The 144179-nt window shown below is 38.2% G+C and overlaps 1 long non-coding RNA gene across 2 annotated transcripts; it reads right to left on the bottom strand.

Annotated features, from left to right (window-relative positions):
• Nucleotides 1-64027: 64027 nt before the first annotated feature.
• LOC117676868 (uncharacterized) lies at nucleotides 64028-143156 on the bottom strand. 2 transcript variants are annotated; one of them, XR_004594536.3, is made up of 6 exons: nucleotides 142965-143096; nucleotides 139476-139662; nucleotides 133133-133190; nucleotides 130602-130693; nucleotides 104008-104140; nucleotides 64028-65092 (listed from the first exon to the last, which is right to left on the bottom strand). It is a non-coding gene; the product is annotated as an uncharacterized LOC117676868 (long non-coding RNA). The 2 variants fall into 2 exon arrangements; XR_015731361.1 differs by lacking the exon at nucleotides 64028-65092 and adding an exon at nucleotides 137492-137588 and having other exon boundaries at nucleotides 100911-104140; nucleotides 142965-143156.
• Between the last annotated feature and the right edge of the window lie 1023 nt (nucleotides 143157-144179).

The following is a 144179-nucleotide window of genomic DNA, read 5'->3' as shown; positions in this document are numbered from 1 at the left end:
GAGGCTGGGTGCATGCATGTGCAAGCAAAGCGCATGTGCAGAAGGCTGGTTTCATGTGTGGAAGGTGCACGCCAGTGGTGGGTTGCCCCCGGTTCGTACCGGTTCTATAGAACTGGTAGTAAAACCGGTGGAAGGCTCTGCCCATTGACCCTGACATCATCAAAATGCTTCTGCGCATGTGCGGAAGGCTGGGTTCATACGTGGAAGACGCATGCCAGTGGTGGGTTGCCCCCAGTTCGTACCGGTTCTATAGAACCGGTAGTAAAACCGGCGGGAGGCTCCGCCCATTGACCCTGATGTCATCAAAACACTTCTGCGCATGCGCAGAAGAGCGTGCGTGCGCATGGCCCCATTGCGAACTGGTAGTAAAGGTAAGTAGAACCCATCCCTGGCTCATGCGCAGTGAACCGGTGGTAAAAATATGTGAAACCCACTTCTGATTGACAGGAGCGCGTCCTACTTAGAAGGCTATCCAGTTTTCACTGCTTCTCAAGTTTATCATGACTGGAACAGTTTGGGGACCTCAACAATGCACAATTGTTTTTCACAGAAGCAAATCAATAATATTTACTATGTGCCTGACTGTTCTGAATTCAGAGCACAATATTGACAATGATCAAACAACTCTCTTAGAACTTTCTAGCGAATTATTCTTCTCTTTGAAGCCTACAGACAATCGTTTCCTATTGATTAACTTAATGACAAACTCCACAGATGAGTCAACTTGTTAATTTTAATAGTTAGTGCTTTTTTTGGAGAATATTTTCCCAACTTGAAATAAAATAATGGTCTAAATAGAATTGCTGCTAGACAAAACAAGCAAACTTGCAAACAAATGCCATTTTATAATTGTATATTATATTAGGGGAAAAGTGCTAATTGAGAAATATAAGTAACTGTATGTGAGACTATTTTCTTGAACTCTAAATCTTCAATTTCCAAAAATGTCTAAAACTCCCAAAGACTCAATTCCCATCTTTAAAAACAACTTACACACAATATGAGTCTGAGATTCTTTTAAAAAGAACCACTTAAATCTTATATTGAAAATATTGATCAGCCAAATTCTATATAATCTCCTTTGTGCTCCACAGAGCTTGATTTTCAGGCTTCATAGTGGGGTAGGGAAGGTCAATGTATGGCTATTAGCTGATTGTGTCAATACACTAGGTGGTAAAAGGAAAAAGGGTTACAGAGATGAATTATGGGTTTATTATTATAGTAGAAGAAATTACTAGTGTCTTGTAGCTTGCCAAAAGTATATCATTAGTGCTGGAAATGACTTTCAGAAGTATCCAGAGCCAATGCATTATAGATTAATGTCTTAAATAATTCCAGACGGCTAGCCTTGGAAAGCTGTAGTTGTAGCAAAAACAACCAAGTCTTCAAGCATTTTCAGGACTTTACAGTTTATGCAAGCAAATGCCTCCTTAGACCACGAATCAACCTGACACAGATAAAGCGAAGGAGAAAAGAGAAGCCATCATCTGATACAGAATGGAAAAGTCTGAATTAATCTTGGGTTCATGAGATTGAAAAATAGATATTTTGAAGGGTGGGAACTCTGTGATTTAAATTCAACCCCCCCCAGGGGTGGGTTCTACTTACCTTTACTACTGGTTCGCAATGGGAGCGCGCACGCTTGCTCACTTTGCTTGTGCATGCATGTTTCTGCGCATGTGCAGATCGTACCTTATGATGTCTGGGCAGGTAGGCAGAGCCTCTCACCGCTTTTACTACCGATTCTCAAGAACTGGACAGAACCGGGAGCAACCCACCACTGAAACACCCCCCCTCCCATGATGTAAGATGGAACCCTCTATGTTAGTGGCTAGCACTTTTTCTACAAAGGGTCAGATCCAATCTTTAATCTGCCACCAGATCTGCAGATCACGGAGTGTGGCAGCCATTGGATAGCACTAGCCCACCAGCATGGGGACCTATGATATGACATCCTATCCCTATCCCTATTTAAGCTTGGCAATCTGTTATCCTCCCAGTCATCCATTCTCAACTTGCAGGCTGTACAAAAACAAGTAGTGGGATAGATTTGGCCCATAGATTTGTCAACCTTATCAGATAAATCAACCTGATAAGCTAATTCTACTTTATTGTAAGATACATTAAAGGAAGCTTGCAAGTCTGAAAGTAAAAATCTCCTGAGATACTAGGGAGGGTCCTTTCTGAGCTTCTTGCTCCTCCCATTATCCCACTGCATGCTATGTCTTCTCTTATCTAACTGTTCCCTAGGGGGACATCTGTTTGCCCCATCTCCCAAGGTCTTTCCACATACCATTATACCTGCTCTATTATATAAGATAGTTATATGTTCACTATTGCAATAAATATCTTAAATAGTTCCTTATAATTATCTAAGCAGTGTTTTTCATGCTAAGAAACTCAATATCTGAATGTATACTGGTATCCAGACATTTACTTAATGTAAGATCCACAATGAAAATGTGTGTCACTCATTTAAAAAAAAAGATATGTTCTTAACTTAGTAGAGGAGCTGTTTTGTTTCCTTACTATTACTTTGGTTTCTCTTATCATATTTGTACACTCTGTTTTTGAATAATATATAAAAACCTATAGTAAAGTATTTTATAGCGGTTACTCTATAAATTCAAATAACTTTTGCAGCAACCTGTTCCCATAATTAAAGTTTTAAACAGCTTGTTCATACCCACCCAGCCACTCTGTCTCAAACGAACATCCCTGGAATATATATGAATATATTTTGTCTATGGACATATTACACTACAAAGGTGGCTTGTTTGAATTGTTGTTTATTACTTACGTTTTCATGAGTTGAGAAAGAATAAGTTGTTTCTGGATTTTTATAATTTCTATTCAATTGAATATTTGAAACCTATTTTGGCAGCATATGGATATATTACAGTTATGGATTTGGTATCCATGTGTGTCTGTGTTTAATCAGAATAAAAAATTATGTTGTTTCACACTTCATTTCTAAAGACTTTGTAATAGTAACCTTATCATAGAATTTAACATGTCTTCCAGATCCACAGCATCAAAGGAGCAAACATTCTTAGCTTGGAAATAGTATGCTTCCTGTTAACACAAAGTGTTAGTCCCCTGCTCCAAGACCTAGGAATGTAATGTAAAGTAGGGAATGTAATTTCCTACTTTCCTTAATTATTTCTAGTTTGTAATCTGAATTCATAACAATTTCCTGTTCCAACTTCTTTATTGTGCTCTCCACCATCACTCTAAGAGCTGTTTCCCAGTTATTCTCTGTTAGTTCAAACCTTTGAAAACTTAAAATAGAATAGAATGAATGAGCTGGAAAGGATCTTGGAGGTCTTCTAGTCCAGCCCCTTGCTCAAGCAGGACAGTAATGGCGCACCTATGAAACGCATCCTGGAAGAGGCACACAGAGCCATCTCTCTGGGCATGTGAGCTGTCGCCCATTGCTCTTCTGAGTTCTGGCGCACTGGCCAGCTGGTCTTCACGCTTACGGGAGCACCGAAACCGGAAGAGCAGCCACCCAGTGTGCATGTGTGCGCCAGGAAGACGATCTTCTGGCTTCCAGCATGCACATGCATGCCGGCCACCTGGTCTTCTGGTTTCTGGCGCACATGAGTGCGCAAAGATCAGCTGGCCGGTGCATATGCACATGCCGGAAACCAGAAGATCATCTTCCCGAGGGCTGCTCTTCTGATGGCTGGCACTCCGGAACTCAAAAGAGCAACGGGCGATGGCTCGTGTGCCCAAAGACATGGAGAGATGTTTTTAAGAAGAGTCTAGACAGTCACTTATCTGAAATAGTATAGGTCAGTGTTAGTGAACCTTTTCAGCACCACATGCATCTTCTAAGATCTACATAGTCAAGAGGGAGCAGGTAGTGTTCTGACCTAGGCTTCCTGAGACATTAAAAAGCATACAATTAGTCCCCAAAACCCTTTTTATATTTCAACGCCTGTGAATTCTGTTCATTCACAGTCCGTGATGCGTCACAAATAGTTCGTAAAGAGTCTGTCAGAAATCTGCCACAGTCCTTCGGGATAAGGCTGATAAGAACCCACCTTTATCTCCCTTGACACGCTGCCAAAGACCTAATTGGCAATTAGCTATGCAAGGCCACACAGAGCACAGAGTCAAAACAGAGCTTCAGAATTTAAACTGACCAACATGAACAAAGTTGCTTCCTGCAAAGGCTCATGTGCCTTTGCTCCTCCTTTATGTCTTATGGGAGGGGCCAATCATCTCCAGGCCTTACTCCAGAGTTGCCCCTTTTGTCTTAACTGTCCTTGTCTTCTGTGCATGCATGCACTGGGAACAGTCTCCCCCTGTTCCTCTGCCTCACTGACGTCAGACTCTGGAGGCTCCAGAGTCAGCACATAACTCCCAGATGGCCCTGGCCCCATCTCTGCCTCTGACGCAGAGCCCTCGTCCGAGCCTTCCCCAGACTCCAGGACTTGCCCATGTTCCTCCCCAGCCTCCTCACTGTCTGACTCTGCTGCCAGCTCCGCAGGCTGCCAGTGGGCCACAACAGGTAGAAGAATCCTAACTTGTAAAGACATCAACAGGATTAAACCATTGAAAGAATTAAAGACTGCTTAACACATTGTAAGCCGCCCTGAGTTTCCAGAGAAGGGCGCATATAAATCAAATTAAAAAAAAAAAACCTGTAGAGATGACTGAGTGACTTCATAAGAATCAGCCTTGAAACACTCTTAAGATACTGTAGACAGAAAATGTCAGTGTCTGTTTTACATAGTTAAGATTGCAGAAAAAATAATTGCAACTAGCCTGTCTTCCATAAAAGATCTGTATACTGCAGGGGTCAGCAGGAGGGCTGAGAAAATATCTACAACACTTCACACCCTGGATATAAACTGTTTTATCTCCTTCCCTTGGGATGCCACTATAGGGCATTGCATACCAAAACAACTAGACATAGGAATAGTTTTTTTCCCCTCTCATGTCATCACTTTGCTCTTTAATTGTCAACAAATTCTCAAGTTGACAAAATGCAGTGACTTCTAAGTTTTTTGTCTAATGTGTATGTATATTAAGCTATAGGGTGCGGTTGCAGTATTATTATTTATCCCTTTCATTATTTTTTTTACTTCCTCTTTTTATTGGCTGTACACTTTGGTATTATTATTATATTCTGTTGTTTTGCATGCACGCTGAGTGCTTTTGTACTAGAGACCAATTCCTTGTGGGTGTAACCACACTTGGCCAAGTAAATAAAGGTAGTAAGTTGTAAATACATTGAATAAATGCATTAATTGGTCAGATACTCATTCAGTTTGTACAAATGTGGAATCTCTCCACCAACAATACTGCATATGCATGGGATATTTGCTATTATGCATTTGCTATAGATGCCATGCTTCACGAACAGAAATAGTTCAAGTTGATGGCCTGAAGCCTGTCCTTCTGGAAAAGCTGTACTGCATTATTCTTCCTTAGCGGCAATATTTTATAGCACCACTAATGCTTTCAGAATTCATATTATGTAGAGTGCATTGCAATAACCTGTAATTATATTATAACACTCTTAATTTGAGGTGTCAAAAGAAAAAACAGATCCAACCTGATATCTGGAAAGATTTTATTGGGTATAAGAGATTCAATATGCATGCTAATCAGAAACCTTGGCCATGAACAAGGGCTATGTCTTTTGATATTGTTCCAACCCTACGTGCTATAAAGTTTTTGTTTTCCTTCAGCTTTTAATACTTTAATAGATCATGATTATTTTAAAGCACTTTACTTTTAGTCCAGCACCTCTTCACATACCTCAGATCCCACATCCTCATGGAATTGGCAAGCCTCACTCTTACCACTGGAGTTGAATGCCATCCTGTTTTCCTACAAAGGTAAAATCCATTTTCCTTGCTCCAGTGAGTCTGGAAGGTTAGAGGAAGATCTCCTTAGGGGGATTGTGACAGTAATGGATAATCCTTGACTCATTAATACTCAGCGGTGACTATAAATAATTGAACATATGTATTCCTTGACTTCACCATTACCAACACACACAAAACAAGGAATCTTGCCAGAGAGGAAACACTTCAATTCTCTTTTTGTTGGAATGTAATTCTTTCCCAATTTCCTATTCTAGAGAACTGATTTTCTACCCACAGTAATTCCCTTTTGCTCAGGTTGGATTTCATCTTGTTCACCTTCATCCAACCTGTTAGCAAATTGGTCCTTATTATTAGCATTTCCGAACTGTGTAAGGGTTGAGGTGTCATCCCTGTGCAGTAGTTGAAACAGTTTTATCCGAGGGCTTTTACAGAGCAATGCGAAAGAAGACACACAGATGACTTGTTTTTCGTAATACCGCAATTCTGCTGAAAGATGTGACTCATCCGCTTTAAGGTTTAACAGACTGTATAATCAAGAAAGAGAGATCCAGTTACAACAGGAAGTGAGGGTTAATTCCATTTATGAAGCAGTAAGTAACCTGCACATTCCAACCACAATTGGGATAATGATCAAAGAGCAGAGGCTTTCTCTTGTGTCTATATAATGAGGACAGTCAACCTTATGCTTCTTTAATGTATCAGACTAAAATCCTTCAATCCTTTGTTCTCTGCTATGCCAGATGCAAAATCCAGAAATAGGAAGGATGCCCTTTTTAAAAGCATCACTCTGAATGATAGTTGATCTTCACGTAGACCATTGATATTTTCCAAACAGAGCTTCCTTGATAGATGGAACAAACTATTCCTGATCAAGGATTTTTTTTTTTTTATTAAATAACTTACACAACAGGGCTTATTTTCCTCAGACAATTAGGACTGTTGGTGGTAAACAGTTAACATTTGGTGACAGGGTTGTTCCTATTACACTATTTTCAGCAAAGCTGCCATACAGAGAATTAAGTCCTTCCTATGCTATCTTGCAATATCAAGGAAATTCATACTACACAATTAGTGTCAGCAGCTGATCCAACAGAATTAGAAAATAGAATTTAGATAATACATCATCCTAATAAATTTGCATCCCCAGGATGCGTTTTACATATCACTAAACTTTCAAGAATGTATTAATTACTGAGTAAAATCTTAGTTAGACCTTTTGCTATACCTTAAATAAATTCTAATTTCCTAGTAATTCCATTTCTCTTGACATTCTATATTCCTTAGTTTCTTCAATTCCATAAAGGTCCATTGCTGCCTATCAATGACAATAGTGGTAATCTCTCTTTATACAATATGTCTATGAAGTGGATACCGATATTGTCAAAGTTTTGGGCATTCAGCATTTTAATTCCATTACTATTTGTGATTTTATACCAATTTTCTGCTTCTGTGGTACATTTCTCTAAGTCTAAGTCCATTGCTATATCTGTATTAAGAATTGTTACAGTTTTTTTTTAATGAGTGGAATTCAATTTCTGATTTTCCATAAAGCTTCAGATTATCCAATTAAAACAAATGTGAGATTTTATTAACATTTTTTTTGCTGTTCTGCTTTCCAAAACTGGATTGTTTCCTTTTTGTTTTGTTTTCCATTTTCAGAATATCTATTGCAAATTATACTTCGATAGAATTGCCTATTATTACAATTACTACTACTACTACTACTACTACTACTACTACTACTACTACTATTATTATTATTATTATTATTATTATTATTATTATTATTATTATTTAATCTTTAGTGAGATTCACAGCCTTTGAGGCTGGTTAATAGCTTAGCAGCTCGAGTCCTAACCAAGGACCTAGGAACTGTTAAGGTATCATCGGAGGATGTAAGCTGTTCCGAGTAAGGTGGTTTTTTGTAGAGTCAAAATGTTCAAGTCCGGCAATTTTAGAATTTCTAAATAGCGGGGTAGCCCTTTGGATATTGCTCCAAGGGCTCCAATTACAATCGGGACAACACACGATTTCTTTTTCCACAGTCGCTCAACTTCAATTTGTAAGTCCCGGTACTTTGTGATTTTTTCTTGCTGCTTATCTTCAATTCGTGCATCACCAGGTATTGCAATGTCAATGAACCATACTTTTTTCTTTTCAACTATTGTTATGTCAGGTGTGTTGTGGACCAAGTGCCTGTCAGTCTGAATCCTAAAGTCCCACAAGATCTTGAGTTTCTCATTCTCTAAAACTTTCTCAATCTGATGTTCCCAGTGGTTTTTGCTGTACTCAAATCCAAACTTCTGGCACAATTTCCAGTGAATGATCTTAGCAACACGGTCATGGCATTGTAGGTAGTCAGTTTGTGAAATTTTGCTGCACCCACTGATCAGGTGGTCGACTGTCTCATCTTTCTCAATGCATAGGCGGCATTTGCTGTTGGTGGTAACATGTTGAATTTTTGCCTTCATGTAGTTTGTGGCTAGGGCTTGTTCTTGAGCTGCCAAAATAAAGCTTTCTGTTTCTTTTTTCAGTACTCCTGATCTTAACCAGTTCCAGGTTAGTTTCTGGTCAGCTTTGCCTTCAATATTTTTCAAGTATTGGCCATGCAGAGCTTTGTGTTTCCAATTTTCAGCTCGCTGCTCAATTACTTCTTTCTTATATTCTGCTTTTGTTTTAGTTGTCTTTAAAAGGCCTCCTTTATTTACTTCCTTAATCATTGGTTCTTCACTTTTCTGGATGTAATCATTCAAGCTGCATTTTTCTTCTTCCACAGTCTGCTTTACTTGTAGGAGTCCTCAACCACCCTCTGCTCTTGGTAAATATAATCGGTCAACATCACTTTTAGGGTGCAAGGCATGATTCTTTTTTTTTTTGCCTATTATTACAACTACTACTACTACTACTACTACTACTACTACTATTATTATTATTATTATTATTATTATTATTATTATTATTATTATTATTATTATTATTTGCAAAGGTTAGAAGAACTTTCTGTTTTGTGGAAAATGTGGCCTCCAAATATGCAATTTTTTTTCCTTGGAAGAATAAATATTCTCCCAGTCTGCTACTTATACTTTTCTTCATGTCTAGAGATGAACATATATTCATCTTTTTCTTACTTAAATGTATTTTATCTCATTTACATGTTTGAGGTATTTCAAAGATGGCATACAAAAAAAATCATATTAATTTTAGTGCATATTTTTCCTCATATACACATTTCATTTGTTCTTTTTCTAATATAGCAGTTTTCCATAATGCAAGGCATCTGAGTACATTATTTTCCCTAATATATTCATTTTTAATATAGTGTTTCAGTTGCACAGAGCATTGAAAATGCAGAGATAGCTGCCAGTTGGATAAATTTTCATCTGGTGGTGGCATGCAAGGTCTCCTTCTATCATTACATACCATAATGAAAACACACGAATGGAAGCATGATTAATTACTGGGCAAAAAGTAGTAAATTAATCATCCAAAAGTGTATATTTAAAGACAATTTCCCCTAAACGATTATTCATGCTTTCTAGAGTTATTGTTGTTTGGTTTTGCCGTTTAAAAAAACAGTTCTGAGCTCATCCTAAATTAAATCTCTTGTGAGTAGCAAAGGCTTAATTGCTCAATAAATGCCAGAGAAAAAACGAACAAAAGAGACCTTTGGTGATGTTTCATGACTCCATTTTCTCCATTACTGCACTGCTATGCAATATTATTTTATACATACCATTATATTAGAGAAAGTATGTTCTGTACGTATATGTGTGTAGTCACAGACACATATACAGAGCTTTCAGCTGACTTCATTGTAGTCTTCCAGTCCCCCTGAGTTCTTGAATTCTTAGTGGCCTATTGACTTCGTATATGGCCAGGCATTTACAGTTCCATGAGTATGACCTTGAATTGTTGGCTTTCCTGTAGTATGTGTCTGGCACACACACTACAGGAAAGCCTACAATTCAAGGTCACACCTATGTATCTGTAAACACCTGACACTATATAATATTGCCATTAAGAACTCAAGAACTCAGGGGGACTGGAAGACTACAATAGAAGTCAACTCAAGGCAGCTTACACAACTGGCCATCAAGTGCAGCATAATGTGGACTGTCGCCAATGCTGTTCTACAAAGACTTGAACCCTGAACCCTGCCAGATAATCACAAAGACTGGTTATGGATATAGGTTCAAGACTTCAGCTACCTTCATCCATCTTCTCTACATGGATGACATCAAGCTGTATGCTGAGAGTGGATCCATTGACTAGCTGATCCATAATGAGGACATTGGGACATTTTTTAAAAAAATGCATTGTAAGCCGCCCTGAGTCTCCGGAGAAAGGCGGCATATAAATTGAACAAATAATACAAATAATAAATAAATAAATAAATAAATAAATAAATAAATAAATAAATAAATAATAAATAAATAAATAAATAAATAAATAAATAAATAAATGTCATTCAAACTAGAGAAGGATGGCTACATGGTAGCGAATAGAGGAAATATACATATATATACAATATATAGTTAAGACTGATGAACTACCAGCAGGCCACATGGAAGAGATACAGACCACCTACAAGGACCTTGGTATCTCATAGACCCACGAGAACCACGTTGATGAGGCAGGGAAAGCAACAACATCTAAGTACCATCAAAGGATAAGGAATTATTTTTAGGTTTGTAACCTTTGCAAATCAAGAAATATTCTGTGGGATGGTAAAAGACAAGCTAAAAGATGTCCAATGTACTGGCAAAATTGATAAAAGTAAATCTAAATCAAGAAAGTTTGATAAAAGTTATATATGATTTGGTTTCACAAGTATTTTTGTTACTGAAACAGAACATCCTTAGTCTGTTATTCTTTTGGGGGTGGGGGGCAAAAACCCTATCTCCTGAGGGCATGAAGTCAACCCAACTTAAAAAGGCATTTGCAAACAAATCATGCACATTTTGTTAACAAACTGCAAGATTTTATCATCTAAAGAATAAATGACGATTAAAGAAAGAGAAGATTCAGAATATTTTAAGATATGGAATCAATTTTACTATTGGTTAGAAAAGAGCTACAAATAAGTAAATTAATAGTTATATATAAAAATGCCACAATCAGAATATTTTGTTAGTGATGAATTGTTGTAATTGATTCGATGAGAACGAAGACAGAAGAAATAACAAAAAGAAGAATGATTGGAGACAACACCGAGATGTCACACGGAAGAAATGACTGATGTATTAAATGTTTGTTTGTTTTAAAAAATAAAAAAACTTTTTTTAAAAAAAGAATGAAGTTAAGCAACAAAACATGAAGCTATTTAAATATGACTATTCTTCAAAATAATCTTATCTGTTTGCCCTGCCCGCCCTGTCCTGCCCTGCCCTGCACAAACAAACAAATAAGCAAAGCAATTTGAGAAAAAAATATTTTTTCTGGCAGTTACTGATATGACTACAATATGTTGGAGGTATCTCATGCCAAACAGCTTTTATACACTGATTTTGCTTTCTGTACAATCAAATACATATTTGAAGAATTAAAAGATCAACTAACTGAAATGCTAAGGAACAAACTATGTGCCATTTGAAAAGATGAAGCAACAGATCATGTTAAAGAATTCATTTAAAAACAACCTGCTAAATCTGCTGATGAGGGTAGAATAAATGAGGGTTTATTCTACAAAAAATAAAATGTCTATTTTTATAGAAAATAAAAATAAACATTTTATTTTTTGTAGAATAAACCCTCATTTATTCTACCCTCATCAGCAGATTTAGCAGGTTGTTTATAGAAAATAAAAATAAACATTACATGAATAATGATCAATAATAAGAATATTCTTTTCTGTTTCAAGTTTTCTGGAGAACCGGTAGTAAGAAATGCTTTTAAAAAATTAAAAAAAACTTTCGAAGATCAGCTGAGTGACACGCAATCGTCAGAACATTTTTTTTTTACTTTTTAAGCATTTTTTTACTACCAGTTCTCCAGAACCGGTAGTTAAAAATGCTTTAAAAAGTTTTTAAGAAGTTCCAATGATCATGCGTCGCTCAGCTGATCTTCGGAACTTTTTTTTTTTAAAAAAATTTACTACCGGTTCAGTGAACCAATAGCATTTTTTACTACCAGTTCAGGCGAACCGGCCCAAACTGGTAGCGTTTCACTCCTGGCCCAAAACCCTATCTCCTTTTCATTATTCTTGATAGATACAATGGTCCCTATCCAACAACATTTAATTTAGAGAAAAGCAAGGTTTTACACTTAGGCAGGAGAAACCAAAGTACAGATTATGCACTTGGCTCAAAAACAGTAACTGTGAGATAGTGGATGATCACTTAAACATGAGCCAGCAATGTGCGGCAGCAGCGTTTTTTGGCAGCAGCAAAAAAACTCTCATGTGTGAATCTCAATTATAATGTCACCTACATGCCCCTTCCCGTCCCCCCACTGGGCGGGGCTACCAAGGTGGAAAGTTTGAGGAACATTTCTCTATAATGCAGCTAAGCTCTTCCTCTGAAAAAGTTGAACCCAATGATAAATATTTAGAACTATGCAAAAATCAGATCCAGAACAAAAAGATATTTGCAAGGTTTTGTGAAAAGATGAACAACTTCCTTTATTATTAAATTAGGAGTGAAGATTGCTGTCTGAGAGCAACATTTTGACTAGCGTTTTAAAACTGAGAAATGAACTTTCTCACCATTTAAAGATAGGTGAAGTTTTACACATCAAGTGTAATTTCAATATGCAGTTAGAATATTTAGGTGATGGTTTTGATAAGCTGAACATTCACAATACCTCACTACAAGGAGGTGAAAATAATATTTTAATTCAGTGATAAATTAAAATATTTTTTAATTTTTTTAGAAAAATGGAACTGTGGAAAATGGAAATGGAAATGTAAAACATATAAACAACAACCTGAGACAACAGCAAACCAATTACTGAAGACATGAAGATCTATATTTTAAGTCACTTTCTGTGAAATATACTTTCACAAAACCATTTAATGCTGATTCGATAACTGATACACAGATCCCTACCAATAAGGTGCAGTTCACTGAAACATCTTCCGATTTTTTAAAAATTAAAATTCCCAATGAAATATTTCCTTGAATTTTGGATCAGTGGGAAGAGCAGGTAGAAATAATTAAGAGACATTGCTTCCACTTGCAGGGGTGAAATGCTCTCGGTTCAGACCAGATCGCCATCCAGTAGCGATGGCGGTGAGTGGTTTGGAGAACCGGTAGCAGAAATCCTTCCTCTCCCCCCGCCCCCCCAATGCCCAGCTGAGCCACACAATCATCAGAGGCTTTTTTTTTCTTTACTTTTAAAAGCATTTTTTCTATAAATGCTTTTAAAAGAAAAAAAAAGTCTCTGATGATCATGCGGCTCAGCTGGGATCATCAGAGCCTTTTAAAAGCATTTTTTCTACAACCTCTTCGGCCGAAGAGGTTGTAGAAAAAATGCTTTTAAAAGTAAAAAAAAAAAAAAGTTGGCTACACCCAACCAGTCACATTACCCCACCCCCCAACCAAGCCAGGCCTACAGAATCGGTAGTAACAAATTTTACATTTCACCACTGATTTGCAGCATTCTATTTCCGTACCTCAAAATGTTTTTTACAGTTGCTGCTCTAAGCAGCAAATATTTCCCCAAAGTAAATGTGGAATGAGAAATGGAAGTGGCTGTAAAGAATTTTTGGTATATAGATTGGGATTTAATTATTAAAGGAAAATGGTGTGTTTATCTTTTCCCAACCCTAACTTCAACCTCAACTTGGATTCACCTATAAGTGTAAGTTGTGCAGCCATATAAATTTGTTTAATAAATAGTAAATAAATAAACTCTGATGAGGGTGGGAGGTTGGTGTCATACTGTTTGTATGTTTGTTTGTTTATTTTGCTGCCTATTTTGCCACAAGGCAACTTTTGATTTCAAATAGTTGCTGTGCGCAAACTTTGAGAACCTATAATTTCAGGCATCGCTTGTTATTACCAATACTTGTGATGCTGCTTTTAGTGATATTTAATTATTAGTAGATTTCTCTCATATTAATGTTTGATGATTCAGAGCATGAAAATCAACAGGGATGGGGATTTTAAGAAATGTCAGTTGAATATAAGAGAATTTTAAAATTGCTTTTCAATTATATTAGTGATATATTAGAGATATAATGCAAAGTCCTTTGAATCCAGAAATATATAAATAGTTTGGAGCATTTTATGTGTGCATGCAAGCAGTTCTAAGAGCATGAATCTGAGCCAAACAAGGATTAGTGAAGCGGGTTTAACAGCTACAGTGTACCTATATAGCAGGATATTTATTTACACGGATGCATTATATGTATGGACAAATCCTAGCAGATAGCTAATTGAATTCTACCTTCATGTTTTCCTTTTATGTATACCTGGCCTGAGAAGAAAGTAGCAATCTATTAAATGAAGAACTGATAGATTGACAAAGAGGAGACATACATTCTGCTACTGTCTTGTGGTCAGTAGGTCATAAGGTGCTGAAGAACAGACACCTAATCAGTGTTATATTTTTAAATAAAACCATGGTTGCATATTTCCAGTTGAATTTGAGTCAGCCCCCAAAAGTATACTCTTTAGTGCAGGCATCCTCAGAGGGTGGTTCCTGTGTCCAAGCTATCATACTAGGTTAGAATTGGTAAAGAGTTGGTCATGATCAGTGGTGGGATTCAGCCAGTTCGCACCACTTCAGGAGAACTTTCTGAGCAGTTTAGCAAACTGGTTGTTGGAAGAAATCATTTGGGCAGAGAACCGATTGTTAAATTACTTGAATCCCACCACTGGTCATGATCCATTTCTTTTGACAGTCTGGACCACTTCTGAGCCACAGGATTCATTCTGCATCATGAGTAATCCACTTCTGCATACCACCACCCACATAATAGGGAACATGTATTTTACAATTGGTGGATACACAGTTAGAAAAGAATCATTCGAAGATTATTTCAGTATATGATTACTGTAGCAAGCTTATTACATGCTCAAAGATAGAAATATTCAACACTACCCATCATGGTTAGTGAAACTGACTGAACTTGCAGAGATGGTCGAATTAACTTCTTTGATTAGAGAAACATCATTATTGATGTTTCATCAATGGATGGAAATTCCTTATGGACTTTATTCTGCATAAAAAAGAAAATGATTTCGTGACTTATGGGTTCGATGATGAGAAAAAATATATTATGGAAAGAAGTGAATTAAGGAAATTAATCTTAAAGAGAAAGGGTTGGTTAGAATTGTATGTATAATTGTCAAAAAAAAAGATTGGAAGACATTTCTTATTTTTTAATGTTTTTTTCTATCTCCTTTTTTGTCTCTTCCTTTCTTTTTTCTTTTCCACATTCATTTGTCTCTTCCTTTTCTTTCTTTCTTTTTTCTTTCACATTGATTATCCTTTTTTCAAATGTATGTTATTATATATGAAGATTAGAAGACCTCTAAGGTCCATTCCAATTTTGTTATTCTGTTTTAATAATAAAGCATTTTTTTTTAATAAAAAGAAAGGGATTTCTTCAAATGGTTTCAAACTCAGCCAATTTATGTATGAGAGATCAGCATCTTAAGACTACAGTGCAGGAAAAAACCTTAGTCTGGCAGAAGACACGTTTTTATCGCTTCAGTACAAATTAGCGAAGTCCAAATATGCAAGAGACAAGTTTCATGTATGTAGAAAACGCATCTGTAAGGTGAATAAGAAATTGGATTGGAGCTTTCACAGAGGAGAGCATTATATTTTTTTTCCACATTGTTAAACCCATAGAAAGTGAAATACAATTATCCTGCAAATGCACACTTTCCTCAGTTTTGCACTATGCTCTTGCTAATAATAGAAACTTTATCAAAATGCTAATACCGGTGAAAATTGTGTACAAATGCAGTATATGCAATATATTGTAGAATCCAGACTTTTCAAAATGTTCACGTATGAGTGGCCCTTATTATCCAGGAAGCTTCTGCCAGTGTTCAGCTGAACATTTTCAGAAATCTCAGCTCTTCATACTCATCAAAAGGAAATCTGCCTGGCCCTCCCTCATAGAAGCTCCACTGTCATCATCGTATATATCTTAATGTGGAATACCCAAAACGGTTTTATTTACTGAAAGAAAGAAAAAAAGCACCTCCAATTTGTACTGCTGCAAATGGAGGTCCGCAGGAGTGCCTGAATTAAAAACAAGCAAACAATGTATATATAAATTAATAAATGAACGTAGCTCAACAGAGATAATTAGATGTCAGGGGATGGATTCTGCCACAGCCTTTGCGTTTTCTATGGAGAAGCTCTGTTTATTCTGTGCAACGAGCATTTCCTGTGATTCTTCCATGCACATTCTCAAGTGATAGAGTCCATGTAGCTTTATTGCCTCAGTGGAATAGTTTGCTCTTCATATCATCTTTAAATGGCCTTCTGTTCCTAACCCTGCTGTCTCCTGCTGCTAGCAAAAGCATGAAGCCAATGAAAGAAAAGTCTCCCTCCTGGCAGGCAGGCCTTGTTTGAAAAACTGCAGAAGCATTAGGACAAGCAGGCCTTCTGAGAAGCAAGAAAAAGAGCTTAGTTTACCAATAGGCAGAGCAGTTTGTGACAGATTTGTCATACTTGTAAGAAACAAAAAAACCTTATTGATTTTGACTTGGCTAGATGCTAGGAGATTCCGCCCCCCCTTCACATTTAAGCCACCAATCTATTTTCTCCACCTCTTCCTTTTGAGGTGGGGATGGAGAAACTGCAACTTCATAGTTATGTTTGTTTCCCAGTTTTATGACTAGCACAGGGCCAGAATAATTTAGGAACCTAGGCATGGATATATATTATGGAAAGAGGTGAAAAAGAGAAAGAGAAAAACAAATTTAAAAGAAATAATTTTATTTTGCACACGTGGCGGTGATGCCTGTTGTCCACAAAATTGAAATTTACTATCAGGAAAAATCAATGAAAAGTAAACCATGATTTTCCTGCTAAATGCAACAGAAGCCAAATCTAGGGCTCATTCTCAAGTCTCCCTAGACATGGCATGTACATTTTATTTTTATTTATTTTATTTAGTTTGTCAAACATGTACGTGATAACATGTATAAGTATAAACATTGACATGAACACAGGAAATGAGTACAAATAAGTGGAGACAGTAGGACAGGGATGGTAGGCACGCTGGTGCGCTTATGCATGCCCCCTTATAGGCCTCTTAGGAATGGGGTGAAGTCCACGGTAGACAGTTTAAGGTTGAAGCTGTGAGGGTTTGAGGAAGTAACAACAGAGTCAGGTAGAACATTCCAGGCATTGACCACTCTATTGCTGAAGTTGTATTTTCTGCAATCGAGTTTGGAGCGGTTTACCTTGAGTTTTTATCTATTGTTTGCCCATGTATTATTGCGGTTGAAGCTGAAGTAGTCGTTGACAGGTAGGACATTGTAGCAGACAATTTTGTGTTCTATGCTTAGGTCAGACCGAAGGTGGCGTAGTTCAAGATTGTCCAAGCCCAAACTTTCAAGACTGGTGGCATAAGGTATTCTATTGTGAGCAGAGGAGTGGAGAACTCTTCTCGTGAAATACCTCTGGCCCTGCTCAATTGTATTAATGTCCAATATACAGTGTGGATTCCAGGCAGACGAGCTGTATTCAAGGATTGGTCTGGCAAAGGTTTTGTATGCCCTAGTTAGCAGTACAGTGTTACCAGAGAAGAAGCTTCGCAAAATTAGGTTAACAACTCTTAATGCCTTTTTGGCAATGTCGTTACAGTGAGCTCTGCGGCTTAGATCGTTTGAGATGAGTACTCCTAGGTGTTTACATTCTTGTGTTGTTACCCTTACATTGATGGGTGAGCCATCTTTGTCCCTCAGGTGGGGAGCTTAGAGGAGATGCTAGGATGGGAAGCAGGGGTGCAGTTCTTCTTGCGGTCTGCAATTTCCTTTGTTCCCCCTCCCTCCAGCAATGTAGCAAGCATTCCATTGGGGAGGAGGAGGTGGTCATCCAGCAGGATTATGTTGAAGGTTGTGAGGGGAGGGAAAATGATGTCAGCCTACATTATATAATTGTATGGAAACAAGAATGACCCAATGGGTCATGGGCTGTCTAGTATTATTTAAAGTCATTTTTGGAATGATGGAATCTCCCTCTCAGGAAAGAAGAATGCATGGCTTTTAGATAATTGGCCCTTTTACATTAAGTGAGGTTAAAAACAGATCTCGCAGCAATCTGAACCAATCCTTGACTATCCACTGGGACTTTTTCAGCATTAGTGGTGGAAGCAACAGTGAGGACCTGTAGGAACAGGGACCTCAGACCTCATTACCCAACCCATCTTGGATGCATGAGGGTTCATCTAGCCAACGTAACATAATGAATTTGGATGTAGAAAAATCATACAGCTAGGGAATATGACCATCTACACTATTCAGATTTAAGCTCAATGCTGCATCAAAACCCTTAAGTTAGCTGTAACCAATAATTTGTAGGCAATGTTTTCCCACTTTCTGAAATCAGCTGCCAATTGTCATATTTGTAACTTCTTAACTCCTCTCATGTTTATTACATTGGCCATTGCCAAGAAAAAAAAAATAGTAGAAGCATCAGGATGAGGAAGTTTGCCGAAAATAAAGATTTGTTCTGAAGCTTAATTAAAAAATAATAAAAACGGACAAATGGAGACGAGGATTAATCACTATAGATACGAGCTGGATTCCTTAAACTCTCAATTAAAAAAATATAAACAAATGCATTCTTCAAGAAAAGTAGTTTTAAAGAATATGCATCAGGATTTATAAGCATTAAAACTCTAATGGAGAGCATGCAGGAAATCAATGGAATTGATGGGTGAGAGGTACACAGCAAAATAGCTGAGTTAAAGAATCAATAGAGGCAATAAAAATGCAAGGTCTCTAAAAAAGAGAGATATTTACTGATGTAATAGTAATACACTGGCAAAAAACAAAGGAAAAAAAAGGACTTTGATGAAGTGTGTTAGCAGGAGAAGAAAAGAATATTTGCAGTTGCACAGCACTGTTTAGCACAAAGTGTTGCAAGCTAAATGAGATAGAAACCCCACTTCATTTTAAATTTGCAACCAAATTGCTGATTTTTAACCCCCAGATTAGAGTTTGGTCTGCTCTATCACCTAAGCTTCCATAACTGACAATCTAGCCCCTGCCCTTTATTTACCTTTTGGAGGTGGTTCTTTGTATTGGTGTTTCAAAACAGCTAGGCAATTGGGGTGATTAACTCATTTTTTTTATTTCCGACTAAATTAAACATTGTGATTGTTATGATCAACAGTCTAAACCGACAGTATCCTATGACCTCTCTGATTTTCCAAATACTTGTGACTATGAAAAAGTCCTTAGAATTCCCTTACTCTGAAAGTATCTGTCTGTCTGTCTACCTACCTACCTACCTACCTTCCTACGTATTGTCTGTCTTTCTGTCTGTCTGTCCATGTATCTTCATCTTCACCTTATCCACTCATGCCTACTTTTATGTATGATGCACTCACTCATTTCTTACAGCCGCAATTCCAATTCCTGTACTGCAATTCCTGCAGTGATCAGGCCATAAATTCAAGCAGTTACTCAATGATTTCATGTCTTCGAAGTGCAGATATAGGAAATAGAAGAGCCCTATACATTGATATGTATATGCCAGAACCTTTGCACTAAAAGGGGAGTAAATAAATAATAGAGACCACCCCTTGGCCACCTTCTGCATATAAGAAGGCCAACCCTTCTGCCTCCCTCCCAGTAATTTTCTATAAAAAGTATTTCCTATGAAACAGGCAAAACAAAGAATTTTGCATGGATTGGAGCATTTCCCAGATTCAAGGAACGTGTTTTTGCATGTGAGTATGAAGTAAAAGCTTCTTTGTTAGACTGCTGATAACTAGAGAGATATATGTATGTATGTTTGTTGGTGATAACACAAGGGTATTCTTTGTGGATTGCCCCTGCCTTTCCTTGGGAGATTTTTCCAACTTCCCAGTCTGGCCTACCACCCTAGGACCCCTTCCCCATTCAATAGTTAAACAATTCTGACTTTGTATAGCCTTTTTCAACATCGGGTTTTTGCTTTCTGCTTAAGCACAGCATTAAGCATCAAATTAAACATCTTTTAGCTTTTTCTCTTGGATAATAAATTAATTTTGCAATGTCAATATCCCTCTATTTAGTAAGGTAGTTTTAGTTATAGGTCATCAATAATTTCCTGGTTTTAGCTTAGCATTATGTGATTACCTAGCATTATGCTCTATAAACCGTCACTTATGGTTTTGCATTATGTAAGAGTCCCGGCAGTGTTGTGTGGTTAGAAGAAATTATACCCTAGGGTGAGCTCAGACAATAAGTCTTTTGATTCAGATCTCATTTCAGCCAGAAATGTGGACTAATTTTGCATAAAAGGAAAATGGGATTGGTATTTCAGGAACTGTAAAGTTGAGAATTGGTCCATGTCACATAGCAAACTGCAAAGCAGGCGAATCAATATTACCCTGACAAGCATAAGCCATTACAGTTTCATTAATATTTGCAAAAATTTCCACATACGTCTTTGTCTTTGGGCAGAACAGAATATGAGAAGACAAAAGTGGACTCGGAAGGGTTGAGCAGGAAAGCCAGCCTAAAACATTCAGGATCAGAAAAAACAGCAACCACAGGAGCTGTCTGCCAGGAAAAAGTATTCCATGTGTGTTCTTAGAGAAGGAAACTCTAACCTGAACAATTATTTGTGAGGCAGATCTTTGGAGCTTAAACAGAAATAGGTCTTACAAGGATCATGTAGTGGTTGGGATAAGAATGAGAGAAATCTAAACCCTAGCTGATAGAATCATAGAATTAAAGAATCATAGAACCATAGAAATGGAAGGGACCTTGAAGGTCTTCTAACATAACCCCCTGCCCAAATCAGGAGTCCATCCCAGACATACTTAACTACATTCTATTATGTAGAGTCAGAGAACAAGTGCCCAGGAAAGGAAAAGGTAGGAGAAAGACTCTCGGATTAGTAAATCTCAGGAAAATAGGCAGAAAGACAAATAAAGCAGAATCACAGAATAAATTCCTAATCATCTCTTCAAAACTGTCCCTTGTAATCACTAGATGGTAAAATGCTTAAGCAACAGATAAACTAAAGTTGTATACTCATAAGAATTGGTTGGTGAGTGAATAAAGTACTTGCAGCAAGGTCTTAAAATGGGATTGAAACAAGTATGTGATGCAGGGATGGGTTCTACTTACCTTTACTACAGGTTTGCAGCGTGGCTGCGCGCATACTCTCGCTTCGCTCTCGCGCACTCTTCTGTGTAAGTGCAGAAGCTTCTGCATATGCGCAGAAGTGTTTTGATGACATCCGGGTCAGTGGGTGGAGCCTCCCGCTGGTTTTACTACCGGGGGCAACCCACCACTGATGTGGTGAAAGATTTAAGATTGGATTTTGGAAGAGAGGTTAAATCTCTTTCTTGAATATTTCTGAAGGCTCCTGTGTCCAGCAAACAATGTGATATCTTGAACTTAACAGGAAGGCTCTACAGGCAATAGCATTGTATAAGGAGTGAAAATCAGATTTTATTATGATAAGACATTCTGAAATAAACAAATTATCTCTGCTTCAAAGTCACCACCCAGTTGTAGCCTCAAGAAACAGTCTCCAATCTAGCACCAATTTTTCATACATGTTCCAGAGATGGTCCAGGATCACATTTATTGTTTTTATGTAGAAAGAAACTGACCAGATGTTTTTTTCCTCTCTCTCATTGCTATTTGGAAATAACAGTTTAGGAGGGGTTGAACAACTGCTGTAGCTTGCTCTTAATTCTGGAGCATGAAATTATAATAAACTATAATAAGGATCTATTAGAAGAGATCTATGTTACTTATTTTGTAGAATTAATCTGCTGCAGATTAAGGGACAAATTGGCTTGAGAAACTCAAGTCACTCAATGCCTACTTTTCTGCATCAATGCTCCTCATACTTTTGATTATACTTTAAAAGTATAGGGGATTTACTCCGTAAATGCAAAATCACTGTTATTAATGCCAAGCATACACATTGTATTGTTAGGACCTATTGAGAGCTTGGGGAAACACCACTGGGACAAAATAAGGTGGCTCATTATAACTACTTCCTTCTCAAGCTAAATGATCTTAGCTTCTGCCTGACAGCTGGCATCAAATTAGAGAGTTCTTGGTATAAAAGTAGAAAAGTGAGAAAAGGTAGAAAAGTAGAATTCTTGGAGATTGAGAGGGGAGAGATTTTAATGCAATTATAAGGCAGACTTTCTAGAATCATGTAAGAGTAGGAGATGATTTATATCTAACCCAGGTCATGCTCACATAGATCTAGTTATTAACTTGTTCCATCAGACAGTTGCCTTATAGAAAAAGCAAGAAAATTCACATTCATTTACACATACCTTTTCCTTGTACATAAGCCTGCAGAAATATACACATTTTGTATAAACTTTTTCAAAGACACATGTTTGTAGAATTTCTGAGGTGAAAAATATTTAAAGTCAGATGGCAATAGACTCTGAGTTACATTTGCTTTGAGGGGAACCTGGCTTCAAAAGGAACTAAGTCCTTAAACTCTGGAGTTTCTATGTCAAGGCCTTTCCAACATAACTAGAACCCAAGGCTAGTGCTACAGAAAATAGCCTTACATCATTGGATTTCAACATAAATATTGTAACATTTATGCTTATACAGTGCAACTGAAATCAACAGTTAACTGAAGATCTCATAATATATGGTATTGCTGTCAGAATGGAGTTTGAGTTTCATAAATTAGAGTAGTAGTTTTATTATTTTTCATTCTTTCTTTTGTAAACTTGCTCATTCTGCCAAAATATATATTAGAACAGTGAGATTATTAGTACTAGAATGGAAGCGCAATGAGATGGTTGTGTATATTTGCCTAGAACATGGCTTTTTCATGGGCAAGGCTTAACACTGTGTGCAGTATTACACTAATAAGACACTTTACAGATATTACATTATTGCAAAGATTTTACCTATATAGTTCTGGCAATGCTAATGCGATATCATTTTGATTTTTGGTAAAGTAATTACTATATGAATCTGATTATCTGTTTTTGTTTCTCTGACTAATTCAAATATTATTGAACCTTTTTCCAAGTTTTTAAATGTGGCCATCACTACAAAATCAATTTTGTTTATTTTGTATCCAGGTTGACTAATAGAGACTGAATCGTTTGAATAGCATTTAACAAAATAGACTTGCTTGAGGAAAAAATAGTTTTACAAATTCCAGTGCAAACTGACTTGATCCATAATTTCCAGTATAGATCAAAATATAATTATCCTTTGAGTTCCATAATTCTCAAACAATATCCTTCTTCTACCATCTCCTACCCTTGTTTTCCAACAATGAAGTCTAAGAAACTGTTAAGGATATTGTTGTGTTACCAACCAGCAGAGTAAGTGCACAGAGAAACGGTACTGAGAGCAATGAATACAATACATACAAACTGGTTTAACAAAGCTTTTACTTTGTAGTGAAAAAACAATTGCATAGTCTTTTAGTCAATCCAAGTCTTTAGCCATTTAAATCAGTCCAAAGTTACAGATATCTTCTTACCAGACAAACAGCAGTCCAACGCTAGTAACAAATCACGATGTTACAGCATTACATAAAGTTACAGAATACATTTAAAGTTATAGAACACATATATTGCCTGGACAACTTGTTAGACTTATACCATATCCTAACAGAAACTATTCTTGAAAGAATAAATAAAACAAAAATCTACTATTCTATTGTAAAGACATTACAAATATTTTCCTCCTCAAAGGAAAAGCTATCAAAATGCACTGAGAACACTATTGTGGCATTTTGTTATGTTTATAGAAAAAGTTGATAAATTTATCCTGAAGTCCACATTTTTTAGCATTTAGTGCTTATTTCTTTACCCAGATTCTGTGGTATGTGATATTCATTCATGCTTTGATGACTCCACATAACTAGTTTATTAAAATTGCAGGTGAGTGAAGTCATAAATTCCAGCACGTTCCTATTCTGAACAATCTATGGAGCAGGAGATTGGAAACATAAAATCAAGTCAGGAAAATCATGTTGTATTCTACTGGGAAACATATTTTATCCTTTAGAGGAATATTAGAAATGCACGTTTTAGAAAACAAAATGAGGCATGTTGAACTATCCTCCCAAGCGTTATTCCTCAGTCTCAAGCACACTTTTCTCTTAACAGTGGTGTCACTGAACCAGGAGTTCAATGCGCTAATCTATTTACATTTGCATTGCATTTCCCATCATTACTTAATTCCAATATGTTTCCACAATACTAACAGGTTATTTTTCCCAAACATATTTCTAATGCATCACCAAGATTTGCAACTCCATTTCCCAAAGGTTTTCTTGAATCATCGCTTTTTTTTCTTTTTGCATCTGTTCACAGTAATGCTCTCATTGCTCTAATTTCTGTCTGAAATCATAATTTCACTTTGCTCTGCTTTCAGTTTTTATTAACCATGTTCACGGCCCAGTGTGCAAACTGGGTAAACATCTGTCATAAATGCAAATGATTCATGGCTTAGACTTAAAGTTTGTTACTTCGTGTATTACAGCTTGGAATAAGGTTTACCAACTGCTGAGGAGGTGGTGGTGGTGGCTGCTGCTGCTGCTGCTGCTGCTAATTGCAAGCAAGGAGAGGAATAAAAACCCTCACACATATGCTAGGTAAAAGAAAATTTTGAAAAATAAGAATAGATCCTGTTCTTCTTGTTGTTGTTCAGCTCTGTAACTAACCCTGTACTTTCCAAAGCCATTTAGTGTGAAGACAATTTCATTAAAGAGACGGACAGTATTTCAGGCTGCTTCATGCAATGTTTCTCCATCCAATGAAGAAACTTCAGTATAAATAGGTGACCAAAAACAAAATCCCACAAAAATATAAATGCAATTTTCAGAAGCATAACAAGTGTATGGAGACACCTGTTCATTTCATTAAAAGAAACTGTTTTGCAATACGTGAACGCAGAAGAAATTCATTGACCTTAATTTATAGAGCAGGGGTGTCAAACTGACAGCCTGTGGGCCGGATGCGTCATGCAAAGGCCACGGCCACCCCAGCTCCGCGAAAAAAATGTTCTGAGCTGTCACATGACGGCAATGTGACAAAGCGAGTTTGACACCCGTGTTATAGAGGATACAAGCAGCTATAATTTAAAAATGAAGCGATATATACCTTCTTATTGTTAACACATGCCTTCTTCAAGAAGATATTTGTTGCCCATTACATGCAACTATTAGATTAAAACTGTACATATATGGAAAAAAAATATGTCATGGAATCTACAGTTGGAAGGAGTCACGAAGTTAATCTAGTATAACTCCCTGCAATATGTGGAAAACTGATTAAACCAGTAACCACCCAACTCACTTAAAAATTGACAGAGATAAGAAATCCCCCACATTCCACACAGTACAGAGGACTGTAATGTTGCAGATTTTATTCTCTTTATTCTCTTTTTTTTCTTTTAATAACCCTGTAATCCCCTGTAGAGTTGGGGTCACTGAATGGGAGTTGAGCGTTTACTGACCAGGATGCCCTTCCAAATGCCCATGCAGAGTTCACAACAGATATTTACTCTTTGCACCCAGAAAGAAGTATCTGCCGCTACCTCAGATCAAACTCAGTCTCCTGATTGTGAGGTGAGAAGTCTACCACTAGGCCACTACGCTGTTCTTTGCAGGAAGTTTATCTTTATCTTTAAATGAAATCTAGGTAAATCCACTTACTTTAATACTTCTTCATCTCCCTCTTTTTTTTTTTGCATAAATTTTTTTATTTTTATTTCTCATAAACATATTTAAATGTACAGTCTCTTATCCATCATTAATCATTGATCATTCATTTTATCCTTTAACTTTCATTTTTATTGGTTCGAGGCTGCTCTTTTACCATTTCCTCCTTTGTTTTACCACCTTTCCTCTTCTTCTTCCCTCCTCTTTCTTCTTCTGTCCCTTTCTATTTTCTTCATTCCTCTTCTCCCTTTCTACTTCTGCTCCCCTTCCCCCACTCCTCTCTTCTTCCTCGCTTTCTAACCCTCTCTCCTACTCTTCTTTTCCCTCCATTTTCTTCCTCTACTTTTCCCTCTCTTCTATCCCTCTCACTCCTTTCCTCTCTTCTCCCCTCCTTCCCTCTCTCTATTCCTTTCTCCTTTCCCACTCCTTTGTTGTATCCATTTTCAATTTAATCTAGAATGGTATTCGAGCAGCCCCTATTTTCTATTTACACATATCTTCATTTCAAATTCTTTTTTGTTTAATAATTACATCTGTTTTATCATTCATGCACACTTTTATAGTAACACTTCTTCTCTTCCCCCCCCTTTCCCTTTTTCCATTTACCTAGGCGTCATCTGAGTTTCTATCCTTTTTATTGTCTTTTCTCTTATTTGTCTTTTCTCTATCCACTTCCTTTCTCTACCTTTATTTATATTTCTTTTCTAACCAATCATAAAAACTTTCCCCATGTCTTGAAATACATCAATTCCTCTTTATCTTTTATTCTCAATGTTCATCTATTCATTTCTGCACATTCTAAAATTTTCTTTATTATCTCTCCTTCCAACGGGATTTTTCTGCTTTCCAGATTTTTTGCAAGTACTATTCTAGCTGCTGTTATTATATGAATTATCAAATATATATCTTCTTTGCTATATTTTTCTAGTAGTATTCCCAATAAGTATATCTCTGGTCTTAGCTCTATTCGTTGTTGTAGTATTTCCTCTAACCATATCTGTATTTTAACCCAATAGTTCTTATCTTCATCTTCCTCTTGATTGGTTTTTGCTTTGTAGCAGACCCCTCATAAGACATTTCCTTTATTAGGTCACCATTTTATATTACCTAAATGCAAACCCATTTGTTACCATTGTATCAGTGGACCTCTATATGCGCTGATTCCTAACATACAACACTACTCTCTTTTCTCTGTTATGTCTCCTGTTCCTTTGAAACAAGATTTAACCATCAAGCCCAATGTTCCACTGGTTGGCTTTTCCCATTGTGTTTATAATTTCTGTTATGTCATGTTTGTTTTGATGTCTTAGGACATCTAGTTCATTTTGTTTATGTCCTGAAGTTTGTGCATTAAAGCACCTTCATTTTTATTTTATTATTTGTTTCTTACTTAAACTAGTAATTTCCACTACATTTTGCTTCCCAGCTGAATTTAATCCATTAGTATTTGCTGGTAGTCTTACAATCATCCATTTGCTACTCATTGATGGTTTTACAACTCCTGCACTTTGTATTATAGTTTAAAGCAATCCTGCCCATTTTAACTAGCCATCATCTGAAGATGTATTTTCTTCCTTAATGAGATGAATTCTATCAATGTTTCCTTCCTGAACTTTGTACCATTGTTGAAAAATCTAAAGTTCGGTTGGTTGCACCAATCTTGCAACAAGGAATTCACTTGGGGGGAAAAAAAGTTATCTTTCTTATTGGTCTTTTTGAGATTTAATTTTTTAGATTTTTTTTCTGATATTTTTTCTTTTCAACCATTGAATTCATCTACTAATTCTGTCATTCTTTCCAATAATCTTACACAGTAATGTCATTTTGTCATTGCATCTGTTTGGTCTATGAAATACAATCACAAAGAAATATCAGGAGTATGAGTTTAGCTGCCATTAAATCTCAGTTTACATAAGCATGGGACAAAATGAGGATGAAGTGAGATGGATTGGGTAGATTTTGTCAATCAAAACTGTAACATTTACAGTTGCTTAGCATAAAATGAACTGTTTGTTTTTATATGTGGAATATTTCAAATTCTTACCCTTGGTACAATGCATTCAAGAGTCTTGTATTGCATGCAAAATGTTTTTTGAGTTCCTGAACTGAACTTTTTACTCTGGAAATTTGCCTTTACTTTATATACAGAAAAACAGTTTATAAAACACAGTAAGACAGAATTTACAGGGAGCAAATCAGAGAAACATGTGGGACACATCAATAAAATGTGAGGCCAAGAAAGTAGTTATAAACTGAAGTAGAAACATGGAAGAGTCTAGATAGCTTGAAGGAATGATATCAAGATTAGAGGTCAAGGAAAAGTTAGCAAATAGAGGACAAACCTGAGTATTCATGAGACTTGAAAAGCCTAAGGAGGAAATCCATTGACTAGAGTGAGGAAATCAAACAGACATTGGGGAAAAGACTGTAGAAGCTATCAGAGGGAACGCAGAGTGCAATTTCAAAGAAGCCACAAGTGATTGATATAGTTGTGGAATTAATGACAAATGGGAGAGATCTGAGAACTAAGATCTGGCAAGGTTCTCAGATTGCCAGGGGTTTGTATTAGATGGAACAGTCCTGGTTTTTGCCCTGACTAATTTTGCAATAGTCTGTCAGATGAATATAGAGGATTATTTATGAGCAGAGAAGTAGTTGTTTAACTGAGCTTGCCAAAGGGGTAAACAACTATCTGAAGCTCTGATCTAGCCCTTTTATTTCATTTTGCAAAAAAATAAAAATCTGGGATTATAACTCCTCCTGTTCCTAGAATTGTTAACAGCTTTAAATCCTGTTATTAATAGTTTAAAATTCTGTTCTAAAGAATTGAAATATAACATAATTTACTGAATAAGAGGAATTCACTTCCATAAATGTCAACAAGATCATTTTATTTGCGGTTTAATTCTAGGGATGTATAATATAAATATACAGTTTATATATTTACCATTAATTTTTTACCATTTTATTATTTGTACAGTGTTCCAGATAATTTCCCCAACCAGACAGCTAAACAATATTACCTAACCACCCCCACCCCCCCCCCAAAAAGGCAAGTTAAGAACAGTATAAAAATGCTGGAGAACAAAGTAATTATTGTACAAATTATTTATTATCACACTCTTAGTATGACAGTTTCTTCTGTGGCATATAATAATGGCAGAGAACATACTTGCACAAATACACTTTTATAAAAGCAGAAAATAGATTAATGACACTGAACTAAGAGACTAATGACACTTAAGATCAAAGATGCAGGGAGGGGGAAAAACTTTTATGTCCATGAGTTCAGAAATAAAGATTAACAGTTCCAATAAATTATTGGATAAAAACACATCTGTGCTATACTTTTAAAATGTTCCTATTCTGTGATGCTGTGGGCTGAATTGTAAAACAGCTTTAAAAATGTCTGTTGGCTTGAGACATGTTGGTCACAAGTTTAAACAGAGAAAATCCCAGTGTTTCAGTGGTGCTCTTGGGAGGTATTTAGAGAAGTTAGGGGAAAATTAGATAGCTCAAGGAAAGTGGGGGGGGGGGGGAACAATGTTAAAAAAGAAAGGTTTCTGTTAGGTTTTGATTTGTGACCCTCTGTATATCAAGCAAACATTATAACCACTGTGCTACTGGAACAATGCATTGGTAACAGTATCTGCAACAGAAATGCAGGATAGTAACCCTTGACTATAAGGGGCACATCTCACCTCCTTTTTTCTTCTTAGTAAAAAATAAAACACAACAGGCAAAAAGGACAGCAAACCCGAATCTACAAAAACTGGAAAACAATACTTTTAATGCAGAACAGAAACATGTGCACAGTGGTTACATCCATAGTGAATTGGGCATGAGTAGAAAATAGTGAAGTCTGTTCCTGCCCTCTAGAAACTGTTGATAGCCCACACTGATGATGGGGCAATATGGCAGTGCTGTTATTTATTTGTTTTTGTTTGTTTGTTTTGAAATTTATTTGCCGCTCATCTCATTTCAAAGAGACTCTGTGTTGCTTACAACATAACAACAATCAAATCTAAATATACTCAATAAAATTACGAACATTACAATCAGAATAAAATCATTGACATAAGATGGAGAAGGAGGCAGCTGGATGCATGGGGAGAGAGGGGGTTAGCTTTACTTAATCAAGAGTTCCAGGTTGAAGCTCCCCCAGTGGGGTTCCAAATCATCTGGCAGAGCCGGATCTTCAGGCTCTTACAGAAAGTCAGAAGGGTGGGAATTGATCTCATCTCAAGGAGTAAGATACAGGGGTGGGCTGCTGGGGGTTCGCAGGGATTTGGGAGAACCTCTAGCTAAGATTCAGAGAACCCCCAAATCCCATTCCTGGCTAGCCCCACCCCACCCCATCCCTTCCAGAAGCTCCCACGCGGCCTGTTTTGGATGCAGGTAAGTGCAGGGCATGTGTAGAGGCTCGGGGAGGGTGGAAAAGGGCCTACCAGAAGTTTGAGAAGGACCTCTGGAACCTGGGGAGGCCATTTTTGCCCTCCTGGAGGCTCGAGGAAAGCCTCCAGAGCCTGGGGAAGGCAAAAACGCCCCCCTCCCCATCATAGTGCAGGAGGCTGACTAGGCCATGCCCACCATGGCCATGCCCACCCAGAAACTGGGCAGAGAACCCCTTGCTAAAATTTTTGAAGCCCACCCCTGGTAAGATATTCTACAAGGCAGGAGTTACAGTATGTCTTAAATGTAAATAGGACTGTTTCTTTAAGATGGGCTTTTAGTATTTTTTGTACATATGTACTTTTGGACAACATTTTGTGAAAGCTAAAAATAAACTTGAGGTGACAATCCAAATAATTTAAAAGCTGGAAATACTGTATTTTTCTCTTAAATTCCACAGTATTTCAACCTCGACCTACTAGGTTTACACTTCCAACCAGGGGTGAAATCCAGCAGGTTCTAACTGGTTCTGGAGAAGTGGTAGTGGAAATTTTGACTGGTTGGGAGAACTGGCAAATACCACCTCTGGCTGGCCCCAGGGTGGGGTGGGAATGGTTTGCAATATCCTTCCCCCAGGAGGGGAGGGAATGGAGATTTTGCAATATCCTTCCCCTGGAGTGGGGTGGAAATGGAGATTTTGCAATATCCTTCCCCTGCCCTGCCCACCAAGCCACACCCACAGAACCGGTAGGGAAAAATTTTGGATTTCACCCCTGCTTCCAACCCATGTCTAACCATAATTCAAAGTGTTAACAATGTAATAGTTACTTATATCCATGTTTGTTTGTTTGTTCGTGTCAGAAATATCACAATTAAAATAAGGCATACTGTATGACATTAATTTAAAATAAACAAGATTAAAATATGTACAAATGAAACAGACCTTGCCTAGAAACTAGCAATATTAATTGTGTTGTCGTGCTGCCATGAGGTCCTCAAGTCTACACAGATCAGGACACAAAGGGCAGGTATACATATGTGTTGTTGTCTGCATATCACCACAATTGCAAAGAGCAGAAGCCACCGGGGACATGAAAGGAGCCTCCCCAAAGAATGAATGCTGTTAACACATTTGGATGTCCCCCGGGCAAGAGTTTATAGTTGACTAATCTTTTCAATCCAGAATGATCCAAAGCATAGTGAGGTGCTCATTCCCAGAAATGATGCATCTCTACTATATAATGAAGAAAAGAATAGATATAATCCCAACTTGTGTAAAGCTTTCCTTTTTAGTTTTGTAACAGCAGGACAAGTTGAGTAAGTAATAACACAAATATGGATTTGAGAATTGAAGAAACAGCTCTTGGGAAGAATCTGAAGATCCACATTTAAGTTTGGAGGATTGAAACTAGCCTAATTGCATTGCTTCTTTGAAAGGTAACCCTGATTTAAGTTTAGTCTTTATTGAGTGATTTTCTTTTAAGAATCTCGTCGTCATTTTATCATGGGTCAAGTCTCTTTTCTATGTCCCATTTGAAGTAATCTGAACACTTACAGCTCTTTATTTTTAAGGAGGCCACAGGAGAGACATTTGCCGTATTGTATGGGGCAGATTTAAGAAATAAGTCATTAGCTTTCTTTATCCAGGCTATTAATTAGGGACAGTGAATAGTGGCATTTATAACTATTAAAGAATTCAGAGGAGTGTTGTGACAATTAATTACTACTTGCAAAGTGTTTCATTGATATAATGCATTATTTTACTCTTAATAACATCAAAATTATGAAGCTTTAAGGGCATCAGATTCTGAGCTCTCTTGTTTACTACAGGGGTCTCATTAATCCTGTCCAGTTTAACTCAGAGATGAATAAATAAAACTACAATTATTTATATCCATCTTTGGTGATGTGGTAATTTACCACATGAGGTATCCCACAAGGGACATAGATAAGCAGTAAAATTAGAAGGGATTGAAAATAAAAGATTCTGGTTAGATAAATGGCAGAAATTGTGGGATAGAAATAATAAACTAATAATGTCAATTGCTTATAAGGAAAATCTATATAAAATGTTTTATAGGTGGCACTTACCACCAGCATGACTAGCAAAGATGTTTGAAAACATGTCCGCCAAATGTTGGAAATGTAATCAGATACTGGGTTCGTACTATTGTATGTAGTGGACATGCCCAAAGGCAAAAAAAATATTGGACTAAAATGCACACATGGTTAGAAAAAATGATATTCAACATATTGATTTTAAACTAGAAATATTTTTGGGGTATTTTACCAGAACAGTGTAATAAAGGGAATACATATCTAATCTTACATGTGATGACAGTTGCAAGAATTGTGTTTGACAACAGTGGAAAAATGAAGAGATCCCTTCAAATGGAAGTGTTATAAAAAATATTAGAATGTGCAGAGATGGATAGATTAACACTTAAAATAAAGGAGAAGGAAGAAACAGAATACCTTTTAACATGGGACTTGTTTTACTAATGGCTAACTAACAGAAACGGAGGTTAGAATCTAAAGAGAAATAAGAGAATTATTAGTTACTGTATTTTTTGCTCCATAAAATGCACTTTTTTCCTCAAAAATGGGTGGAAATGTCTGTGCATCTTATGGAGCGAATATTGCGTCACAGACCATGAAGTGTATCATCTCAGGGTCCCCAACAGTGGACTGGTGCCGGTCCTTTAGTGAATAGCAGCCAGGCTGAACCCTGCCTCTTCTATCTCTTTTCCACAGTCCAGGAGTCAATAGGCAGAGTTGGCACATGAGAGGACACCTATCTGTAGACCTCTCAGGCTCTGCCTCCTGCCCTCACTACACTGCTGCTCCATATTCAGCGCTCCATATTCACAGTGAGACGGCACTCCTTATTCACAGTACTCTGATGAGGACACCCAATGTAAGGGGGCATTCTGATGAGGATGGGGATGTAAGGGGGCACTGCGGAAACAAAATACAGTTGTATGAATAGTGCCTAAGAAAGTGTCCTCTAACAAAGTGTTCTCTTTATACACTGTCTCCTATAAAGGTAAAATCTTAAATGTGTGGCCCCCATAAGAGTGGATCAGCAGCAGATCCACCTGCATAACAGTATGTCTGCAGCAGATCCCCTATAGTAGTGTGTCATTCCTTGATGTTCTCAGCTACAGTGCTCTCATAACAATAAAGGACACATTACTGACAGTTCTTTCACTACTGTATTTTCTTGCAGAAAAATACTATGGTACCTCCTCATGCTATGTACAAGGATGTCAAAGCAGAAGAGACTAGCGTATAAAATTCCTTTTAAACTGGAAGTAGTAAAATATGCTGAGGAACATGGAAACAGAACAGAGACATTTTGGGCCATCTCCAACTGAAAAAATAATAAGAGAGTGGAGGGAACAGGAGGATCAGCTGCAAAAAGTAGATAAAAGTAAGCACACTTTTTGTGGGCATGCTGCAAAGTGACCACATGTCCACATGGACATGAAAGAATGGATCACACATCACCGGAATAATGGCTTCTCAGTTTCTACAAAAATGATAATATATGAAGCCAAACACATTGCTGTAGAGAAAGGCATTCAGGATTTTACTGGATCACCATCATGGTGCTACAGATTTATGAGGTGATGTGGTCTTGTTATGTGCACCAAAACTAGAATTGTGCAAAAAATGCCAAAAGAATATGAATCTAAGATTCTATCTTTTCATAAATTTGTAATTGATGCGAGGAAGAAAAATGATTTTGAAATTGGCCAGATTGGGAATATGGATGAAGTCCTGCTAACCTTTGATATGCCATCTAATAAGATTGTTGATCTGAAAGGTGCCAAAAGCATAACCGTGAAAACCTCAGGACATGAGAAAACACATTACACAGTTGTATTGTCCTGCTGTGCAGACGGCACCAAATTGCTACCAATGTTAATTTTCAAAAGGAAAAACTTTCCAAAAGAAGTGATTCCACAAGGAAGAGTTGTGTATGTTCATGAGAAAGGATGGATGGACGAAAATGGAATGAGAGTATGGGTTGAAAAAGTGTGGTCCAAATGTCCAAATGACTTCTGAAAAAAAACCTGCTTTATTAGTGCTCGACCAGTTAGAGCACATATTAGCGAAACTATAAAAAAGAGCTTTAAAAAAGTGAAGACTCATCTAGCTGTAATTCCTGGGGGCCTTACCAGCCAGTTGCAACCTCTTGACGTTTCCATCAACAAACCATTTAAAGCCTTTATATGAGAAGAGTGGAACAAATGGACGGCTGCTGGTAATCATGATCTGACACCTACTGGAAGAATGAAAAGGCCTACTATCACTCAAGTTTGTGAATGGGTTAAAACATCATGGCACTCAGTGAAGGACAAAATCGTTGCATGGTCATTCAAAAAATGTGGCATTAGCAACGCTTTAGATGGAACTGAAGATAGTATCACATATGAAGATAGCGAAGAAAGTGATATCAGTGAGGGGCAGAGCTGACGTCGCAGCAAGAATGGTGAGCTTTCACAGGGCTCTGTGTTAAGCCGCCATATTCTACCTGACAGGAGGTCCAATTGGACCCAAGCTGCCTTGGAGAGGTGGTGGAGGCAGAGGGGGAATTTTCGCTGATCACAGGGAGTCTGCAAACTCAGTTTGATCCTGGAAAACCTCTCATCCTGACGGGGGGGAAAAGATGACCATTAAGCTGGACAGACCAAGGCTGTGACAGCTCCTATGAAAGAGCAATAAAGGAGATGAATGGAAAATAGTATGTGTGATCTGGGTGAGCTACTCTTAATTTCTAACTCCTGTTGAGGAATTTACTCCAGAAATTAACAACTTTCTGAGAACGAGCCTCTAAAAGAGAGGAGGTGGTCTTTATTCACCTCTCTGGAATGGTGGCAACTAAATACATGAGCTGCTGACAGACCCGAGTGCCTCATCATCTGCCCCATCATCAGCAACGTCAAGCTTTTCAAGCTAAAGGTCAATAGAAAGCTTAATTCAACAGGAAAAAATGAATACGATTCAAAAAGATATGCAAACATTGTTCTCCATTGTGGGTGGAGACAGCAGCCAGGAATGGGTGTTCTCGCCTGTTCAGCTTAAAGGACTGAGTCTATAGAAAAATTAAGCTCCACCCTTGTTACTAGGAATATCCAGCTTTTTTCTCAGTCTTTCAGACTGGACAGACATCTCAGGTTGGGTCTCTTACCCACCTTCCTTTCTACTTTCCAGGTTGCTGTTTTTTTGACAATTTGGACTTACTAGTATTCTTATCGAACTGTGAATTATAGAGAACTTGTCCTTGTGGGACTTGTTCTTTTAATAATAATAATAATAATAAACTTTATTGTCATTGTATGTGTATGCACAGTATACACATACAACGAAATTCATTTAACACCCAAAGACCAGGTCCAACACATAATCCCCAAACACACTCCCACCCACCACAATTCCCCACCCCTAAACCACCCAAACATCCACACAACAGACCAAGTAATACTGTCCAACAGCTCACTGATGGTGGCCCTTTAGTTCATTTTTGAGTGCAATTATAGCTCTGGGATAAAAACTATTCAGAAAATGGGTGGTCCGAGTTTTAATTGTTCTGTATCTTCTGCCAGAAGGCAACAGTACAAAAAGATTTTAAGTAGGATGGGAAGAGTCTCTGAGAATGATATGCAACTTCCTCAAACAGCGAGATTCGAAGATGTTGTTCAGGGCTGATAGCTGGAGTCCGATCATATTCTGGCCAGTTTTAATGATTCTCTGTAGAGCTTTTTTGTCCGCTACAGAGCTGCTCCCATACCATGCAAGAATGCCGTATGTTAGGACACTCTCAATGGTGCTGCGATAGTAGGACAGAAGTAGATGCTGAGATAGATTTATCTTCCTGAGCATTCTCAGGAAGTACAGCCTCTTCTGTGCCTTCTTCACAAGTATGTTAGCATTCATAGTCCATGAGAGGTTCTCTGAGATATAAGTGCCCAGAAATTTAAAACTACCCACCCTCTCCACCTCCTCACCATTTATGTACAATGGTAGATGTACATCTCTCCTCCTCCTGAAGTCAATTATAAATTCTTCAGTTTTTGTTAAATTCAGTTCAGTTAAATGTGAGATTATTTTCATTACACCACAATGTCAGCCCTTGTACTTCCTTCCTGTAAGCAGACTCATTGTTCTTATTAATGAGCCCCACCACTGTTGTGTCATCCACAAATTTAATAATTGTGCTGGTTTTATACAATGGGGTGCAGTCATGCGTGTACAAGGAATAAAGGAAAGGGCTTAGCACACAACCCTGGGGGCTCCTGTGCTTAGTATCGGAGTAGAGGAATGGTGGGATCCCATCCTTACTGATTGTGGCCTACCTGTCAGAAAATCCCTTATCCACAAACAAATCCTCTGATTTATACCCAAATTGGACATTTTAAAAAACAACCTGTTGGGTAAAATGGTGTTAAAGGCAGAGCTATAATCCACAAATAACAGCCTTGTATATGTCCCCTGTTGTTCCAAGTGATTCAATACAGTATGGACAACAAAAGGCATAGCATCATCAGTTGATCTCCCTATATGCAAATTGGTATGGGTCCAAAGTAGATGAAAGATTAGCCTTAATATAGTTCCAGCCTCTCAAAACATTTCATGACAACAGATGTTAAAGCTACTGGTCTATAATCATTAAGGGATACCACTACTGTCTGCTTAGGGACTGGCACAATAATAGATGTCTTCAGATGCATGCAGGCTTGCCTGCCTGGGAGGCCTCCTTCCCCTCTTGACTCTGGCCATTGCTCCGTTGAACTAGCAGGTGTTCCGGAGTGCTGGACAGGCCTTTCCTCCTGGGAGATTGGAGTGGCCATACTAGCCAGCCAGTGACCTAGTGAGGAGCTTCGGGCTCCGTTGAGGGCTGCACAGACGGCCATTAATATTTTCATCTTCGGAGGCCATCCGACACGACGATCAGCTGCTGGTCACATTGCTTCTGCCTACTTGTCCCCGGAGCCAGCCCCCCGTGGCGTGCTATCCTGGCTCAAAGACAGGGTTTCTAGCACGGCTCGCTGTTGGATGCCTCAGGAGCTTTGCACTCCGTTTGCTTTGGTCCCGGCTGCGGTTGGATTGCCAGGAGCTTCGCACTCCCCTAACTAGCTGTGGGAATGATTTGGCTGTCAGGAGCTTTGCGCTCCATTGCCTGAGCACTGGGAACCCATTTTGGCGTCAGGAGCTTCGCACTCCATTGCCTGGCCGCTTGAAGCCATTTTTCGCTGTGAGGAGCTTTGCACTCCATTGGCTATTGTTGGGAGCCATTTTTGCCTGTGAGGAGCTTCGTGTTCCATTGTTGGACCATTGGCCGCCATTTTGTTGTTTGGGCTTCATTGCCTGGCCGTTGGGCGCCATTTTGGGACCTTCAGCAGCTTCGTGCTCCCTGGTCTGTGCCAAGACTTCATTGCGCTTTGTGAGCATTTTCTAATAGCGCGTTTGCGCTTGGCAGCTGGCCTTTGTGCCTGGGCAGGAAACTTTTGTTTCTGCTGCCTATCTGGGCTGGGGGTCCTTTCCCTCTAATTATCTATACAGCAATAACTGCCCTGAGTACTTTTTTAATCTGAGGTGGCATTTGTAATTTGCTGTCTGTCGGGTGGCCATTTTAGGGAGCCAGTTTACCATTGCATTGTCAAGCCTCGACCCTAGAGGGCGCAAAGCCTTCATATTGCCATAAAGATGCCTCAGGCACTTTCCAAATCTAAGCATGGCCGGAAGACTGGGTCTCCTGACCAGACTGATAGGGTGTCTTTGAGCACAGACTCAGATACTTCTCAGGCACCTGCTGCCATGGATGTGTCCTTAAGGATCAAAGGCTGTCATTATCATCAGGCCCCTCGCAGCCACAGCTCAGCTGTATCCAGGGTCGAGAGGCGCAGGGAGCAGGCCTTGCAGAAAATCTGCAATAAGGCCAGCAAATGTAAGACCCTTCCTCGCAAGGGCTTCCCCAGGTTCTTCCCTCTGTGGTGACACCTGACCAGGTCTCTCTTCGGGACTGTCCCATTTCTGTGTTCACTGCAGGTTTATGGGGACCTTCTATGGCCGCAGCTCCACCTTCTCTCCCTCCAGTGGAGACTACGGAGACTGCTCCAAGCCAAATTCCAGTGGTGTCTGAAGCATCTCTCACACGCAATAGAGACTATGTGCTCCCTGATAATCTCCAACTGGTTTTTTCCAGGGCTCTACACATGTCATTGGAAGCCGGCTACCTACATCCGGGCGAGGTTCCTTCTGTGAAATCCGTGGCTTCTGTTTCTCCTGTGAGGGACATCCAAGATGATCTGCTCTCCTGTCCGGAATCAGTGTTGTCGGCGCTTTCACACACGTCCCGTCCAGTGAAACTTGATGAGGTCAACCACCCGGAACCGGACCTGTCTGATGACAAGGGACTCGAGACAGAACAGCCAGCCTTTACCAGTCTTTCTCTCCAGCAGTTTTTAAATCTTTACTCTTTAAAGCGGCTCAACTGGGCCTGCCGGTTACTGGAGAGGTCCCTTCAAGCCCAAAGGTTTAATCCCCTTTTCTCTGAGCCAACTAAATCTGTCGATTCTATTCCAGCTCCTTCACCTTTCCTGGATGTTATTCAATGCCAGTGGTCATTGCCTGACTCTGCTCCGGCTCCTTCTTCCCTGGACGAGAGTTTCTTTAATGTGGCTCCTGACATGGCTATTCTGCTCTGCCTACCCTTGGTGGATGCCCCTGTTGCAGCCTTACTGCCTCACACAGCCATCCCACACGAACCTGATGAAGGTCTTCATCTGGAGGAATGCTAATTCGACCAAACTCTCCAACTGTGAACAGAGGTGGAGCTGGAATCACTTCAGCCTCTCCCTTGGGCTCGGAAAACAGAGAGCCACTATGCTGTCCAGAATCAGGAACTGGATCCACTGCTGGCAAGTGCCCAGCCAGTCTGACTGTGCTGGAAGCCTTGTATAACAATGACTTAAACAGTTGAGGCCTGAAAAGGCCAACAAGGGGAGGCTGCTCAGTAGCTAAGCCCTAATCCTCTGAGAGGTCAAGCTCCCTGTCCATGTCCTCATGTGAACCCTCCTGATCTGAAGACTCAGTGGAGTAAGAATGTATCACCTCAGCTGAGGCCAGGCCCCTTACAGGCGCCTGTGAAGATGGTGAATAATCTGAGTGAAGAGAGGCCTCACGGTGACTGTGGCTGCACTGTAACTCAGCTGCGATTCCCCTCTCAATAGCCTGAGAAATAATGGCCTCCATATTAGATGAAAACTGGCCTGTCTGTTACTCCCCTGAACTCATTCCTTGTGAAACAGGGTTGCAGGCAGCCTCTGTAATAGAGGATCTGTGCCTGATAGGCTGTTGCCATGACCCTTGGGCAGAATGGGAGGCAGGGAGGGAGCCAAATAGAGCTGGTCTGTTGTCAGGCAGAATTTGAGGCAAAAATTGCTCAGGAGCGCCATCTGGTGACAAGGGCTGACCTAGACTCTGAGGCCAGGGTCCCCTTGGCTACATTCCTGGGCTCCTCATTAGTCTCCAGCGATGATCTCTGCAAGGTCCGCCTGATACGCCAGTTGCGCCCCTTTCTAGATCGGGACTCCCTACGCACAGTCACTCAGGCACTCGTCACTTCCCGCCTGGACTACTGCAACGCTCTCTACATGGGGCTCCCCCTGGGGTGCACCCGGAGGCTCCAGCTGGTCCAGAACGCGGCCGTGTGGGGGATTATGGGGGCGACGAGGCGCTCCCATGTAACACCTCTCCTGCGCGAGCTGCACTGGCTCCCGGTGGTCTTCTGGGTGCGCTTCAAGGTGTTGGTGACCACCTTTAAAGCGCTCCATGGCTTAGGGCCGGGGTACTTACGAGACCGCCTTCTGCCACCAATAGCCTCCCACCGGCCAGTACGCTCGCACGGAGTGGGCCTCCTCAGGGTGCCGTCCGCCAGACAATGTCGGCTGACGACTCTCAGGGGGAGAGCCTTCTCTGTGGCGGCACCCACCCTCTGGAACAACCTCCCCCCAGAGATACGTACAATAACAGACCTCCGGATTTTTCGTCGGGCCCTGAAAACCCATTTATTTCAACTAGCGGGGCTGGCTTGAGTTAATTTTAAATTGATTTTAAATTGGGTTATTTTAATTTACGGCCAATAATATTTAATTATTTTAAATTGTTTTTAAATTTTGTATGTATTGTTTTTTACTCTGGCTGTTCACCGCCCTGAGTCCTATTCTGGAGAAGGGCGGTATAGAAATTTAAATAATAATAATAATTTAAATAATAAGGCAGCCTCTCCGATGACTCCAGGAGTCGCGCCTGCCATTTTGCGATCCACCGCTGAACAGCTGGGATCAAAGGTGGCCTCGCCGCCACGGCTTCCAAGCGTGCTTGAGCAGAGGCTTGGGAATCAGGCCCTCCAATGACCAAAGACGGGGCAAAGGGAGCGTGTCCGAAGTGGACAGAGATTTCTCCTTCCGGCAGCAGCTGTCCTCTGACAGCCCAGGCTTGCTGACAGCCCAGCCGTCCTTCAGCTCAAAAGCGGAGCGTGAAGCTTTCTGCTGAGCCAGAATCAAAGCGAGCCGATGTCCAGGCTCTGGGTCAGCACTCCGAGAAAACTCGATCTGGCTGCCCGGTCAGGACCACCAGCCGGTGGCCTGACTTGCCGCAATGCGGCCCTCAGCAGGCTCATGCTAAAAGCAGTTCACACTGGCACCTAATCGAAGAAAACAGTAAAGACAGGAAAAAACAAAAAAACTAAAACCTAACAATGCCAAACAAACAGCAAGCATTCAGGAATGGTTGACCAAGCAAAGACACATCTGTCCACAGCCAGGACTGAGACAGAAGCTGGGGACCGTTGGTGTAGGCGTGTCCTTGCAGCTTTGACAGTCTCAGTCCCATTGGCTAGTGGATGAGGAAAACCCATTCCTGGATGCTGCCCCCACTACAATGGAGAAATTGGGGACTTTTCAACAAAAGTTAACCAAAAATGAGGAAAAGATTAAAATAATTGAAGAAAAATCAGAACAAGCAGGAGAAAAAAATGGAGGAAATGAATCAGAGACTAACACAATAAAGAACTCAAAGGAACGGTAATCCAGTTGCAAATGGAAAAGGATGAACACTTCTTGAGGTTTCAGAATATTGAGGAAGGAAAAGAAGAAAACATAGCTGAGTTGATGGTAGACCTCTTGGCTCAAACATTACAAATAGCAGCACATGAGATGAAGGCAGAGATAGACGGAGTGTTCAGAATCCACACTAGCTATGCTAAAAAGAACAAACTCCCAAGGGAGATACATGTAAGATTTATGAAAACAACAACAACAATAAGAGCAGAAATTCTTTAAAAAATAAAAGAAGAAACCCTGAAATATAAAGGAAGAGAGGTTGTGGTGCTAAAACAATTACCCAGAAGAGTTAGAGATCTGCAGAAGCAGTATCAGTTTCTGACAGGACAGTTGATCAAACACCAAGCAAACTTTAGATGGTTGATACCAGAGGGAATTTTGGTTACCTAGAATGATAGAAGAGACAGACTGGATTCCCTAGATAGTGGATATGAATTCTACAACTATTACTTTACACCACAGAAGCAACAAAAAAGAAAAGAGAAAGTAGAAAATAGAGGACAAGAGGAATTAATGACAGATGAAACTATGACTAAGCAACAAGAAGGATGCAGAGATAGAAAGCAAAGAAATAACAAGTTGTTATTACAACAAGTAGGTGATATTTGAAATGCATCAATTCTGATACATCACATCTCTTGATCCAGGTCTCTTTCTGGGAAAACTCTGTGTTGCCCAAACTCTCCCCGTTCCATCACACTTGGACCTGGTCACCTCATCAGTTCTTAAGGGCTTTTTGGAAAATGAAAAGAGATGAGGCTGATTTAATTTGGAAAGATTATTGCATAAGGCAGACACCACAACAGAGAAGACATGTGTCCTGGGACCCATCAAATGTAGATCTGTAGCTGAAATTACCCACAGCACACCTTCTCTGTGAGAATGATGAGGTGGGCTGCTCTAAGGAGAAAAAGGCAGAAAAATATCACAAATAGCCCAGTCCCATGACATGAATTTATGCTTTCTGTTTAAATGTTCAATACACGCATGCTTCCTGAAAGTAGTAGATTTTCTGTCATTTATTCTGGACATTACAAAGGCTCTGCTGTAGAAAAAAAAATACTAAGAAAAAGTACACTGTATCCAAATAATAATGGTCATGCAACATATTGCAGTATGTATACCAACAGCTCAGGACAGAAAATAAAGAGCTGTTGGTTAAATTCAAATACTGCGTTTGTCTAGAAGTTTGGTGGAGCAAGAGCCATACTGCAATTTAATCTCCCAAGTACAGAGATCTCTCCAGTTCTGCTCATTCACCAATGCACCACTCTCAATTATCCATATTTCTCCAGACATCTTCCTGCTTTCTTCAGTGGCACTAATTTTTCTGTGGCATTTTTCTTGTTAGCTCATCCTCTGATTCCATCAAGCGCATCAGCAGGATAAAACTCTAAGTATCATTCATTCAGCCACTGAGTTTGCTTTGCTTTTCCTTCGTGTCATGTCTCCTAATAGTGTTGACAGGTGCACGAGCTCACAAAGAAGGTTTTTTTTTTTTTTTGTGGACTATTCACTCAGAGCTTTTATCTCTATGTGGGCGCATCACTCCTTACTCAGGATTGATTGGTTAGATTTGTTTTTGTTTTTATTTAACTGTATCTACATAGTTTAGGTTTGCTTTACTTTACAGTAATTGTTTGTTTATTAATTTATTTACTTAATATCACACCTATTTACAAATACTATTTATTTATCATATTTAATATAGTTGTTTATTTAGTTAGGATTAGTTTAGTTTATCTTAGTTAGGGTTTAGTTTATTTCCATCATGGAGACATTCCTGTATTATGCAGGGAAAGCTCGCTTTGAGGTAAGAGATCTTCAATTTTATTTATTTATTTGTCAACTTGCATGTCTTACTCTAGGATTTGGGATTCAAAGAGGTAACATGACAGGAAACATGATATAAAAATAATGATGAAACAAAACAGGAATCAAAAGAGTCTAGGAACAAGCAAAAATTGTTTTAGAATAATTTTTCAGAATAAATTTTGAACCTGAATATTTTCAAAATATTTGTACATCTTCTTTCAGACCCTTTCTTGATGAGTTGTATTAATATCTTCAGTTTAAACACATTCACAGGACAGCCTTCCAGAAAGACTGGGAAACATGGCTCTGTGGCTTTGCTTCGGGTACCCAGAAAAGCACACAGTCATGGGGCTGATTAGAGCCCTCAAATCCTCTTCCTAATTAATTTTTAACATTGCTTCCCTCTCTAGGAGTTTCTGGAGGCTGGGGACAGCAAAAAACGTCACTTCCTGTCCAACCGGAAGTTGGGAAACGGGCCGTTTTGGTGCTCCGAGGGGGTGGAGAAGGCTGTTTTCGCTCTCCTCAGATGCATAGAGAGGATCTGGAGCCAGGTGAGAAAGAAAAATGGGCCTACTGGGCCATCGCGTGCCAGAAGCGGGGGGGAGGGGGTGCGTGCACGCATGCATGGGGTGGGCACATAGAATTATGGGTGTGGGCATGCGTGTACATGAACCTCCACCACCCCACCCCTTCCTGGCACGTGATGGCAAAAAGGTTAGCCATCACTGTTCTAAGTGAACAAGCTGAGATTGAATCCTATGTTGTCTGTAAAAAAAAAATCACCCTGTTTAACACCACTACACACAATAGTGGAACCAGAACAGCGCATGTCTTCTATTCCCAGAATCATATCAAAGGAAAGATGAGTAGAAGCTGGTACAGACTGACTGATTTAATAATATTTTTGTACTGCTGACTCCATATAAATTCTTGACAATTTACAAACAGCTGCCTAAAATCCAGGCAATCAGTAGTCAGGAGGCTCGGAATCACCTTACATTAAACTAGAGATGGGAGGATTTGAGCCTCCGACCATGCTGTCATCAACACTATCTCGGAAGCACTATCAATTCTTCATATGGCAAGGTTGATATTGGAAGAAGAGGGCCATTATAACATCACTTTAACATCAGATGTCATGACTCCCCTGGATGCTTCCCCCATTATAACATCACTTTAACATCAGATGTCATGACTCCCCTGGATGCTTCCCCAGACGCTCCTCCAGATGCCAGTTCAGAGGAGGATGTGCTGGCAGCTGAGGGCTACGAGCCAGGACTGGAGGGGCTGAACATAGGGGAGGAATTAGATGAGAAATCAGATGAACCAGAGAGAGAAGAGGCTTCCTGCACCCAGGATGTCCAGAGGCTTTGAGTGGAGAAGACACATACCTGCAGCTGGCCAGTGGAGACCAAGAAGAACTACCTCCTCCTCCACATAGGGCTGAGAAAAGGCAGGCTACTGATTAGGAGGTAATCATGCATTAATGAGCTTCACCAGGAAACAGTTATTTAGTTCAGCAAGTGAAGTGAAATGATGCTGGAAACAACCTGTCTGTTTCCTTGCTGTGTGCTCTTGCCTTGAACTTTGGATCATATCTCTTCAACTGTGGCTTTGCCTTTGCCTTTGCCTTTGCCTTGGGGACTTGCTTTTGCCTAGTGGACTGGACTTGCTTTGCCTTGAAGACTAGTGTTGGTTTCATTTGAGTAGCCTATGGAACTCATTGAGGTTGAGCTGGTACAGGCATAGAGGATTGCTGAGGAATACTATTTCAGGCTTGGAAGCCTTAATAAAGACTTCTAACATCTGTGGTGTGTGTGTGTGTGTGCAGGTGAGCAGGAAAGTACAGCAGAACAACTAAAACTGTGTAGATAGCTAGCTAAAGGCAAAATTCAGGTGATGTCATGAGGATTGTTGCTTAAGAGTAATTAACAGTGGTTACTGAGGGTCTTCATGCTATTTTTTTAAAAAAATATGGTTACAATCTACCAAATTGTGTAGCCTATGTAAATCTGCTATTTTTTTCTCTCACACCAACTTCAACATAGATACCCCCTCCAATAAATAAACAAATAAATAAATAAAATCCCAGGCAAATTTAATTTCACCTCCTATCGTATCAGCCTGATTTAACTTTACAGAAAACAACCTATTATGTGCTGCTATGTGCTATGTGTTTTTAATGGCCAGTTATTCCATTAATCAAATTTAAAGCATTAGCCCAGAATGGGTGTATTGTTTGAAAGAACCCAAAATACGTAGAAAATTTGTTATAGTCATGGTTAGAATATACACCATAATATGCACTTATGAGTATATTTAAATATAAACCACGTGTGGTCTATATGTCTGGAAATTTCCAAGTCTGGAAATTATGCTTTCCATAGATATTAATATTTATACTATTTAAGCCTAAATTAATAACAAAATATTAGAGAAAATAATACTGTATCATAGCCCTTTTAAAGGAAACTGTTCTGAAATCATTCATCAAGGCTTACAGTACTCTTGATATCATGATTTTTATATGCCAAATGTTTAATATTTGCTGTTGTTAAATGGTCTAAAGTATAAATCCTGATATTCATTTGCCATTTTAAAATAGTTATTGATTTCAGCATGAATAGGCTTCAGCAGTCATATGATAAGATATGCACATCCTCAGTAAGTTTTCTCTGCTGTTTGGGGGCTGGGGGAAAATCTATTCAACTGACAGATATACTGTCAGAAAGCTTTAAAAATCAAATCAAAGAGTACAACTGAAATTCATATTTAAAGTCCAAGATGAATCTACTGAATTCAATGGAAACACTTCTAGAAATTTTGCTAAGATTTCATGTTTGACAATTTCATGGTTAACTTACATTGTTACATATCGGCATTTTTGCTACATAGCGAAATCATCATCAAAATGCAACACAGTGAGAAGCTGAGTTTCAAACAAATTCCAAGGTTATTCCCAAGAATTCTCAGGTGTATCTATTAAAAAATGTTTTATCAAATATAACATATACAAAGATGGGATGCCATGTTTATTGAACAAACATGAAATAATCATACTGAGAGGCAGTTAGTTCCTAGAGTTGCATAGGAGTCATGCAAAAAAGCGAAGAAAAAAATTTATCTGAACGTTTCCATAAGTATTTCTGAGATTTTCAAATTCTGCAGAATTCTATACCAGGGACATGAAACAGCCAAGATGTCTCATAATTAGGGTCTATCATTCAGCCATAAAATAAGAGATTTTAGATAGAATGCATTCTCTTGTGGCATTAGAAATAAAATTTAGATAGCTTTTCTTGATATGCTTGACTAAATTGTTCCAAAGGCAAATGTGTTGAAAAATCTTGCTAATATTCTGCCTGCTAATTTCTGCTGAGAAGCTATTCATCAGCTTAAATTATTGTCTGTTTCAACTTGGTTAGTTTTGGTTGGACAAAATGCTATTGGATATATAATTTAAGAAGCACTGGTTTCTTTTCAAATACTATCTTCAAATACAGGATAGTACTAATGTGATTCTATTCTACTTGTTTTTAATCTATTTCAGTGAATTATGACATCTCAGCTTCAAAGACACCTGTGCTCTATTTTTGGTACTCCCTCTGCTTCCTGCTTAATCCAACCAGGGTTGGATTGATGTGACTAAGAGATGCAGTCATGTGACATCACATTTTACAACTCTTCAATTAACAACAACAATGGTATCAAATATAGATCAAGAAATATCACCTAGACACAAGGAAGATTAAGGAAGCATTAGAAATAATAAAGCAGCAAATAATAGCTGTAGCCAAGAATATAAACAGACATGAAGTAAAAATTCCACACTACAAGCAGACTCTCCAATTTCAATCCAATCAGAAACATTCCTACAATCCATTAATAGAGAGATTGCAATGAATCAGTCAACACTTGACAAGGAAGACACGGTGCAGTTCTGACAAACGCATGTCATGGCCCAACTTATGATCTTTACAGTTGTGGCCAAAATTGTGGAAACCTTTTGGGAAAAGAGTATTTTTGAGGTTTGATGGCTAAAAACAGCACTTCTATTTTTTTTGAGTAGTACCATAAAATTATATATCAATGGAAAGATAATTGGTGGAAACTTAACCAAAGGTGGCATTTCTAAGTTTTTGAAGAGGTATAAAGAGACTCAGTCAGTACAAAACCACACTGGTAAAGGCAGGAAAAGGTGTACAACAGCAAGGGATGATAGAAGAATTAAGAGACTGTGCCTACATGACAGAAGAAAATCATCTGGGTGTATACAAGATGAAATGGTGCAATGCAATGTGAAGTTGAGTGAAAGGACTATTCAGTATTTCTAGGCTTTATCAGACATTTAAGCAGCATTATGCTGTCTGTATTATGCTAGAACAGTAATGCAAATATAGACCTACGGAAAAAAAAAAGAACAAAATAAATATTTGACCGTTACAGGGAGGAGTCATAAAATGAGGGTGTGGCTAACTGATGAAGGCAAATAAGCCAGAAATAAATCTATTTTAGTCTTTCTTAAGTCTTGCAGCAGACAGCATAATGCTGCTTAAATGTCTGATAAAGCCTAGAAAATAGTGATTTGGGATGTCACTTAACTATGGCTATACAAACATCTTGATTTACGTAGGAAAAACCCTGGCTAGAACAGTAATGCACATACAGACCTACGAAAAAAAAAAAGAACAATAGATAGATAGATAGATAGATAGACAGACAGACAGACAGACAGACAGACAGACAGACAGACAGATAGATAGATAGATAGATATAATGGGTTCTGTAGAAATAAAATCATCAGTATGATCCAGCATGCAACACCCAGACAGAAGAGAAATCAACAAGAAGAACAAAACAATGGGAAAGCCATCTTACCCTATATAAAAGGAACAACGGATAAAATTAGCAAAGTACTGCATAGACACAACATCAAAACCATATTTTGCACAGATAGAAAGATATTGTCTATTCTGAGAAACCCTAAAGACAAAATAGAATTAGAAGATCAAGGCATATACGAAATCACGTGTGCTTCCTGCCCCTCAATATATATTGGACAGACCAACAGAAGAATGAGTGTGCGCATCGAGGAACATAAAAACTCAGTACAAAAGAAAGAACACACATCATCATTAGTACAACACATAAATGCCACAGGACATAATATTAATTTTAATAACACAAAAACAGTTGCAAAAATAGAAAATCTCAATGGCAGAATAATCAGAGAGGCCATTGAAATAGAGAAAAGACCATATTGTATGAATAAACGTGATGACACTTCCCGTCTACCTACTATTTGGAAACCTGCTCTCATAGACAGACGAATCTTAACACAAAATATAAACCATAGATCAAAGGTTCATCAAAATGCCTGTGTTGCCACCTGTTCCAGCATAACTTATCCATTGACCCACAACCAAGCAACAGCGCTTCCACCCAATCAAAATACAGCTACGTCATCAGCCAATCAGAATAAAACAACACTGTCGACCAATCAGAATACACCTTTGTCTCTTTTCATAGAAAAACGTCAGTTACGATCACACAGTTTGCCCATAAGCACCAAACCGAGAACATCAACCAGAAGATGATGAATGCGATTTCGTCGAAACATCGCTACTACCCTTTTAAGGATATGTTTACAATTACATGGGAAGAAACTCAAGATATTAACTGTACACACATATATACCCGTGAAAACTTACATAGACAAATATCACACCTCTACGGGGAGGAGATGTATAAATTTACCAGAACTTATGAGAAGTTAGAGATAAAAAGAACTTGAATACTGTGTGATTTAACATTTTTATGTCACTGTCGTGACCAAAATATAATACCTACTTGCTTTAAATTGAAATTCCATACCTACACAACATCTATCCAACGCATTCTGAGAAGAACTGAAATGGCATTACTTAGAAATGAAATCCATAGCAAAAGATTCCTATTGGATCAAGTAAACAAAGATCTATTAGCTTTATACCTGAAGATAAGCAATATTATTCACCCCATATTATGGGACAAAATAAAACAACTTGTCATCTGGAGATCTGAAATAGAAACCACTCATAAAACTTACAGACATTTAAAGAAACTTAAGAAATTAGAACATAAAAAACCTCTAACCACAGCACAGCATCATTTAAAACAAGTAGTATACAATGTTTCCAATAAAGAGCTAACAACAGCAGAAACAAAAGTCTTAGCAAAGGGCTTTAACTTTGCAGTGGCACCTAAGAAAATCCCGATAGAAACCATCATATGCGAAATTGAAACCAGCTTAAAGAAACTCAGTGCTGATGATGCTGATAAAGTTAGACATGATGTCACCAACATTCTACGCACTAGTAAACCACCTAAAAGCAACTTATCGAAAGAAGAACAAAAAGCACTGCAAGTTTTAAAAAACGATAATAGCATAATGATATTACCAGCAGATAAAGGCAATGCAACGGTAGTAATGAACACAGTGGACTATGAAAACAAACTGTCTGATTTACTTCAAGATGCCACATATAAACCCATAAACACAGACCCAACAACATATCTAGAAAAAACCATGAGGATAAAGATAAAATCAAGTACTATAAATAAAGAAATCCAACAAACAATTATTTCCAGAGAAAAATCATCAAAATGTCCAAAACTGTATGGCCTCCCAAAAATACACAAAGATGGAATACCTCTTAGACCCATAGTAAGTTCCATAGGCTCACCATCACAAAATCTAGCCAAATATCTAGCAAAACATCTACAACCTTATGCAGAATCTGCTGCTTCATATGTACAGAACTCATACCATTTCATACAAATAATGAAAAAGCAACACATAAAAGAAAATGACTTACTTGTAAGCTTCGATGTTGTATCACTATTCACGCAAATACCTGTCAAAGAAGCCCTGTCATCAATTAAAAACAAATATCAACTACCGAAACATATCGCAGATTTAACAGAACATTGTTTATCCAACACATATTTCATACAGAGAGGACAGAGATATAAACAAATAGAAGGTGCACCAATGGGATCACCATTATCACCGGTCATCGCTAATCTTTTCATGGAAGAATTTGAAACCAATGCTTTAGAAAAAACTGTTAACAAGCCAAAATTGTGGCTTAGATATGTTAATAACACTTTTGTGATCTGGCCGCATGGAACAGATAAACTGGAAATCTTCTTAGTATATTTGAACAGCCTCCATCCCAAAATAAAGTTCACCATGGAGATAGAATCAGAAAATCAGTTGCCTTTCCTCGATGTATTAATTTATAAAAAATCTGATGGCACCTTACGACATACCATCTATCAAAAGAAGACACATATGAACCGCTATCTCAACGCTAAATCACATCACCATCCAGCACAAATAAACTCTGTTGCCAAAACATTAACCACAAGAACTAAATGTCTGGCTGATGAAGCACATTTACAAACAGAATTATATACATTAACTAACGTACTGACATCAAATGGGTTCTGTAGAAATAAAATCATCAGTATGATCCAGCATGCAACACCCAGACAGAAGAGAAATCAACAAGAAGAACAAAACAATGGGAAAGCCATCTTGCCCTATATAAAAGGAACAACGGATAAAATTAGCAAAGTACTGCATAGACACAACATCAAAACCATATTTTGCACAGATAGAAAGATATCGTCTATTCTGAGAAACCCTAAAGACAAAATAGAATTAGAAGATCAAGGCATATACGAAATCTCGTGTGCTTCCTGCCCCTCAACATATATTGGACAGGCCAACAGAAGAATGAGTGTACGCATCGAGGAACATAAAAACTCAGTACAAAAGAAAGAACACACATCATCATTAGTACAACACATAAATGCCACAGGACATAATATTAATTTTAATAACACAAAAACAGTTGCAAAAATAGAAAATCTCAATGGCAGAATAATCAGAGAGGCCATTGAAATAGAGAAAAGACCATATTGTATGAATAAACGTGATGACACTTCCCGTCTGCCTACTATTTGGAAACCTGCTCTCATAGACAGACGAATCTTAACACAAAATATAAACCATAGATCAAAGGTTCATCAAAATGCCTGTGTTGCCACCAGTTCCAGCATAATTTATCCATTGACCCACAACCAAGCAACAGCGCTTCCACCCAATCAAAATACAGCTACATCATCAGCCAATCAGAATAAAACAACACTGTCAACCAATCAGAATACACCTTTGCTTCTTTTCATAGAAAAACGTCAGTTACGATCACACAGTTTGCCCATAAGCACCAAACCGAGAACATCAGCCAGAAGATGATGAATGCGATTTCGTCGAAACATCGCTACTACCCTTTTAAGGATATGTTTACAATTACACGGGAAGAAATCCAAGATATTAACTGTACACACACATATATATATATATGCTTCAGAGGCTCATTTGTTAAAGTAGATCTTAATAGAGATAAAGGTTTATGGTACATTGATTTATTTCCTCCACGACAATTGGTAGCAGAGGATGGTTGTTTAAACCTTATCTCTATCTACTTAACAAATATGCCCACACTAAAGTCTACGAGGAATGCAAAGAACGCAACCCGAGCCTTCACCAGGCGCATGGCAACCCAATGCCGAATAACAGAACCAGGGGCCAGGACAACTTTGTCTGAAGCGCTCAATGCTTCAATAACACAGGAAGCTAGAATAATGACAGGTCCCAAGGAAAGTATGCCGGTTCTAGAAATCCTCACTGCTGCGAGTGACAGCCCTCCGCCTGCAGATGTCGAGAGCAGAAGGACGCCCCTTCTAGCCTCAACTTTGAATTAAGCAGAGAGGGATGAGGTGAGGTCTGCAATACTCCAAGCATTCGGCTTGCAGGCAGCAAGCGAAGACCCGGTTGCTGATCTCACTGCTCTACTCCAAATTACAAAAATGGCGCCAAATGAAATAGACAGGACTGATGTCCAGAACGGTACCAGATCGGTAAGAGCCAACCAATCCTGTCAAGAAAATATCTGTATCGGTAGTCAGGCGAAGGCAGGAAAATTCAAAATGCCTTCCTCAGGTTTCCCGCTCGAAAATATGGCGCCCAGCCAGTTCCCAATTCAAAGTGGCCAGATTAAAATGGCGTCAACTGTCAAAATGTCAGCTACCGGCGACCCGCAATAGCAAGCGGGCACCAGCATCGAAGCCACCCACTTGGCAGTGCATAATGCTGTGGTGGCTCAAAGCGACCAGCCAACTGAAGAGCTAGCTCTGCCAGCATTAGCGGCACCGCTGGTCCCAGCTGTGCCGAACATGACACCGGCACTGGCCGAATGGGCCCGCTCCCATGCGACCAGCCCGGTCACAGTGACCCAAGCAACAAAAACAAGAAGCTCGCCTACCGAGCTTGAAATAGAAAATGCTGTCAAAATATTGACAGAGGCTTTCATGGCCATCTTCCAGTTCCCTCAAAACTACATTGCAAAAGCAATCCACTCCAACACCCTTCCAACGACTGCAGCCCGCTCCTTACATATTTACATAATGGCGGATTCTCCTGCGGCTTCTCCAGTCTTCGGGGCCATTTCTGGGACTACTCCAGCTGAGGCTGAGGTCCCAGAGGCAGGCACAAGGCCTTCTGCAGAGGAGCCAACGAAGAGAACCTCACTTCCAGATGAAAATGAACTTCACGCCTGCGCAGTTCAGTGTCTCAACCCCTCCCACAAGGGCGGAGCAACTGTCAAACAGCTGGCCAATGGGATTCACGCCAGCTGCTTCTATACCCATGCCGTTCTGTTCTTTTCAAAAATTGCAGCACCATGGACAGCAACAGCTGGTTTTAAAACGTTAAGTTTAAACGAAAAAAATTTAAAGGAGTGGGTGAAAGGGGTTCAGGTGATTCTAATCAAAGAGAATGTGCTGTCATTATTATTAGAACCTCTCTCTAAACCATGGACTCTGGAAATTGATTTGTTGCATCATAAAGCTTTTTGTATTTTATTATTAACAATTGACCCAGCATTGTATCCTAGTATTCCACATAATTTGACTATATGTGAATTATGGGAAAAATTGTTTAATTTGTTTTATTGTAAGAATTCTAATACAACTAACAGGATTCCATTCCAGATAATTCCATTCTGCTAAATTGAGGGCAGGGGTGGATATGAATGAGCATCTTTGTGAGCTCAACAAAATGAGGGAGGAATTAATTTTAAGAGGGGAGCCTGTGTCAGAGCAGAGCTTAATAAGCATAAAAATTAATTTGTTAGACTCTAGCTGGAATAATTTTATTTCCCAATTGGATAATACCAGCTATGAGGGTATGTCCCTGGAAGTCTTGTCTGGTAAACTTATTTCAGAGGACAATCTGAGGAAAGACAGAGCAGCCTTCCACAGGAAGGAGAGATCACCAAGGAGATCTAATAGCCCTGAAAGGGTCAACATTGTTGGGGAGTGTTTTAACTATGGGTCCAGGGACCATTACAAAAGAGACTGCCCGCGTAATGCCAACGCAAGGGCATGTCAAAGGGCATCTTCTGATGACAGGTACAGAAGGAGATCAACTACACCAAATAGAAAGCCACAAAGCAATCCTGCAAGCCAGAGAAGGGGCAGATGGCCAAAGAAAGGTGACAAAAAGGATAAATTTAATTTCACAAATAATTTTGCTACTGTGGTCGAGACTGCTGAGTCAAAAATATCAAAAAGGCAACGTGAGCAACTGTGGCTGTTAGACAGTGGGGGGAGTAAACATATTGTTAGTGACCGAAAATTGTTTTCTGAGTTAAAAGAACATAATTCTATGGTTAAAGTTGCCAATGGCATAAGGGCTAAGCTCACTGGAATTGGAAAAGTATTCATCGCCGGGATTGGGGAGGTTAGTGGTGTTCTATATGTACCTGAGATTGATTATAATTTACTTAGCACCATAAAAATAAGCGAAAACTCTAAGATAGAGGTGTTGTTTACAAAAGCTACTGCCATTGTCACCAATGATAAACGTAAAGTTGGGGAAGTTTTAAAAATTAATGGTCTGTCCTACTATTCTCCCATTGTGAGAGCTGATGAATATGAAGTCAGCAACCAGGTCATTGATTCTGACAGTGATGATGGATCTCAGCCAGAATCAGAGGATGAGACTGAGGGTCCACAAGTAAAGAGGGGTTACAATTACAGTTGTAAATATACTTCAAAATGTAAAAAGTGTGTGAGATTCAATGTGGAGCAAGGCAATGAAAGGCCCGAGGATGCAAATGCAATTTCTATTGGCAAGCCACTCCATGATGTGTGTGCTCACCTCATGCATCACAGGATGGGTCATATGAGTTTCCCTGTGGTGCAGAAAGCACCTGAGTGGTCCAAGGGGATAAGAATTGAAGAATGTAATATTTTTTTGGATTGTTCCATTTGCAGGAGTGCAAACTCCAAAGTGAAGCCAGCACCCAGGAAATCAGAGAGGCATTCTGAGCACATATTCCAGTTGGTGCATATGGATTTGGTGGGTCCTTTGAAACCCTCCATTGGTAAGAATCATTACTTCTTGACCATTGTTGATGACCATAGCAGGTTCAGATTTGTATATCTCCTCAAACCCCAAAATCAGACCTTATCCAAATTTAAGGAGTTCTGCAGTCTAGTTGAGAATCAGCACAAGGTCAACATCCAGATCTTGACCTACAGAAGTACTGAGTTCAACTCAGCTTAGTTCTCTGATTGGCTGAAGGAGAAGGGCATAGTACATTTACATACAGCTCCTTACTCTGCTTTTCAGAATGGAGTGGTAGAGAGGAGAAATGGTGTACTGCAGGCGATGATGAGATGCGCCCTTGAGGATGCTGACCTAGATTTTTCATATTGGACGGAAGCTGCTTTGATTGTAAATTACACTCTCAACCTTGTATGGTCAAGTGTGGTGCAAAAGATCCCATATGAGGTAATGTATGGCCATAAGCCAAAATTAACACATCTCCATGTATTTGGAGTGATGGGCGATGTCCATATCCCCAAAGAACTAAGAAAGAAGGGGGATAAAGTCTCAATTAAATTAAGGTTCGTTGGATACGAACCTGGCTCTAAAGCTTTTAGGTTTGTGGATTCAAACAGAAAAATTGTGATATCAAGGTCAGCTAATTTTCACGAGAGTACAAATTGGAGCAGGATTCATGCCAATGAGATCCTAGCTACCAATACTAATCATAATTTGAAAAAACAGATAATAGATGTGTCAGAAAATCCATCTAGTGATGGTGAAACATCTGGATCTGAGGATGAGGGAGAGCACATGCCCTCAAGCCCTTAAAGGAAATCCTCAAGAAAAGGCAGGGAGTAGCCTGGTCAAAGGGGCAATCCACACTAAAAGTTAAGAGTAGCAATGATAAGGAGGATAGCTCATCAGATAGCTATGATACAGATGAGGAAACAACTAAAAAGCCAATTCGATCCAATAGGAGAAAGAAGCCCAAGAGATACGAAAATTATGTTATTTCTGTTAATCAAATATCGATATCACCTCAAAGATATGAGGATGTGTTAAAGCTACCTAAAAAAGAGCAGGAGAATTGGCGTACTGCAATGGTTAAAGAATTGGAAAGTCTAAAGAAATTAGAGGTATTCACACCCACAAAATTACCAAAAGGTAAAAAGGTAATTGGCACTAGATGGGTATTCAAGAAGAAGCCAGTTGAAAAAAGTAAATTTATTTATAAGGCAAGGTTGGTTGCACAAGGTTTCTCACAGGGATTCCTGGATGACTATGTTGATACCTTCTCGCCTACAGTGCGTCCTGAGAGCATTAAGACTGCACTCACCATAGCTGCCATAAAAGGGGAGAGTGTATACCAATTTGATATACAAACTATGTATTTACACTCTAAATTAGACAAAGAATTATATGTCAAACCTCCTCAGGGTGTAGATCATAAGAAAGGTGATGTTTGGCTCTTAAATAAAAGCCTCTATGGTCTCAAACAATTGGGAAGAAGGTGGTACGAATGTCTTACCAAACGTCTAAAGCAGATGGGTTTTTCTGCTTCATCAGCTGATGAATGTGTGTTCATCAGAAGTCACCAGGGCACTAAAGAAACAGTTTTGGTTTATGTAGATGACATTTTGTACGTATGCAAATCAGAGAGCAGATGTAAAATATTCTCTGACGAATTAGGCAAGAATTTTGCCCTAAAGCCTCTAGGCTGAATTGACAAATTTTTGGGGGGTTCAATTCGTAAAGACTGAGAAGGGGTTTAAACTTTCTCAGTGGGATAAAATTTTAGAATTAATTGATAGATGCAGCATGGCAGAGGCCAAGCCCTGTGATACTCCCAGGCAAATGGACTTTCTTAAAAATATGTATACTGAAAGTGTAGAATTTGAACAGAAGATATTCTACAAATCTGTAATAGGTTCACTATTGTACATTGCAGGATGAACAAGACCAGATATTAGTCTAGCTGTCAATGTCTTGTCCAGGCATTCTGAAAACCCCACCAATTTCATTGGAATGGGATCAAGAGGGTTCTTAGGTATCTGAAGAGTACTGCAAATTATTCACTTCTTTTAGAAGCTTATGTATCAGAAAAACCTAATTTATATTGTTATTCAGATGCAGATTGGGCAGGGGACATCAAGTCCAGAAAGAGTACTTCGGGGTATATAATATTACTGAATGGAAGCTCAGTCCACTGGTATTCAGGGAAACAGAAGTTGATTGCCACTTCTACTGCTGAGGCAGAATATGTATGTCTATCCAAGGCTTCAAACAATTTAGTCTGGTTTGATGACCTTTTAATGAATCTGTGGGAAGAACCTGTGTATCCTGTAAGAATTCACAAGGATAATATGGCAGCAATCAACATATCAAAGGCTGACGCTGTGGGGCAAAGGTCATGCCATATTGATATAAAATACAAGCATGTAAAACAGCTATCAAAATTGGATTTTATTGAAACTACCTTTTGTGAGACTAAAGAACAGATAGCAGATATACTCACTAAACCATTGCCACGGGAACAACACAAATACCTCTTAGGTAAAATACATTTAGTAATGTAAAGGATGTACTTTTGTATCTGTATGTGATGGATGTATAATTGGCATCAATAGACACAGAGAAGGGGATTGTGAGAGAAAAGTTATTTCTCAATTGCTGTGCCTATTAATGGCTTTTGGAATGAACAAGTGGATGAGCCAATCAGAAGGTGGCTGAAGGGTTTGAATCTCCAGGGCTTTTATGTTCCCTCCCCTAACTGTCACAGTTGACAATATAAAAGGAGATTCTTGACAGAAAACCATTGGCAGTCCAGAAGGCAGTCCAGAAAGCAGTTCAGAAGGCAGCTCTTCTGTTAGAAAACAGTGGGCTGTTCGGAAGTCAGTTAGAAGGCAGTTCTGATGGTTTACAAGACTATTTCTTCTGAGGAAGAATAGCCAGAACTAACATCGCCAGAACTAACATTACGTATATATATAATTCATTTGAGCCTATGAATTAAAAAGAATAAATATTTGACCTTTACAGGGAGGAGTCATAAAATATGGGTGTGGCTGGCCGATGAGGTCCAAAAAGACCAAAATAGTGCTATCCCAGTCTCCCATAAGTCTCAGAATAAACAACACAAAATGTCTGACAGGCCTGAAAGTGATGATTGGAGATATCATCCCACTATGGCCATTTAACAACTTTATCTACATAGGAAAAAACCCTGACTACAAAAATATCATACATTTGAGCCTATGAATTAAAAAGAATAAATATTTGACTTTTACAGGGAGGAGTCATAAAATATGGGTGTGGCTGGCCGATGAGGTCCAAAAAGACCGAAATAGTGCTATCCCAGTCTCCCATAAGTCTCAGAATAAACACAATAGAGATAAAGGTTTACGGTACATTGATTTATTTCCTCCATGACAAAGCAGCTAGAGGAAAGGGCCTTGCGCCCTCAATTGACTGTGTAGCCCTTACTCAGGAGCAGCCATTTTAGTAGGCTCAATTGTCTGCCAAACGTGTTCTGAGGTCCATTGTCCTAGGACAGTCTATTAATGCAGGACTCTAGATCATGTGAGGTGCTGGCAGTTCCTTGGCAGCGCCATTAAAAAAAACCCTTATAAAAAATATAAGCTTCAGTTATTATCAAAAGTCAGTGCGCAGCTATGCCTAAGGCATTGAGGAAGTCTAAGAATGGCCGCAAGGCTGAAGCAGTCAAAATGGCTGCCTTGGTTGCAATGGACACATGTCCAGGGACGTCTAAGGCCAGCACTCTAATGAATGAGGCCAAGGACAAAAATGGCTCCCGCTCTCACCACAGGGCTGGTCGTCATAGTAATGCATCCCTCCGGAATGAGAGGTGCAGGGACCAGGCCCTGCAAAAGATCTGCAGCAGGACCAATAAAAATGTGACCTCTACCTCGATAACCAGAGATTATCCCTGTACGTTGGTTGAGCCTCTTTCCCACGAATGGTCCCCAGGGGCTACTCCAGACCAGGTCTCTCTCTGAGACTGCCCCTTGATGATTTTAATGGCTGGATTATGGGGACCTGCAATTCCACCGTTGCAAGAGCCTGCTGAAGGTGCGGCCCCTGTCCAGAACCCCGCTATGGACCCTTATTCTACAGACATCCCAGCGGATGCTGGAGCCTATTCTGCACAGGATCGGGGATTTATCTTTCCGACCAATATTCAGGACATTATTTCCAGAGCCATACAGCATTCTCTCTCGGCTGGTTTTCAGAAGCCCAGCAGAGCATTCTCTGAGATGTCACTCCCATCTCATTCACCTGTCGATCATTGTCCGGAGGACCTTCAATCCTTTTGGGATCCGGGTTCCCCGGCTCCTTCCCACGGGAGCCATCCATCGCTCCTCGAGGAGGTAGAGCACTGGGACCCAGATCTTTTGGACAATGAGAACTTGCTACCCGAGCAGCTGGCATTTACTGATCTATTTCCACCTACCATTTTTAAATCGTTGCTATTCAAATCAACCAATGCAGCACACCTTGGCTCCCCTTCTGCAGGGGATATACCTCCACCTTCCAGTGAGGTGTTGGATCCCCTATTCTTGGAATAAAGCAAAGCTATGAACGCCGTTCCTGCGCCTCAATGTCATTCAATGACAGTGGACAACTCCTGGGTTGGCCTCAATCCCTTCTTCCACAGACAGGTGGTTCTTCAATGTAGCCCCGGAGTTGGCAGCATTGCTCCAGGTTCCATCGGTGGACACCCCAATAGCAGCCTTATTACATAACACCTCCAGTCCGAGTGAACCGGACAAAGGATTACACCCAGAAGAACGACGGTCAGACCAGTCCCTTCAATGAATGCACTAGGGGGCAGCCTGGGCAATTCGATCAGCCACCACGGCATTGTTCTTTAATAGGGCAACCTTACTTTGGCTGTGACAGCTACAAGACAAATTGCCAGCAGATGACACCAGACTGCAGCAGGATCTTAATAAGATCATCACTGCAGTTCAATTCTCAGCTGACGCTACACTAAATTCTGCCCGTTTTGCCTCCAAGTACATGGCTTCCACGGTGGTGCGCGGTGTCTGCTCTGACTCAGGCATTGACAGGCAGACACCCGTCACAAGTGGCACCTCGCTTCTGCGAGGTGGACAAGTTGGGGGACAAGTTGTTTGGATCGGCATTGGACCCATTGCTGGTGGAGATGAAGGACAAGCATAAGATGCTACCTACATCTCAGGGAAGGGGTGATTTCCGCTACTCTCCATTTTTCCGCAGGCCTCCTTTTCAGGGCTCCGATTGGGGTGCTGGAACCTCCCGTTCCTAAGGGTCTTTCGGGCCTAGACAGAGGGGACACCAGGACAGGCCACCTCGAGGTAGAACTTTCCCAGGTAAACAGCCATTTCAAGGGGGAGAAAGTCATTCGTTCTGATGCCACAGATAATTGCATGTCCAACCTTCCCATTGGGGGCAGGCTAGCTCTCTTTGCCGACTGATGGGATGAACTTATGTCGGACGCCTTGGTCAGGGATACTGTAAGATCTTGTCTATCCCTTGAATTCCTCTCCACCCCACCCCCCAAAGTTCTTTATCTGCTGCCTTGTATCTAAAGGTAGAAACAAAAAGGTCCTCATGGATTTGGCTGTGCAACACCTTCTAGACATTAGAACTACCCAGAAGGTACCAGAGGATCAGGCAGGCAGGGGTTCTACTCTCTCTTATTTCTCGTTCTTAAATCCTCGGGGGGTGGAGATCTATTCTGGACCTTAAAAGGCTGAACTGATACCTTGTGTATAAACAGTTCAAAATGCAGTCACTTCAATCAATTCTGGCTGGCGACTGGAAGGGCAACTTCCTCACCTCTATTGACCTCACTGAGGCATATTTGCACATTCCAATTTTTCCCCACATTGCAGATTTCTTAGATTTTATTATGCCCGTACTCACTATCAGTAGCAAGTGTTACCCTTTGGGCTTTATTCTGCACCCCCTACCTTTACTAAGGTATTAGCGCTTTGGCGGCCCACCTTAGTGTCATATCCGTCCTTGTCCAATGTTACTTGGATGATATTTTAATTCAGTCCTCTTCTAGGCAACTTTCCATAGAGGATCTCCAAGTAACTATTCATTGTCTCAAACATCATAATAGCTTCTCTATTAATATGGAGAAACGCCACTTGACCCCTTCAACCCGCTTGCTCCATCCTGGGGCAGTGATAGATTCACTAGAGGGCAAGGTATACTTGTCTCAGGAGCGGCAGGCCAGCCTCAAAGATCTAGCTGGTAAGTACCGTGGTGTACCCTTGGTCCTGCTACAAAGCTCATAGGCAAAATGGTGTCTGTCATTCACATCACCCCGTGGGCACATCTTCATACAAGAGAACTTCAAAGATTTCTTTTGCCTTTTCAGGCGGGCAGAGGCAATTCGCCAGCCAGGGTCCAGGTTCCCCTTAGTGTCAGCAGATCTCTCAACTGGTGGAGATCACCGGCCATTTCAAGGGGGCGGCTGTTCCACAAGCCTCACCATCTGGTGCTGACAATGGATGCAGCCTCTTCGGTTGGGGGGCATCTCCAGTCACTGGTGGCTCAGGGAAGATGGTCAGGCCGCAATCTGCAGCAAAACATCAATTGGCTGGAACTCTGAGCAGTTTATGTAGTCCCCTTGCACTTAGCAACTATGTGGCCACGAAGGCGCACATAAACCACCAGGAGGGCACCAGATCCACTAGTCTGATGTTGGAGGCCAAGACACTAGGCCTTTGGGCGGAGCGTCATCTGCACTCCTTGACAGCGGAGCACATCTCTGGGGTGTCCAACGTGCAGGCAGACTGGCTCAGCCGAACAGTCATCGACCACACAAAGTGGTGCCTGCACCAGTCTCTCTTCTGGGAACTGACAGACCGTTTTGGCATCCCAGAGGTGGACTTGTTTGTTACCCCAGAAAATGCACAACTCCCACAATTTTATTCAAGATTTCCAGCTCCAAGGGTGGAGGGAGTAGATGCTCTCCGCAGCCCATGCCCACAGGGATTCCTTTACGCATTTCCCCCTCTTCCCCTCCTTCCGAAGGTGATGCGGAAAATTCTGGAGGAGCGGGCAGAGATCCTGCTTCTTGCACCTCATTGGCCCAGGAGGCCTTGGTTTGCCAACCTCAAGACCTTGTCAGTGGCTCCACCCTGGAGGATCCCTCAGGACGTAGCTTCACTCAGCCAGGGGGCATTGGCCGACCCGGACCCACAGTGGCTCCAACTGAACGCCTGGCACTTGAGCGGCACGCTCTGAGTGGGGACAACTTCTCCTCCAGGATCATCAGAACTATTCAGGCTTCTTGGAGGACGTCCATGGAGCGTATTTATTCAGCCACTTGGCGGGCCTTTTGTACTTGATGTGACCATGCACTTATCTCTCCCCTCCAGGCCTCAATAGCCTAGATCCTGGAATTTCTCCAGAATGGATTAGATAGTAGGCTATCGCCTAACACCATTCAGAGGCAAGTGGCGGCTCCGTCATCTGTACTGACTTGTGGGTCCCTTACTTCTCTATCTCAGAATCCCACCATACGGAGATTCCTGAAAGGTGCCACTAATTTATGTCCTCCGTGGTACACAGGTACCCTACTTGGGACCTGTCTATTGTGCTGAGATCCCTCACGGGGGCCCCATACAAGCCCTTACGGACTGCCAGCCTCCGCTTTTTGTCCTGTAAAGTTGCCTTTTTGGTGGCAATTACCTCCGCCAGGCGAATTTCTGAAATTGCCGCTCTCTCAGTGCGAAGTGACCTTTGTGTGTTTCACGCTAATTGTGTGGTGCTTCAGCTGGATCCCTCCTTTATTCCAAAGATCAACACACCCTTTCATAGAATGCAGGAACTGATCTTACCCAATTTCTGTCCTCACCCCGCCCACCCCTTAGAACGGTGTTGGCATATCTTGGACATTTGGAGGGCCCTCCGTATATACCTTAAGAGGATTGCTGATTTGAGAAAGATGGAGTCGTTGTTTATCTCTTTTATCCCAGCTTCTTTAGGTTGCAGAGTAACACCTTCCACCATTGGCAGATGGATTCGTCAAACTATTGCCAAAGCGTATGAACTGCATTCCCTACTGAAGCACGCACATGTGATGGCACATTCAACCTGCAGTGTGGCCACGTCGGCAGCGGGGCCACTGACTGAAATTTGCAGAGCGGCTACTTGGATTTCCCCTTTGCCATTTTTTAAACATTATATGTTAGACAGATTCACCTTGGCTAAGGCGGCATTTGGCCACAGGGTCTTGCAGTGGGTTCATACTGAAGGGGAGTCTTCTGACCAGACCGGGGCCCGCACGTAGTTTCAGGGACAGTCAGCTTTGGTATGTCCCATTCCTGGCTGCTGTCTCCACCACTATGGAGAAGGTGCATTGGTCTTACCTGAGATGCACCTTCTCGTTGGGTGGACACAGCAGCCAGCCCCACCCTTGGGTCCATCTGGTGTTCTTTAGGCAGGGCAACCTTTTCTTCTGACACATTGAGTCTGTTTCTTTGTCTTCACCAAAAGCTGGAGACCCTAGCAACAAGGGCAGGACTTGCAACTTTGACAGACTCAGTCCTTCAACTGAACAGACGAGTACAACCCATTCCTGGCTGCTGTCTCCACTCAATGAGAAGGTGCAGCTCAGGTAAGACCAAAGCCCTTTCTCTTATATCATTTAAGCCAAAGAAGGGAAGTCAAAGGAGGGGTATGTCTTAACATAAAAATGTAAGCCTACATATATTTTCTTTTCCCCAAGTTTGTTCTGATTCATGACTTGCATTTGCCACTTGATACCATTTGGTTTAAGCTTCAAGGAAGGGACAGAGAACATTTATATACTTGGGTCATCTTGTGAAAAGATGGGCAGCAAACAAATTTAATAAACAAACAAACAAATAAACAAATGCTCTAGAAAAGACTAACTTGGAATGTGGGGCTGTGGTCAGGAGGACCAACTGGGAGGATAGAATTTACAAAAATTAAGATGGCAAGTAAAACTACATAAGTGAGGTGCATGTCTTTTTAGGTGCATCACAGGCACATAAAAAGAGGCAGAGTTTCAATTACACAGTTGTACTCACTTTTTGCCATCCATCTCTCAGATGCTTCTGCCCACGAACCCAGTTTGTTGCTTGGTTTGATGTTTATTTGGCAACTGTTGATCTCAGCCTACCCTATCTCATGAGGATGTGATAAAAGGAACTACCCCTTGTATGCTACTCTGCATTCTGTGAAGAAGGACAAGAAGCAAACCTTATAAAAAACAAGTTTACACCTCCAGTACTTATTAATATACACCATTTCTATCAAATCTTACACACGATACTGTTCACTGTTAGTCATCCACATATTTGGTTGTTCTGTGAAGATGTGCTATTCTCATTTACCAAATATAAGTGCTGCTTATGGCTTATCCCTCTAACATATAGAAGTAGATTTGGAGTCTCCTGGTAAAAAATAAGGCAATCCTGTTTACAGCAGTGTTGTTCTAGCTCGCTTGCTGCACTTTTCTTTTCTTCTTTTGCTTTCCTGCAGCTGAATGATGATGCTTGCCCAAGGAAGATTCACAAAGGAAAGAACCAGTGTGCCGAGGCTTCAAATTTTGGGGGATGTCTCTCCACTCATTACTCTCTTTAGAAGGGAATGGAGCAGGACTGAGGGAAAAGTTGAACTGAATTTAGTTGGAAGGCGATTAAGTGGATGCCTTTATTAGACTTCTATAATTCAAGAATTACAACCGTTGGACCAGTCCAACATGCCATTTCACTTCAGATCTATTATGAATGCTCTTTCTTTTAAAAAAAGAACTGTTTGAAAGATCAGACACTGCAATTTGGTCTTTCAACCTTCCAGAAGATGCTAGAAAAACATGTGATATCACCAGAAACTATACAGACAAAATCATTTGGTCCTGAGGTTTTAAGGTAGGGAATAGAAGTAAAATGTCTCTGAGATGCAAAGTACTTCCATTCCCAGCTTAAACTTTCTCCCAAGATCTGTTGTTTGGCATTATTTTAAACAATTTTCCAATTTTTGGTAATATATGATAATAGAATGGTTTGCTTCCTAGACGCTTTCTGCTCCCATTCTTACCATTAACTTGAAAGAGGAAGAACAAAATATGTCAGTGAATTTTGTTCTGAATTTGAGCCCCATGATCTTAGGGTACTGGGAAATTACATACAGCCCAGAGACTGAGGATTACCTGCCTGAGATCTAAACATTCCTTCTAAACAGGAAGTTAGCTTTAGTGGACTAAAATATGTATTCCAATAAAGTTTGTTTCACCTTGTGGGATGAAAATGGACATATGGAGAAGAAACCAAAACTGGAAAACCTCATTACAGTGTGAAGGGGTGAGGTCCATTTGTTCACATCAGTATCCCTATCAAAGCATCCCAGACATGTATATAGAAAGTTCTCTCTTCCCCCCCACCCGCCAAATACATAGACACACATATATATCTGTGGTTTCTTAGCCAGGGTTCTTAATATTTACTCTCTTGTTTGTCATATGCTGTGGCAGAACATGTCTCATGATCCAAACCTCTCCACAATTTTCCATCATTGTTTCCATCGTTGTTTTCGTTGCAGGCTAGTTATAACTATTTTTCATTCTTCTGTTTCATTTATGCATTAGGATGAGAGGTTTCTGAACATTTATCCTAAAAAAGAAAAAGAAAAAAAATATGATGGTATCTGCTGGTCTAGTGGCATTTCTCATATGACATAGCTGACAAAAGTCCTCTGCAATCCTATTATTAGCCTTGCTGTGATAAAACACTCAACTAAATTTATAGTTGGGTGAAAAGATAACATTAGTGTGATCTCTGCTTCTAATTAAATTAATGACTAGACATCTCAGCTTCTTCCTTAAATGACATCACAGGCATCTGGCAAAAAAAGAGGAAAAAAACTATAAATAAATAAAAGGAAATAAAAAGGAAAAGACACTTCCTCTAGTGTTTTACTATCACAAGATTTTTTTAAGGAAAATGTGTGCAAGAAAAGTCACCATGGTTTCTTATTTCCACAATTTACTAAGGGTGAGTTCTATGAATTAGTCCAGAAGCTTTCAGTGTCAACAGTTTCTGAGATAGTGCATCAAAAACTGAAACTGATTAGCATGTTGGTTTGATACAAACACATATTGCATATTATTTTTTACCATTCTACATTCTGTAAAACAATATCCAATTGCTATTTCTCCGTAGCTTTAGATACATGATAAAGATTAGTGTGAAGCACCTGTTCAAACCTCTTGCTGAAACAAAAGAAAATTTGTTTTGATCTGCATCACTCTTACCAGTGTCAACCTTTCAAGGTGGATCAGACTAGGAAAGCAATGCCACATTGGTTTGTATTGTTTTTACTATGGAGGATTGATAACAGAATCTTGCAAATCTGAATGTTCTTCCCTCCCAGCCTTCCTTCCTCTCATGTGTGCCAGGGAGGAGCTTGTCTGAAATGTTTATCACATTACATTCTTGTCCCAGTCTCAGGCACTTATCTGACCATTTTCTTGGTCAGTACCTTTTTGTCCCAACCCTCAAGGCCATTGCCTCTGTCCAACATAATTTAGAGTCTACCTCCCTCATCCCAAGATTGTATGGATGTATGATCAGGCCAGAGAGGGCTTCTATTGATGTTCTCTGCACGTGCAAAGTTCTTTCTGGTTCTTTTATCTATTGCTGAAGCTGTCAGAAGATATCTCAAGACAATACAAAATTCTGGAATGTTAAGATTGGAAAGGGCTTCTGGATTTTGCAAAAATTTAGTACAAAACACCATATCAGATTTTTTCCCACCTTTATTAAATAAATATCATTTAATTTTGATTTCCTGGCCAAGCTTTGCAAGCTTAATTTACAACCAGAACAGAATTATTTTCCCATGCCTGCTACCCATTTTGAGATAAGAGCAGCCACTTCAGATTCTAAATTGCAATGACTGAGCTTTCTTCTCTCTATTTAATATTAATGTGTTGTAAATGTTTTGCGGTTAAATATGTATGCATTCTACAATTTATATGTGCATTACTCTACATGCTACCTATTTCCTAATTTAGTTAAGTAAGAGCTTACAGATACTGGTGGCAATTTTCCCTTTGTTGATTCAGATTGGAAGCTGGTTTTTCTCTGACTGGTAAAATCTTTCGTCTATAAAGTTCTAACTCCAAAAATGCTTTCTGGCTGGAATAGATAGGTCCCATGATGCCACCCCCTCTTCATCCATAATCACCTGGATCGTGTCTTCATGTTCTGGTCTGAAGGTCATTCACCAACTAAAATACCTTCAGCAGTCTAAACATTATCTAACCCAATTCAGATTTAACACCCCACATTTTTTCTTTATTAAAACAATAAATCTTCAACAGGCAGGACTGTCTACATCTGTCCAAAGTCACTAGCCATTACCTACATTTTCCAGTTCTCATTTCAATCTCTTCCCCAGAGATCCTCTGGTAATTTTGATCTCTTTCTCTAATGCCAACTCAGCATCTACAATCCTTCTGTCTATCTCCTATGGGGATGATTGCTTTGAGAAATTAAACTATATTCTATCTCCAGCTTCTTATCAAATAACTAACATGACATATTTGCCTAGCTTTCTGCTTCGGTGTATGAGATTACTGAGAATACTTCTGTAATCACCTCCAGTAATTCCTTCCCTTCTCTTGGGTTGCACATCTGGTCTCATAGATTTGAATTTGTTTAAACTGGCTCTTATTCCCCTCCTTGCCTATATCAAGCTATAGTTCTGTTTCCTCCACTAGCATAATAATCTATATGACTCCATTTCCCCTTTTACACAAGACAGATGCAGACATTATTTCTAGGGAATCCCATTCAATGTATCTTATTTCTTTGGGTTTTTCTGCACTGTGCACTTAGCTTCTGTTCATGTATTGGTTGGAAATGAAGTTGACTTTAAGAATTTCAGTTTAGATTTTAAATATTTTCTCTTCTTTGGCCATAGTGATGGCCAAGTGGTCTTTCTGGGACCAGTTAACACAGCTAGCTTTGGTGGATTGTCCTATTGCTTTTTTCCCTGCCACCCATGCCAAGAAAACAACTGCTTTCCTTTCTATAGGCATCTCTTTTGCGAACAGGTTAAAAAAAAAAGGGAGGGGGAGGTTTGAAATTCTTCTAACTTGTCACCTATTTAAGGGAGAGGTGGGGCCAAAGTCTACTCAACCTGCTTAAAAAAGGGAATTCACCATTCCATTATAAGAACAAAGAAGAGATGCTGCAGTCTTCAAAGGGAATTCACCATTCTATTATAGGAGGAGAAGGAGATGCATATAGCCCAGCAACCCAGAATGAGATGGCTCTTGACAGCAAAGAGCAAGACTGGAATTTCATACTCAAGGCAATAGGAATGGAGGCATTTGTATAATATGAATTAAAGCATTGCAGCAGGACAAGGCTGCCCTGCTTAAACCAGCAGAAGAGGAAAAATATTGTTTTGGATTCAGAACAAGAAAATTTGGAGGGGGAGTTGTTTTCCTTCTCAGAAATTGAGATGCAGGCTGAGAATGAAGTCATCCAGTCCTGTCCTCTCAAAACAGTAGGTGGCCTTGGAGCGAGCAGGAAATCCAGGTCGATTATTAGCATCACTATTATTAAATTCTATCACAGTCCCATTGTTGCCTAGATGGCATTATGAACATGACAAATTGTTCATAATTTGTTCATGTTATCTAGCTGTCATCATGTAGACAAATCACATGTTTAGAGCTTTCTGTATTTCTTATTATACTGATCTTAGTAATATCCCCATCTTTGACTGTTTCAGAAATTGGCTTTTATTCAACCTTCACTTGACTAGGAGAAACCTTCTTTAACTATGCTCATCCTTGCCAGCCCAACCCTATAATTTCCCTTAGTTGAGCTAAGATCTGAAAAACAAATCTATTTGCCTTCATCCCTGCTGAATTCAGTTTCCCTATTAGATGAAGGAAAGAAGTAGTTTACCATAATTTAATTATTAAATTAAGTTTAATAAAATAAATAAAATAAATAAATAATTGACCACCACAAAGCCCATAAATGACTAAATGAAAGTGCACATAATTAGTACCTGATTAGTTTCCCAATTTAGATTTCCCACTCTATGTATGAAAGTCTGTATGTGGAGCCAACATGGATGCGGAACAGATGGAGACGCAATCTATCCAGATTGGGAATAAAATCTAGGCATGCACAGAAATGTAGTGTGACTGAATCATCCCTGAGGACATCTAGAATTTCAGACCTCTGGTTTAAGCTTCTACACTGAAGTCAGGGAATGTTCCCATTCATTTTCCATGCTGTTCTCTAAACATGTTTTCATCAATGAAACAGCAATCTTAGTTAGATTGACTCAGTGCACCACTCCAGAATTTATTTCTTTATTCCAACAGTGCTATTAAATTTCAACAAAGAACAAAAAAAAGAAAAAAAAGAAAAAAGAAAAGAAAACATAAATGTTTGATTTCAGAGAATTTTTAATAGCAATAGCACTTACTTAAATATTGCTTTACAGTGCTTTACAGCCCTCTCTAAGGGGTTTACAGAGTCAGTATATTTTCCCCAACAATCTGGGTCCTCATTTTACCCACCTCGGAAGGATGGAAGGATGAGTCAACCTTGAGCCTGGTGAGATTCGATCTGCCAAATTGTAGGCAGCCGGCAATCAGCAGAAGTAGCCTGCAGTACTGCACTCTAACCACTGCGTCACCATGGTTCATATAATCAACTATCTTATTTAATTGGTATCAATAGGTGAAACAAATTGGAGGAGGAGGAGGAGGAGGAAGAGGAGGAGGGTTCAAAAGGGGCATCTATGCCCAGCCTTCTTCTGGCTCAGATGCCCAACAGGTAGTTCAGAAACCACCACAAAATTGAAATTGTGGGTCCTCAACTTTGCCATCCAGAGAATTCCATTGTTTTCTGAATTAATAAATTGCCCTCAAGCGAAGCGAAGCGAAGCGAAGCGAAGCGAAGCAAAGCAAAGCAAAGCAAAGCAAAGCAAAGCAAAGCAAAGCAAAGCAAAGCAAAGCAAAGCAAAGCAAAGATGCTTTTTCAGCAAGCTTTGTGAATTGTCTCAGCTCAGTAGTTCCTGCAAGGCAGCAGGCCTGATTTTTTTCCTTCTTTTTAACTCACACGAGTATGAAGAGAGGATACTAGTTTAAATCGGCGTACAGGCAGTCTGTTAGGTGAAAATGCACATTGCCCTGTTCCCCCAACACAAGACAGCATTGTTTTCACCCATCTCTGAAGAGGGAGGGAGGAAGGGCGATCTTAAAAAGGTGATAAGAAAACACCATTTGGGATATTTTGCAGCATGTGGTAGAGCTCATTAATTTTTACTTACTAGATGCTTTGTGAGAGAATGAAAAAAAAATAAAAAGGGCATGGGACTCCTATTTTCAGAGGCAGCTGTTTAATAGTTCTCTAAATTCATGCCTTAGATACTCCACATGAAATATGGTCTCTAGAATCTTGTCACTAGAGAAGTCAACCTAATATCTCATTCATGAAGTTCTGTACATAAAATATAAAATAATGTGTTTTATTTCCCAGGACGTTGCCTTCTTTAATGCCTGAAATGGACTGGTCATTGAAAGTTGAGGTTGTTGAGTCCAGAATGGATCTAGATGCTTAAGTGTTCATTTTTAAACATTTAGGTAGTAAAACCAAGTAGTTTATTCTAAATTTACAACTACTAAATATAAACAGATGAATGGTAGATAGGAATAAAGGCAGTGAATGTTGAGCACGTATATAGAAAATGAATAAAGGATTTTTTGGACAGAATTAGAAAGAGAACATTTCTAAGAATTCCTGAAGGAAAGTAACTCTCTCTTTTTGAATTACATAAGCAAATATTTTGGAAAAATCCAATGGGATTTAATTGAAATGTAAGAAATCATAAGGTTTGCAGACAATTTGAGAGACTGCTATGCTAAAGAGACTCGTAATTTAAATTAATTGGAACAATGCAGAATAGTCAAATCTATGGCATCTTTTGAAAGGGATTTAAGGGCTACTCAGACACCACATTAACACTAATAGGATTACACTATTTTATTGTTATAACAGAGATAGAAAATTGCTTGATATGCAGTTACTTAACTCAACATTGACATACTGTATTATAAAAAGATTCAATATGTAAAAGTTTTATTGTTGTTTCTATTTATAATTTTCCTCATTGCTGCAAATGCTTGGAGTAAGTAACTCACTCTGCATATTGTATTATATTTTTATACTGTTGTAAATTACTGCAAAACAGAAATATGCAAAAAAATATTTTATACTATAGTTGGTTGCACAGTCAGCCAGATGTTTAGACTGGATTTAGAATTTTATCCACTTATCGAGTCCTTTCCAAGAACCTGGGATAGGCAGATGTTGTTTGATGATGTTAAAGGATGTTATAGGATGCAAAGTGTTCTAAGAAAAGCTGCCTTTTGCATTTGATTGATATTGATTTTGATTTTCCCGCCCACTGGAATATTGATCTCACTTCGAGGTGAGATCCACACCAACCATTTTGGCCTTCCAAAATGGCCTGGCTCTGCCAATTCGCAAGAGCTTCAGTGGAGGCCTGTCACAAAGGAGATGGTTAGTGGACTGACTGTCATTACCACCCCATGTTCATCTTTTCCCTTCCCTAATCTCTTTATTAATTTTAAGTAAATTTTAATGTAAATATTTATTATTTTAATATTCTAATGTTTTATCTTGTTGTTTTTACCTAGAGTTGCCTCTAGACAAGATGGGTGTCAAATAAATTTAATAAAGGATAGCTAGAGATAGATAGACAGACAGACAGACAGATGCAGACAGACAGACAGACAGACAGACAGATAAGGCAGGCAGGCAGGCCAATAGAAATACAAACCAATAGATATCATGGAGGATGATGGATAAATGTTCCCCATAAGCAAAATGGAACAGTAATCTTGGACTTTCTGAACTGAACTATGATCATCAAAACTTCTCAAGAACATTACAAAACCCCTCATGACTCTGCATAACAATAACTGTATTATTCAAACATTTCTGGTTTTATTCTGATTTCAGTACTCCATATCATCAGGCATGTCCTTTGTAATGATCTTAGGACAGTAACCAGTACCAAACTAAAGTCTGTGAAAGTAATTTTTGTATTATGTTCTGTTTCAGTAGGTGGAAGAAAAGTCAGATTATAAAATGTGAACTATTTCTCTCTTTCTTTGTGTAGTTTAGTCAAGTATGAAAGGAAGACATTAGGCATGCTCTTTGTAAGACAGTTTTGATAACCAGTCCGTGATATGAAAATCCTGCCAATTTCTATGTCTGCTTGAGCACATTGTTTCTGTTCTGAAATATAATAGATACATTTGTTTGCAATATGGACCATACATCTATTTTATGCTAGATAATTAACTGTGAAATAAAAAGACAAAGAAAGAGTGGTTTTAGAATCAAGAAAATTGCAGCCTGCTTTTTTCTTTCCTAATGCCAAATTGATGCCTACAAACCAGTGTCATTTCTATTAAAATAAAAATACGGTGTAATTTTCTATTAGATAAAACTGAGGTTATCTGGAAAGTCAGCTCTACAGCAGAACAATATTCAGTTTGGTGGCAATCTCAGGCCTAGATACATGGAAGTAAACCAGATTCATTTCATAAAAATATCTAATTTTAATATGGTCCCAGGCCTGGCCATAAAGTAGAGTTGTTTTATCATCATAACTGATGATCTTCTGTGAAAACATATATATATATCTCTCTCTCTCTCCCCCCCCCCTCTTTGCAGCTATTGGTATCATTCCCCTTTAGAATTGCCTGACTGAGGTTGTATTTAGACACAGTATTAGGGATAGAGTAGCTGCAATATATCTAGAAAGGTGATTTCAGAAGATGGGAATGAGGATATCTAATTGTCTCTATAGCCATTAGATTATAGCTATGTAAGCAGTATTATTTTGTTCTGTGGAAATATGTCCAGAGTTTTGAGGTACAGTGTTATCAGCATATTGAAGTTACCCAATGAGCTTTCTCCTTTCTCTTTAAATACATAAAAACTATTCAGGTGGTCTGCTGTTGGGAAGAGGCTGGACAAAGCAAACCAACTCCAGTTAGATTTAAAGAAGACAATGCAGAAAGCTATAAAAGCCAGAACCAGGTCATTTCCTATGACCCATAGCTCTGACCTGTAACTGCACTAGCAACTGTAACAAGAGGATTTTAATTTTGATTGAAAATAAAGGGCAAAACATAACAGTTTCAAGATTCTTGGCCATCTCTAGCTCTCTGTCCCTGCTGTCAACAAAAAGTTAATAATGCATGCTAATAAATATTCTATGATGCACGTTCTCATTTGAACTAACAAGGAAAGAATACAAAATGTTTAAAACCAGTTACTACATCAATTCTGTCTTACAAGACAGGTATATGATCATATTTCTGACTAATATATATTGTGCACTGGCAAAGCAATTGCTGATTATTTTTAATACAAAAAAGTTGTAACAACATATTGAAATGCACACTGATTTATAAAACTACAGTGATTGACTGGCTGGCAGAGAAAGCATTTACAAGTAAAGAAATGAGGAAAACTCAGTATCAGTTCTGGACTTCAGTATTCAAAACAAAGCAAGAACAGAACAATCAAGACTTTACATGCAGGAGAAAAAAAATCTATCTTACAAAAACGGAAGCATGTGTTTATGATGACCAATGCTTGTTATGATAAGCAAAGGTGGGGGGACTTCAAATATAGGAAGATTGCTGATAGTAATCAAAATGGAAATGTGATTTTGTAAAAGCAAGTAATATCCCTGCTTGTCCTGTTCACAGAATCTCAGTGAATGTGCCAGCACCAAGAATCAACATTTTAAAAATTTATCTCTACACATTTTACAGCTGTATAACTTTCTAAATGATTGGGAAACAAAAGATGTTCAGTAAGGAAGAAGATCCAGTTAAAGGGTCTTCAGAAATAAAAGACATGAAATAAAGCCTTTTCTATGCCCCAGAATTGTTTCATTTGATTACTGAAGGGGTCTTTGGTGTTCACTAAGCTTGGTTGTTTTGTTGCAGACATTTCATTATCCAATTAGATAACATCATCAGTGCTAGTACAATGCTAGAATACTGATGATGTTGCCTAGTTTGGGTAATGAAACATATTCATGAAAACATTCAAGCTCTGAGAACACCAAAGACCTCTTATTTCAAACTTAAGCTACAAATAGTCTTCTTTATCAATACTTAAATCACTATTTGGCTTAAATGGTATTTCAGAAATATGGAGACTCAATATTCCTCATATTTCTTGTTCTGCTATAATGGGAATAGTGTGCAAATAAAGTACTAGATGTTCAACTAATTAATACATTTAATATATCTGAATTATAATGTTTCCTGAGATATTCAAGTTATCATCCATATTCCTTTAAGAAACTGACCATTTTTATTGGATTTTAAACTAATTAGGAGTAAGCGCAGATACTTTTTACTCTAGAAACTAAAATATATTTGACACTTGGCAGATTGTTAGGGATGACTTCATATCTGCTTTGGTGCATATTTTTAAAAAAGGAATCTAATTCTTTTTCCTTCTTTGTACAATTTGGAGAAGGAAACCTCCAATGATACTGATTATGAGCCTGTTTGCAAGATGGCATGAGGTAGCCTCAATAGGAAGACCAAGCCTTGCATCGGCTGAACATGCTTGCAGCTGAAGAAAATGGCCAAGGTAGGTGGATCTATGTTGAGGATACTGGGGTATGAAGAGGGCAGGGCCTGGGCATTCTGGGCTTGGTTAAGAGGGCAGAGTACCCAGGTACCGAGAACACCCAGGCTGGGCATGGTGGGGCAGGGGAAGGGTTGTCTCCCCAGAACTCCATTTAATGACCTCATGATTACTGAATAATCACAACTTGGACAGCTGGGATTGGGGTCATTTAGCACAGCAGTTACATAAGTGTCTTGCTTAATGACAGCTTCACTCAATGGCCTAGTTTCTGGTCCAACTTGTTGTAAGTTGACATTACATGTTAAAGTCCTCCTTCTCCTCTTCTTCTTCCTCCTCCTCCTCCTCATCTTGAAATGAGAGTTTCATGAGCAAATTTGGCCTTTAGTTATAGTAGAGAGTAACAAAAGAACATCAGCTGTAAAGCATATGCTTGTCTGTCAGCGCAGAACACCCCCAATCTTCTGAAGAAGTTTGAACATGAACAATTTAGCAATTGATCGGGTTTTTTTTTATTGATGTAGCTGCCCATCTCATTATTCTGAGTAACTTACAATAAAATACATGAAATGCATAATATAAAAAATAGAACACACACTAGCTGAGCAGGGACAGGGCTAACCTAATCTCAGAGAGGACATTGTTCTAAATGATGGGTGCCATGGCAAAAAAAGAATGACCTTCGGGACCGCATCATCCACCCACCACTCCTTATCCAATGTGACCCAAGCATGCCTTCTTGCTGGATATCAGGTAGCACAGCAGAGACAATTGGGATGGTCTTATTAAGCATTTTAAGGATAATATTCACATAAATACCTCCAATCAATCCAAATAATTGATCATGGCAATTGAAAAATCTAATAAATAACTAAATACATGTATTTTTCTTACATCAAACAAATGAATATAAGAAGGGTTTTTTTAAGTTTATGATTATTTTAAATATTATTAGACAATGCTTTTTTATGTGGCCAGTGAAGTACCCTGTTTCCCCCAAAATAAGACATCCCCTGATAATAAGCCCAATCAGGCTTTTGAGCGCATGGCAATAAGGCCAAGTACTTATTTCAGGGTTCAAAAAATATAAGATAGGGTCTTATTTTCAGGGAAACATGCTAATAAATACTTAAAATGAAAGGGGCAGAGAGAAAAGTAGAAATAAATGGCCAATGTCTTATAGGAATACTTCTTTGGGGGTACATCATGCATATTGTCAAGGCTGCAGAATGATATTTTTCTTTTTGTCAGAAATAGTCTAATATCTCATTAATATATTGTTTTTCTTTTTCCAAAACATAAAAAAAAATAGGCATGGCAAGCTTCAAAGTAAATTAGTTTCTAAAAGGCTGCCCAGTACAAAGGCTGTCTTCTTCATCTGCCCGGAATGTTTATTGTGTTCAGATGTAACATAGTCACACATCTGTGAACTCACACTATTCTAATCAAAAGACAAATGTTGGGATTACGAAAAATGCAGGAACTAGTCAAAATCCTGCAAAATGCTTCAGCAGCAATGACATTTGTTGCAATTATGAGTTACCAGTGGCTGCAAATAGAGAAGATGAAGTGTCCACTTAGCCAGGAAATTCTCTGGTCTCACCAGGCCAAAATCTAGCATATGCCACTTTAATCTACCAAGGGCGCACCAATTATGAGACAGAGTGCTGATTATGTTCCCATTAGCCACGCATGATTGAAATCAAAACAAAAACATCAGTGTGTGCGCTGGGTAGGAATGGAATACCAAAACCTTCTGAAACTTCCTTCTTTCCTCTTCTGCACAAGGCACGACCACCAGAGAACGGACATCATAATATGCTCTGAAATTGTAAATGCTCCATTTAACTCAAAAAAGTCTTGGATTACTGCCCAAGGGACTTTACAAACCTTTCATACATTAAGTCTGCCAACAACATGTATTGATGCTGCATACCAATCACATGGTTCAGTTCAAGCACACAGCTCAAGTATTTGTGGAAGGAACACATGACTTGACTTTGAACATTTTTGTATTGCCCTCCCATAATCCTACAAATGCAGTTGCAGCTAAGACAACATCATTTTCCCTATTGTAAAACATTCAGTTTGTCTTCCAGCTAAGGGGCTCCACTCCTCACACCCCACACCTCATTAACAGAGCTGGCAAACACAGAAAATGGCATGAGGTTCATGGGTCTGGAGCCATAAGGCAGAAAGTGGAAGTGCTCTGAGATGCTGCTCAAACTGACTTGGCAATATTGTTCAGCTATGAAATATGAGAACCCGAAGCATTCTTCTTTCCTTTTGGACTGCATAGGAGTTCAAAATCTGATCTGTCACTTTTTAAAAATGGCTTTTAAAGGAATTGGCTGGAATTTACAGACAGATAAACTTTTCTGATGGGATCAAAGAAAAAAAGATGCCCAAGCTTTAAAATTAGACTCCTATAAATGTATTTCTTAAAAAAAATTCTCTCTCTCTCTCTCACCCTCCCTCTCTCTTTTTCTCATTTAGATTGTCATTATTTATTTATTAGATTTCTCCTGGAGCTCAAGGCAGATTTAGAGAGATAAATACAAAATCTTTCTACTATTTGGCAAGCAGAGTATACTGAGACAGCAGGTGTGGCAAAGTTACCTCTTAATAAACCTGCCAAATTTGAAAGAAATAGTTGAAGGAATTTTGGCATAAGGAAAATACCTATTTTTCTTCTTGGGCAGAATTCTATGACATTTAATTAATTCAAAATCTCCTCCTAAAACCTATTTTTCTGTAATTGGAAATTCCTAATGGGAGACATTTTATTTGTAAGATCTGTCATCTACTTTTTATCATTACCTGTAGAAAAGGAAGGAAGGAAAGTAGGGAGGGAGGGAAAGGGGATATAAAAGAGGCTTTCCCTCCCCTCTAAAACAAAATTCATTACTTTTTGCAGTGATTAAAAGATTCCCTACAATGGATCTAGTACGATCTGCCCTATAGTGATAAATCTTGTAGGATCTTGGCCTACTGTGAAGAATCATGAACAAATTAATTCTGAATAAAACTACTACATATTAGGAAGTCACTTATTTTGTTTCAATTGACTTAATAATTCAGGATTTGGTTCACTCTGATGGCACTATTTTGAATAAGCAACAAGCAATACGCCATATTCTGGTATATCTGGTTAGACATCTTGGCTGGGAAAAGGTGTACCAAAAAGCACACAAATATCCCTTGGCAAGCACTTAGTGCTTGATAGCAGAACAATCTTCACCTGAGCGAAAACAGTTGTCAATGGAGTAACTAGGAGAAGCACCAGGGCAAGCACATCTATGTCCTCGCAAGAGAAATGCTGCTTATATACTGAAAAGAGCTCCAAGGAAGATATTCATCAGGTATATTACTGTTCCCCCTAAGGGAACAGTAATACAAAATCCAACCTTCCTTTCTGCATACCTGGATGATCTTTCAAATAAAATGGACTTTCTTCTTCATAATATCTCCAATGCTATTTGTGGCTGTTTAAGCTGTTCTGACTTGTAAACAATTCCTGGACTCTTTTTGAAAAATAATCATGTGTTTGTGAATATTTATAAGTTAAAACATACCTAGACCTTATTGAAAATCAAATGAAGCTTAGTTTCCAGAGAGGAAAGAAACCTGGGACAATACAGGAGATTAGAGAAAAAAGGAAGCCAAGAGTAAGGGAAATTGGATTTTCAGTGCAGTATGTAAACCAGACTTCAGGTAAAATTGCACATCCCATTGCCTGCTATACTACTGGTGTTGCTTGCAGGTTTACATTGCTATAGTTTTAGCCCTCTGGTGGTCAAGGCACTACTACCACCATTCTCACAGATGCAGAATGCTCAAGAGAGTCTTAGCCTGGATCTTGACCTGCAGAAATCTATCCAGAGTTTTTCTTGGCTCCTTCCACTTTGTATATGAGTCCCAAATTCTGGACAATTTCTAGATGAGAGCAAAGATTTATAGAAATCTAAATCTTTATTTCCATCTAAAATATAGTAATCTGTATTTTTGCAGACCAGATCTGCTTGCTCCATAAGACTGGCCATTGGCAGTAGTCACATTAATCATAAAAGTTATCAGCCAGAACACAAGATAAATTAATCTAAGATTTTTAAAAGTATGTAATAACCATGGTTGTGAATCAGGGGTGAAATCTAAAATTTGTTACTACCAGGTCTGTGGCCATGACTTGGTGGGGGTGGGGTAATGTGACTGGGTGGGCGTGGCCAACTTTTTTTCCTTTTTTTCCTTTAAAAGCATTTTTTCTACAACTTTAAGAGGTTGCAGAAAAAAATGCTTTTAGAAGCCACTGATGATCAGGCAAGTCAGCTGGAATCGCCAGAGGCTTTTAAAGGCATTTTTTTCCTTACAACCTCTTCAGCCGAAGGGGTTGCAGAAAAAAATGCTTTGAAAAGCCTCTGATGATTTCAGCTGAGTCGCACGATCATCAGAGACTTTTTTTTTACTGTTAAAAGCATTTTTTCAGCCAAAGAGGTTGTAGAAAAAATGCTTTTAAAAGTAAAAAAAAACAAAAACAGCCTCTGATGATCGCGCAGCTCAGCTGGGCATGGGGGGGGGCAGGGATTTTTGCTATCGGTTCTCCGAACCACCTGCCGCCATCACTACCAGATCAGGCAATCCGGCCAAACCGGGAGCATTTCACCCCTGTTGTGAATGCTTCAGGCCTAGCATGGTATTGGCGTGAACTATACCACCTGTCTGCTACTCAATAACTATCTCAACCTTCCCAGACTTCTACATGAGCCACCTCCCAAAATAAGCCATACATTCAAGAGATGCATTAACTTCACTAATGTCTAAAATCAAAAGTACATTTTCCCCCCATGCTGGCACTGAGAGCAGCTGTATTCACACTTGCATGGTGGTTGAAGCACTTCTTCCCAAACATTTTCAAAGTATGTTCAGCCTCCTAATAATCAAATCCAAGCTGAAGCCCAGGAGCACACGAAATATCTAAGAATTGCTGAGTTCTATGTATATTCTGTAATGATTAAGCTACATAAATCCATTTGTTACTTTTGACTGAGCTGCAATCTGAACAAAACAGACTGGCTCCAGGTCAGCCAGAGTGGAACGAAACTGTATGCTCATGTTTCCTCATTTATTCAAGCTGCATGCTGAAAATAAATCGAGAGAGGCTGAATTGAGAAGAAGAAAAATGTACTTTTAACAGAGAGAAATAAATATTGGTAGCTTACATCTATGCTGATGATATTACTCTGTTAACTGGAAATACTGTACAAATTATCTGCAAGCTTTAGTCATAAAAATCAAGGAGCACAGCGAAAAGTAGAATTAAGTTGAAATATAAAGAAGACCAAACTAATCATAACAGGTAGACCACCAGACTTCACAACTATCATTATCAAAGGAAATATGCCAGAGACCAGCACTTAGAAGAGTAGCCCTGGAGCACTTGGAAAAGATAGTCAGATGCAAAGATACAGTATCTAGAAAGAATCATGTAGGCCAGGGATATTCAACCTTGGCAACCTAAAGAATTGTGGACTTCAACTCCCAGAATTTTTCAGCCAGCATGGTTGGGTGAGGTATTCTGGGAATTGAAATCCACAAGTCTAAAGTTGAATATTAGAAAAGCAAAAACTGAACAGCATTAATACTTTTGAAATTTGGTGTTAAGTGTTGGAGAAGACTTCTGAGAATACCATGAGTAGCCCCCAAAATAAATGGGTAAGAAAGCAAATTAACTCACAGTTCTTACTTGAGACTCAGTGATCAGGCTCAAATTACACATTTTAGATATATTATGCAAAGACCTGTTTTCTTTGGAGACATTTATAATGCTGAAAAAGTTGGAAGGACTGAGAAGAGCATCAAAGTGGATGGACTCAGTTCCAGTGGTGATGGATGCAAAGCTGGAAGAGTTGAAAAGTCAAGTTGTGGACAGGTCATCCTGGACAAAAACTATCTATATTGATCTCAACTTGATGGCACATAATCAATCAATAAATCAATGGATTCAAAAGAATGTTTCCTGATGTTATAAAAAGAAGATATGCAATACAACAAAAATAAATATTATCCAAAGAATATATTTGAAAGAAATTAATGACACTGTAAAGATAAGTTTATTTTTCTCTTTTATTATTGAAATTACTTAAATGAAGAAAATTGGAGAATTAAGGCTACCAGACTATTACATAATCATGCTGCCTACCTACAAATATTCCCCAAATTACACAAGATTTGAATGACATGACCTTGTCCTTATGCAAGGAAAATAAATCATATAGATGCCATTTTTGTCCCTGTGACAAACAACAGCTGGCTTTTTGTGTATATGTGTAACCTTTCAAGCATGTCCCAATCAGAAAACAGACTCCACAAGAAGACCAAAGCTAAGCTTCATTGAGATAAGCTACATTAACATAATTGCAAATCCAATTTTGCTTTTCCTCCTCTCTCTTATATTCAATGAGCCAGGAAAGAGACAGTCTGAGTCTGTCCTATCTCCTTTCCCAGAACTTCTGAATTGCTAACTTCCCTGAGGGTTTGTGGAAGTGATTTTGGTCACTTTCTTTCATCAACCATTCTTTTCAGCCCTACAGTCATTTTCTAGGTCAGAGCAAATCATATCAGAAATTATCAAGGACTGGGCCACAGTGATTCACATGAAAATGTTCTTCATGCAGATGCCTTTTGCCTCATTGTATATTCAGAAACTGAGCTTCACAAAGTAGGGAACTTTGGGAAAAAGATGTTCTTCGTCTTTTGTTGCCCCATTCAATGACAGTAAAGAAACTCATTAGCATGGGTTGAATGCAAATTTTCAAAAGATCCCACTTCTGACCCACATTTCCCAGCAGCCGGACTGATGCTTTGAAATGTAACATAAATTACTTGGAAGGCAAGGATAAAATTATACGCTGTGCTGAAATATTCTACTCCTCTCCTTTTTTAAAAAAGTGATTTTGAACATATAGACGAAAGGGATACTAAGAAACAACGTTTTACAGGTAGATTTTTGACAAGGAGCTCCCAAGAGCTGACTTTCTACTCAAAACTTTTTCAGATTTTACACAGAGATTTTACACACACAAAAAGACTGTAGAATAAGACTTCATCCTGAGCCTCTTGAAATTTTAACTAAGCATTATATATTCTAAGAATAGTGTGGAAGTGTTTTCCCAAAGAGAAATTTGGGAAACCAATTTAGCCGAATTTTTCATTTCTATTTTTAATGATAAACAATGAAATACTAGATTGTTAGCTTTTTTCTTATGGTTATATAAAGATTCATTCTCCAAAATATGGATACAAAATATGGATACAGATTTGGAGTTTCATAAAAGGAAAACAAATTGTTACTGATTTGGCATCATTCTATTTTGCCATATCCCAGACAATGAGGCAAAATGGGCTGTTTGAACTAAATTTGTGGACATATAATATGAAATAGAATCAGTCCAGAATGAGACAAACTGATTGGTCCTTCAGAGGACTACAGAAAAACAACATGTCTGCAAAAAGTGCTGCATCATTTTCATTGCTTCATAAAAGAAGAGAGAGAAAAAAAAAATTGAAGGAAGACTGACAAAACTGTCAGGTATATGCTATAATCATAGTGACTATTTTCTTGGGTCCTTCTAATCACTGTGCATTGGAAGAATCATTTTTGGCCTTTTTTAAAAAAATCATAATATATATTTGTTTAATTATTTAAATTTAATATAGCTGCCTAACTGCAATGGACTCTGGAAGGACTTGCTAGAGGATAAGAGGCATCTTCTGCAAATTAAAAATATTTTCTATAATGAATATTAGGGTTTTTGTTTCCTTTTGGAACAACTGTCAAACCAAAACACTTGCTTAAACTACTATTTGTAAATAACAGGAAATGCTGAAATCCACAAAGTCCCTCCATCTGTCATTGTTTAATGTGGCAAGAACCTTGCTGGGAAAAAAAACATTTAGCAAAGTATTACGTCAGAGTCTCTGCAATTTTAACAGACATTGCCCATTAAAGAATACTAATAAAGGAGAATATTTGTAGCTCAGGGTTGACATGAGAAAACACCAAAAAGCACCAAAGACCCCCCATTAAAGAGTATTCCAAGTGCCCTGTCCATTAATCTAGGAAGATACCAGACAGTTTTGGAAGATGGAAAAAAATATGTAGGAGAGAAGCATACATTCTTCATTGGTGTTACCATTTCTGCATTATCACCCAGTAAGATCCTGTTAATTACAGCATCTCCTGCTATAAATCTCTGAAGAAACCACAACGATGACACATGGATCATGACACATTTGCCCAAAGGACACCTACTATTGTAATTTGTGTTCATCATTAATTCCCATACAAGCAAAGTTTTGCTTGAGATTGAACAAATGAATACAGCCGTATGTGGAAAAAAAGAACTGTCAAATGAACAACAGGTTTCAGAAAAGACAGAGAAGATGTAATGTTGGATAGATAACCACAAATGGTTGTGAAGAAATGAAGAGAATTTGAAATCAGATCTTTGTTGACCACAATAGGATTTTTCATACAGATCATGTCACAATCTACAAAGTGTTACAGGTAATAGGTATGTCAAAACATCTGATTTTTCAAAGAGAAATTTCATAGTAAAAAGATGCTGTAAGGATTAAATTTAGAAAAACAAAGTGATTCAGAATAGAAAAGGAATGAGATAATAATGTATATGTTCCTCATAGCACTTTAATTTACACAACAAATGTAAGAATAGCAAAATTAGAAGATATAACAGCTGGGATCAATTTGGAGATTGGAAACGTAAGAATATGAAATAGGCAAACAATGTCCCTTTACTACAGTAGATGAAAGGAAAGACTTAGAAGAGCTTATTAGGAAAGTGAAATGAAAATTAGCAAAGTAAAAATGTTGTATTGATGGTTAAATATTAAGGAGAAAAAGCTAATGACAATCACAAAACACAGAAAAGGATAGGAAAGATACAACAGCAGAGAGCTGATAGTTATAAGAAGCAATACATGGCTCTGAAATCTGGATAAGGAGTAAGTGAGAGAAAGCAAAAACCTTTGAATTATGGCTTGGGAGAACCTTACTATCACCTAGAAGAAGAAATAAATAAATAAATAAAGCTAAGAAATTTTCCTAGTTTTGGCATGTGATGGATTTTGAATGATGGGTAAGAAAAAACAACAATGCTTGGCAGGGTTGAGGGACAGAGAAGACAACAGATGATATGTTTAGTGGGATCAGGAATATCATGAAAGCTTTATCAAAGACTGAAATGGGAAGCATTTATCCTTACAGTCACCAAGAATTGGACCTGACTTGATGGCACCTGATTGCCTGTCTCTCTCTCTTCATTGTGTGTTTAGAATCTCAGCTGCAAATTTGTTATTTTGCTATAAATTTGGAAATAGAATAAAATGCAATCAAAATAAGGCAAAACTGAGATCTGTTGACAGATTGTCTGCAAAACTACATTTGTCAGGAAACCAGAATTAAAAGTGGAGTTATTTTAGCTAGACAGAATCTTGGAAATGGGTGAGATGGTATTAGTCTTAACACTGCATAAATATATTAATACAATTTTATGGAAGTGAAAAGAAAATGGATTACCTTGTTCTTGGGGATTCATAGAATTGAGAGATTGAATAGACTTCATTTTTCTTATTACTGTCCTGAAGTGATGGAAAAAGTTATAATGCATATATTGAAGTCAAACTTTCTGGAGACACTGTGCAAAGTTTGGACAATTCTCTTGCAAAACAGGTGATCTTAGTTTCAGTTGCACCAATTTGGGTGAAACTCAAGAGTCAACTTCAACAGGGAAGAAAATAGAATATTTCCTAAGGAACCATAGATTTACCAGGGGTGAAATTCACTTACCTTCCCTACCAGTTCGCAAATGTGTGTGTGCCGAGGCTGAAAAAGGGACATCATGACATCCGTGTGGGTGGGCGGGGCTTTGCATAGTCGGCCCTACCATATCGCGCAATCCAGTAGCAACCAGCTGAATTTCACCCCTGGATGTTACAAATATAACTCAAATGGAGCTCCAGGGTCTATCCTACCATTGAGAATGAATGAATTATCTCAGGTAATAGTTGCTGGAGATTACACAAGTGCCATTTGGCCAGAAATCCATCTTCTAAGCCAGTGATGGCTAACCTTTTTGCCATTGTGTGCCAAAAGCAGGGGGAATGCGAAGGGGGTCATGCGCACATGTGCCCACACCCATAATGCAATGCGCCCCATCCCCCCCGTGCATGCACTTGCTCCCCCCGCTTTTGGCACATGATGGCCCAATGAGCCCGGTAGGCCTGTTTTTCACCCTCCCCAGGCTCCAGAGGCTTTCTTGGTGCCTGGGGAGGGCAAAAACGGCCTTCCCCAACCCCCCAGAGGCCCTCCAAAGGCTGGAAACAGCCTGTTTCCCAACTTCCGGTGGGCCCGGAAGGCCCAAAAATCAGCTGGCCGGCGCGCACAGGTGCACTGCAGCTGAACTAGGACAACGCTCACGTGCCCACCGATATGGCTCCGCATGCCACCTGTGGCACGCGTGCCATAGGTTCGCCATCACGGTTCTAGGCCAACCTTTACCTTCAGATTCAGAGATTATATTGCTTTATCAAGTGTTCAGCTGCCAGCCTGCTTAACGTCTATATCTAAAATGAAAGGAGAAAATGATCTCTTTCTTTGCAACAAGGAGGAAATTATTTGAGGCCCTCTGGTCAAGTACAGTACAGGAGCTATTCTTCCAACTGTCTTTCCTATCACCTTAAAAAAACAAACAAACAAGCAAACAAAAAAAAACCCCAAAACTATCCACTTTTACCATCAAAGTAATGATCATTCACTAAGAACTTTCCATTCCCTTTGATGAAATCTGAGGTAAAGTGGAAAGAACTAAAACTGTTCCCTTTGTGCACCATAAAACTGAGAATGCATAGACTCTGGGGAATAAAGCAGAATGTATTTTTTCTTAATCACCTGCAATTTCTCAGGGTTCAAAGAATGATGGAAAGGCTATAATAATTGTTCTTTTTATTCCTTCATGAACTGTGATCTGATTCTTTGAGATAGAGCAAAAGTACATAATCTGGCTACCACTTTTTGTAAAGAAAGATAGGATAAACCTCTGCAAGGTGGTCAGCCTCCCTGCATTTATTATATTGCATCCCAATGTAAGAATGACACAGGAAAAGCTTGAGTTTTAGGGCCCATTGAGCAAAGGATTTTCCCCAATATATCTCAATTATAGAAACACAAGTGCTAAATAACTTTGCAGAAAGGTTACAGGAAAAGCACAAAGTGTTCAGTAGCCCTCAAAATTTCTATTTGCTGCCTAGTATAAACTAATGGCTGTACATTGAGTGAGAACACAAAGGTTATAACACATATAAAGGCCATTTGTTCAGCCTTCTTTAAAAGGTTTCTTTTACCGGCTTCTGCTCCGGCATTAATGTGTGCTTTTATGTTATGTAACATTTTTCAAAGGCAAGAAAACACATTTTGAAATTATACTTGTCCTAAATAGACCCTTCCAATTTTTTGATTCTATTTTATTGTGGGAAGGATAAGTCATTTTTAACTGCTTGTGGGGTTCTTTCCCCTCATTACATATCTTTCCATTCCTAAGAACCTGCCAGTCATACCCACTCTTCCCAGTCAAGTAGGACAATGGTCTTTTATGGTATTATGTCTTCTTCTTGGATTTAATGAATTGTGGGACATCAAGGAAGCTACATGGAGATAGAGAGATGGTGCACTGAACAGAGTAATTGAAAGAATTCAGAATTGATTCCAGACCCATGCGGTTATATAGGTTTGCAACTAGCTTATTAGAAGACGGTCATTTTTTTTTCTAGTTACCCAGCAGATTAGTTGAGAACAGAGTCAAGCTTCTCTGTATGATACATTTTCCCATTGGGATAATTCTTGACTCATTTCTGACCAACTTCTAGAACCTCTCCTCTTACGTTTAAATTCATTTATTTGTCAAGCATATATAAGATTACAGGTAAAAAGTATAAACATAATTTGAATAAATGAAAAGAGTAAGTAAAAAGGAATATTAGAACAGGAATGGTAGGCAGGGTGGTGCACTTATGCACGCCCCTTACAGACCTCTTAGGAATGAGTGAGGTCAACAGTAGACAGTTTAAGGTTAAAGTTTTGAGGGTTTGGGGAAGAAACTACCTGTCATATCACCTTCAGAAGCTTTGAAATGCAGGAACCATGGCAAAGATGCTTATAAATGATCTCTCAGATTGCTTCACTTTGTATCCAATAGTGATTGTGTTGAATTTATCAGTAGTTTTCAGTATTAGGGTGTTAGTAATACATGAATGATACCCAAATTCTCCCCTTGAAAGAAATAGTAGCAGACAGGATGTTGCTAAGAAACTGAAACTAAAACTATAACAGCTCTTGTAGAATTGGAATTAACATGCATTGACTGGGGATACATATTTCTTTGAATACCTAGATTTATAGAATGATAGACCTTTTCAACCCAACTTTGAATTTGGGAAGATCTTTCCTTTAGGAAAGTCTTCAGTATGTAAACCAAGATGTTAGGCGTTTTAAAAAAATAAATAAAAATAAGCATTGTTTATTATTAGAAAATATGGGTTTTTTGGGGATTTCTGGGGAAGAAATGGTGGATCAAAGAACCTCTGCAAAGGCAGAGCCAATAAGTAAATTGGCTCGTTCAACCTTTCTGGAGAAAGAGGATGTGAGATTGCTGATATTGCATGGGACGGGCAGGGGGTAGGGGTGCAAAAGAAAGGTAGAAGATGAAACCAATGGTTTATCCATCAGACAATTACCAGATTAATTCATCGGTGATCATCTTCATTCATTAATTCGAGAGAGATAAAAATGGTGAGTTCTGTAAGCCTTTTCCTTAAATTTAGATAGGATATTAGTATATATGCAATTAAAATCTATCCTTTAAAGGATTATGAGAACATGGAATCATTTTTGTGAGATTTGAAAGAACTAGCCAAGTTCATAGATGGCCAGAATATCAATGGCCAGGATTGCTGATGTCCTTACTGGCAAAGGTTTCAGAGTGTGTAGTAACCTTTGCACTATGTTCTTTAGGATTATAAAATCAAAAATGCAATACTATCAGGAAAGAAAAGGTTGAAGATGGATGCTCTAAAGCAGTATTTTTCAATATCAATAACTTTAAAGAGGTGTAGAATTTCACTTCCAGAATTCTGGGAGTTGAAGTTTACACCTCTCAAAATTACTGAAGTGGAGAAACACAGCTGTAAGAAGACTGTCTCATGGAGAATTGGTATGTTATGATATATGACTACACTCTGTTTTAAGACTACAGGAAGTATATTGCTTTGTTTCTCTGGAGCCCAAACATAGATTTTAACATTGTTGTAAGGAATAAATAATTAACATCATGATACTGAGGGTTTCTACACCAGGAAAGACATTAGGGATGTTAAAAAAAAAAAAAGAATCTATTTCCAGATTCTGGAACTTTTGTATATTTGCTTTTACATCTATTCCATTGTTAATATGCTGCACAAAATGTTATTTTACATTCTCTCTCTCTCCCCCTCCCCCTCTCTCTGTGTAATGATGTAAGATATGCATTTTCTGTATATTGAATTTTCTGTGTCAAGAAGTAAATTTGATATTTAGAAAAAATGAGATTCTCATTTTTAAAAAAATATTATTTATTTAAATTTATTAGTCACCCAACTCCATTATCTTATTACTTCAGTAACCAAGATCCTTAACTAGGACTAAAGTGGTATAATGGCTGATCTTAAGTTATTTTATATATTAGCTTTGTTCTAGAAGACTAATTAAGCTTTGTATATACTTATATTTTTACTTTGGAAATTATAAGGAATAACAAAATTGTATATTGTGTGCTTTCTTGGTTGCAAATAATAATAATGCTATAAGATTAGAAGGATACCATTCTCTGTCATGTAAGGAAGAACTAGTTTCTCTTTATATATGTGAAGAAGTATTCTATTGTTTGGGATGTCTATGTATTTGTTTAAATTCCATAAAATAGTTTATATATGTAATGTTTTGTTAAACGTATTATATTAAGAATTAAGGATTTAAAGGAATATGATAAGATGATATCCTTAAAATAATTTTGATTAGTATGTGAGAGTTGCAACTCTCAGTGGTTTTCTTTCCTTAATTCTAATCTTTGTGCAAATAAAATATTTTCTAAAAAAATAATTAAAAGGTTAAGTTTCATACAAATTGAGAATGAATCATCCCTTGAAATGATGCATAAAACACAAGGCAGCTGCATACCAGTCTTTCCAATCAATAATGCATGGAACATGAATATAATAAATATACTTTTCTATTAGTAAACAGAGCTTAGATAAAAACAATACGAGGAACTTTTTGCACACATAAACACACAGCAACAGGGGTCAGTAACCAGACAGCCTGGAGATGTCTAATTTTAACAACCTATTAAAATTTGCATTAATCAGGAGCACAGGTGCAAAACACCATGTTTTTCCTCTTCACTAACATAGCTGTGCCAAACTGCAGATTCAATGATGTTGAGTACCAAAATTACTCATAACAACCAATATAAATTATTATGTTTGAGCAAATTAACATTTCTGCAGTAATAGCCCACATTTAGCAGGTGCACTCAACTTACACAAAACAAGTACAAATTCTTCTTTTATCCCTTATTATCCATATTGCACAGTAGGTTCTCTCTGATTTGACAAATTATGGTGTCTGCTAGTGGGAAAAGTATGGGTTTTCGGGAGTTATTTGTTTTAAAGCAATGATGATTATAATTCTGGGTAGCTGAGACACTGGTACCTTCCTAAGACAGCTCGCTGAACTTAAGCCAATTGTTTCAATATAGGTGAGTCACTAGTAACCTTCTGAAAGTTTCCTGTACTTAAAACAATTGTATTAATATGACTGACAACTATTTGTGCATATAAAGACAACATGCTGAGCTGCAAGTTTTGATTCTGATCAGCAGTGACTACGACAACATTTCCAAGTCATATTACCTATGTTGCCTTAAAGAGGTTAAAAATTCCAGATAATGAATATATTTTTCTGATCTTAGTATTTCCTATTTTGAAGAGTACACTCTCATTAAAACTTACTTTTAAAAGGAAGCAGAAGCTGAGAATGGTCAGATTTCTTCATTCAAAGCCTCAACAACTTGATAATGTTTCTGATTTACATCAGTGGACACTTTTAAAATGGTCACATATTTATTTTATACATATAATAAAAATCTGTTATCAATGACTCCAAATCAAACTTCCTTGCTCTACTTTCATTTGGGTAGAAGCGGCAGTAGTCTACTAATATCAAGACAATCCACAAAACATATGGTATTGTATATTATATATGCTTTACCTTTCTATGATGAAATAAAGTGCATGACATGGATGGTGTTATGTAGATAAACAGTTCTGTGTATTAGAACTATGTAAAGAAGTTGCACTTTGCCTCAAGGCACTTTGTGATACAGAGATGGTGAGATGCTCTTCATTGATGAAGCAATTAAGTTCTTCTGCTTCAGCTGTTATATTTTTTTAAAAAAATATTTAAAATTAAGTGGAAGCTGACATGCTAACAAACAAAGCTTGCCTTTAGCATTACCTGTATACACAAAAACAGCACTCATGAGCATTTTTAGTATTTTATAAATTACAGATGTGTATGGCTTGGTTTGGAACTATATCTGATGATATAAAAAGGTAAAAAAATGAAAGATGTATATTTATTTGTTTATTTGATTGATTTGCCACCGATCTCACGTCGAAACAATTCAAAGATAAACTGAGATAAAGTACTACTGGTACTCAAACAGCCCTCTTCAGCTGGGGTTCCACAGAAACCTAACCAGTGGAGGGATTCAAGTCATTTAGCAACTGATTCTCTGCCCTAATGATTTCTTCCAAAAACCAGTTTGCCAAACTGCTCAAAAAGTTAACAACTGGTTCTCCTGAAGTGATGTGAATTGGCTGAATCCCACCACTGGACCTAACGTTCTATGAGATATCATCATTAAAAAAATAAATATGCTTTATGCTAGCAATTTAAGTGATGGGAAATGTTATGTGCTGTATCTCTGTTGATAGCCCTCTGCTTTGCTGTTGTAAAATGTGGATTGAGTAGGTTAGAAGTGAATTGTATGAAGTTTTCCTCTCTTTTTCCCTATTTTTAGGTAGGTCTCCCCTGAGACCTGAATATTATTTCAAGGGTTCTCTGAGGAAATAAAGATTGAGAAAGGCATCACCTAGAAAGTGATAAGGCATAAACTCACATTTTGCTTTCTGGGTGAATCCCATGACAGATGATTTTGGAGACTCTCAAAATTCTACTTGTACTCATTGGTCCTAAAAAAAGTGCTTTCCCTTGTATTATATAAACATGTGAGGGCCTAGTGAGACACAAAATCTTCTTCAGAAAATGATCAAGCGGATGAATGTAGCATTTCAAATGCTGAGGAATCAGCAGTGAGAAAACAAGACACAGAGCCCATTTCTCCTGATTATCATAGACTATTCAGATCTGGAACTGGAGGAAAGGTGCCTCAAAACATGAGGAAATAGGTGCCAATTGAAGGAAAGCAGAAGTTAGAAAATTAGTTACTGCTTAGAGGAAAAGGCTTCCGATGATGCAGGAGTGGGTCCTAGCTAGAGCAAGTCTTCCTAATTTTAGCTACACCCACATAAAAAACATGGAAATCTTGAGCCACCTCTGAAAACAAATTCCTTGCTGGTGCAGCTTTGCCTTGAAGTTGTGACTCTTATGCTTGCCTGTGTGGAACAGACAGCTTTTTGGACCCTGATGTTTGATGTGGGCTTCTTGCTGAAAATTTGGGCACTGAGATGTCTATAGTTCCTTGTAACTCTAATGAAGACTGCTTCAGAAATAGGTGTTTTCAAATCAGACTGAACAGCTGAACTGCTTTAACACAGTCTGAATATCCAGTTTGTACTGCGTAATATATAACATAATATAAAATGCATTACCAACGTCAGTTGCAAAGGACTGTGGGCAGTTTACAAAATATTAAACATGACTAATAATAGTAGATATGATAATGATAGAACAGTTGCAGTAATATTAATTCAGAATTATTTCCCGAATTCTGCAGATCTGAATTTTGTTTTGTTCAAACAACTTCTCCAGTATTGAAAAGGTATAAGGCTATCTGATCTATTATTTTGCACATAACTGAACAATAAGTTATTTATACTGAGATATCTTATAATGAAAATGATGGAGTATAGACCTTAATTTTGTTGCTTGATAACTTTACTTCTAATAAGAATGACTTCTCTTTCATTTATCATGAAACAGACTATGGGTTTCTTAACTGCAGGGATACAACTTCCATTGGGAAAGAAATGTTAAGAATTCATTGAGCCAAATTAGGAAGGAGAATTTTATATACTAAAGTTCATTGCCTTAAAACAAAAACCTATTAAAAGTGTGTTTATGCTTTTTAAATGAAATACACACACTCAGTTTAGAAATAAGGGCGAGGCATAAAAACCTGTTTGGTATACAAAAGTCTCCAGGGTGTTGGCATTATTCTTTAAGCTAATTCATCCATACAAAATCTTATACAATGTCTTTCAATCACATTCAGAAGACGACGAGGGGATTGTATCATTGCTTCAGGCAACATCAAAGAATTTATACAATGGCAAAGAGAAGTTGTATTACAAACTTGATCTACAATTCTCAGCTACATTATATCAGCTTTCTTTTAGATATTTTAATTGCCAAACTTTGTCTCAATCAAATAAAGTCATAATGTACTCAGCAAATATATATTTCTGGAGTTCTTTACATACTTGTCAAACCTTTGTTTGCCAGAAGGCCTGTAATGAAGAATTCACTTTTGGCTTGTCAAGACAGCTTGTATCTGGAGTGAAAGTTCTTGGCTTTGGAAACCGCCTGAAACATTTTTATGGTTTCACTGTAGTCTGGTTTATACTTGAAGGAGATTTGCACTCAAGTCTCTTTATAAATATTTAGGAGGCTATTCACCCATGATTTTAACAAGTTCAGTTCTCCTGCAGGGGAAGTGAGATAAAGCAATGATACCTAACATTACTTGCTGATCCAGATGAAAAAAGTGTGAAAAGCTTTAAAGAAGGAGGAACATGTGACTTGTGAATGGAAAAAGCTGGTGAGAAAGTATATTTTATATTTCTATAGAAACACAGACTGTTTTATCTGACAGAATCACAACAGAGATGGAAAGTGTCTGTCTGAGTAGAAAAGGAGTAATGATTTATTTAACCAACTGAAGGCATGTTTACACTATCACCAATTCTACTACCCAAAAGCAGTCTAAATGTGATCCATGACTTCCCAAATCTGTAATTTTTTTCCTTCTTAAGAAACTGCAGTTTGCTCATTTTTTTTATTGCATGCACATTTTGTTTTTGCTAATTAGATAGGTTTATTGGTATAGAAATGGCTTGTACATACTGTTGTGTAAAAGTAAAAAGTTGCCATTGTAATGTTGTTATCTTCTACTGTGCTAAAGTTAGTTGAAAATTGGTACCTTTTTCTTTCCTTTTCCCTCTTTACACCATTTTTTTTTCTTTTCCCTATCCCTCCCCCTAGTTTTCTATTACTTTTTTGAATTTCTCTTTGTATTTTTTATTTTGATAACCAATAAAAAGTTTTATTGGAAAAGTTTGTTCCTGTATTTAAAAAAATGAAATAAAGGGTTCTAACATAAAGGGTTCTTATTCTAAAATCCAATAAATTCTTATCAAGGAGAATTACAAAGCAGTCAATCCACCCCCTTCTTTGAAAGACCTGTTTGAATAGTTGAAAGTCAGGAATTGAAAAAGAGTGAAGCAAGAGTCTTGGAAATAGATAAATAGATTGCTCATAAGGTCAGTAGAGCCACCATGTTGCCAAAAAAGTATCAGTTTTGCTCCATTTTCAAGAGAGACAGACAAGGTTGATTCAGGTCTTGAAACCAACTACTTCATATAAATCACACAGGTTTAAGATGGTACCAGTTTGGAAGGTTTCTAGTTGAAAGGATCTTAACTGGGAAAGGTGATAAGAATTTAGAAAAATTGGGAATTTATTTCTACCTCAGATTTCCACCCAGGACTTTGAGGAACTTTCAAAACTGATTAAGATAGCAATCCTTCCTTAATTCTAAGGTTAAATGTGTTTATCAGCATTGTTTTTCAACCAGAGGATCATATTTATGCTTATTCATCTATAAATGCATCACATGTATAAATGTGATGGTGAAAGTGAAAAATATTTATTATTTTTAAATCCATAATTTTCTTTGTGGGTTCTTTTCTGGCTATCAAATATCCAAAAAGGTAATTGAAAGTTTCCAAGTAAAGGCTCTCACTTCCGAAAGTCTGAGTAGAGCCGTCCCTGCAATTAGTAAGAAGCATCTGAGCTATTCTTACTGAGGTAGCCAATCACACTGAGCTGGTCATGCATTAACCCTGATAGGAAAATCCCTCACTTCATCATTGGAATGACTTTCATGAGGCAAATAGGGTACAGTTTGCAAAGGGTTCAAATATTCCTTGTGTATTCCTATCACCACACAAATCACAGTGCTCTTTTACATGTTAAACTGGCAACCTAGAGTAGGAGTTGAGGAATCATGTGGGGAAGCACACTTTGTTTTTCAGAAAAAGAGCCTGCCAGGAAGTTGTTATGGCAAACTAAAGATAGCTTTGTGAAAGTGAAGTTCATGACTGTAGCAAAGAATAACAGAATAACTTGAAAGGGACCTTTCTGCCCAATCCCCTGCTCAAGCAGGAAATCCTATACCATTTCAGACAAAAGGTTGCCCAATCTTTTCTTAAAAATCTCCAGTATTGGAGCACCCACAACTTATGAAACAATTGTTCTAACTGTCAGTAAATTTCTCCTTAGTTCTAGGTTGGTTCTAACCTTGATTAATTTTTATCCATTGTTTCTTGTCCTGCCTTTAGTTGCTTTGGACCCCCTCTTTCTTGTGGTAGCCCCTCAATGACCAAGGGACCAGTGAGTAGACTGCTTACTGGGAATCTCTCTGGATAAGGAGATGAGAGATAACCTACATGTGTTCTGGGTGGTTGCTCCTTATGAGGACATTGCAGGACTTTCAATGGGCTTTCTATGGGTTTGAGTGCAGAGTGATGAAAGAATTAATAATCTTGCTCACAACTATGGTGGGGCCCTTTAGAGAACACTAGGTTTGCAACCTCACTTTCTAATCACTTCAGAAATTGCCTATTAATCATTTTAAAAATAATGAAGATCTTCAGAATGACAGGTTTGAAAGTATTTATGTTCCACTCTGAATAAAAAAAAATTATAACATAACTTAAAGATTCTGAAATAACAGCAAAAAGCTGAATAAATGTTGGTCTAAAAGAGTTATAAACAGGCTAAGGGTTCAGCTAAATTTGGAATATTGAAAGTTGTATGGCAAAATTTTGGAATTAAGCATAAAGAATAAACAAATTATCTTGAGAAATAGATCTCTCTTGGGTGGAAGACATAAAAAGAGAACTAATTTCATGATGATGTGATGAAGAAGCAATTGTTTTGCAATTGTCTGTAATCTTTACTATGCAGAGAGTGAAGAATCATTAAATTTATTAATGCTTGTTGTGATGAAGGTTGGAAGTCACTCTTTTATAATTTTTTTTATTATATTCTTAATTTTTCTTCTTTTTCCTTGCAACTTTATTTCTCTTCTCTTTAGTTTGTATTAGATTTTACCATTATAATCAACATTCCCAATAAATTTATATATTAAACAAGAAAAAGAAAAGAAAAAAATAACCTGCCAGCTCTTTCTTTCAATTATCTGCATGAAAGCATGCCTTCTCACTCAAGAATTTCTACTGATACAAGCACTTTCCTCATCCTCAGATCTCCCTTGAAACAGATTGTATCTTTGAGCCACTGACTGAGGTGCTTCCTCATAATCCCACCCTAGCAGTCGTTTATTACAGCAGTGCTCATTTAAAATTCACTCCGTATCACCGATCAGCTGATTTTGCATTAAAATAAACCTCCTCCATAGCATCCTGCACTTTATCTCAAGGACAAAGATTGGATTTACTTAATCAAATCTGTTTCTGGGATAAAGTCACTAAGAACAAATACAGCAAATATAGAGGAGTGGCAAGGAACTCTGAATAATGATTGGCTTCATTCTGAATTGGCTTCATTTGTCTTTATTGCATGGAAGCCACAGGCAGTAAAATGAGGTGACATCATCCTCTTGTGAGAATCAACTTCCCTAAAAGAAAAGGAGCAGCCAATAGTGTGAAAGGTTATTTTGCCACCTGTTTAAAAAGCCCTCAGGCACTTTCTATTTGTTAAACAGGTTAACTGTTTTTATTGTTTGAATATAAATCATTCTGAGCCGTGGCATTCACAAGTTCGGGTCAAGGCAATGGAGCAAGTCCAACCCCTTTGGTATATGTGTGCCACATCCACAAGTGTACAAAACAAAAGGGACTTTTATTGTGATCCTGTGTCTGCCATCTTTCTCATTTTAATACCCATCCCATGTGAAGTAAAACACAGTTATAAGGACATATCATTGTTAATGAGGAAGAAGTATAAAATGAAAGTGCCCCTTACCCTGAAAGCCTGAGTCTGGTATAGAGTATGTCAAGTTTTTTTTTCTCACTCTCAGATTTTTTTTGTCATGATGATGAACACTTTCATTTAATGAAGTGGATATTTTCTGCAATTAGGTGCTGCATCATTATGTCAATCACCAAACAAGATGCTTTGCTTTCTGAGATAACAGTGTTTGCTCACAGCCACTGTAAAGTAAGATGAAGTGTTTTCCTGCTCTGTGCATAAACAGAAGGGGATAATTAAAGAGACCTTAAGATAAAACACATAGAGGATCTTTATAATTAAAGACCCCCATTTTAATGCATCAGTCACCTAGTAATTAGTTATTTAATAGCAGCTGTCTAAAAGTTTAGCAAGGTATCTTTATGAGCTAATGTCTTTCTCTGTCAAATTCCAGGCTCTGTTTATTTAAAATTATGTTTACAAACATGGTTAGTTTTATCTGGTCAAATTAAAGCAGGGTGCATGGCTTTTGACCATACCATCTTTTGATGTCTTTTGATGTTTTAGTTTCTCCTATTTTGTTTTTGAATATTCTTTATCCTTGTAAAGCTCTTTGTGAAGTGATTTTCTACCCCCTCCACCCCATATGATACTCCTGAAAGATTAAACAGGGCCTAATCAAGTTTTGGTCTTTTTTTAAATGGGTAATGCTTTTAGTTCGATGTGGGAAATAAAAGAGGGAAATCTGTTTTGAGAAAGTTATAGAAGTTAGAGTGGATTATTGCATATGTCAAGTAAATTCTAAGTTCTACTTTAAAATGGAAGTAGGGTTGCAAACCTAAAGAGCCAATAACCAATAATAAATGTCAACTGTGCTGTGAAATCTCACGAAATGTATAGTCTAATATTTCTGTTGTTATGTAATAAACGATCGGCTAAAGTCTTTGAATTTCTTCATATTCTCTGCTTAGTATATACTTCATATATCAGTTAAAGAGATGAAGATAGGATGGTGTGAATTTTTGTTTTGACTCTGTATCCATGTTGAAGGTAATTTTGTTTAACCTCTGAATTCTGGTTCCTGAAGTTCAAAATGTAGTTGACAAGTCTGCAGTTTTTCAACAGTAAACCAAACAAATGGAATAGTAGTGAAACTGACAAGAGTTTGGTCCATTTTTCTTTTTTCTTTAAAGGAACCAGCTTCAAATAATCAAGGCAGAATAAATTCAGGTTTTCTTGTGAGGCTTTTTTTTTGGGGGGGGAGGATAGTTCTATTGTTATTTTGTTTATTGCACTTTATGCCCACAGCTGAGGCTTAAGAATCATCTTTAGCTATTCCAATTGTAATATTTACCACTTCTCTTTACTGCCTTTCTATTTTTCCATAGCTATGATCTAGTCAGTTTCTACTGACCACTTGGAGCGGCCACAGGTACCTTGATACCTGGTCATTGCTCTCTGTGGCCAATTTTGATGTGGGCTGTAGGACAACTGGACACTTTGCAAAATATAAATTATTCTGCTTTCCATAATGGGCAATATGCAGACACAAGTTTAGTGCTTTGTTGAAGGATCACAAGTCTGTGATCAAGCTGAACTGGGAAAAGAGTTTTGTTGTTGTTGTTATTAGTTGTGAAGTCGTGTCCGACCCATCGCGACCCCATGGCAACTTTCCTCCAGGCCTTCCTGTCCTCTACCATCCCCCAGAGACCATGTACTCTCACGCCGACTGCTTCAGTGACTCCATCCAGCCATCTCATTCTCTGCCGTCCCCTTCTTCTTCTTCTTCTTTTTTTTTTTTTTAATTTGATTTATATGCCGCCCTTCTCCGGAGACTCAGGGCGGCTTACAATGCGCTAAGCATTTCGCCCTCAATTCTTCCCAGTATTAGGCTCTTCTCCACTGAGTCCTTCCTTCTCATTAAGTGGCCAAAGTATTTCAGTTTCATCTTCAGGATCTGGCCTTCTAAAGAGCAGTCAGGGTTGATCTCCTCTAGGACTGACTGGTTTGATCACCTTGCAGTCCAAGGGACTCACAGGAGTCTTCTCCAGCACCATAGTTCAAAGGCCTCAATTCTTTGACGGTCAGCCTTCCTTATGGTCCAAGTTTCACAACCATACATTGCAACTTGACTATACGCACTTTTGTTGGCAGGGTGATGTCTCTGCTTTTTAGTATGCTGTCTAAAGTTGCCATAGCTGTCCTCCCCAGGAGCAAGCGTCTTTTAATTTCTTGGCTGTAGTCCCCATGTGCAGTGACCTTGGAGCCCAGGAAAATTAAATCTGTCACTACTTCTGTCCATTTCTTCCCCGTCTATTTGCCAGGAATTGAGAGGGCTAGAAGCCATGATCTTAGCTTTCTTAATTTTGAGTTTCAAGACAACTTCTGCACTCTCCTCTTTCACCTGCATCAGAAGGCTCTTTAGTTCCTCTTGACTTTCTGCCATTAGAGTGGTATCAACTGCAGAGCTAGGTTCTGCCAATTATGTAGTGTGGAAAACTACATGTTTTCTGTTGCTTCTGCAAATAAGGGATTTCACACATTTTATTATTTTGATGGAGAAGAAATGCTGCCATGTTGCCTTTTCCATTCCAGCTCCAACCCTATCTATGGGAGCACATCTCAAGGACAAAACTATTCTCCCCGCCAGCCCTACTATTCCTTTATAGCATTAGTAAAGAATGGAATTTGTCATCAGCAAACACCATCTCATTTCACCTCACTTCTGTCAGTAAAGCTAATTTGGGGACAAGTTTAGGTCTCTTTCCCAGAATGCTGGACCCATGTTCAGAAATAGCTTGATTAACAGATCAGAGAAACAGAGCATTTCTGTGTTTGTATCCTATTAGTCAGGAAACTTGACAAGTAGCTAAATACTCCAATCAAGCATGCACCTACACCTTCTCAATCCTTCTCCACTCCTTATTATCACAAGAATGAAGAGTGGTTGTTTTCTTACCAGAAAGTGATCCTTGATGCAGGGGAACTGAAACTGGGGGAGTTTACCAATTATTTTCCTTAACTATTCCACATTAAAATAGTATTTATCCTCAGCCTTGTTACTATAGCAAAATCAGGATCCACAATATGGGTAATAAATTTCATACTGATATATTTTTACGACAGCTCAAAAACTCCTAGATAGCACTTTAATGTAAGCCATCTGGCTGTCTCTTATATCATTCAAGATTTAATGTACGGTACCTTCTTCATGTCTTCCTTTACCCTCTTTAATTCCATAATTAAGAGCCCTAATTGCTGCAGTATTCTTATTTATTTAGTTTGACTTAGGTGCCGCCCAATTCCAATTTATTCTTTTTATTAACTTAAAAAAATCCCCACTCCATCTGCTCCAATTCCCTTCCCATTTTGGCTCCCCTTTTTACACCTTCTTCAGTTCTAGAATATCCTTAAGGTGTGATAGCCAAAATTATCAAAATCCCTTTCCTGCCAACTCCAAAAGATGAACAACGGAATGTTTCATCTTGTAATGCATTACTTTATACTTGATTACACTGAACTGGATGTGTCACTGAAGTTCACTCACTGAGTTTGGAGAGATAATTCTGGAACTCTCCACAATCCTGTTTTGAATTTATTTATGGATGGTTTGCTGTTATTAGGGATCATGGCTACTTTATTACTCAGTTCAAACTCCACATCATTGGTATAATATTTAAAAAGCAACAGTCTGAATTAGTGGTGAGGTGGGACATCATACATATCTTCTCTTTTTCATAATTGCTCATTTATTTCTATGCTTATTTTCTAGTTTTTAACCAGTTGCCAAAGCATAAAGGATTCTGTCCTCTAAGCCCAGCAATTCAGTTTGCTCAAGTTTGCCTTTATTGTGGCTGAAGTATTTTTGAAATGACAGTTGGATTCATTCTTGTTGAAACCTTCCAAAAGGTGTGTGGATGACCTTGGGGATGGAGGGAAAGGGGTACTGCCTATGAAAAAGAAACTCTGAAATAATACAGATAGTAAGATGATGCTTTTCAGGACAAAAGAAATAAATAAGTTATTACTTATGTTCCCATAGCCTCCTTTTTGCCATCCAGTGTTTCACCAGCTTTTAATAGTTGTTTAGACTTTATCTTTTATAAAATTCTATGTAGCCCTTGTAAAGGTGTAGAAATCAGCAAGGTCATTCTTGGATGGGCCATTTGCGTCATGTCAGAAACCCAAGGTTTATAATTGCCTTACAACATTGTGTCCCTGTGAATACTGGGGTGAAACATGGGGAGAATCCACTGCATAGGTTCCTCCAACATGACTTATGTGTTTTATGTTTTCCGGTTGCAAGGGGCAAAGCTCTTTTTGCAGCAATTCCAATTTCACCACTGTATGGAGCAGAAGCACCTACACTAATATTATATACTGTAGCTCTCTATGTGTAGTAGAAGTCTGAATCTTAGGCAAATAAATTATTGTTTAATATTTGTAAAAATATTTGATTTTTTAATATTTGTATTATCTGTATTTTATCTTGGCTGTTCACCGCCCTGAGTCCTTCGGGAGTAGGGCGGTATAGAAATTTGATTATTATTATTATTATTATTATTATTATTATTATTATTATTATTAATAATAATAATAATAATAATAATAATAATAATAATAATAATAATAATAATAATTGTAGTGGTTTTTCAAACCTCTCCTCACCCCCCTCCTACACCTCCTATTCTGTTTTCTTAAATTAAGATACATTCTTTCTCAAAGATTTCTTTATAGAGTTATCCTGATATGCAGAGCCTCTTTCCCCCAGTCCTTCCTATTGTTGCTTGCAGTGTTTCAGAATGCCTGCACAGAGAAGAATTTTAAAATATTTATCAGCTCAGGCCCTGTCAGTTTTCTCTGGAGACTGTCACCTAGAGAAGTGATGTGGATGTAATATCTTTTATTGGTATTGTTCCCATTAAATCAATTGCAGCTGACAGGGCTTGTTCACAGAGCCATTGTGCCATTGGTATTCTTTGCAGAAAAGAATGACAATAATTATTGTTCTTGATAGGACCATTGCTTTCCAGTGGTATGTAGCTTTAGGCTGGATGTTTCATTTTCTCAAAATGCTTCTTAAATGCTTCCGTTTCTTTTAAAGGTATATTTTCTCCCTGAAGTACTTTTTTTTAACATTGCTTTTCAACAACTATCTTATTTGACTTTTCATTTGCTATATTTTCTCTTTTTTTTCTGGTTAAATTTCTATAGCATAACATTGATCTTCCTCAGAGGGTATAAGGTTATCTATAGCAGCCATGTCCAAACTAAGCCAAGTTTGGCTGATTTGGCAGCTCATTAGTCTTCATAGCAATTTTCTTTAAAAAAAAAAAGTTAGGTCAATTGATCAATTTATTCAGTGAAAGATCCCCCAGATTAGAGTGGAATCAGAGAAGATTTGCTGCGATTGGCTGGGTTGGCTATGCTGAACAACAGTGGAGAACTTAAATCAAAGTTTTAAGAATGTGTCATTCTTTTCATTCTTTTGTTTATTTATATCCTGCCTTTATTATTTTTAGAAATAACTTAAGGCAGTGAACATATCTAGTACTACTTCTTCCTCCTATTTCCCCCATAACAATAACCTTATGAGGTCAGTTGAGAGACTGTGACTGACCCAAAAATCACCTAGCTGGCTTCTGCAAAGGAGAAAACATATGCATATGGGGGGCGGGGGGGACGAGAGAATATAGTAGATGAAGCCCTTTGTTTCCAGAAGGAAAAAATGGAGGAAAGGGTTTGAGCACAGAGGAATAAAAAGGGCTTACTGCTAGATCTAGTTTGACAAAGGAGGTATCTTCACTGCTAAATAGAAGTTTGCAGCCACAGTAAAGGAACATATTTTTCCTGTAGCTTTCCTTAGCATCCCTGTGGCTGGCTGGCTGGCTGGTTTTGTTATGGGTTCCAGCCAAAAAATGTGTAGAGGATAGAGAGAATGGCCTTTCCGAACAGGAGAAAGGGCTGCTAGAAAGGCAATGGTCAGATAAAAGAGATCTGACTCCAAGAAAAGAATGTAATATGAGTTAATGTTTCATACAACCCCTTCCCTAGTTCACATAAAGATAAAGGGAGGGAGGGGGAAAGCGCACATTCAGATTTCCAATATGTTCCATATATATTATCATAAATATATATGAGGATAACTCTGGCATGGTAGGCAAATATAGGAAAGCAACTGTGCAGATATGCCGTAGTACACAAATGTATAACATTCCTAATGCATAACAGTAGACACAATCAAGAAGTAAACAATGCTCCAATCAAGGAATTGCTAAACAAGCTAACAGTAAACAGCCAGCCAAAGAACCACTAAGATCAGTCCAACCAATGCTGAGAGAGCAAGCCTAAAGAATACAAAATAAGAGCAAACCCTACTCCCTGCTAGCACTGATGATTTTGCCTACTTTGATAATGAAACATCTGCAAGAAAACTACCAAATTCAGACAGCACCAAAAATGCAAAGGAATAAATTTCTATCTTACAAGAGTGACATTCTATGGACCTAGATACAAATGCAGTAGTCAGTTAGCCTTTATATGACCTTCAGTCTAATTTGAAATATATTTTAGAAGAAATCAACTGTTGAATCAAGAAAATCTGATCTCTCTCTTCACTTTCTTCACTTTCTTCTTCACAGGGGGAAAAGGATGCTAGAGTGAAGTAGTAAGGATAACAGAAAAAAATGTCAGATACAATAATGCCCCAGCCACCCAACTTGTAGTCTGATTCTCAACAGATTCATCATCCTCTTTTAACGACCCCATAATCCCTTGCAGGGTGGAGTCTAAGCAACTGAATGGAGATGAGTGTTTACTGGCTGGATGCCCTTCCTTCTTGCCAATGCGGAGTTTTTTTTCAGCAGATATATTCTCAGTGTGCTCAAAGAGAGAGAAATATCTGTCTCTTCCTAGGATTGAACTCACAGCCTCCTGATTGTGAGGCGACAGCTCCACCTCTAGGCCAGTGTTTCCCAAACTTGACCCTTTGAAGATGTATGGACTTTAACTCCCAGAATTCCTCAACCAGGCATACTGGTTGGGGAATTCTGGGAATTGAAGTCCATGCATCTTAAAATAGCCAAGTTTGGGAAACACTGCTCTAGGCCACCGCATTACTTGATTCTCAACAGATTATTCCTGTAAAAATATGGACCTTGATCAAAATAAAACATCCTTATTATGTGGAACATCTACTGGATTCAAAACTTGAAGTAATTAGTGATGTGAACAAGTGGAGGGGACTTTCACATTAATAAGATACAATTAGAAGATATGCCAACACTAGGAAAAGACATTCAGACATTTTCTTAAATGGTAAATATGCCACACACCTGTAAGCATTGTACAAGTCACAAAAAATGAAAGTCACTTTTGCTGGAAATCAATGTCCATTATGAGAGAATATGGCGTTCTCCACAGACATAAAATAAAGAGAAGGGACTTGAATGGTGAAGCAGCTGACTGTATGAAGTGGCTGTACAAAATGATAATCCAAGTAAATCAAATTTAAATTGCTTCAAAAAAAATGGATGAGTGAAGATGACAGTGTATCTAAGGAGGACCAAGTTGAAGAATCTTGCTTTTTTGCAAAGCTATTTATCGAATTCCTTTATATGCCCAGCAATGAGAAAGCTTTAATATAGTAAGAATATCAATTCTTCCATCTTTCCTCTCCAAGCATGAGCTGTGTGTGCTTTCAAGATTAAACTTTACCAAGCAGAAACTTAGATTATGAATATATCCTTCTCTAGCTTTACCTATTATAGATGATTTTTTTTTTATTAGCAAAGAATATGTCTAGTGGATTAAGATTTAAGATTTAAGATTAGATAACATTTCTTGTCATTTTTTTACTGTGAGCACACTGGCCCACATTAAAAATGAAATTCTGTTGCCTGCTTTCAAGAGAAAGTATATATATCTGCCCATACACAAACATAACATACATATACACATGCTATATAAATACATATATACCTGCACCCATATACATACATACATACATATTAATCACTGTCCATTTTGAATACATAGTGGAAAGAGGAAATACATAGTGAAGAGTTGATGCTATATGAAATTAAACTGACTGAACCTAGATTAACAAAGCACGTTACAATAGACCTGTATTCATAGTTCTATTCATGTCAGTTGATTCATTGAATCATAACAATGCTCTCTAGTATGTCCCATCAGCTATAATATTTTCCCCTTTGATGTCTTTGTTATTCTGCGAAACACCATTTTTTCTAAACTCATTTTGTAAGAAAAGACTTACTTGGTTTATTGATGTTGCTATCCTTCATCCTATCAGAGATTACTGGGAGCTTTACACAGCTTCAGTCATGCATATCTTCCTTCTGCAGACTTCAAAATAGGGGTCACTTTCCCTGGCTTTACGCTTCTCATTACTGCAAGAATGTGAAGAAATAATGCGTATAAAATCAGACCAAATCTACTTATAACTCAATGAAACATGGTTCCATGTATGACACATGCAGAATTGCCCTCTAAGATCTTTGGAATTTTAGACACAGCATTTAGTCTCACAGGCCAAAAAAGTAATGTGTTCAATTCATCTATAGAAAATAAGTCAGTATGTCTTTTTTTAACAAACACATCATTACTTTCTCATAGCAAGAGAAGGTAGAAGCCAGTTCTAGGGTAATGTTACCTTTACCTGAAAAAATTGAGGCTGCCTAGAATTGCTTAATGGCAGTGTATTTGATTATAACATTTTTTGGCTGCAATGTGTAAGTAACATCTTAAGTAGTTATAAACATCATAACTAATTATGTACAAATTAATTGTATTATTAAAAACATGTTGGCGAAGATTTTCATGGTTTATTTTTTATGGATAGCAGAAATGTTATCCATATTGAAATTCCAAGAACTTTATAATATTATTTTAGCAAATCAAGAACCTTGGGTCTTAAATTAAGTATCTTTTGATTTTAAGGTGAACAATTTCAACTATCCTGGAAACGAAACTTCTTGTTTTTCCTCCAAAAAAACCAGTCCCATTGCCTTTTCAAAATAAAAACCACTTTTGATATATGTTCAGAAGTTAGATGTCAAGTCCTTTAGGGGCAAGTAGTATAATGTATTGGAAATTTTCACACAGATAATTTGTGTTTCTTCTGTGATTGCCTCATTTAGTTTAATATTCATACTGTTGGTAAAATGATTTGGGGAAAACAAGGCTTAAACATTGGTGTAATATTGAATCTTGGAATGTATGGATTTATGAGGCTCTTTAGAAAGAGCGCACCTGAAAAAATTGTTCAATATTTGACAGATATTGCTACTCTATATGTAAAATCTTGAACTGAAGATCATATTACTCTCTGCTTTTGAAATGTATCTTTATTGACAAAAAGACTGAATAATATTATTCCATATAATCAATGTTCAATTGCTTAGTTGCTATGTATATCTATTTCAAATTGCTTTCTATTGCTTGTACACATTTTCTTTCTTTTTGTACTGTATTCTATTTTTCTTTTTTAAAAAAACCAAAAACCCTGCTAAATGAGGACTTCTTTTTCCTTTGGAGAATACATCAAATATTTAAAACTGAAGAGGACAGATCATGAAACTATATAGGACTATAACACAGAAATCATTCTCAAGATTTGAAATGAGAAATAGGGAAGAATGTTATATTCACAAACACTAAAGAATTATATCCAGTTTTACTTTGTATTTAGAAATCCTAACCTACTTTTCATAATTTATCCTATAAATGTACAAGTGGTTCCCTTTGTGAATATGATTTGTGGACCTGTACAGAATATTGGATCTAAGTGCAAGGTTTGGTTTAAATTAACCTGTTTAATGAAGGCTTCCTTTTCTTTTGGAGTATACTTCAAATATTTAGAAAAATTAACAGAACAGGACTCTGGAAATACAAGTCTATGGTCACTCTGACTGCATCGTATTAGCTCAGAAATACACCTTGCATAAAAGGATCTTACTCTACTAATCATGATTTGTAACATATAAGTACCATATAAATAAATTGTATTTATTTCTGAGATGAACAACAAAAGAATGAGATTGTGGGTTAGCATAATCCTAACTCTGTTTGAGCAACACTTTCTTCCTTGCTAAGGTGACTATCCCAGAATTCAGTAGATCTGTCCTTTCCCCAAATTTCAGCAGGGAAATACAAAGGAATTCTAACACATCTAGTAAGGGAGCTAAGAGGAAGCCACACACAAAGCTATATAGAACTTCCCAAGGTTAGAGCAATAAGAAAACTTCAAAATAGATAGAACACTATTTTTAGTTGGGGTTCTCATAATGCAGGATGATTGAAAACACTGGACAATGAAGTGTGATAGGGGAAGACTAGACATTATCTTTCAAAGGTAGGAATATGTGGTTTTTATTTTCTGCTTCATGCTAGAGTTGTGGATTTAAGATAGGGGCCCAAATATTATTATTTTTTGATTGGCATTAAAAAGATTCTCATTCAGACCCTATGAAGATTTCTTCAGTTAATAAACTGAGAAGAAATGCATTTGGTTTATATTTTAAAGTAAATTTACCTAATTTGCACTTCTCGGATTTACAGACTAATATCGATATTTTTCTGAACTCTTGTACTACAGTTCAGAATTCATGAGATGTAGATATTAAAAGAACAACTATACCAAAATCATGTTTTAGAATAAGAATCTTTGTACTATAGGCAGTGTGAGGGTACCTTCATGCTGGGGTTTTTGGAATGTCAGATAACTCACTTCATTGGGGTCCAATGCTGACTCTATAATCATCTAATTTCTGGAACTATACTATCTAGAAACCCTCCATAAATAAAGCAACCTTCCCAATTCTGCAGAATTATAGCATTACAGACCAATCAGTCTGACATCAATACCTGGGAAGATCTTGGAAAAGATAATCAAGCAACAACTCTGTGAACACCTAGAAGCAAATAAGGTTATAACCAGTAGCCAACATGTGTTCGTCAAAAACAGATTGTGCCAAACAAATCTTATTTAATTCTTCAACAAAGTGACCAAATTAGTAGATCAACTAAATGCTGTGGACATAGTACACTTAGGTTTCAGTAAAACATTTAATAAAGTAGACCACAACCTACTTCTTGGCAAGCTAGTAAAATGTGGGACAGACAGCACCATCACCAGGTGGGTTTGTAACTGGCTGACTCAATGTGTAATGCTCAATAGAACTATATCCACATGGAGGGAAGCAAACAGTGGGATACCTCAAGGTTCCGCTTTAGTCCCAGTACTCTTCAATATTTTCATAAATGATTTAGATGAGAGAATTGAAGGGGAACTCATCAAATTTGTAGATGACACTAAGCTGGCAGCCAACACCCCAGAAGACAAGCTCAAGTTTGAAAAAAATCTTGACAGACTTGAACACTGGGCCCTAGCTAAGAAATTCAGTGTAGATAAAAGTAAGGTTCTACACTTAAGTCAGAAAAACCAACTGTATAGGTAAAATGTGGCTTAACGCCAGTAACTGCAAAAATGATCTTGGAGTCCTAGTGGACAATCTCTTAAATTTGAGCCAACAGTGTGTGGCATCAGCCAAAAAAGCCAATGCAATCCTGGGCTGCATTAATAGAGGGATAGAATCAAGATCATGTAAAGTTCTAGTACCACTTTACCAATAATAAACAGTTCTGCTCACCACAATTCAAAAAATATGTTGAAAGTCTGGAAGGAGTGCAAAGGAGAACAAGAATGATTAGAGGACTGGAGGCTAAAACATACAAAGAATGATTACAAGAATTGGGTATGTCTAGTCTAATGAAAAGAAGGACTGGGGGGACATGATAGGACTATTCCAATATTTGAGGGGCTCCTACAAAGACCAAGGGGTCAAACTTTTTTCCAAAGCAAGACAAGAAACAATGGTGGAAACTAAACAAGGAGAGAAGCAATCTAGACCTAAGGAGAAAATTTCTAATGATAAGAGCAATTAACCAACGCAATAGCTTGCATTCAGAAGTTGTGGGTGCTCCATCACTGAATGTTTTCAAAAAGAAACTGGACAGTCATTTGTCTGCAATGATATCTCCTGCTTAAGCAGGAGGTTGGACTGGAAGACCTCTAAGGTTTCTTCCAACTCCATTATTCTAGTTCTATGCTTTTTAGAAATGGGACTGTGGGATAGGAAGCAATTTCAAAAGGATGCTTGGTTTAAAAAAAGGTTTGCACATCTCGGTTATGGATTTATAGGGTTAGGAACTTGGAAAACATATTTATATGAGAAAAATGCATATGTGGATAGAAATGTTTATGAAGACATTATTCATATTTTTTCAATGCATTCTCTTAAAAAAATAAATAAAAATATGGGAGGAAATTGTTGCATAAATGGAACAGAATAAATTTAAGAAATATGGAGAAAAAAATTGAGTGGAATCAAATCTGACAGATTTGCTCATCTTTCCCATTCATCCTTAAACTACCATGAACAATGAAAGGACTGAGTGATGCCTATAATAATAATAATAAACATCCTCCTATCCCAGGTCCTTGCGAAGGATCTGATAGGTAGATAAAATGCCAAATCCAGTACAAACATCTGGCTTACTGTGCAACCAACATAATAACAATAAATTAAACTTGTATGCTACCCAACTCCTCATTTTTCCCCATATGATAAATCAAAACAGAGGATTGATTAAAGTCTGATTTACAATTTTCATCATCCTATCTACAAATAATATTTGATCTAACTTCACAGTGATGAATCAAGCTATCAGTTAAGCCGTCAATAATGTGCCCACAATACTGCTGGGAAGGAGTTAAAGAAAAAACTGGCTACAATAGTATTAACCTTAGTAGTATGAGAGATGCAAGCAGTGTGCATTCTCTCTAATAGTTAGTTGTCCTGCTGAGATGCAGCTTATACAATCAGTGCCTGCAATGCTGAATATCTTTTGTTTTATAACTCTTAATACTATGGAGCGGCTCAAGGAGTAATATTTTATTCTTCTTTTAAGATCAGAGAAGATGGTTTCCATTAAGATAGCAAAATTGATTCTGGCACTAAATATTGAATATGTTTAGTATGTTGTTCAGTTCCCTAAAGAAAAGCATAATGATTGATGAAAAAAAATTGGAGATTGGACAAAAATAAATAGAAGGGTAAGTAATGATTGATGAACGCAAGGCAGTTATATAAAATAATGTAAATGGCTTTTTTTCACATAAATCATATCTGAAACATTTTGCTTTCTAAAGTAAAGGTCTTATTCCACAAATAAAAACCTGAACAGAATCTTCAAGGGACACAGTACAATATGACAAGCCAAAGTGGCCTCTCCATGGTGAATTATTTCCACTTATGTCAAATAGACAGGACTAACTTTTTGCCTACCAAACTTCATATATCTCATAAATGCAGCACAGACTCTGGAGATTGATAGCACTCCTGATTTTGTAGCCTGACTGTGTCTGCAAAAGTAACGTTCAAACATCAAACCAACAGGATTAATGTTTGGATGAGTTAAGTTTTCTTGTTTACTAACTTTGCAGGCCAAAAGAAGATAGATTTCCCCCCATGGAGATCTATTACTAAGTCCAGACCTTAATGCTTCTGCAGCCCAGCTGGTTGAGAAAAGAAATTGAAGGAATTTAGTCTGGTGTAAATAGAATGGACTTTGCTTGGGGAAAAGGTGATACAGAAAAATCTCATTCTAAAAGTCTTTACCTGGGAAGTCAAAATCAAAGGAAATTGGGTCCTTAGAGATGCTCAGTAAATACAGGTGTGTTGGGGGAGGTGGTGGAGATACAGAAACTGCAAGTAGGCAATGTGTAGTCAGTTAGAGTTGGGAAATGAGAAATAGGAACTTTGGGCAACAGAGGTCTCTATTTTCTCTCCCAAGCTACAGAAAAGCAGGAAAGCAAACTCAGAAAAATTAGGAAAGAAAGAAAAAGATGCGAGCTATCAGTGAATACACAGAGAGACACATAGGAAAGAGGAGTGGGAATTGGTTGAGAGTTATAATTAGGAAAAAGAAGAAAGTGAAAAGACTGGCCTAGAAAGGAATTCTACTCCCTACAACTAACAGGAGAAGTGCAGCTTGGATGTAAAAGACTGAAGGGAAAATCTTGGGCAAGATGTGAGGAGAGAAAGAGCCTTGCCATTTCACCACAGAAGAAACTCCCCGGTAGATTAACTACTGGGACAATCAAGGATTAAAGAACCAAGAGGAGAAGTGATTGGGTCCAGACAAGCCAGTCTGAAGGTGGTTCAGTCCAAGAGAAGGAATCAGTGAGTCAAGCAGAAGCTTCTTTGACCCAATGCTCATTTGATGGTGACTCTGCTTCATTTTCAAATAGTCCTAATTCAGTGCAATAAACAGCAGAAACTTTCACCATTTTGCATCAATTTCAACAACCTAAAAAGAACTATATCCAGAAAAAAGGGAAAAAATTAGAAATTAATATTAGTCAGGGCTATATGCAGACACATATGCATAAAGATGTCACTCATACCTTAATCACTTCCCAAACTATATTACTGCCACATATGGATATGGGGTTGTCTTTAAGACAGGGGTGGAATTCAACCGGTGCGGACTGGTTAGGCCTAACCGGTAGGGATGATTTGAATCGGTTCGCCAAACCGGTAAAAAGCACCCCTGGTTGGCTCCGTCCACCCCCTGCGAGTTGCAGCAGGGAATGGGGTGTGCTAGCATGGCTTGCGCATAGAAAAGGGCGCCAGCAGTGGCACATTCAAGAAGTGGAGCGGATGGAGGTCAGAATTTTTTTTTCGCTGCAAGAAGCCTGCAGCAACCATCTCTTTTTTGGTGCAAGAAGCATCCAGCTGCACCAAAAAAGAGGAGGTGGCTACAGATGCGACAAGGGGGGCAAGATGCGGGCTGGCGGAGAGCACAATGGCAATGGCTCAGCCTTGGCTTGCCTTCCCCTCTGCCTGCCACCTGCTGCCATGGGAGGAAGGTAAGCCCAAAGAAAGAGGTAGTCGTGGGGGAAGAAGCGGGGCTAGGGCCAGGTCCTCTGGAGGAAGGGAAACAGGACTGGCGAAGGGAGAGTGGAAGGCCTTTGAGAGATTAGGCCACGTCTGGGCAGAAAATAGGTAGGTAAAAATTCAAAAAAAAATTCTACCAGGTTCTGTGGGTGTGGCTTGATGGTGGGGGGGTCATGTGACTGAGTGGGTGTGGCCTTGAGTGACATCAAGTTGGTCATGCCCACTCAGTTACAAGCCACGCCCACAGAACCAATAGGGCAAAAATTTGAATGTCACCACTGCTTTAAGACAACCCAGAAGCTACAACTCAGCCCAAATGCTGTAGCACATGCAGTTCTTTGCACCCGAGAGCTTGTCCATGTTAAACAGTCTGCTGTGTCATTCCAATTTCCATCTAGATGTGATTCAAAATATTGGTTCTCACCTTTAAAGCAGGACCACTTCTCCCTCATGGTATCCCACCAGGTCAGATAAGGGGGTTTGTTCCAAGTCCTGACAGTTAGAACAATTAATCAATGGAATGACTTGTTACTAGAAGTTGTGAATGCTCCAAAATTGGAAGTTTTAAAGAAGAGATTATCTGAAATGATAGTGTTTCCTGCCTGAGAAGGGGTTAGACTAGAAAACCTCCAAGTCCCTTCCAACTCTCCTATTCCATTATTCTATTAAGACAGGCAGCCATATCAGTTTTATAAATAAATAAAATAAATGTGAGGAAGTACAAGATTAACAATTGAATTTTGCAAATATTCTAGACTTTAGTATTATAGTATTTTTCTAGTTGCAGCACATCATTCAGTAAAATGTGATATTAAACCTGAAGCAGAATAAAGCTTTTTCAAGTGACAAATGGAAAAAAAACCCCTTTGGAGTTGAAAAAAAGGGATTGACAAACTCATTTTGTTTGCAAAAATAAGCAAACAGCACAGTGGTTATTTATTAAAGGGGAAAATTCACAAAGAGGAGTACTATTAATAGCTACATGAATATTTTTGAGCCACCATGTTAATCTAAATTGCTAGTTGAGGGCAGGTGGATGCAAGACACTTACAAACCAGCAATTTTTCAAATCTCTTAGGGTTCAGAAACTGCAACTCACATTGAGGAAGTAATTAAGAGAACAAAACTAGCTTGTTACCTTATGTTACTTTAAATCAACTTGAGGATAAATCAACGTTCTCAAATCCAGTGCTCACTAGATGTGTTAGGCTTTCATGATTCCCAAATCAACTCAAGTCAAGCATCCTCTCTCTGTTATTATGGATGGTTCTAAGGGACAGATTTATGAGTTACTGTAAAATGTAAGGTCATAACATTTCTCTGGGGCATTTTGCTTTGTTTATTTTCTAGTTAATTGCTTGTTGAGGGAGCATAAATATATGTATCAACCTAATTCTTCCAAACTTTATTATATTTGGGGGAAAATCTTTCTAATGGATTGTCGGTTCTTTCTTTGGTAGAATAAAGTAACCACTTTATAATAAATTACTCATGTGTGGAGGAAATATAGCAAAATGATTTAATTGACAAGCCAAGAACTCTGATGCTTCTTTATATGCTTGTAGGTAAAATGAATCACTCTCTATTCTTAGTATTTATCACTTCATTTATTTATTTGTCATTAGTTTAAGTCATCTTCCACTTTTTCCCATTTTTCTACTCTCTCTTTCTCAGTATGAAAGCAAAAGATCAATCTTAACTCCTTTGTAATATCCAGTCATCATCCAGAAATCATTCTTAATGATCTTCTCCAACCTGAAGCTTTCCAAGGCGTCAGGATGGGGATAGAGCTGATTTGGGAATCATAGATAATGAAGGACAACTCCATCCAAGAGGCATCAAATTGTAAAAGGCTGATTTATAAGACTGTGCTCAAAAGTTCCAACCACATAAATATTGAAGGCTATGCTTATTGATTTTCTGCCTCATTTATTTAATACCAATGCAATTCTATGTGTTAGAAATGCACATAGATGTTTGGATAGATGCTTCACTTCAAATAAAGTACCCTTTCAAAGATGCTTCAAAAAGCAGACATGGTCCCCTCATTTCTATCAGTGAAATGAACCATGTTGCTTTGTTTCAGGCTGACCTGGAGTCTCCCTCAGCCTTCTCTTCAAAGCTGACACTGTAAAACAAGACCGAGAGGAGCATTTCTTCAAGAAGTGATTCAAGAGAAAGCTAAGTAGAACCGTTCCCTGCAACATTAGCCTTAGATTTCCTAAGCTGACTGGCTAGAGCAGGTTGTAGGCACAACTGTCAAAATTACCAACCTTGCTCAGTCAATCAGTCTCTGAGACGCCATTGTGAGCCAAGGCACTTGTCGGCTGGCAAGTGGTTGGGAAAGCCCATCAGCTCTAAGAGTTTTGTACACCTCCTGGTTCTCTAAATTGCTTGTCAACAAATGGAGAGAAACAAGCAGCTGTCTAGCTTTGGAATCCTCATAGTACATGCTGAGAAAACTTCAGGTTGGATATCTTTCATATACAGAAGGAAGAACCTTCTCCTTCAGTGACAGTATTGAAGGTCTTAAAGGGTAGACGGTTCCAGGATGATTTGCTGAAGCCATCCAGCATAGAAAATCTTTAGTATGGATAGGCCAGCACTGCAGAAAGAGTCCTCTAAGCATCTTTCTCAGATTGATGAAGGGCTTTAAACCTAAGAGCATTTGTTGAAACATTCTAACTTGGAAGACAGTGCCTTCTCTAACTGCACACAGAAGATCTTGATAATCAGTCAGCATGAGCATCACTCACACCATCCAGCACAAAAAGAAAGATCCAATACCAACTAATTAGTATGTTATTGTATTAATGCACATATTTTAACATAGGAGGGGGAAACACAATTCCATCGGATATAAATAGTTTAAGAGCATACAGCCATTTACAAAATGACAAGAAATTATAGTATAATGATCTTTCAGTAAGCAAAATCTCACTTAAAAGTAATTACATGCAAGTCTCATGAAGAAAATTTTAATATATCAGTCAAACTTTGAATTAATCAATGCTATTTAATAGACCCCCATCTTTTATTTGCCAACAATGGGTAGCATATATTTTGCAGCTAATTATAACATAGCACAACTCTGGAGCTTTAGAATGGATTCTGTTTTCCTTTTTATTAATTTTAATTAAGTAAGCAGCTTAGAACAGATCACAACTTTGTGGAAAAGGAACTCAAAAGGTCTAGAAAATATAGCTTCATGTGATATGATTAAGAAAGATCTCAGAATGACTTTTGCCACCAAGAAGCCTATAAGAAGAGGCAGTTATTATTAAATTATCATTCCTGAAAAGGTCAGGAAAATATCTGCTATAGTACTAAGAATTATTTTTAAACATCATGATAATAATTACATATAATACCAATGTTTTCCTGCACCAACAACTCATTAACTCTTTCAATAAATTAACTCTCTGTGTTGTGCACACCAGTTACCTCTGGGGTTAGTCAAAGTATTTGTTTATGAGTACAATGGGCTTTTTATTATATGGAAAAGATGGGCCTAACACAATATTTTGGCTCTAGGTGTGCATTTGGGCGAAGAACCAGATAAAGTTTTTTTCTTGTCCAAAACTGCCAAGAACAGAAGAATACATTTCATGTCCTATTCTCGGGTACTATCAAATAATGTCTACATTATGAATGTCACAGAAAAAAGCACTTATTGTGGGACTTATGGGTTAATGCACTATATATGTGGAAAATGCACTATATATGTGGAAAAGTAAGCTTGTATTAGACAAAAATGCTATGAGAAAAAAAGCAAATATTGGAGGAATTTATATAATAAAAATACTAAAAATATACTTATAAATATACTTAGTATAGTTGAATAAAATCCAGTATTAATGCAAATTTAATTTAATGGGCCATTTGGGAAAGGGGTATCATTTGTATATTTCTATAATTATGCAAATGTTATTATCTGCATCATTTTAATCTATTTAATTGCAAAATGATACAAATCTTGTAAATCAGTGCCCATTATGTTATTTTATGTGACTTAAGATGACATTGGATACAAATTTTGTTTGTTGCATCTGAAATCTATTAAATTGGACTTTGTTAAATGGAAATTTTACCAGTCTTTAAAAAAAAAAAAAGCAGGAGGAAAGTAAACCATAGGACTGGATAATGCTCCAAATTGATGCTTTAATTAACAAGATTTTGGTCAAAATACATCTTTAAACAAAGTATGAAACTGAAGTCCTGCTTTGAGCTGGATACCAAAAAGGCTTTTTTCCATGTCTTGTCTTCGGGTCTCCAGTACTCCGGTGCATGTGAAGACCAGCTGGCAGACGTGCATGCATATGCCAGAAATCCGAAGATCAGCTGGCTAGCGCGTATGTACACCAGCCAGCTGATCTTCAGGTTTCCAGTGCTCCGGCACACACACATGCACATTCCAATTTGGGCACTCTGTGTCAAAAAGGTTCGCCATCACTGCACTATACTATACTATACTATACTATACCTGTCAGGGTTTTGATCGATCCCATCCTGGCTATGAGATAATCACCCTGATTAATTAGAGGATGGACCGTGGCTTTCTCCAAGTTGCAATATTCTGAAAATAAAACCAGAAGAAGTATTCTCTAATAAAACTTTTTTATTTGTAAAAAGTAACAAAACATCTATCTATCTAATTAGCTACATTTTGGCAGTATTCCTCTGCTGGATCATTCCTGGCAGAGAGAACAAAGGAAAAAGTAGTAATGAAGGAATGGAATGTAGGACATGCGCAGTAAAAATACTGATAAGGAACTTGACAAACTACAGTAAGTCTATTAGTCCAAAAATATGAAGCTCAGCTGGGAAATACAAGAACTCAGTGACAATACCCATACCCATACCCATACCCATACCATGCTTACCATACTAACTAGTATGTCCATACTAGATTTTGCAGTCCAAAGGATTCTGGTTTTAAATTATTTAGCCTTTTCTTTTACCTATGGCTCAATTCCCATTTTTCTCTGGTGGAGGTTGTTTGCCATTGACAATAAGGACTCTTAGTTACTCACCAGTATTTAATACCTTTCATAGTAGATCACTGCTATAAGAAACATGGTGTACAGGAAAGATGTGGATTATTGCACTGACTTTGAGTGGCCTCAAAAGAGTTTGAAGAAAGTTCTTGCAGTAAAGTATATACATGAAGACTCACTTTCCCCGTAGATTATTCTTTCACTGAATGGCTGAAGCCCTTCCGTTAAGCCCTTCCATACCTTTCCATTTACATTAATTTAAGAACCAGTTTTGGTGTTCTGTAGTTGTTAAGGTGCTAGCCTAGAAACAAGGAGATGGAGTTTTAATCCCTATTTTAAGCATGAAAGCTGGCTGGTTGACCTTGAGCCAATGATTATATCTCAGCCCAACCCACTTCACAGGGTTGTTGTTGTGGGGAAAATAGTGGAAGGAAAATATACTAGGAATGTTAAATAAAAAAGTGGGATAAAATAAGATAGATAGATAGATAGATAGATAGATAGATAGATAGATAGATAGATAGATGATGGGTGGATGGATGGATAGAGTACTGTATTTTACTCATTAAAGAAGGTTTTTGGTAATGTGTAAGTGTGTGGTTTTTGCTTTGTGTATGAAGCTTTTTTAAAAAATTAAGATGAGCCTTTTTTTCATGAAGCTTCTACAAAATCTATTTTATAAGCAGACAAGAATCTTTTGCATATGAGTATATGATCTGAGCTACATACAATTCTCAGCATCTCTGCTGCTGTCCAGCAATCATCCACATATTTGCAGCTAAAATATAGCAGTCTCTTTTGAACTCTCTCTGTAACATCACCTTCAATGTAATACACTGAATTGCTTCAAGATGATCAAGTATGACACTAATGAAAATTACTTATGTTTCTAATTTGAAAAGGTTCATTTTGCAACAAGAAAAAGAACCATTAGTTGAATAAAATTTCTAGTTTAAATTAAGTTAGACTTAAAATATATGACTACATATTAAGTTCTCTTTTTTTAATAGAGATTTTTCACTCCAACTGTTCACTGTCCCTCAGAAAAGGGATGAAAAAAATAACATCAAAATGGATAAGTTATATGGGAAGCAGGGGAGAAGAGGTCACATTTGGTGTGTAAAAATGTGTGAATATTTCAGGCATTTCAGACTTCTACAGTAACATTATACTCATTTTGTAGTTATCAAAAGATAAGTTCAGGGCAGCAAGTTCAGTGGTTTTATTTTAGCCCATCTATACGATGCTGCCCAAAGGGATCCTTAAACTTTTCTTTCAAATTGATATTAAATAAGCCCTTGCAAGCATATCTCAAGGAAATCTTTAACCTGAATTTGCATACGTTCTTTAAAAAGGGTTTCAGTGTGATTAATTTCAGTATAAAATGAGAAGCTATTGTCTATAATCCAACTTGCAAAGTCTGAATTGGCTTCAAATAAATCTATAGTTCTTGAAAGCTTTAGCTGGCCTTCAGGATAGCGGCCTTTTTTCCCCCTGCCTGTATGTATAAGAACCTACTCAGATATTACAGTAGCAAAAGCACTCTACAGCAGGAAACAGGTGTTTTCAATTGCACTATGCATGATCTGAACATTATGCAGAAGAAATGCTTTGGAAATTGCTGGAATTTAAGTGTGATACCTCTTTAAGATAGCCTTGTCTTTTTTTCAGACCTCCATTCAAGACCTGAGGAAAAGATTCAGCTCTTTTAAGAATCTGCAGTTAGAATCTGTTTCTTCACTGACATGGAATACTTCCTGAAATGTATTCAGAACGAAGTTAGAATGTAAACTAGGTGCAGATTCTAGAGTTGCTTTCAAAAGTATTATTTTTAATTCTCCAAAATAAGAATTGTTTAATGATGTCATCTTTGAAAGTCGTTTTATTTTTTATTTTCAAACTAATTTTGCTGAAATGTGGGAAGTCACAGAGCTCACAAGTTAACGAAAGACATGAATTTCTCTTGCACACATATACACACACCCCATTTCAACTTGGAAATTAAATAAGAACATCACACTTCACATATGAGGATTTCATTACAATTTTCTTGTTTAAAATGATCTCTAAAACGGAATCTCTCTCTCTCTGAGGAGATGCTTGTTTTGGGATTGCTTGCTACCTGACTTTGGTGGCAAGTCACACTTGGCTTGTGAGCTGTACATTGTTGATCCCTGTCCTAGTTCAACTACTATAGCATCAGAAAAGGGAGGACAGAGAAAAACACAGAGAGATTCCTTTCTCCTGTGAAGTACTTATCACATTGATAAGTCAAGATCCAAGTTATCAGAAAACTTAGAATATCCAATGGACAATCATGACTGGTATGAATGTTGAATATTAACTTCTGATTGCAGAGGAAAAAAGAGGAGGATTTGGGGATGATTCATTGGTTTCAGAAAAATTTGTATAGAATTTTCATCCATTTCATTTCAACTAGGGGATGCACCGATGACTTCAAAATCCATGCAGATTGTATATTCTGATTTCACCTCTGGCTTGCTAGAGCAATTTCTCTGGTGAACCTCATGCTATTTAATAAAACCCAGGACTTAAATATGGTTGCATTTGCTGAAAGTGTTCTGCCTGTATATTTTTATTTGAGGCAATTTATTATTTTTGCTTGCATGCATTCCAAGTAAGGGACCAGTGATCTCTTTGGTAATGTTTTGTCATCGTATAAAAAGCATGTATCTTTATAGTCCTCTATAAATGCTTCATAACAGTTGTTAAACAGGGAATTAAGAAAGCAGTTGCACACAAAATGTGTTCTGGATGTTGACTTAGAAAATTTGAAAAGCCCATTTCTCTTTCACATGAGAATGTGCACTTGTATATTCACAGCCTCATGCATTTTTTACTCTTCTCCCAACCTGATTCCATGTAGATAGTTTGGAATTACCAGAATCATTGGTCAGCACAACTAAATAGAAAAAAAAAACTGCTTTAAAAGATTTGTGTAATAACAATAATAAGGTAAGAACTCTAATTAGAAAAATGAAAAACTGTAGGAGCAATAGGATTCCCTTGCTGGAATGAAATGGTCTCTTCAATGATGAAGAATTAATTTTATGTTGATAGCCATGTGAGCTTTTCAGTTCATAGACCAGGGCCTTCTTCGCTTTTTATCAAAACACTTGCATTAAAATAACTGTCTTTTCCTGCTAAATAAACAAACACTGGAAGTGATGATGTAAAATTCCATTCATTACCGTGTTTCCCCAAAAATAAGATCCTGTCTTATATTTTTCTGAACCCTGAAATAAGCACTTGGCCTTATTTTCAGGGAGGTCTTATTATTTTGGGGTGCATGGAGCAAGATGGGGCTCCTCTTGCCATCTTACCTGATTTCCAGCTCTGTCTCCCTAACCCTAACCAGAGGAAATAGCCAGGATCAGCTGTGCATGCATTTAAATATTTTCAGGGAGAGCTTATTTTCAGGGAGGGCTTATTTTCGGGGGGGCTTATTTTAGTGAATGCATTCAAAGCCCGATTGGGCTTATTATCCAGGGAAGTCTTATTTTCAGGGAAACAGGGTATAATAATAAAAAAACTTGGAATTATTAAAGGAATAACTTTATCAAATTTGTGCAATATAAATAAATTTGGCTGAAATTCCATACACACTTCAGTGGAAGTTAATATCACTGGATTCATTCAGTATATCGTGGTGTATGTGATACTCAATGTATTTACTCATCTAAAGAATCTTTGACCAAAAACTCTTCCAGAGCCATATCCATTCAATTAAAAAAAGGGAAGTTCCATATTCTGCAGCAGTAATGATTAAAAGATTTAAGAAAGAGAAGAAAAAGTTGGGAGAAAAAAAAAAACAGGTTTTGGCACCAGATCCCAAAATTAAATGAGATATGAAATAAGGACCATTAGGATGCTTTCAAATTAATATGATATCCCTTAGTTTTAATGAGACAAAATATATAAAATTCTTCATATATCAGAAAGAGCAAAAATAATACTTGTATATCTGGGGTTTACAGCTATATCTGATATTTAATCAAATCATTAAATTTAAAAAAGTATCAATTATTTTACCTCCTATACTGTCTTTCATCTATACAGAGGACCTGTCTTCATTGAAAAGTCTTCTGTCAATGCAATAATTTTCCACAGGACCAAGAAGCCTGAAATCAGGATTCTACTGAACATTTTTTTTTTTAAAAAAAAATTGATTTATATTCCGCCCTTCTCTGGAGACTCAGGGCGGCTTACAGTGCGTTAAGCAATAGCCTTCATACTTTTGTATATTTTATACAAAGTCAGCTTATTGCCCCCACAAACTGGGTCCTCAATTTACCTACCTTAGAAAGAATGGAAGGCTGAGTCAAATTTCATGATTTTTTACAGATTTTATTTATTCATAGTTTATGGCATGTGACTGGGTGGTTTAACTACGGGTGAAAGGCCTTGACTGATAAAGGGACTCTCAACTGGAGACTATGGTTCTCTGTACTTAAAGGAAAAGACAGTGTGGGCAAAGATAGTGCACCTATTACAAGTCTGTCTCTTCAGGATGGAATTACATGCTATTAAAATGCCTGAGGAAAGCCAGTGAAGTCTTACAGTACACCTGCTCAGCTGTCACTTTGCCTTCACATATATTTCTGAAATCACACAACCGAGTCAAAGAGTATAGAACCGTGATGGCTCACCTTTTTGATATTGCGTGCCAAAAGCGGGGGTAGCGCAGGGGGGGGTATGCGCACATGTGCCCACACCCATAATTCAATGCCCCTGCCCCCTGTGCATGCACATGCAATCCGCCCCGTGTAACCCCCACTTTTGTCACACAATGGCATGGTGGGCCCAGTAGACCCGTTTTTCACCCTCCCCAGACTCTAGAGGCTTTCTTGGAGCCTGGGGAGGGTGAAAAGAAGCCTTCCCCACCTCCCCGGAGGCCCTCTGAGGCCGGAAATGGCCCATTTCCCAACTTCTGGTGGGCCCGGGAGGCTCGAATGCTCACGTGCCCACAGATATGGCTCCGCGTGCCACCCGTGGCACGCGTGCCATAGGTTCTCCATCACGGGTATAGAAGGATCATTGCAAAGTGTTTAAATGGTGTAGCATGGGATGAAAGAAATGTCTTCTTTTCAAGGCTTTAAAATAAAAAAATAGACTCTGACAATGATAGTTGCACATCAGCAGTTAATTAGATTAGATTAGATTAGATTAGATTAGATTAGATTAGATTAGATTAGATTAGATTAGATTAGATTAGATTAGATTAGATTAGATTAGATTAGATTAGATTAGATTTATTGGACTTCTATACCACCCTTCTCCCGAAGGACTCAGGGTGGTATACAGCCATATTAAAACACATATAGATTTACAAAATTTAAAAACAATTTAAAACCGAATATGGCCCACAAAATTAAAAAACTAACATACACCCATTATAAAATTCATATTAGGCCAGCCCGGCTTGTTGGAACAAAAGGGTCTTCAGGGCGCGGTGAAAGGAATGCGGGTCGGGGATCATACAAACTTCTAGGGGCAGCTCATTCCAGAGGGCTGGTGCCCCCACAGAGAAGGCACCAGCCCTCTGGAATGAGCTGCCCCCTGGGTGTCGCCAGTCGGCATTGTTTGGCCGATGGCACCCTGAGGAGCCTCTCTCTGTGGGAGTGTATTGGCCGGTGGGAGGCTGTCGGTGGCAGAAGGTGGTCTCGTATATACCCCGGTCCTAAGCCATGGAGCGCTTTAAAGGTGGTGACCAACACCTTGAATCGCACCCAGAAGACCACCGGGAGCCAGTGCAGCTTGCGCAGGAGAGGTGTTACATGGGTGCACCGAGTCGCCCCCATAATCACCCACGCGGCCGCATTCTGGACCAGTTGGAGCCTCCGAGTGCTCTTCAAGGGGAGCCCCAAGTAGAGAGCATTACAGTAGTCCAGATGGGACGTGACGAGGGCATGAGTGACCGTGTGCAGGGCATCCCGGTCCAGAAAGGCAACTGGCGTATCAGGCAAGCCTGATAAAAAGCTCCCCTGGCCAAGGCCATCATATGATCTTCCAAAGACAGCCGTGCATCCAGGAGAACACCCAAGTTGCGAACTCTCTCTGAAGTGGCCAAGATCTCGCCCCCAATAGTCAACGATGGAACCAGCTGACTATACCGGGACACCGGGAACCACAGCCACTCGGTCTTGGAAGGGTTGAGTCTAAGTCTGTTCCTCCCCATCCAGATCCACATGGCCTCCAGGCACCGGGACATCACGTCAAGGGCATCATTGGGATGGTCCGGGGTGGAGATGTACAACTGAGTGTCGTCAGCGTACTGGTGGAACTTCACCCCAAAACCACGGATGATCTCGCCCAGCAGCTTCACGTAAATGTTGAACAGAAGGGGTGAGAGGACTGACCCTTGCGGCACCCCACAAACAAGGCGCCTCGAGGTCGACCTCTGTCCCTCTGCCAACACAAACTGTGTATGGTCGGAGAGGAAGGAGAACCACTGCAACACGGAGTCCCCCACTCCCAACCCCTCCAATCGTCGCAGCATGATACCATGGTCGATGGTATCAAAAGCCGCCTAATAGGACCAGGACAGAGGAACAACCGCTGTCCCAAGCCCTCCAGAGATCATCAACCAATGCGACCAATGCCGTTTCTGTGCTGTACCCCAGCCTGAAGCCCAACTGGAACGGATCTAGATAGTCAGCTTCATCCAGGTACTGGGGAAGTTGTCGCGCCACCACACTCTCAACAACCTTCACAACAAAGCGAAGGTTGGAGACTGGATGATAGTTCGCTAATACAGGGAAGGCTTCTTGAGGAGGGGCTTCACCACCACCTCTTTCAGAGAGGGAGAGAAGAAACCCTCACTCAAAGAATTAATAATCCCCTGGAGCCAGCCTCGTGTAACCGCCCAGGAGGCCAGCACCAAACCAGGAGGGACACAGGTCCAATAAACATGTGGCAGTGCTAAGCCTACCCAGAATTCTGTCCACGTCCTTGGGAGTCACAAGGTCAAACCCCACCCAGATAACATTTTCAAGACCCACCTCCGTCACCCCATCCGAATCTACCCAATCAGAATCCAGACCTTCCCGAATCTGAGTAACTTTTTCATGCAGGAATTGCACAAAATCCTCAGCCCTGCCCTGCAAGGGGTCTTCCCTCGCTCCCAGATGAAGGAGGGAGTGGGTCACCCTAAACAGGGCTACTGGGCGGTTCTCTGCAGACCCGATAAGAGCAGAAAAATAATTAGATTTTGCTGCTTTTATCGCCACTAGGTAGATCTTAATATGAGACCTCACCAGTGTTCGGTCAGATTCGGAGTGGCTGGCCCTCCAGTTGCTCTCCAGGTGTCTTTTCCGGTGCTTCATCTCTCTCAGCTCCTCGAAGAACCAGGGAGCCAATTGAGATCGGCACCGGGTCAGAGGCTGCAAAGGCACGACGCGGTCCAGAGCTCCAGTGGCTGCCCTATCCCAGGCGGCCACCAGTTCTTCAGTTGCGCTGTGAGCCAGAGCCTCAGGGAATGGCTCAAGCTCCATCAAGAACCTATCAGGGTCCATCAGGCACCTGGGACGGAACCATCTAGTCGGTTCCGTCTCCCTGCAGCAAGGGGTAGCGGTGCGGAAGTCCATGCAAAGGAGAGAGTGATCAGACCATGACAAGGGTTTGATGACTAAATCCCCTATTTCCAGATCGCTCTGCCACTGACCAGAGACAAAAATCAAATCCAGAGTGTGTCCCCCCATGTGAGTAGGGCCTTGAACTAACTGGGTCAGGTCCAAGGCCATCATGGAAGCCATGAACTCCTGAGCCGCCATAGACGTTTCACTGACAGATGGCAGGTTGAAATCCCCCATAACCATAAGCCTGGGGGTATCAACCGCCACCCCGGCTATCACGTCAGGCAGTTCGGGCAGGGCCGCTGCCACGCAGCAAGGAGCCAAGTATATAATCAGCAGGCCCATCTGCACCCCACGACCCCACTTCACAAGGAAGGACTCACATCTGGCTATCTGAGGTACAATGGCCTCCCTTGGACATAGACTTTCTTTAATAATGACCGCCACCCCCCCGCCCCTACACTGGGCCCTCAGCTGATGGAATGCCCAGAAATCTGGTGGGCACATTTCAACAAGGGGCACCTCCCCTTCCAGACCCAGCCAGGTCTCCGTAATACCTTCCATGTCCGCTCCCCCCTCCTGAATAAGTTCGTAAATGAGGGGGGCCTTATTTATCATGGACCTGGCATTGCACAACATCAGCCGATCGCCCAGGCCCTGAGGATCTGTGCTACCTGGGGAACGAGAGAAGCATTGGGGACCGGAGTGCGCAATCGCTTGAAGATAGCGAGTGCGCACTCCCATAACATGATATGGCCCCCTGCTTCCACCATACCTGACCCTCCCACCCACGGTACAAATCAAGCAGCCCTCATTAGATCGAGCTTTAGCCCCCTCCCTGGTGTCCAACCCTGCACCCCTTATGCCGCTGCCTCCCACCGGACCCGGCCTCGACCCTCGTGGGTTCTCCCCCAATCCCACTCTGATCGTCCCTGAACCCCTTAAAATTTTGGTTAAAAATACATTTAAAGAAACCCTCAATCTCCTCTTTGCTGCATGCCATCTCTTGGGGTTCCAAAACCCGTCATCAAGATAGGCCCTTGATACCGTGGAGGGCCAAACCTGTGAGAGGGGGGAATATCGCAGTACAAGAAGCTTGGCCTTTGATCATGAATCATGGGCAGTCCTCCTATAAGTACAAGTAAGTCTCTATCCTGGAACAGGTTGGAGATAACCATTAAATCATACAGCTCATCCGCCTGGAACCCACACTGTATTTCAGACATTAACATGATTGAGTGGGTTCAGAGGTATTTCACGAGAAGAGTATTCCACTCTACTCACAACAGAATTCCTTATGCCACCAGGCTTAAAATTTTGGGCTTGGACAATCTGGAATTGCGCCGCCTGTGGTCTGATTTAAGAATAGTACACAAAATTGTCTGCTACAACATCTTGCCTGTCAACGACTTCTTCAGTTTCAACCACAATAGTACACAGGCAAACAATCGATACAAACTCAAGGTAAACTGCTTCAAACTCAATTGCAGGAAATACTATTTCAGCAACAGAGTGTCAACACCTGGAATGTTCTACCCGATTCCATTGTTACAGCCTCAAACCCTCACAGTTTCAACCTCAAACTGTTTACCGTGGACCTCACTCTATCCTTAAGAGGTCCATAAAGGGGGCGTGGATAAGCACACCAGCGTGCCTACTGTCCCTGTCTTACTGTCCCCATTTATTTGTATTTACGTCCTTTGTTTATGTTCATACCTACACTTGTTATCTTGTACATGTTTGATAAATAAATAAATAAATAAATAAATAAATAAATAAATAAATAACAGCTGACTGTCAAATGCTTAACTTTGCATTGCTATATTTGTCAGACAAAGATAATATGAAGATACGGTTCTAGCAAACTAAATTGTTTTGAAGTGGATTAGGATAGGAAAGGTAGGCAGTAAGGCATATTAATGAGGCAGAAGAGAAGATTTGGTGTAGAAACATAGTGGAGAAAGATGAAAGAATGTGGAGATTACTGAACAGGATTCCTGACTTTCAGAGGTTCAGAGTCATAACTGAAACTTAAGTGACATGCTAGGAATCCCCTCGTTAGTGAGTCTAAGGCAGTGTGGCTAACCTTTTCTGGACTGAGTGCCCAAAGTTCCCGTGCATGCACGTGAATGTGTGCATGTGCCCAAACCCCCAAAATGCAATGTGTGTGCAGCCCTGCGCATGTGTCCCGCCTCCACACATGCATGCACACGCAACCCCACACATGCGCAGCAGAGACCCGAAGACTAGTTGGGAGGCGCGCAGGCATGTGCAGCAGAGCTGAACTGGGGAGATGGCTCATGTGCCCACAGAGGGCGCTGTGTGCCACCTCTGGCACAGGTGCCATAGGTTCGCCATCACGGGTCTCAGGTGTTTACATTAAGTAGCTCATTGAATATGTAGCACCATGTATTTCAACATTTCTCCTATGGGTTATACCGAAAGTTGATAAGAAGGATTCAGGGACTGTCTTTATTTACAGTTTGGCCTTAATACTCTGTTCATGTTATAAAAAAGATTTTAATCTTTTTTTTAATCTTCTGAGAAGCCTCTCTGGACATATTAAAAGTAAGCTGCCCATAGCAGTTTTTGAAATTGTTATTGTACCTACAGTATGGTGTGGTTAGTTCATTTTCTTTTAATGTATTTGTATTTGTTGACTGTAATTCTTCTTGATAGGAGGGAGAAGTTTCACTGTGGAGAGCTCCTTCTCCACCCCCGTTATATTTTGGAACCAAAATTGGGGGAAAAAAAACCCTTTAAAGTCTACCTTCCATCCCCAAAATTCACAGTGTACAGGTTGTATTTCACAATAATGTGCAACAACAATAATGACAACAAAGAACACATAAAGGAAGGAAACCACAAAATAAAGCTTTCTATATTTCACCCCTGACAGGCAATTCTAATTGCTTTCATGAGAGACACTAATTAAAAATGAGCTCTTCCCCCCTCCCCATCTGATATGAGCTTGTAGCTTCCTTGTTTTTAAGACTGTAATGGATTACTGTTTCCCTCTAGCCAGCCCCCACCCCCTGCTTTGAGCTGACATTTAAAGCAGAGGCAATTTCCATTTATGCCAATTATCACTGCCAACCGTGTAGGGAATAAATTAGAGATATTGTTATTATTAGGCAGAGTGAGTATATTCACGTTAATGCTTAAGAGCCATAGTTCATAAGACTGCTAGTTTCTTGCAAGTAAATGGAGAACATAATCTTGGGCCAGGCTGTGCAGGATTTTGGAGAGGAAGCAAGCTGGTCTGTTTCCAACTGTGAAACTTAATTGTCAGATCTACAGACATGGACTAGGTTTACCTGTAAGGAATATAATATCAATAACAATAATAGACTAGAATTCTCAAAAGGGCAATGCCTACAATTTACCCAGAATAAAATGAATTTCAACATTAGTGGTGTCAGCATCAGTTATGCACTAAAAATAGATTTGATTATTCCTTTTATATTTTCTATTAAAACATTCATTTATCATTCTGTTATTCATTCACTTGAACTAAATTCACAGTGTTATAAATTTCATTTGGGTTCATTATATCCATCAATTCTTATTTCTCATTAGTTTGGTGAAAATGAGACTCAGCTGGTCTGCTGCCTGTTATTTCAGTATTTTTCATTCTGATCACATGGCATAGTCAAGTAGTCTACTACCATGTCATGATAAATTTTAGAAAGACAGGAGATAAGGTATTTCATATGTTCACCCAGTGCAGAATAGTCAATGCTACATAAAGAGACAGAACTCAATGTCATGAAACATATGAGCTCATGTATGGAATATGGTGGTTTAGGGACCCATTAATTTCCATGAAAATTCCCTAAATCCTTTTCTTACAACCTTGTTACACCCTTCCAAAAGCTCCCAAGTTATCTAGGTATCCTGCCATTAACCACCTTATTCCAATGTAATGGTCTGAGAGAATAACCTTGGAAGGTAAGAGGAGGAAGAGAAGCCACAGCCTAGAGCAAGAGATATCTCATGTCCACAGAAGGAATAGAGGTTTGGGAAGCATCCCAGAAAGGACCATCTCTAGTTCTCTGGAAAGTGACACAAAGGAAGAGGAGAAATGCTTACAGACTTGCAGAACACTGGAATTATAATCTCAAATAAATGGTAGCACTAATGCTCATGGTTTTGGTTTCTGGACTGGATTACCTTAAAGGGCTGACTGACATCCAGAGAAATTCCCTTTGCCCCCAGTGTATCAGGGAGGAGGTAAATAGCAAATCCACTTTTCCATCTAATCTGGTAAGAAGACAGATAAACCAGGTGGTTTTTTGAGCATGAGTACCATCTATTTATTAAGAATGCTATTTATTTATTTTTCGTACAGCAAGACCAGAAATCTAGAAGAAAGCTTAGAAAAAAGGAGAAGGAAAAATGCATCCCACCCCTTTCATTTTATGATCAGTAACAGTGGTATCAGCAGTCAATCGATCAATATCTCATATGATTCAACCCAATGTGCATGAGATGAAGAGTGAAGTTTGCAGTGTTTGATAACCCCCCTTCTTCTTATTCCCCAACAAGCTAACTTTGCTGTAGTTCACCTCTTTGATACAGACTTCTTTGATTTCTTAATATATACGTTGATGCTGGCAACACAACTATTTAACTATCAATGCGTTTCTCTACTTTTCAATTCTATAGTGAAAGGCAATATGACATAATCCAATAGGCTGCTATAATAACTCTCTCTTTATTACATACTTCAATTTCTTTCCTTGATTCAACTGTTTGAACTTCCTTTTGCATGATGAATTCTTAGTTATAAAAATGGACTAAGAATCACTGACACAATACACAAGTTCTTTTACCTTTTTAAAGTATTTTTTAAAATACCCTTCTATTTCACATAGTGAGTGATAACATTTTTTGGATATTATTGCAGCAACTAGGAACTGTCAATCCATAAAGACACAGAAAGATCAAAATGATAAACAAAAGGTGGGAAGTGCCACCTTTTGGCAGCTTCTCACCAAATCCTTGAGTGTTCAGTGAGACAGAAATGAACAGGAAGAAAGTTGAAGTTTGGCCTATTGATGCTTCATGTACTAGAAACAGAGAGAAAAAAAATCAGTCTGTATATTTTACAGAAATTTACTTTGCCCTAACCAAAATGAAATACATTTGCATACCAAGAGTACTTTTGAAATTTTATTATGTGTTTTATAATTTCGACTGCATTTTTTGCACTCCTATACAAATGTTCATGACAAGTTTTACTGTTATTACTGTGGATGAATACCCAGACTGGTGCAAGAAGGAACTAAAAGGAATGCTCAGAAGCTGAACAAAATGCCCTTCACTAGGTTAAATACTCAATGGTGCTCATTAACAAATAATATTCTTTCTAGGCTCCTTTGTAACTGAAAAGGCTGAGTTTAACTCAGTTCTGATGGGTTTGTTTGTGCACTGACACAGGCACACACACATTATGATGGTTGTATTTATATTTTAGGACTTGTGTTTAGTTTCAATCTGGTTGAGACTTCCAAGGAGGATGCAAAGGACCACTGACTGATTTAGTAGACTAATATTTTTCAACTTCACCAAGAGCCTCGGTGGTGCAGCAGACTAAAGTGCTGTTAAGTGCTAGAACTTAGCTGCCAGCTGCCTGCAATTAGTGCAAGTTCAAATCTTACCAGGCTCAAGGTTGACTCAGCCTTCCATCCTTTCGAGGTAGGTAAATTGACGACCCAGATTGTGGGGGCAATAAGCCAACTTTGTATAAAACAACACCGCTGGGGGGGGGGGCGAAAGCCCTAATAAGCAAGTATATACAAAAAAGTATGCAAGCTATTGCTATAATGCATTGTAAGCTGCCCTGAGTTTACGGAGAAGGGCGGCATATAAATTGGATTAATAAATAAATAAACTTTAGCAACTTTAAGATGTGTGGACTTCAATTTGCAGAATTCCCAGCCAGTAAGCTGTAACTGAAGGCAACTGTGGGCAAAATATGAGGAAAATTTGTTAGTTTAAGTTTCTACCACACTGTGGATGGGATGGGGGTGGGGGTGGGGGTGGGGGTTTACAACAGCAACTGCAAATGGAAGAAAAATTAGGAAAGGCGACCTTCTACATTTCTCTGCCTATGGAATGAACACTGAAATGGAACATCACTCAGGAAAAAGAAATTGAATCTATAGCATGCCACTTTTAGGTATAAGTGCAATCAGAGTGATATATGTATCACTTTACGCAAAGTAATTTGCAAACTTGAGGCCACAGGGGTTTCTTATATTAATACTAACACTAATGTTAATACTGATACTAACAGAATAGTCCGACAGGCAATATAAATGAACCAGAAACTAGGAAACCTGAAGTGAAAAACCAATCTTTTATATTTCATTTTTAAAAATCTGCATAGAATAATTCTTCATCTGATGTGGGTTCACACATTAAGCTTATTAAATTGGTCTCTCCAAGAGATTTGATTTTTTTAAAAATGTAAAACTAGAATATATTTGCTATGCATCAGAGTCTGTTGCTCATTTTCACATAACACTCACTCAAGTGAACAATGTCTGAAATACCTTGATCCAGATATACAAGGCAAACAGTAATTGCTCTGCTTATTCTACGTAGAGAGATGCAAGTTTATAGTTGCTTCTTGGATGACATACATAATTCACAAGGCCAGGAGCCCTGTGCATTCAGAGCTCCACACTGTGTGGATCACAGCAACTGCACTCAGATGAATGTACTTCCTGTTTCCAAGTAAATCTTCCCATCAGCACAGAGAGATTAATTACCGGTATCTCTTTCATGAATAATTTTTGTTTTAAATCTGAAGAGGCTTGTATGTTTTCATGTCTGCATTTCTAATGTGTGGTTGTGTATGTACATATTTAAAACATTCACTTATCTCTCAGAAAATAAACTGGCACCATAGTCAGGCATGTTTGTACTGGTTAGGAGAGGATTTTAGAAAAAAAACATATTTGTTACATAAGGAAGGAAATAAGTTCAGAAATATAAAATGGGATTTGTTGAATAGTTGAGGCTTTCCAGAATGCCACCACGAATATTTAAAACTAGGGAAAAGTGCTCAGAGAACAGACTGGAGTTCTTGCTTCATGAACTATTCAGTATAAATTAATGTATATTAATTCATACCAATATGTTAATACAGTAAGATGGTACAAAAGTTAAAATGCCAAGTGTGACAACATCTAGGCAAAGCTTTCCATCTAAATTAGGGTCTTCTTTCCCTCTCTTCAAAAAAAAACCCTTGTAACAACAAATTTGTAACACCCTCATCATGCTCACCATAAGATGAATCACTGCTGTACACATAACAAGTTGAAATGAAGCAAACAGCTGTTTAATGAAGTTTGTTTTGGAGCATCTGTCACAGGAACCTGAAAGTAAATGACAAAATTGGCTTAATGGTTTTGTTTATCACCTATTTTTCAACTGTTTATACCTGCCTTAAAGATAATGAACAAACAACTGGCAATTGGGACAGGATGCAATGGGAGTCCAGCTAGCAAGACATTAATATTAAGAGGCAAGATCTGGGAATAGAAGAATTTGATTGTATTCCTGGGCTCATGGAGTCAGCTCAGCTTTGTACCACTCATGTACAGACAATCCCCACCCAATATATATATATATATATATATTGCACTGAAATTAGCAATATTGAATTTTTAATCAGATGTTAAGAAAAGCTATTGTGATTATCCAAAGTTCGGGAAGATGTTAAGATAGTGGAATATTGGTTTGCAACAAAGAAAATATATCTTATTTTGCATTGTGCTGATTTATACATTGTCTGTAGTTTATTTAATTTAACATTATTATGGGAAATAATCACCCAACTCACCAAGAACATTTTAATCATGTTTCCCTAGGTCTGAAAAGGAATTTACTGACTTCAATCAACTAAGGGTTTCAATTAGAAAAGCAGTGGAGATGGGAAATCATCTGACAATGCACTCAGAGAAGGTCCAATAGAATCAAGCAACAAAGAATCAGAAAGAAGAAAATAAAAATACTTATTATTGCTCTGTCATTTTAAAGATGGAACAAGGACACATAACACTATTCACTTGAAGTTCTTTATACTCCAGGTCTTCAATATTACAATGATTACAATATTAGAGCTTTAGAAACACTAGATTCTTAATTCTAAGCATCCATGGGTAAAAGAGAGAACAAATCTCCCAAAAAGCAGAATGGATGGCATTTAGCTAGAAATATTTCCCTTATATGGGTCCTTGAAACAAACAGTGTCTCCTTCTCCTTCTTCTTTTGCTCCCCTTTCCCCTCCTTCTTTCTCCTTCTCCTCCTATTCCTTCCCCTTCCCCTTTGTCAGTCCCTCAAGGTAGACCAGACTAGGAAACAAAAATCATCTACGTATACTAATTTCTATGTTTATTATAAGGCTTTGCTAACAGAATCTTACAAGTGTCAATGTGCTCTCCCACTCTTCATGAAAACTAAGGAAAACTTATGTGTTTACTCAGGTTACAGTTCAGGCCCAGACTCAGATTTCTTTTTATCTATTGTCCTGGTTATAGCTCTTCTTTCTGTGCCTCAAGGTTATTCTTTCTGTTGATTACATCCTGATTTCAGGAACAATCTATTGATAATGCAAATTACTGACCAAGCAATTTTGCACTATCACCAGTCTTCAATTAATATTAGTTTTCTGAATGAATGGGAGCTTGTGTACTTTTCATTTTAAACAAGGAAAAAAATAGGCTTCATCTAGTTACTCAAACATTTAGCTATTACACGCTCAGTCTTTGTCTTTAGAGTTCTTTTCTGCAGCCACCAGAGATTGAATTTTACTGCTTCTTTACATGCACTTTCAAATTATCCCTATTCTGGGAGATTCAACAATTCAAGCAATATTGTATAGCTAGCATTACATCCTTGAACATTCATCCATCATCAGCTACATTAGAAGCTTAAGCAAAATACTTAAATTGTAGGTATCTACACAATATTTCTTTTATTTCTGTTGGCCTATTAATCCCTCATTTTAATATGGAAAAATATGGTTTGGTCCTAAGGTCCTATTTAAAATAGATGTTTTGACATTATTGATGTACAGTACATTTAAACAAAAGTTGAAGGGAGCTTTTTCTTAAAAATGTCAGCCACATAATGAGTCATTTCCCCCCCTAAACTACAGGCCTGGTCAGAGTATTAGTTTATCCCTCTCTTCCCATAAATAATAATTCCAATCTGGAGTAAGTGAGTACATATAGAAAAATAAATTTTCCTTCAAGTTGAGCTTGTCTCCTGGTATTTTATAGACATAACTTCCTTATCAATAATATAGAAGTGATTTGCCACTATCTTCTTTCCATTTTTAACACTTCCCAGTTTAGAACATGCATGTATTTGTGTGTATACATGCACACACAGAGAGAGACTTATTTATTTATTTTTCTAATTTATATGGTCACTCTTTTTACAAGAACTGACTCTGGATGTAAACAGCAAAATAAAGAATAAAAACAATAAAGATGTCAAATGCAGTCATATTTTAAAACACACAAAATTTGATCAGCAACAGAGCCCCAGGCCTGAAGACAAAGCCAGATATTAAGGGACTTCTAGAAGTTTAGAAGGTGTGGAGTTGACCTCAAATCATAAGGCCCACCTCCTTGACCCTGACAAGTACAATTTGAACTGGAGATGGGAAGCAGCGCATGTTTTTCTTGCCAGATCTGGTAGAAGGAGCATATATAATTGGGGAGAATATAAATGCATAAACATATGGATACATACATACATACATACATACCGAGGATTTTGTAATATCCTCCCATCTAAATACTAACCAGGTCCAAACTTGTTTAGCTTTCTGAGATCACACCAGATCACTTTGATGGTGGCTTTCTGTAAATAAAAACAGGAGTGCTATTGCATGATATATAGATTTCTATATTGTCGACTTGGCCATCATTACCTAGGATCTGATTTTATAACTATATCTTGCTTGAAAATGGGAAAAAACACAATTATTGTACATGTCATAAAATTATTGGATGAAAATGTTGATGGTATAATCGAGAGTGCTGTACCTACACATTCCTTATAAGGGCTTTGACATTAAGAGATTTTATTCTGTAGGGCATTCAGTTAGGGATTGCAGAAAATACCTGCTTAACGAGAGGAATGTGTTGCAAAATTAGAATACATTTACAAGAACTTAGAGGAGGGGATACACCAATATTTTTTTTCCAAACTTGTTCTCATTTTGTTATGCATGAAGTGAATGTATTTAGAAATAAAGAGGATTTAAACAGGTATGGAATGAATGATCAGATCAGCTAATAGCCTTTTTGCTGAAAAGGAACATGTGTAAGATTTATCACCAGGCAAGTTTACTAATTTATCATTTTGAATAAAATCAATAAACATTAACAACTGACTAGTTCCCATTAAGACACTAATGGGTCGGGGAGAATATCGTCATGCAAAATGTTTCCACATTTTAGCATTAAAAGGTCAAAACCAATAAATCATGTCACTTTAGTAAATATATTTTCTTTTTAACTAGTTTTGAGTATTTCTGCTATCTAATTGGTTCTCATGAAGGGGTTCATTCACTCTCAGTTACTATGTTCTCTTTATGGTTTCTTTTATTACATTTTTGTATGGAGAAGATGAGTCACTCGCATTAAGAGTGAACAAACCATGCATGACATCTGAAACCTATACGTTTTTGTGACCATATACCACTATTTCCCATCTTGGATAATTTCTAAATGTGTGAATTTCAGTTTCCAGATTTCCCTAGCCAACGTGCCCATTGCTGAGGACCTTGGGAGATGAAGTTCACTGTTTCAGGATCATTTTACACTAAGAATACACAATATGAGGCCATCCAGCTTACACACATTAAAGTATTTTAAAACAAATAATAGAAACACACACACACATTTGTATGCATATACATACAAATAGCAGAAGACAAAAGAACAAACCTCTTTTAGAAATAAAATGTTGAACTTATTCCTAGATGATTGTTCCCATTGCACAGCTTTGTAAGGTCTTCCCTATGTCACCTATGATGTAAGATTTCTAGAGTTTACTTATGGTATTTTCTGGGCACGAACAACATTAGTTTTCTAATACTGATCAAAATGGGCAAGGTTCATGTCTTTAACTTTTTCAGCATCAGAAAATCCTAAAAGTCAATATCCATGGGGTTGATGAAATTATTTATAATCAGTTTTCCTACATTCTTTTCCAAGGTGCTAATGACCTTTTTCCCCTTTCTTTTTGCAACCATTGATTGTGTTGGAAATCAAATATGAGTTCATTACTGAGGCAGTTTTATACATGCCACCTTTCTCTTAACCCTCCCACAAAGTAAGTGGTAAGCCTTTTCACCAAACATATTTAGTGGCCAGTCTGTTTGAAAAACAACAAATGTTATGTTCAACCTATACTTTTGAGAAACTGGAAAATAATGATGTCTTCACTAGGTCTTCTACCAAGCCACTTTTTAAGGAAAAAAGACATAAAACTTGGGGAAACTAAAATATTCTAGTACTTATAATAAGAATTGCAAAAAAGTAAGGAATATCTTCTGAGCCAGAGTACTAATAGGACCATTTTTTCCCTTCATTAGTCCAGTCGTTGAAATTACTATTTGTTGCCTTCTTAACTAATGATCTCTTAAGCAGCTGAAGGAAGAGAAGGAGAAATTTTGTAGTTACTCTCTCTTATTTTCCTTTCCAGCAATTAATTTTACACTTTTACACTTTCTCTCAGGCCTTTTGTTTGAAGTATCTTGATAAAGGAAACTCTTCCTCTGTCTTCCTCTGACTCTTGAAGAACCGAGACATGTTTTTGCCCAGCTCCACCATGCAATTTCTGAAAGGTTTTCTTCCCTTATGGAAAAGTGTTTGTTTTTCTATGAATCCTCAAGTGTAGGAAATGATCAAGCTGAGAAGAGTCAAATGTGTCATCAGTTTGCAGTTGCTATGCTCCCACAAGAAACCTAAGTCCAGCCCCCCCCCCCCCCCCCATGAATTCCACTAACTCTTATCTGACACCAATTTGCCTTGACTGTTAGTAGACCAGATTCTTGTATATAGTTGCATGGAATAACGTCATAATACTTTTGAACTCTATTCCGGCTCCTGGTTTCTTGTGCCTGAGACAAGAAATTTAAGAAATTCTGTTGATGGTGCTTTTGAACTTACTATAAGAGATGGTGGAAAGATCTACAGTTGATGTTATTTTCTATGAAACATCTTTCAATCACTCTAAAACCTGCCTGACTGTTCATATATCCCAATTTTAAAAAGTCAAAAGGAAGAATTCCTCATACTTTATCATGGAATTTATCTGTGGGAAGCAAGGGAGGTAGTAAATTTCTACAGTAATGATTTTGCAATGAAAGGCAGATACCTATGCACATAGTATTTAATTAAACAAATATAAGAATAATCTATTCCATTCATGATTTATTACTAAAAACCCCTTCTTGCTTGAAATAAATTATAAAAATAAATTTTCTTTCATCAAATTAAAATTACTATAGGGTATTAAATTAAGATCAAAATGAATTTCTAATATTTCAGAAGTTCAAGTTATCCACATGGAGAAATCATGTAGTCAAAATTTGAATATTTTATAAGATTTTTTTTTTTACTAGTATGAAACTCCTCTTCTCTTTCTTGATTTATCCTGAGAAAATTCCTGTTTAGTGGAGCCTTTCTCTCCCTTAGTCACTTTTTCCTTTCCCAACATCCTCTCCTTTTGTATATATATTGAGATCCCATTTTCTTGGATAATCACATCATCACCCAGCACTGCTGGAAAATGTGATCATGTCTCCTTTCAGAAATCTTTTTCTGCTCCATCATCTTCCCAATATGCAACCTTCCTTCTCTTTTCTCTAATGGTCTTTTTCTCTCTGTGCTTTTCTCCTTAGCTAGAAATCCTTTTCTCTCCTTTTTACAAAGTTGCTCTCTATTCCCACATTAAACCATGCCCCGCAATATGCTCAAGTGCATTCTTTAGCATGTGATTATGTGTATCAATGAATGCAACATTATATGACATTATATGTCTCTTGCATTCTTTGTTCTAGCAAGAAATTGAATATGTCATCTGAAAATCTCTTCCATTTTTGCTATAGCCAGAAGTCTTAAGACTTCTCTCTCTCTCCCCTTCCCTCTCTCTCTCCTTTTGTTGAACTCCGTCTATGTGCCATTAAAAGGAAACATTTCTTGAAATCTTGTCCTAGCTTTTCATTTCTTGGACTCACCCTCTGTCTTTCTCTTGCAAAATGTATTAAATTCCCCACAGATTATTAATTGCTTCAGATCTGTGTTCACCTTTTGTTAGTCATTATTAATTCAGATCACTGTGTTACTCTTAGATTCTCAGCTGCTTAAGCTAGAAATGACTAGCTACAAATGACTAATTATAACTATTGATTACCAAATAATTATTTGATTACCCCAAATGTCAGTTAATTTAGTTTCATTTTTGGACTTCCAGAACTCATGTGCCTGTTTATCAAAGTATAATACTCAGTTCCTGACAGAATATTTTCTGAGGAAGACCCCAGTTTATTGCACCTTGATCTGTAGATCACAACTGACAAGTTACCACCAGTCAGTTTCTCACTGATGGAAGTGCCATAGCAGTCTCAGACCTAGTGATGAATGGCATAGCATCTCAGCTTAAAAGGGAGCATGATCCCAAATTTAAACCTTTAAGAGTTTCTGTGGGAATGACTCTGTCCTGCTCCTGATCAAAGTAGACTTGGGAATGTAATCAACTATCTGTCCTTGTTCTCAAAAATTGATTTCTTAGGCTGAAATAATAAAAAAGCATTATAAGTTTACCAGACAAGCAGAGCAAAGTACCAAAACTGTCAATCTTAATCTTAACCAACAGCCATTTAATAGGAGGATGTATTGTGGGAGAAAGTTGAAGAAATAAGTCACACAAAGGTTAAGAGAGTTAGACCTCCTTCTGGTCCCTTGGAATCTGAGAGTTGAAGCTCTCTTTGTCGTTGCTTCCTTACAACAGCCATCTATTTCTCAGTCTTACTTGCCAAAAGCTAGGCAAATTAACAGACTGCATGTCCCTGGTTGCAAAATGAGGATATTACTTCTATTTTAAAAAGATATGTTTTGGATTGTTCTGGAAATGCAAGTGAAGAAACCCACCTCCAAGAAGTACCATGCATATCAAGTGAGCCCAGTCTTGAACAGCTGCCATTAGCCTTTTCCACAGTAACTGTGACTCTTGTAAGTCCTTGTGTACCTTAAACGTAAATGGATTGATAGGCTTAAATATTGCAAATCATCCCACCAGATGATTTGACATGTTCTTTCCCAAGTGACAAGTGTAATCACAGTTAGACTGTACTTACCTAAATGTTCACAACCAGAGAGAGGCCTCAAATAATAAAGCAGAATATCCATGCATCAGTGTCAAAGAATGATTATTTGGAATTATGTAAGGATGAGTTATTCAACATATTATTTTGGACAGCTTTGCATTTTTTCAGAAAGAAACAGCGTAATTGTTGGCAGCGTGGGATTCAGAAAACAACACTGATTCAAAATGCAACACTAGGCTCAGTCCTGGACCACTAACATTGTTCTTTGTAGGTATCTAAATTGGAAATTTGCAGAAAAGTTTGATATCACACACACACACAAAACTTTGTTATTAGTATAATATGAATGCACTTTATGCATTAATTATTGCCCAAAGATTCTACCTCTATATATTTGAACATTGCTGGAAGTTCAGGTTCATTAGAAATCTGAACTATATATACAGTATTTTGTTATTGTTTTCCTATTGTTAACTGCCAGTTTATAAAACACGAGGTAAAAATGACCCAAGAACCAACCACAATAATGTTGGATTTATCTAAAGAGACTAGTTTCTTTTAAAAGGAACTATTACACTGGACAAAGTGTTCCATCTATCACAAAGTCTCCTCACTCTGTAGTTTTATTTTAAGATTTTATCTTACTTGGAGGCCACTATATCTTCCAACTGTATGGCTTTGTTACTGAACCGCAAGCCATTTCATTCTCCAAAACTCACATTTAACCTTCATGATTCCATAGTAAAATATTAATATTGTCAGATCCCGCTCATCTCTGATATCATTATTGTAGCTAGAGATAAGGATGCCTGACTATCTCCTAGAAATCTCAGCAAAGCATCCCAGAGATGAAGCTTAGCTTGTTTGAAAAAGGAGAAAATAAGCCAAATGTAAGTTTTTAAAGCAAAACGCATATGAGCTTTTTATATCACATGTAACTAGAAAATGACAGAACGGTTTATTATTATTATTCTTGAAAAACTCCAATGAATGCCATTAGTTTGATTGCCCCTCACTTTTAAAAATGACTGTCAGTCGTAAATCCTCCAGACAAAACTAGAAGTTTACACAAGGTTTTTTCCCTCTTTTCTCTTGTGGAAAAGGTTCAGAGAATACAAGTAATTCTCAGTTTACAACCCTTCATTTAGTGACCGTTCAAAGTTACAACGGCACTAAAATCAGTGACCTATGACCATTTTCACACTTACGACTGTTGCAGCATCCCCATGGTCATGTGTTCAGAATTCAAGTGCTTAGCAACTGGCATGTATTTATGACAGTTGCACGCCCAGTGGCCATGTGATCACCATTTGTTACCTTCCCAGCCAGCTTCTGAGAAGCAGAGTAAATGGGGGAAGCCAGATTTTCTTAATGATCACATGATTCACTTAACTGCAGTTATTCAGTTAACAACTGTGGCAAAAAGAGTTGTAAAATGGGGGAAAACTCGCTTAGCAACTGCCTTGCTTAGTAATGGAAATTTGGGGCTCAGTTGTGGTTGTGGTTGTGGTTGTAAATTGAGGACTGTAACATGAACCTGTACTTCAACCTGTACTTGAAACAATGTAGAGATGTTTTATAGGCAATGTCAAAAAAGATCTGTATATGTAGATATAAAAAGCTCGTCCCTACTACAAATTCATTTTTTCTTCATCTATTCCCAGAGATTTAATACTTGGGGATGGTGAGAATGATACAAGTGAACTTAACTCAATATGATAAAAGACTTTTAGCCCTTCTGAACAGTATTCATTGGTACAAAAGTGAAATATAAAGTTGATATATAAACAAACATAGACCGGCAGTACCTTGCTTTTGCCTCAGGCTATAGGCAGCCTTATTTTCAGACAAATTGGATGGTTATAGAGGTAGCTTGATCAGGAGTGTTGGGGATCCTCTTTATTAATTTAACATTGCAATTCTAACCCAATATTTAAACATAAGTCCTTGCTCTTTCACAATGTAGGTATAACTGGAAAACCATAGACTGTCAATCTAGAGAGGGGGAAAAGAGAAGTACATTTGAAATTATCTTTATTTAATTTAATGTACTGCCATAGTTTATTATAAAAGCCTTATCAGACCAGATATTAATATCTATATCTAATTTGAGATAGATACATATATTCTGTATCTATGTCAAATTATGGTTTGATATAAAAGTGGGTATGGTTAGGAATCAATCCAGACACAGAGACAGCTGAGATGTTACTTAAAGTGAAATGCATTTCTATTTACAAAGGGTTACTTTAAAAAAACTGGTACAATTTGTGTTCAAGCTCAATGTTTTGTTCCCATACTAAGTAGTATTCCTCTTGGCACACACATGCACACATACACAACACTTTAAAGTTTTATAGTCCAATAAAGCAATGAAAATTAAAACCTGATTTTGATTGAAGTGAATCTGACATAACTGATCAAATACATTAAGTACTTTGATATCAATTGTAGGAACGGAACAAAATAATATCTTATGTAAACATGTATAGGTCAAAAATCAGCACTTTGGCCAAGCTGAGAATTGTTCTAAATCATGAAGATTATCCCAATGCAAGAGCTAATAAAACTGTTTAAAGCTTCTTGGCTGCACTTGAATATACAAACCCCAATATGGTTTGATAGGAGCTGAAAATAGAATATCTCTGCATTGAATTCTTTTAGTTTTAATTCTTCTGAGCAATTTCTGATTTCTTCTGTTTGTCTTCCAAATTGCACTAGCCCAGATCAAGAAGGGAGACTCCTATCATTTATTAATTTTCACTAGGAGAACTACAACGCATAACTTAGAATATTTCATTGGAGTGTAGAGTGAAAATCTCATTATCTTCAAGGAAAACAAGTAATGGAAGGTGAATGAACACCATCACACTTACAGTATTCAATGCAACTACAGCTTTTTCCCAATGTCATGGTGGAATAACGAAGTCAATATGACACTATAAACACTATCCAATAAATTACAGCATAATCAGTCATAAATGATTATGTAACCTGTCATATGCCATTGGCAGAACTATAGAATGGGAGGTAGAGCAGGCACAATTGGCTATGGTTTATATAAATGCTCTGCATTTCTCCCTCAGATGACTGTCCTTTTTCTCCCCTTTTGCGATCAGAAAAGTTCATAATAAAATTTGTACATTTGAAGCATCCAAGTCACATCTTCAATTAGCCATGTTTAAGGTCTTCAGCACTCAATTTAAAAAAATAAATTGTGCTAATCCCTGTTCCATTGCAGACTGCTAGTTCCTCTTATAATGGATCTTTCCAAATTCCAATTTGGTACAGGGAATTGGTGCTATATAACACTCTATGAACCATCAGCTGTATAATAATAATAAGAAAACCTTGAACTGGATTAAGTTACAAGCTACCATTAGGAGAGATTTAACATATAAAATGCCTTGCTTGATTTACTTGTTACTTTTTGTACTGCTTAAATACTTTTCATATTCCAGCAGTCCTATTAGGGGAATTGCATTTTATAGTTCAAAGAAAAGGTTGAGGAAGAAGAGTTATGAGCAGCTAGTAAAGAAAATTGTTTTAATTTACATGAAATTCTATTTCTATTTTAAAACATCCCATTGAAAATAAAATGGAATAAGTATTGCTTTCATATTTTTGTTTCTGCTGAGAAACCACAATATATTCACAGTTTCTATGTTCTTAAAAATATTTATTGGTGTATTTCTTTTTATAACCTTATTGTACAACATGAAAATGTTAAAAACATGGGTTTTTTTTCCTCCCCAGAGGAAAATCGCCATACAACTTTATTCTATATATCATAAAAATAATTAACTTGGCCAAATCTGCTCTTGTGTATTTTACATGAATTACAATACATGTGGAAGAATCAGAATATCAATAAATTCCCCTAGTATAAAGAAATGAAGAAAAAGAGGGGAGAGGGACCATTAGTTGATAGTATTTGCTTTTGATTGTACTTTAGGAAAATGAAATCGAAACTGCTTCCTTGAGGAAATAAAAAGGTAGAGAATGAATTCACTGATGGAAGCAGTAAAGATTTCAGAAAAGGGAATATCAGTGGCTAGAATACTGTAATACACATACAACTTCTATCCCCTACCTAGTAATGTAAGAATATGCAAGCAGTAAAAACATTATCCTGATCTTCTCTACCATCATAGCAACCATTATTCTGTCCTTGCAAATTCACTAGACATCTCAAAACCCTCAGAGGAGATTCCTATATTTTACTGTACAGTATCATCAATTGAAGATGGTACATAGCCCTGTGCACATTTATGGATTTCTCCTATGAATTCAGTCACAGAATTCAAAAGCCTTTTGGATGAAGTGAAAATGTAAAAATTTAAGAAATAAACTGCAGTGGCATGCATATGAAATGACTATGCATCTACAATCTGTCTGGAATTCATCACTCGCACAAGCAGAAGACCATCTGTATAATGGGATCTTCAACTTCTCTCTCTCTGTTCCTCTTTGAGCAGACCTAGATGATCCTTCTGTTGAATAGGAAATATGTTAAGAAGGCGGTGGGTTGTTTGTCTGGTTTTTTGGGGAAGTTTAAGAGCTGCAATTGGGAGGCCTACATCAAACATCTTAACTTTCTAGGTATTTTAAAAAATGGGAAAAGATTCAGGATTTTATTTGTTAAAATCTATGTTAAATATGATAAATAAATAATAATTCCACCTCCCTTGGGCATTTTCTACTTCAAGGTGAAGAGATATTACCCTGAAAAAAATGGCATGACACTGCCAAAATTCATTGTGTAGAAAGAATTCCCAGGCCACTAAAAAGAAATTCAGATTCTATGGGTGTTAAAATTGTGTCTGTTTATACAAATTCTCATATTCACTTCCATTTCATCAGCAATAATGCTCAAATGCATGTGCAGGTTCTCATTGTACCAATTTACGCTAATGTATTTCCCACTTTTAAGAGTGCTTTTCTTAAAAACAAGTAGACTTGTGTTCCAGATTTTTCAGGATTTTCATCTTGTCATCTTTGACCCTGCAGAAATATCACTTCTGTAACAAACAGGGAAGTTTGTTATTGCAGTAACAGTATAGTATAGTCAGGTCCTTGTGCATGTTCTGAAGGATCCTTAAATACTGGAGAAATATCTAAAGGGAGAGTGCTATCCATTTATCTACTGGGTATCTGTCTAAGCTCACTGCTGGGGTAACAACAATTGTATAAGTAATAATAACAGTAATAGTAGTTTCAAGGAGTAGAATTGTAGGACTTAAAGAATATATACAATTCTAAGTATAACACTTAAATTAAAATTAAACAAATCTTACCTAAAAGCGCATCTTAAAAGACATGTTTCAAGGCAGGAAAGATAGAAGTGGAAAATTTGAGCCACACCATGGTTGCTTAGCAGCTGGAAACATGTCATTTCCACACATTCTCCTTTCTGTTCTTTCCAGCTTAAGCCTGGTTAGATGAACAAAAACCAGCTGTATCTCTAGTGCTATCATGCCTTCCTTTTTCAAAGGGCAGCAAAGACATTAGCATTTCTCAGCTCCTTCAAACCAAGTAAGTAGCCTTAGGGCTTTTCTGCACTACAGTCTTCAGCTGCTTGACTACTCTGCACTAACTGGCTGGAAGTTTATGGAAGTTATTCCAAATTTCAACCCCTTTCTCTTTTTTTTGGCAACAATGATGGGCAGACATTGGTTGACTTTCCTGCTTCTTTTCCCTGTGTGGATCAAATGTCTGAATTTTAGACCGTCTTTGAATACTGCCATGAAAGCAGAATATAGCGCTTTGTAAATTCCATTAATTCAGTGGAGAGTTAAGCATATGCTTAAATCTTTCACAGATATATCAGTGGGCAATTTCAGTTTTATCATACTCAGACACTAGACTACCTTGCTTTAAAAAGCCTGCTATTACAATATCTTTTGGAACATCATTTGCATTATGTAAGGAGTGATATCTAAAATCTGCTAAGAAATTTCTCAAAAACTATTGAAATTCTTACTAACACGTCAAAAACAATACTGTGAGCAAATAATTATAGATTAATTTCAAATTGAGAAGTGAGGAACCTCAGGGACAAATATTTCTACATGTTGCTACCAGACCATGATGGCAGAGATCCTATGTTTTAAGTATTATGAAAATCCTATCGCTGCTTTTGGGTTTTGTTTTTTTCACTGCAAAATGAATCAGCTTCTTTATTCATATTACACCCTAATTTTTTTACAAATAACTGTGTTATGTGGTCTCGGGCCTTATCCAGTTTAAGGAAGGAGAAAAACTGTTTAGTTCACTTTTTTATAGTAAATCAAGCTTTTTAAACTAGTACGTGAGTCAGAAAACTATGATCTTTTAAGTCTCACAGTTCTCCTCATGTTGCAATATCATTTCAGCCAAAAACATGTGTAAAACAACCAGTTTGGTTTAACAGTTAAGGTCCCGGCCTAGAAACCAAGAGATGGTGAGTTCTAGTCCCACCTTCGCCATGAAAGCCAGCTGGGGGACCTGAAGTCATTCACTCTCTCTCAGCC

The sequence above is a fragment of the Pantherophis guttatus genome, chromosome 1 (assembly GCF_059756535.1).
Source record: "Pantherophis guttatus breed Tessera chromosome 1, ASM5975653v1, whole genome shotgun sequence".
Taxonomy (NCBI): domain Eukaryota; kingdom Metazoa; phylum Chordata; class Lepidosauria; order Squamata; family Colubridae; genus Pantherophis; species Pantherophis guttatus.
This window is presented reverse-complemented; position numbering and strand designations above follow the sequence as displayed.